Raw genomic sequence first — 121,896 nt, 5'->3', positions numbered from 1 at the left:
TGCTGCTGTGGACCTACAGGTGGGTGAAATCATGAGCCTGATCAGCTTCAATGTGACTCCGATGTCTTGGTTTCATCAACCGTCTCCCAACTGTGGCATCTTCCCATATGGAGGATGGACTCCGTATTGGACCAACATTTCGTTGTCTCAGTGCCTGTACTCTGTGCAATGACAATAAAGTTGAATCTGAATCTGAATCTGGATATTGGAACTAATTTTGCCCCTGTACAATTGTTGATAGCACAGGTTGAGAAGTAAACATCAGTGTGAGTTTCACAAGGACTATCTGAGTGTCAGCAATGTTCCACTTTATCTATTTGTATGTGTATTCAAACTGAATGTTTTCCCATGATATTAAACATACTTTAACGAACCCTATCACTTATTTTACAGGATTTTGCGTAGCTAATGACATGCGATTTACAAACAACTGATGCTTAATAAACTTGTCTCATGTTATTCTTTCATATTTATTCAAATGTGTGAAAATATGTAAAATATTTTTGTGGATTATATCTCTGAGCAGTTTTAAAATATTCAAATGATTATTAATAGCATATCTAGCTTTGATCATATCGCTGACTACTGTATTGTCTTCATACAAGCCCTGTAAAGAAAGAGGTAATGTAGTAAATGCATTATTAAGAAGAAAAGGTTGAAAATAGGGTAAACAATTTAATTTGGCTGGCAATATATATAATAAAAATTGTGTGCATTTGTAAATATTTAATTGTATGTTTAAAATAGTGTTTAAAACTGGGCTATAGCCAACAAACCCTGGTCTATTTCCTTGTCCCACTGTCCCATATGACATCAAACATAAAATGCTGCACACTTTAGCTGAGAGAGACTGTTCTCTCATCCTTGATATTTCATATTAAACAAATGTATACAACTAAATGTCTTTACAACCTTTATTTTTTGTTATTTTTCAAGATTTGTGCTACATTTAGGTGGGTCACACTATTACCTCCTTCACCCTCAGTTGACTAGAGTCATAATTACTGAAGGCACTTGAGGTCTTTGTTACTTGGGTGTAAATGGGTTTTTTTAGGAGGAAAGCCTCTAAAGATGGAGATAAAAAATGAAGAAAAACTATAGTAGCAGAACAATTTGCTTCAGAATCAGCCTCCGTCCTCTCCCACCTCTTGACTTGTTTTTTGAACTCCAGTTGACACATTCTTTAAACGGAAATAAGTTTCTATGACCCTACCAATAACACAAATTTGCTTTGGATCCGCAGGTCCAACAGGGCCTTTCAGGTATGGACCCAGTATTACCGAGCAACCAGCGAGCTTCAGATCCCAGTGCAGCCAACACAAGGTCCAAGAGAAATAGGTAACTGTAACTGACTGCTGCGCAATGTTTTAGGAAATGTATAATGTCTCTGTCTGACATCTATCTGTCCCAAAGAAAAAGTTCCTTTTCCTGTTCTCCTCAGCTGCTGTGTATTATCTAACTTTCTATATTCTGTTGCTAAACTTCTCTTCTTGTTTTAATGTTATTCATTAACGTTTCCATTATTGATGCAAACGATCAGAACATTTTAAAAGGTGTCCTGCCCTTCCTTTATGACTCTTTACATACGTACTTTATTACTTAACAACAGGTAAGGGTGTGTACGTGCCATTAGGCAGCTGCTGCATTAACACTGAGTCACCCAATGCAGGCAACGATTGTATGTACAATAACTGCTTGTATACTAGCTCACTTAGATAAGAATATAAAATACAACTAAGAAAATTAAATTGCCATTACATTCCTCCATTTTGATGATACATTTGATCAAAATAGACAAAAAAAAATTCTGACCACGAACAGTCCTTGCCACTGTTTGGAGTTCCAGTGTTTAAGCCGGAAGTGCTTCACGACCACAAAGCCACCTGGTTGCAGTGAATGGAGTAGCTCGGAGCTGGAGTCGGTAGGGCTGATGCTACCTGTTGTCTGATACTAGACAACGTATGAAAGAGATTAATGCAGTACATTTTCACATATTGTTGTTTAGGGAGGAGGTTGCCTCGGACTTTCGACACCATTGTAGCTCGATAGCGCCCCCTTGAGTTGTGAAAGCCCACACCGTTTGACCCCTATGACCGATTGACTTGAAATTTGACACACAGGTCATTTGTGTCTGCTCTATAAAAAAGAAAGTAACGCCGACTTAGATTTTCCGCCATTTTGAATTTTGTGAAAACCATATTTTTGCGAACCCCTCCTTAACACTGGATCCGACACTTACAAAATGATTAGCTGCTTCACATAACTTCCAAATCACTTGGTCAACCATCACCAAATGCGTAGCATATGTCCACATCGCATCCTTTAACGTACCCTGTTTCCATTTTATTCAAACGATAGGGTGCGATGCAATTAATCGCTCCATGTCTGTTTTTTTAGCCTATTTTCATAATTTTTAGGCGTTGTAAATTAGCGAACTCCTCATAGAGATTAAACCCGATTGATTTTAAACTTGAGATCTTTGCAGTGAAACATTTTTAAAAGATCAAAAAGTTACTGAACTATGTGAGTATGGAGGAGCGGCAGAAAAACACCATTCGCCATGAAACTTTAAGTTGTTTTAACTCGGTCGTACATTATCTAATCTGCTCCATATTTGTCAAATGTCATGACATCCTGACCCTGACATCCAAATGATAAATTAGAATCATAATCATAGCGCTATCTAGAAAGTAAGAATTCGTTGAAGGGCGGCGAGTCGGAGCATCGGCAAATTGTTATCCTTTGCCGTGAACGAATAAACTCAACTCCACATGATGAGATCCTCTCCAAATTGCACATGTTTGATGGGACTCCAGGCCTAAGGGCATGTACGGTCCAATTTTTAATCATAGTCTGTTAAGTTACTTCCACACAAATATGTTCACAATGCCAGCCAACAAAGCTTTTGATGAAAGTGTAACATCGTTGCTGTGGCGACCCATTCTTTGCGGTAAAACACCAAGGTGCTTTTGAGGAACTAAACATGCATGAAACGTAACTAATCTTGGCAGACACATTTAAAGTCCTAAATGTAGTTACTTGATATAATTGTAATGCTTCAGAGTGGAAAGTCGGCTCGATAGTGCCCCCTACAAAAGTTCGACAGAGCAGCTCTCGCAGTACGTTTGACATAGAGATACAACATTTGGTAGGGACATGTATCACATGTAGACTTAAAAGAAAGTCTCTTGAGTTCATGCTCTAAACTGTACCGGAAGTTTGGGTGCTTTTCTCCATTAATTCTTAATTCTCCTATTTCTCTGTGTTATAGGTTAACAAACTCCTCCTAGGTAAATCATGTGATAGACTTCAAATGTGGTCAGTACAATCTAAACACCTTAGTGATTAAAAGTTAACAAAATGTTCATGGAAAAGGCTGTTGCCGTGGTAAAGCACTCTTCGCCATTAAAAACAATGAGGTTTTTGAGGGTCTAAAAATGCTCAAAACAGACCCAAACATAGCACGCAGTGTCTGATGGTCAAGCAAGTTGCAAGTCGCATCAACCAGCATCCGGCAATTACCCTCGACGTGCGCGAAGGTGCGATCAATGCATGCTGCTATACATGTCCCTGCACCTGACTTTGATGCCTGTTCCAAATGTGTGATTGCAGTTTCAGCTGTTCGTCTGTGCGTGTATGTGTGTGTATGTGCGTGTGTGCGGTTAGTAGAGCAAACTGTTCTTCATTGGATGTGTTGTGTGTGTGTGTTTGTGCTTCTCACCCCCTCCCTCCCCGTGTAGTCGTTGTTCTTTTGTCGCATCTTCTTTTCCTTTTCGGAAGGAGCTTCTACATTACATGACATGTCATTTAGCTGACGCTTTTATCCAAAGCGACTTACAATAAGTGCATTAAACCATGAGTCCAAACTCAGAACACCACGAATCAAGCAAGTACAATTTCTTCAATAACGTTAAACTATCCGTAAGTGCCATTTAAGTGCTACTAAAGTGCTAAACAACAAAGTGCTATCGGTAAGGGACATTTAAGTGCTTTTAGAGTGCTACTCCGGCTCTATCTTCCCTATTCAAGGTATAGTCGAAAAAGATGTGTTTTTAGTTTGTGACGGAAGGTGTAGAGACTTTCTGCTGTCCTGATGTCAATGGGGAGCTCGTTCCACCAATGAGGAGCCAGCACATGTGGTTGGCATGTCTGAGGATTTCTGTGATCATTGAGTTTAGGACAGATAGAAAAGTACTTGAAGGGAAAATAAATAATAATAATAATAATATTATCTTCATAGTCGATGGAGCTCAGTTTCACTGCTACAGAGATAGGTGGCAGCTTCTAGGAAACACTGTTTGAGAGCATTCCCAGTTACCTATATCTCATCTCTGGGTTTGGTTCTTGGAGGCCGTTATGTTCGTTGAATATAACGTGGCGCCGGGTGTAATATTCTGTGACGCTTTCAGCAGCTTGTTGTCTGCGGGCTGTTGATTGGTGAATACTGTGGAGGGCATGCGTCTGAGATCAGGATCCATCCTGTTCAATAAGGGGTAGAAAGAAGAGAGGTTTTATGAGAAGCTTTGTCTGCTCCTGTCGTGGTCGTGTCTACATTAGGCATCATTTTACAAATGTTCTTCCTTTCTGCTTCATCTTTCAACATTTTCAAACATCCTCTGTGACTTTCAATTATTTCCAACTATTTAACGTTAATTCTTCTTATATTATTATTATTATTTATTTTCCCTCCAAGTACTTTTCTATCTGTCCTAAACTCAATGATCCTTAGGAAAAAAACATTTATTAACCCATTCATTTAGACAGCTGATTTCTCCGTACTTATTCTTCATGAACGTCACATTGGGTTCTTCAGGTTCTACCTGGTCTTTCCTTTGACCCCATTTTATTTAATGAGGTCAGTCAGTGTACACTATTCTCTTTAAACACAGTCGTCAACGTGAGTTTCTAGGTTTGTTTACGGTACAATCAGAATCAAAGCCGTACTCTTAGACACATTTATGCTCACAGACTCTTCATCTCTTTAGGTCAAAGGACTCTAATGTTTAACAAATATCACTGTCAAACAACCACCAAATATTTTCCCGTCCTCCCTTCGCTACTCTGCTCTACTGACCCACTCCCCGTTAAAAAAAAAAAACGGCATACCTGTACATCCATCATAAGCATACATCCATCATAAGTCCCAAAACAAGATGGTAAATGGTAAATGGACCTGTACATAGCGCTTTTCTCACCGAATTTAAATGTTGGGCCCAAAACATCTCCGTCTGGATTCCAGTGAAGACGATCAGGAGCCGCCTGGGATCGGTCCTCTCATCTCTCAATATCTCTTATTGAGGTAGAAGCAGAAGTTCGCTGTTGGCTTCGGACGATCTCTCAAAGAATCCTGTGTGTGATGCCAAATTGTGGTGGAAAATCTATCTTACACACTGTTGTCTTTTTAAGCTGAAATTACAAATATTGTAAAACAGAACTTGTCTATTAAATAATTTATTCTTGCAAGAAGAGGCAAAGTTATTGAGTCTCTCTTGAGTCTCATATGGAGGATGGACTCCGTATTGGACCAACAATACGGAGTATGTTGAAGTGTGCACTCCAGAGTTGAAGTCCCACTCAGTTATATAGAGAGTGAACACATGGTTGGGGGGGACATGTATTGCGACTTCCTGCTTCAGGTGGTGGCTAAGTCAGCGTGATCACACGACATACAGATGTATCCATCCTGCCCTTAATTTATGACCTGTCCATAAAAGTACTTTATTACTTAACAACAGGTAAGGGTGTGTACCTGCCATTAGGCAGCTGCTGGATGACCACTGAGTCACCAAATGCAGGACATTATACTATGTACAATAACAGCTTGTATGCTAGTTAACTTAGATAAGAATATAAAATACAACTAAGAATATAAAATGACCATTACACTTCAACGCCTTCCACTAGACTGCTGTGCCCAGAACAGAGCAGTTGGCAGCAAACTGAAGGTCTGTCTGAAGTCAGCTCTCATCCCAGTGAAGTAGTCTCCCAGTGGCGTGGAGGGAGGCAGAGTGACCACAGGGTGAGCTAGCTAGGTAATTCTTGTCTTGTCTTTTTCACTCATGCAGTTCCTTTCGTGGCAGTCACAGGGACAAAGACACTGCTGGTGTCAGCCTATCTGGAGCACCGCACAGGCAAAAGGGAGGTCAGTGAAGAGAGCCAAGCACCAGCTCAGGTTTTACTCCCTGGGGTGCTCACTGGTTGCAACATGGACATTACAACTAAGACTAATGTACACAAAAAGGGAGAAATGACATTGACATAGTTGTAATAAAGTAAAAAAGCTGTGAAATGCATGGATAAAAAAATGTAGGTTTGAAGTTGACATCTTCCCCATAACATTGTACATATTTCCCTTTGCCAGGTTCGTCTTATTGCTGTGGTGCTGAGGAGTGAGACAGTTGCCTATCGCTGTGTCCTCCGGTGTCAGGAGCAACTGTACATCTCTGAAGGTGTCAGGCAAATCCACACCGATCACTTTGGCTTTGCCTATGGGACTGCAGACATCATGTGTCCTCTCCCCTCAAGCTGTGAGACCCCATCTCATATTGCTGTGACCTCAGCTGCATTTAACTCTGAAGGTAATGAAGGGTTTGGTCACTTTGGTCGAGACTGAAATATCTCTGGCCAGATATCCACGGTGCCCAGAAAATTAATCCTGTCGACTATGGTGATCCTCTGACCATCAAACAGTTTTCACACGTTTGAAACATCAACATCAAATGATTGAATACATTACGAGTATATTCTACAGACATCAAAAGGCGTTATGTATCTTCCCCGGTAATTACTTTTTGTAGTCGTTTTTCAAACTGTGGTTCTTTTCTGTGGACACTAAGATACACTTCACAAAGAGTTTTTGGAGGTGAAGAACCAGAAGGCGCAGAGTGACTCCTTTTCTTTCAACTTCACCGTCTGCCTCTCCACCATGTTTGATTTCACCAACGTGCTGCAGGTAACGTTACGTTACATTGCGTTTACATTTTTTTGCTAATTTTACTTACTTTAAGACCCAAATTGGAAATAAAAGACTTGTTTATGCTGACAAAGACGGGCAGAAATAAGAAATAAAGAACAAACTAGGACAGGGTTAAGAAACTCGGCTATGACTTTTATGCCTCCACAATAATATTGTATTTGCCTTTATAATAAGACCAGGACTTTTAGGACTGTAGCGTGCCAACCAAAATATCTGTGTTGCATTGCAGCTGGTCCAGAGTTTGGAAATGATGCAGTTACTGGGGGTGAACAGAGTTGTTGTCTATAAGACCAACAGCAGCCCTGAAACACAGCGCATACTGGACTACTACACATCCAAAGGTGGAGTATTTTTATTTCATTTTTTGTATGTTTGTGATGTGTGTTGTATGTGTGTTGTCTCAGTTCACAGCACAAGCAGCAGAAGTGCTATTTTATCCAGCCATCTCTTTTCCACACCTCCCCTTTCAGCGGCATTGTGTGAGCAGAGCAGTAAAACTCCCTATTCCCTCTTACTTTACCTGCCCAGGAGGAGGACAACAAGTTGTTCCAACGTTCAATATCCTGCTTTCCAGGTCTAGGATTGCATTGTGTTTCCTCATTAGCTAGAACTCTTCCATGTTTTTATCGAGGTAACTTATTTTTCAGTCTTGAGACATCCCATTACCAACATGACTGTTGCAACCAGAAATACCCTGTCCTGAAACTGGATTTCTGTGTCTGCACATGTGGGTTTATGGATATTGTAAAAACAGCTGCCTGCTGCTGCTGCTGCTGGAAATATAGAGGATATATATAGAGGTTCAATACATTTGCCGCATGTGGCATCTTTTTTTGTAGATGCATTTTTCGGTTGCTAAAAAGTTGTGTTTTCTGTGGCCACCACATTTCACTTTAAATAGAAAGCATTTCTTCACCAACTTCCTCATTGAGTAAAGTAGCTGCCTGAAACCAATGACATAATTAACCTTCTATCATATTGTAAAGCAGGCAACAGTCCAAGCATAGTATGACCAAAAACCAACACATTACATGTCATTTAGCTGACGCTTTTATCCAAAGCGACTTACAATAAGTGCATTCAACCATGAGTACAAACTCAGAACAACAAGAATGTAGAAAGTATAATTTCTTCAAAAAAGCTAAACTACAAAATGCTATAAGTAAGTGCCACTGAAGTGCTCATCTGTTTGTATTCAAGGTATAGTCGGAAAAGATGTGTTAGGACAAAATCCTGTTCAAAATCCTGTCCTCTCCTGTGAGTAACCTCCTAATCACTACCTCGGGGAAAGCCTTCCCTTGTTTGGAAGGGTTCTGCCCCTATAGACATGAGATCAGCACCCCTGTTCTCCAGTCCCGGAATGCTTGAGGGCCTTGATAGACAACAGGTACTCTGGGGCCCACAACCATGGGTTCTCCACTGTCTTTAACAGGGCAGCGGACCAACATGCGCCAAACCTGTTGATATAAGCCACTGTTGTGCTATTATGTAATATGGTCATTGCATAGCACCTTCCTGTCAGTACCAACCGAGACAGATGTCCTTGTGTAATAAAAGGCAAATAGGTACTGATATTAAGCTTCAATATGGCCCACCCTATGACAGACTTCTTCGGCAATTGCCGCAGCTAAAGCTGCCTGCCTTCCATTACGCTCTGCTGTTCCTATTCCGTGATTTGAGCACATTCCCTTTCCCCGTGACCATTTCACGGTGTGTCAGACACACCACGATCATATCTTTGTTCTGAAAGATAACTTCCACCTGAGCGCTCAGAGAAATACGTACCCACAGCAGGAACATTTTCTTTGCCACCATCAAAGCCATAAACCCAGGAATCCTGCCACCTGTCTGTCACAACTAAATTATCTGCCAACTCAGCAAAGTCCACTGCCTTGTTGTTTACTTATGTGCATTGTAATCCGTTCAGGGACTGCGTTTTGAAATTGCTCAAGGACCACACAGTTACACAAATCATTAAAACATCCGACGTAGAACTGAATCAGAAAATCACGAGCAAACTCCAGGGCCCGATCCCAATCTCCACCCTTACGGACTCACAGACTTTGAGGCGCGCTCCGTGAGGGTTCAGGGTTGTCGAACTGTCAAACCGTTGAGTGTTTGAGGGCTCACTGACATTCTGAGCCATTCATGAATCCTTTCCGATTACCAGTGGAAGCATGGTGACAATGTTTTTTGACGTTGTTATGGTAACGTGATATGTTGCTGTCCAATTCATATTTACGCCATGGCAAGCCCTCACAGCCTCTCACACTCAACCACTTAACAGGTGACATCAGTAAGTGCCTGAGGGTTCAGGGTTTGAGGTTTGAGAATTGCAAACCTCATTCTTCTGTAACCTCAACTTTTCTTTCTGCTGTTCATACAAATTTGCTCTCACATTAGCCTTAACATTTCCCTTATTATTATTATTATTATTATTATTATTATTATTATTGTATTGTATTATATTATATAACCATAATGAGCGAAAAAAAGAGATTCCCCACAACTGTCAGGATACCCATCCAAGTCGCCAATCAATATCTTACCAACAAAACCCCATCACTTAAAAACTACTAAAAGTTGGATGAGCCCCCAATTTGTTATGGTCTGGCTCCAGGGCCACAACAAATTAGGTCAGCACATGCAAGTGTTTTATTTAAAAAAGGTTGAATTAATTTGATATGTAACCAAATTACTTATATCAAATGATATTGGCAGTGAGTGGCCAGCGCACATTTGAGAAGTTTGTCTTCAAGGTTTTTAGCCAGAAAGGACTTATTTTTAACCCAAACCATCATCTTTTCCATGAGAACTTCTCCCATGTGCTTGGCCAGCTGCCTCCAATTCCTTGATGGCTTTCAACTCCAACCAACCAGGAACACTGAAAGACAAACAACACAACAACAACACAGACAACAACTTGGCTGTCACAATACCAAGGCTATACATCATTTATTGGAAGAAACCAAGCAATTCTATGTTGATTTAGAAAGTCCTTATATAGCCAAAATGGAAACCTTTGGTTCACAACCAAATTTTCTGTTGAATTATCAACTATGTGGGCTCACCTTTGGTAATATCCCCGGATGTAACAAAAGTGCTGAGCTAAAACCCTTTTACTGCTCACATGTGTTCACTGATGTCTCCTTCTTAGGTCTAGTTGAGGTGATTCCTTGGTCTCTGTCCAGATTTCTGAAAGTATCTCGAGGATGGCTGCCCTCACACGGTCCAGGTGACCTCCACTACTTTGGGCAGATTCCTGCGCTTAATGACTGTGTTTATAGACACATGTACCAATCCAGATACGTGGCCCTGCATGATATGGATGAGCTCATACTGACTCAGTCAGTCAAAAGGTATCACATTGTTTAAGAAACTACATGAAATTAGACATCTTTGGATAAGTTAACCTTTAGCCTAGGAGATGATGCCTGGAATCAAATGAAGTTCCTTATCAAGTTTTCACTGTTCACTGACTGCAAGAAGTACAATCTCAGATCACTCACTCCTGAAAAGTGATTAGTAGTTTTTAACATGTTATACAAATTAAATAATGCATTACTTTAGGCCACCTTTTCGTGGGAATTAAAAGATAACGATTATATATGCATGAGATTTGTATTTTTTTTTTACCCATTTATACACGGGTACATTTCATAGTGTGATTAAAATTAAATTAAGTTTCTTTTGTATAGCCCCAAATCACAAATTTGCCTCAGTGCGTTTCTAGATTTTTCTACAACTTGAAACTAAGTATATCTTAATTATCCATGTTAATACAGCAGTTATTGAGGTCTCATAGGAGGAGTTGTACATATTTACAAATGCAACATTCTATACATATCCATATGTGCTTCCAACTTTATTATAGCGTGTTGTTGTGTGTTATAAGGCATTTATTTGTTTATTTCCTGCTTTTCAATGTAAATGTGTGTAAAAAAAAAGTTGTGTATTCTTTTCATCATTCTATTACCAGTTGGTTGGAGCTGATGCCTCTGCTGGAAAAAAAATATGGTGCTGACAAGTGTTACCTGTTTGAGAATAACGTATTCCCCAACACCGTCACACCTCCGCCCACCTCACAAACCCTGCTGCTGCAGAGCTGCTGCTCCAGCTGGCAGAATGTTTCTGGGGTGAACATCCTGGCACACCTGTACCAAGAACCCAGCGCCAAAAGACACTACGAAAACATCAAGACAATTGTCAACCCCCGAGCTGTGTTTACCGCAACCGTCCACGGATTGCTAAGCTCACTCAAGGGCTGCACCATGGTTGACAGGAAAATGGCACGGATGTACCACACAAGGTAGACTGATGGTTGTATAGTTTCTAATCAAATAATGTGTGTGATTGCACTGACGCTTGAAGCGACTGTAATCAAGTCATTGGGATCCCATTGGCTATAGAGTTGTACTTATTCTGGTTCTTGTAGCTGCTTGTTTAAAGAGTAAACTATTTATCAAACAGAACCACAGTTTTCATTTGCATTTTAGCAAATGTTTGCCTCTTTACTTCTGCATTTAAATGAGGGCCATATAAATAATAGGAAAAGACATGAACACTGATGTTTGTTGTGTATTTCTTTGGGTTCACATTCTGAGAGTGCAAAACAGGAAACTTAACTTCAGTATTCTATGGAAATGTCAATGACATCACATAGTCGCACACCAAAAATATCCATCTAAAAATATAGACCAACAACTGAAGCTGATTCTATGGTGCGAGTGTGTTGCTCAGTTTGTATATAACTGTCATGCCTCTGCTTTCTGTCTGTGCAGAGCTGCTGTACAAACCGAGTTGACACCAGACCAGCTGATTTATGATGGCCGACTACTGAACTACAGCGCCCAACTCATACCAAATGTCGATACTGTATTAAGAGAGAGTGGACTTCTGCCAGAGGACAACATACAGTAGCCTCTGTTTGTGGAGATCTGTGTGTTGTCTTCCCCGCCCCTGATTGGATCCACCTGTGTCTAATCACCACACCTCCCCAGTGTGTTTTATCCCAGTGATCCCCTGTCTTTGTGCTAGTTCGTCTTTGCCTCTGTCCTTGGGTTTTTGTGATTTCTGCCTGAGTGGTTTGGCTGATATTCTGACAGATGTCCTGTGTACCAACACTGATTGAGTAAAGAATATGTTTCTGCTGTCTGGGCCTTGCGTTTGAGTCCTGTTTTACCTGGTGGTACATCATTCAGACAGATATATAGAGAAAATGTGACAACCAGACAACACTTTTATTATCGTGTTCACAATAGTCCAACATCTGAGGTGTTCATTGAGCTGCTCTCATTCAGGGTGCTGAAGGAATGGCCGTCTAACTTGACACCTTACCTTGATGTAGTTCCTAACTGACCACTGGAGGGCAGTAAACAGTTTTATATATGAATCATGTCAACAATCAGCTCCAAACCAAAAAGCTGATTGAACATATCAATATTTTTTAACTTAGTCTTTTATTATCATATCTGTATTATCTCCTGTCATTAAAATAGTAAAGATGTTGTGGTGTTTATGGAATTCTGGGTAGTGTGCTTTGCCCCCAAGGTTTTCAAGGAAACATGAAGATATGTATTTGTTGTGCTTACATTACAGTATCATACTATAAAACCCAGTATCATAATGTAAATAATATATTAATTCCTATGCAGAATCTGTAGGCAATGTTATCGGAAATGTTCTGGTTTCTTTTTGTAGTTGTCTTGGTCAATCAGGTTCTAAGATGCTTGGGTCAGGTAAACAGTCTCGTAGAGAGAAAAAGAGGCTTCGGAACCCATCGGCTATCTTCTGTTGATCATCTTTAGCTTTTTATTGGTTTGAAATTAGGTTGTAGGCTGTTAATATGGGGAACAATTGGGTCGTACTCATTATCACTTAACTCCAACTGCAGTCTGGCATCTTGCAAATTGGACTGTAAAAGATAAGCAGGATATTGAAAAGGAAGTCCTCTGGCTACACAGGAAGCCCATACATATAGCCCTTTTCCTCCAGAGGCGTATCATTGTCAGATTGGTAGACAATGGGTGCTGAGAAAATGACACTTGTGACAAACTCATGGTAAAAATGTTTACTATAAAATATCATTTTCCCGTTAGTTACCGCAGAAATACAATAAAATGTCTTACAGGGGCATGCAACTTTGATATTATTTGTACTTAACTCATCATGGTGATGATGTGGTGCTATACTTATTATTACCATGATACAGTAATAAAGAGGCTGTTCTAGTAAAGTGGTTGGAGAATGTTTGTCTTCAAGAAGGCCATGTTGTATGTTGTACCACTAGAGGGAAGCATAGAACTAACACAGTTAACTGTTGCATCAGTTGGATAAATGGCGGACTACTGAGTGTGTTCTTAAAAAGACTGAATGCTCAGCCTTGCAGAATATATTGAGAAATTAAATGAATGTGAGATCATAAAGAGATCTGTAACGATATGTAAAATCTGTTTAATTTTATTTGTGTTGATACTTTGTTAAATTGTTAATGTGTTTCAGTTTTACAATGATGAATCTTGATTTTTTTTGCATAAGGTTGAAGGCACATTCGGGGTCTCACTTAATTCAGCCATTGTTTTGAGGTTGAATGGGCTTGTGTTACAAAGGAATCTGAGCAGAGCTCCACCATAGACTGTCAGTGGCAAAGTGAAGTGTGCTAATTGCAAATGAACTTGAGAAGAGATTGCTGTGGCTGAAGGGCAAACGGCTGGTGGCTTTTCATGATGAAGGGACAGCCTCCCTGCATTTCCGACTGTACACTGCTGCTGCCAATGACAGGCAACGACCCCGATGTCGCCACTAGCTCGGAGCAGATACAAGGGGTCAGTGAGGCCACAGCACGTTCCAATACATCTAGGATTTCTAAATGTATAGGTTCAAGTACATCTCTTAGCGGTTGATATCAGGGTGACAATAATTCACATCAACTCAAGTGACCTGAATGCTTTCTATAGTTTCATTTAATTGTAACTTTATCTCTTATCAGTGAGCGTGGTAAATACCATTTCTTTAGAATCACTTTAGGTCAAAGGTCAATGTAACTGCTCTCCAACTAATAGTATTAACATCCCTACATTACACATTTATAGAAAATTAACAACATGTTCATACAGCTCAACAAAATGTGTAAACTAATGTATAATGATCGCAATGAAAAAATCATGCTCTTATTATTGCATTGTTTGTATGTTACTTAATTTGTTAAACCACATGCTGTTTATGATTTAATTGTATTGGTGTCTATATAGGTAATTGCAGGACCAAACAGTTTTGAGTTGCTATGGGCCACCTTGAAGATTTATTTTCCTAATGAGGGTTAGTCTAATAAATAAATACAAATAATTTTGCTTTAGCAAATCAGACATATTTTCATGCAATTATGTTTGTAATAATGTACAAATGTTAATGGAATACTTTGGAAATGTTGAATCTTCAACATGGTGCAAACCATGTTGTAAGCTACAATGTGACTCTCGTCAGCCTTGGCAGGGAGAGTTCTGTATTGTGTGACCTGCTCACTGCTGCTGCCAGACTGCAACAGCCATCTTGACTAAACTATTATGGAAGCAGTCTCCATGGCAACTCCACGTTCCAGAATAAAACCCAGAGATGACTGTGTTTCCCTCTCGCCTCAAGCCCCACCCCCAACAAACTCCCCACCGAGCTGCACCCCTTCAGAAGCCTCACACAGCGCAAACACATGACAATACGTTACCACCTATTTTTCATTCATGTCTTCCTCTGCCATTCTCCTTATTCGGCTTGACCTAGAGCATTGACCCATCCCCCACTCCCCTACTAATAAACCTTCAGAGGGAAAGATCCATTGAGCTAATTGCTTTGTTCTTCAAATACCCCTTTTGGCACTTCTAGGTGAAAATCAAATTTTCTCCTGTGTACATAGTCTTTATTTTCCAATAAACTCATCAAGTGGCCTGATCCCAACCCCCATACCACCACCACCTGTCTCCACCCAAAACACTGTATCATCCAGAACACACAGGACCCCTGCCTTCCCCCACACCCTCTCATTTCCCTGCAGTCATAATAATACCTCACAATTTTCCCTGATTGTTGATATGCAAGAAAATGGGGTTGTGTGAGGCAAGATCCAAGAGAATAGAACATAGAACTGATCACTGAACTCCAGTCTGTTTCAGGGTGATAATTGCAGCATTCTTCATGTAGCAGTACATTTGTTGTGTATTTATACTCCAAACATTCTGTGTTTCCCATCAATGTGATGCTTAGAGGTAATAAACTGCATCCTTTGTCCTTTTAAGGGAACTGGGCGGGATCTTAGGAAGCCAAACCCCTTTGCACCAGAAAGACTCCATCCCGCAGTCAGTTCCTGAGATTTCAACTGTTTTGCATATTCCCTACCCCCTCCACATGCTATTGGGTTCCGCAACTCCTCCCATCAGCCATCTGACCAATGCTGCATGTAAGCCACTCCCCCTAATCTCCCCCTTTCCCTTCTCCTCTTCCTTACTGTCCCCTTCTTCTCCCAGACAGACCCTGCCCTTTCCTTTCTGTCGCCCGGTCTGTGGATGTTCTTGTAGCGGGTTGGGACTGACAATGGGAAGCGTTCTCAGCGGCCTGCAATGCTGACACTCCACTCCCTCCTGCTGGCTGTTCACGTGAGTACAATCTGGCTATATTCACTCCTTTTTATGATATCGCATTTCTGCCCTCTCATCTTGTTTGCGCCATCACGTGGAGTCCTAAATAATAGAGTACAATGACTGGAATGAGTGCAGATTAATATTTAATTACTCCATCCCATCCAGCATCTGTGCATTGGTAAAGTACAGGCCCAGCCCTGACTGTTAGGATGCGTTCTCTGTCTGTATTCATCCGTCATTACAAACACAACGGGAAAGCCTTGTATTGCAGCCTCATTTAAGAGCAACTGTTGCACTAAAACCCTCTACTGCTCTGCTTCTGCTTCCTCAACCAGCCCACACACTTCTCCATTTTAGCTCCCAGGCGGCCCTGGCTGCTCCGCGGCAGGTGGGCATCTCTGCTGCAGTCTGTAATCAGGCATACATGCTCTTTTGTTCGGATTAGCCATCTTTCGTTGTGTTTCTGATCTGAATATGCATGGGATATGTGAGGAGCCACATGCGAATCGGCGTATTGTTTGCTTCTGTCATTCTGTTGCATTGTACTGCAGCAACAGCAACAGCCAATGCATCATTTTCAAACCTCTGGCCTAGACTGCGAGCATATGGTTCAGTGGTTCCTTTTGGGTTGGTCTTTTTTGTTCTGCAATATGGGTGATTTTTCTCTACTGTCTCTGGTTGGTACTCACTTGGCTGTGTGCACTGGGTCACATGGAGGTTGCAGACAGTCCTGGATGCTGCGCCTGAGGGCAGATACTTAGCAGGGGTTACATGTCTGTCTCGAGACTTCAGGGTGTCTTTCAGTTTGTATAAATGAGCTTGGAGTGTCAGTGTTTGGCTGCGTTTGTACAACTGTGTTACAATCAACAGAGTTCAAATTGTATCTTAGAAGAAGGGACTATATACAACTTCTGAATGCATATTGTAGTAATGAAGATGTAGCTGGACTCTATTGTTATCTGTACAAACTTGAATATAAACAAAAATAAAAAATAAAAAATAATGAATAGATTGATTAATCAGGATTATTTGCCCTGATCATTCAGTGATTGGTTTAATAACCTAATCTCCAGGTTACATTATGCTCATGTACATTAGGCATGTGGCAATACCTTTTTTTTTTTCTTAACCCAAGCACTGAACTCAAAAAATTATTTAATTCAATATCAGTTGAAATACGTTATTTGGCTTGTCCTTTGAACTTCCAATTTATTGTCTCATTAAACTGTTGTAACATTGTACATACGTTTGGATCTTTATACTTTATTACTTGTCATAATAAGGTCTGTAGAAAACCACATTTCCCTTGCAGGACATTAAAGATTAACCATATTGCAGTGCAATGACTTTGGAATTGGCCTATGAGAGTACAGACAAAATACAGACACAATGTTAAATATTGTGTTTGCTCACCTTAAAAGCATCCCATAATACTTTTGCTAAATTGATAATTACTTCAGTTTTATATAATTTCCCCTAATAGATATTCATGGCTCTTTTTCAGACTGCAAACTGCATATGGATGTTGACTACAACGGATTGTATTTTGCTCATGATACTGTATGCATTGTAGGTCTACACTTCAGATTGATGAAAGACTGTTAGACTGTGTAATGTTCTTTTAAGGTGGATTTTCCTGAACTGCGTGTTTAGGTTTGGCCATTTTCATGAAAGCCAGCACTTTCACTGGTCGAGGGCATTTCCACTAGGTTCTGTTCATGATCCATCACAAGTACACAATAACATAACCTTATGAAGAAGCATGTAGCCACATCAAAGATGATATAATAACACAAATCCAGACAAAAGCCAAAATCACATCCAAGTTCATCATTCCTTCTGAACATTCGCATGTTATGTTTAAAATGACATTTTGTTTACAAGTCGCAACACAACTGACACATCAAACAAACCACTGCCAGTGTGTTTGCACAGGACAACATGTACAAGACATCATGTGATCTGAGTCAGCGAATGAGACGCCACAGTCCCTCTGTAGCTCTTACTGAGGTGGATGAGGGTCGCGGAACGGGGCCCCGAGCTCGAGGACTGATCTGCCTTTTATAACAAATCTGTAGTGCATGCGGCGCCTGCAGGCACACTGCCTGCATGCTGCATTGTATTCTGCCTTTTGTGAGAGTGGGCTCACTGGGAGGGACACACGTGTTCCAGTTTTGATTAAAAACTCTGCTGACTACTGTACTTGACATGATGTGGTCGCTTTCTGTCAGACCGTATCAATCCAATGTCTGCAGACAACGACATATGAAGGATAACCGCTACGATGTTGGTCTAATGGAGAACAGTTTTACTTCTTATTTTATTGCTGCTTTTTTTAATGCATTTATAATAATAAGTATACGTTATAATGATATTATACGTTATATACGTATAATAAGTATACATTATTTAACTACGTTATTCTACACCTACTAGTGTACATAGCAGTCCTGTCTATTTTGTACCTTTTTTTAGTCCTTGTCTCCAGCTTTTATTTCTATTTTTGTGGTAGTACATTGATAGAGAGAAAAATAGAGTAAAATGTGCACACATATGTGGAAATAAAATGAATGATAAACAAACTGCAGTTCATGTTGAGTCTAATACATTATGTGCACAAACATAGTTATTCTTTCATTATGTGAAACCCCACGTCCACTGCTATGACTGGTCTGACAGAGACTGATGCATTGAGACAGCTTCCTTCATCTGATGCGGTGAAGTGTACGGGGAGCTTGTTAGTTTGAGGAGCAGCGCGTTCTGTGTTGTGTGAATAATGATTGATGATTCATCTTAGTGCCAGGCACCTTCACTGGCCCCACAACAGCCCTCAACACTCTCCAAAACACAGAAATGTGATTTCTGGATTTCTCGTTCTCTGGTTTACATCAGCCTTGTTGTTCTAAACAGTACAAATGTTCTTTGGATCGTTACTGCGAGTACACATGAACATGAATGGACAATAAAATCAGTCATGCTCGATCTGCGTCTGAATTAGATTCCATCAGATATTGCTGCAAATTGGCTGAATGATCACACATTTCCCATTTTTTGTTTTTTGATTTACTACTTATGGGTAATTCAAAATGCTTTTTAGAAATGTAATTCATGTATTAAAATGCATCCCTGTTGCTCATTTAAAGTCTCTGGTACATCACTTACTCATGTTTACTCTGCCTTCTTCTCTCTCTCGGTCAAACACAAGTATTTCTTTATTACAATCTACATGCTTCCTTGCAAGTAAAACAAAATAAAATCAATCAAATTCGTTAGATCCTTAGATCTATAGTCTTGCTCAGGCTGTCTAGGCAGGAACAATTACTGCATGACGACACATGCAAAGAGGCACAACAGATGTGGATGGAAACATTAACTACAGTCTATATTTAAACACAATCTGGACAGCACAGCATCGAGGGCCAACACTTCCTATTTCAGGTCGCCGAGACTTTCGTCCATGTTTACCGATCCAGCAGACAGCTGACTGCTAAATTAAACATTTGGAAAACTGTAGTTTGAAGCCTGTTAGTCTGAAGTCCTCTCTGCTGTGACACATACAGCAGATATCACAGATTTACAGAGAAATTATTACAAACAATGGTGCATATAGTCTAACACAGGTACAACTATTACAGTCACACAAATGTAAAATACTGGATGCAGTTTGAAGAAAAGGTAGTCGCCTCTCACTCAAACAGGGGAAGAGGAAGCCCGGGGGAAATGCTTTTTATGGCCCTTGACGTGCAAACATCCTGGAATCCTGAGTAGTTACAGTTTCATTCATTAACTTTCAGGGTAAATGTGTCACAATGGTGTGTGATTGTGGTAGGCGTGGAATGAACATAAAAGAACACAGTTAATTTCTTTGAACATTAGTTTGATGCATCATGTAGAGAAACCAGAAATCAGCTCTAAAACAGGCCGTTTTATCAGCCAAGTCTTCAAGATATTTGCCACGGAGACTTCTGTCACCCATCCCAGTACAACAGGGTGAATGGAATGTCATTTATTGAGACAAATGTCCTAGTTAGCCAAGATAATCACAATAGTGATGATAATTTGCTCTCTGTTCCAAGTGCACAACCCACAACAAAAAAAGACAAGCATCACTTTATGGGAGCAGTGAGGAGTGGGTCAGGTCTGCCCTCGTGCAGCAGACGGAATCTGAGCTTTTCTGTGGACAAGCAATGACTGTCACTGCTTCCCTGATGGTAATAGCACAGGAGTTATGTGTCAGGCCAGGTTTATCTGAATCTACGTGAGGTGTTTGCTTTTTTGGATTTGGATTTGATTTGATTGGATGTGATGGTGTCATCAGAGTCTGGGAGACACTAATCTAGATGGCAGACAGGGCTTTACCCCGCAGGAGGACATAAAGCCACTTAACTGTAATGCAGGGTGAGAGTGGACAGAGATGCTTTGCACTCAAACAGCTTCATTTACAAACAGCATTCACATTCGGTGGAATGTTTGCAGACGTCATGTTCCAGTGTGACAGAGCAAACACAGCTCCAAACTGTTTGGAAAAACTGACCTCATCTGCATGAAGTGCTGATCATGCAGTTCCTGTGACAGAGCCTTGAAGAAGATCTAGTCACATGCTGCTTCAAACATTACATTATACTGCAGATGTAGGCCTCTAGTCTGTATTTCACTGTCACTTCTATTGTATGTATCATAGTTCCCTTAGATATATTTTTATCTCTCAACTGAGGGATTATTCATGTTATTTTTTAGATTTATCGAAATGTTATTTTACTACACTATATTATACTATATTATTTTACAGAACATGTCCAAACCATTCTCACTCCAGGCAAGACTGTGTTGATACCTATATGTAGTCTATGATAAGTGTTGTATTTTAACAATCTGCAATCAGCTATTATTATTTTATTTTTATTTTTAGCTTTTAGGATGTTATAACTATGTTATGTAAAGTGTCTTTGAGTATCACGAAAAGCGCTATATAAATTAAATGCATTATTATTATTATTATTATTATTATTAATTGATGTTATATTTGTCTTTTCTGTTTTTAATTCAATGTATTTTATTGATATTATTGAGCTTTTCTCTAAGCACATGCACAACTACTCAGAGCTGCTGTCAGGAAGATCCTCTTTCTGTGGTGAGACAAGTGAGAGGAACTGAGCCAAGGAGGGCTGCTAAGAGAACGGACAGGCAGGGAGGAAGGGATGGGAAGGCGGGGGGAGAAGGTTGCAACCCTAAAGGCCGTCAAGAGGGGAGGAGCCTGAGGGCTTTGGCTTCTCAAGCTTCCTTGTGATGTCACCGTTCAGCTGCTGCAATTCAGAGTCTATGTGAAGGGAGGACAGTCCAGGGAGGGGAGGGCCTGTGAAGGGAGACAAGAGGAGGGGGAGAAAGAGCGGGTCGGGGAAGGGCTGGTTGTGTGGACAGTGAAAGGGCTCGCGGAGCTCCTGAGTAGGTAGGACCAGCAGTCACGTAGGAAGGAGCAACAATGGGGTCTGCGTGCCTGAGAAAAGCCCCATCTGCAAGACGTCTGTGGCTGAGATCAAGCCTGCTGATGCTATGAACGCATTTATGTGGTGTTGAGAGAGAGCGAGAGAGAGAGAGAGAAAGAGAAGAGAAAAAAGGAGGACAATAGAAAGAAGGAAAATACATGACGGGAGGGGAAGAGATGTGGGGTGCAGAGCTTTGAGCTGATCTGGAATGCCATTGTTAGAGCTGCTCTGTGTTGCAGAGAGGGACAGCTGCCTCTGAGGCCTGCTTGCTCATGTGAGTCAGGCAACCCTGTTCAACGTACATTTTTACATTTTTGCCCCATCTCCTTAAAGACAGACAGACAGTGCCTGAACTCAGCCAACCGGGAATCAAGGGAAGGAACTAGCAGGAATTTGGGGAGTGGCGTTTTAAAGTTTCCTCTCTCCTCTCCTTACTCGCAAAGAAAAGGGGCCTATAGCTATACTTGTCAGTGGGGAGCTTTAGCTCTTGGTGTTAGGTGATGTGCAGGCCTGATTAGCCTGATCCCAAGTCAGACTGAGAGAGAAGTTGTGTAGATGCAACCTCAAAAGAGAAAGTACAAACCCTGCTGTTGGAACAGTGGATGAAAGATGAGGCGAGGATGAAGAATTGTGCAGTCACAGAGCTGTGATGTACAAATGAAGAGGTGATGGGTGAGTTGACATTACCTTCTCCCAGTACAACAGGGTGAATGGAATGTCATTTATTGAGACAAATGTCCTAGTTAGCCAAGATAATCACAATAGTGATGAAAGATGAGGCGAGGATGAAGGATTGTGCAGTCACAGAGCTGTGATGTACAAATGAAGAGGTGATGGGTGAGTTGACATTACCTTCTCAGGAAACGTTTGTGTGTATCTTCTTAGCATTAATTAGATCTAGACCATGGCTCTTAACTGGGATATAAACAATAGCAGTAACATGGAGGGGATCCGTTATTATAGAAAGTGCACACTGCTTTTTAAGATTTTTTTCTCTTCTTGTGGTGTGTTGAATTACAATGAATATGGTGTTTGTCCAACAGTTTGGCTTTGAGTGACTTCTTTCTCAGGTACATACAACTCAGAAATAATCTATATCATCAGTAAGCGTGCAATGATGTTTCACAGTTCCTGACAATGATCCACAAGACTGTTTTGGGGACAGAGATCTGTTCTCATTTTAGATTTATTTGTAGGTGAATCAAGTCAAACACGGTGGTTGTGAAATGCACACTTCAGTTTGTTACACCCCACTGCAGCTCACAATGATTATATTAGCACTACAACCTCGAGCATATATGTGTGGTCTAAATCGTGCTAAGTGTCTGAAAGTAAACAAATCAGAGTTTCCCTTTTCATATAAATGTCTCCTTGTTTGTATATGCTTTGTTTGTGAAGTGTTCTTCAGATATTGGCACGGTGTGCAGGAGAGGGTAGCTTCCAGCAGCATTTGTGCGTGGCATTAAAATCAGCCAACTGGAAGTTCTCTTGATTTTTCCAGTGTTTATGAACTAACTGAGCATTAATGCCACTAAATGAGGCTTGTCCACATCATAAGACCATAATCAGGCAGGTTGTTGCTTCATGATCTTGTAAAGAAAAGAAACACTGTGCGTAGTCACAGGTCTCAGACAGCCTACGTAATATCCACAGTTTCTACAAGCAATACATCCCAATTTCACTATGATTCAACATGCCAGAGCTCTTCATGCCAACGATGACACACACACACACACACACACACACACACACACTTAGTCGGGCACCATACCTTGAATGTTTACTCCACTTTTATATGTCATCTATCTGAAATTTAATCTTGATAAAGTGGAAGTGAAGAGCTTTAATTTAAGAGGCACAATGCAGTCTGAAGGTTATTAGAGGATGATGCATATGTAGTGACAACAATAGCAGAAATGAAGTATAATCCACAAAGATCCAGTGGCTAATGACGTGTTCTCTACAATGTTGTCTCTCAGGTCTCTGATAAAATGGGTCTTGGATGACAGTAAGTAAACAGAGATGGCTTAATAGTTTCTGATTGTGTAAAGCTGAATTGGGGAAAAAATCAAATAATTGTAATGTTCCAATACAAACAAGCTTAACTACCTAACCAGATCATTGGTTGGAATGATCCTAATATTACCTCAAATACAGATTGATGCTGTTTCATAAGCAGCGTTTATTGATCACATTAAAGCAGTGTGCCTGTGTTTTTGGTGTTCATGTAATCCTTCATGTACGATATGACAGATGCACAACATGTCATTGGCACACTTACATAATCTGTGCCTGACCCAGTGATACAGTTTCATGTAACAGCAACTAGCATGAACTTAGAGTCAGCAGTAACTAATGTAATGTAACTAATCATCTGGAATTCAACACATGTTCAACTTTAAACCAGAGGACATTTGGTAAAGGAATTACACAAGATGCATTTGAGCATTTTTGTTAACGGCATATTTATATACACACATGTAACATCAGTGTAAACACAGACACGTTGGCTCCTGGACTGCATAGTTGTCCCGTCTGAGACTTCTGCACAACGGTGTTTATCATTATTTTTGTAATTGTCATTATTAGGATTTTCATGAGGTCTTGTTCTGTTCATGGTGTTATGACTAATTTCTTCCTATGCACATGCTGAGGGGGAGAAAAGATGTTTCCTCAAGGCTTTTGTGACCTTTCCCTCGTTCCTTCCACCCTGTGTGTGCAGGTTAAGCGCTCCCTGTGCCCCCTTTGAATGTCCGTCACTATGGCTAAGCGTGAGACCGGCAGCACCAGCCCTGTCGTCAGGCAGATAGACAAGCAGTTCCTGGTCTGCAGCATTTGTTTGGACCATTATCACAACCCCAAGGTCCTGCCCTGCCTGCACACCTTCTGTGAGAAGTAAGCTCTGATCCACTTTGTACAGCACCTTTTATTCAACGCAGTTCAAATTTAAACAGTGCTGCAAGATTACAGTAAAACAATGGGAGAGAATAAAAGATAAACGCAGTACATACGGAAAATTGAATAAGAGCCATAAAACATTTTAAGGCAAAATTCAAAGATTAGATTTTCCGTAATCCAGAAAAAAAGAAGATAAGAAAAGACGTGTAAATAGTTTATTGCATTGTGTTTTTTTGTTTTGTTATATTCCTTCTTCCTGCAGTAAGTTATTTAGACATTTTTGAATAATGTCCCAAAATGACACCACTTATGCCAAATATTCTCTCTTCTTTATGGATGCATGATATGAGGCACCAATCCCTCAGCTTGACCACAATAAAACAGACGGCATTCTTTAAAGAACAGCTTTGTTGGCAGCAAGTCCTGGTTTCCACATCGTTGTTGCTCCCACACGGGACAGACTGTACAGTTACTTCAACACTTTGGTGCTCTCTGTTGTGCCCAACCAAACCGCTCCAGTCCTCTAATTCAGGTCTTTAACTTCTCGTCTCTAGATGCCTACAGAACTACATCCCTCCCCAGTCTCTGACGCTGTCCTGTCCAGTATGCAGGCAGACCTCTATCTTGCCAGAGAAGGGTGTGGCAGCCCTGCAGAACAATTTCTTCATCACAAACCTAATGGAGGTGTTACAGCGAGACCCAGAGTGCAGCCGACCTGAGGCCTGTAATGTTCTTGAGTCAGCCAGTGCAGCTACGGCCTGTCAGCCCCTCTCTTGCCCCAACCATGAGGGCAAGGTAAGCAAACGAATGGACCGAGGGTGTTAAATAGGAGGTCAGATTTGTCAGAAGTCAACCACAAGTTCATGATAACACTGTGGACTGTCACAGGATCTCATATGAATTTGACTTGTGTTTGACTTCTTAAGCATATTTACCCATAGAATATATAGGATGTTCAGTTGTCTTGTGCTCCACTGCACCATCTGCAGGTGATGGAGTTTTACTGCGAGTCATGTGAAACCGCCATGTGTCTGGAGTGCACAGAAGGAGAACACAGGGAACATGTGACGGTTCCTCTGAGGGATGTGCTGGAACAGCACAAGTCGGCGCTAAAGAATCAGCTGGATGCTGTGCGCAACAGGTTGGCTTTTCGGATCATTTAATCCATAATGATGGAAATGCGATTGCATTTGGAAGATCTCGGAACTATAGAGAATGCTAATTTGAAAGTTTTATTTTGTGTTCATCATCTTTGCTTTTGTCTGGCAGACTACCTCAGCTGACGGCTGCCATTGAGCTTGTGAACGAGATCTCCAAGCAGCTTACAGAGCGGAAAAATGAGGCAGTGACTGAAATCAGTAACACGTTTGACGAGCTGGAGAAGGCCTTACACCAACGCAAGACCGCTCTCATCACTGAGGTGGAAAACATCTGCAGCACTAAGCAGAAGGTGTGAGGTCTTACTGATTTATTTATAGATTTTTTGTAATGTTGCATGTTTAGTACAAGCGCCACTGACTGTCTGCCTCTGTCTCTTTGGACATCCTTAGGTTCTTCAAGCCCAGCTGACCTCTTTGCTTCAGGGCAAAGAGAACATTCAAAGCAGCTGTAACTTCACAGAGCAGGCCCTGAGCCATGGCAGCGCCACTGAGGTCCTGTTGGTCCAGAAGCAGATGGGTGAGCGGGTCAGTGCCCTGGCGCGACACACCTTTCCCGAGCATCCTCATGAAAATGGACATCTGGAATGCCAGGTTGAGACGGATGGCCTGAGGCGCTCCATCCAGAACCTGGGAGTCCTCATCACAACGGGGACTGTCGGCCATACTAGTGTTGCCACCGGTGAAGGTCTGCGACATGCACTGGTCGGCCAGCACACCACTGTCACAGTCACTACTAAAGACAAGGATGGAGAACTAGTAAAGACTGGTAATGCTTCTCTGAGGGCAGAGATTATTTCTGCAGAGGGAGTGCGCACTATAGCTGAGGTGGCGGACAACAAGAACGGCACCTATGAGGTCGGATACACCATCCGCTCAGAGGGAGAGTTCTCCTTCTCTTTGCTGCTGTACGAGCAACCTGTGAGGGGGAGTCCGTTCCGCTTGCGTGCAGTCAAGCCGTCAGATGTCCTGCAGTCACCAGACGACGTGAAGAGAAGAGTGAAGTCTCCGAGTGGAGGAGGAGGTCATGTTCGACAGAAGGCTGTGCGTAGACCCTCCAGCATGTACAGCACCACCAAGAAAAAGGAAAACCCAATAGAGGATGAGCTGATCTACAGAGTGGGTGGGTGAATAATTGGCTAGATCCACTGTTAATTCTGCTAACTGCTGCTGTATGATGCTTTTCGCTACAGCGCACAATGAGTCATATCTCTAGATAATTTGAGTACCTGATGATGATGATGATGATGATGATGATGATGAGTAAGCAGAGTTAGACCTGATGTGGCACACGATTGTTCCCTCTGTCTGTTCAAACAGTTACAATGGCAAGTAGAAGCTAAACATTTTCGGAGATCATCCAAGAGATAGTACAGGAGAACTGATTTGTGCACTATTTTCTACACGTGCATAGTGCTGAAGTAGTGTGATGTCTTGTTGGTGTGATAGGAACAAGAGGGCGAGATAAAGGAGAATTCACTAACTTACAAGGCATCTCCACCTCCAGTAATGGACGGATTGTGGTGGCAGATAGCAACAACCAGTGCATACAGGTCAGTGTCATTCTCTCGAGCTGAAATAAAAATGTCATGAATGATTTAGTTGTTTTGTTATTGGTGTAAGTGAATCTCTTTTTTTAGGTATTCACAAACGATGGCCAGTTTAAGATGCGGTTTGGGGTCAGAGGTCGTTCACCAGGGCAGCTGCAGAGGCCCACGGGGGTCACAGTGGACATGAATGGGGACATAATTGTTGCTGATTACGACAACAGATGGATTAGCATCTTCTCCTCGGATGGCAAGTTCAAGGTGAGTGTTCACAGCTCACAGAAAAAAACGTTTCACTGCACAAATTCCAAATGTTTCTTTGGATGACTAAAGTGTCCCTCTGGTTGTCAAAGAGCAAAATCGGCGCCGGGAGATTGATGGGGCCCAAAGGTGTGGCTGTGGATAAGAATGGACATATCATCACGGTTGATAATAAGGCCTGCTGTGTCTTCATCTTCCAATCAAACGGGAAGCTGGTGACAAAGTTCGGCGCCAGAGGAACATCAGACAGACACTTTGCAGGTACTGTGTGATACTTAGTACGAGTACCGATGATCATTTCATTCACGATGTCTCTTACAGGAAGACTGGAGACACAATGAAAGATGCTTTATGTCTCAGGGCAGGAGGTTGGGACAGATTTACGGATTTAATTTATGCTTCATACTTTATGAATTTGGCTGCACGGTGGTGTAGTGGCGAGCACTGTCGCCTCTCAGCAAGAGGGGCCCGGGTTCCGATCCCGGTCTGGTCTCGGCAGTCCTTCTGTGTGGAGTTTGCATGTTCTCCCCGTGGCTGCGTGGGTTCCCTCCGGGTTCTCCGGCTTCCTCCCACAGTCCAAAGACATGCAGCTCAGGTTAATTGGCCCGTAGGTGTGAATGTGGGCGTGAATGGTTGTCTGTCTATATATGTGCCCCCCCCAGGGTGAACCTTCGCCCAATGGCAGCTGGGATCGGCTCCAGCGCCCCGCGACCCTGAATAGGATAAGCAGGTCGGATAATGGAATGGAACTTTATGCATATTTTTATGTTTGATTTGTACAAATGTAATTTATTAAATGATCAGCATTTTTTCTATGCACCCTTAATTTAGGTTCTAACTAATGTAAACATGTATAGCTGCTTGTTTAATTATAGACATCTACGCAGAGGTCATCATTATTTTTTATTGCATTGATTTACACAGCTGTATCGAGGCAAAAGTTAATTATGCCCCCTAATGCATGAAAAAGATGTAAAGGTTTGTCTTCCTGTCTTTGCCTGTCTGAACAGGTGCATGACAGGAATCCCTCGTTCGTATGGCAGACTGCAGTATTTCAGTTGAACCTCACCCGCTTTCAATTCAATATCTCACATGGACCTTTTCTTTCCTTTTAGAAAAAAGTGGTGCAAACATTGCACTGGAACAAAAGATTAGTAAATCTGGCCCGGTTTTCAGTAAGTAATGAATTCCCTGTGAATGTGAACTACGAAAGTAAATCTATGTTCTTTTTACATGTTGATGCATCAGCTCTGTCACGTCTCACGTATTGTCCCTAGTCAACTCTCAGAGTGCCTGTGTGTCCTGTCGTCCATGAATAATGTGGAACTTCCTCTCGTATGTCGTGAAACAGAGGCGGATTCATCTTTCCCCTCTTTCTCTCTCTGTCTCCTCTGCTGCTTCCAGGTCCTCACTTTGTGGCCGTGAATAACAAAAATGAAATTGTTGTAACAGACTTTCACAACCATTCAGTCAAGGTATGGCGTGTTGCAAGTATGACTGTACATTCTTTATTGTAGTAAAGTGTTATGGATACATGGCTTGCAGGAAAAACATCTGTATTTGAATTAACTTAACTAAGCTAAAGCTACAGCAAACCTCTAGCTCTATACTGCATACTTTATTTGTTCAGTAATCTGAATGAAGTGCTGGGTTACTTGTAAATAGTCATGGATGCCATTTCCCCCCCACTCTTAGTCTTCCACTTCCATAACGTTGCCAGCCTATAGAACAATTAAAATAAACAAGCATGCCATTTATAATCACTCTATTTCAATCAAATAAACATTAGAAAATATAACAAATAATAGTTATTAGGTAAACAGCTGCTGTTCCTGACTGCCTGTGTTGTTTTAGATCATTTTAGCAATATGCCCTGTATCCTGTTTAACATATTTGTATTATGTGTGACATCAGAATGACATTTTTCCATTAAATTCCCTGTTTATTCTCTCTTGCAGGTATACAATGCCGATGGGGAGTTCCTGTTTAAATTTGGGTCCCATGGAGAGGGGAACGGCCAGTTCAATGCTCCAACAGGCGTGGCTGTGGATGCCAACGGAAATATCATTGTTGCTGATTGGGGCAACAGTCGGATCCAGGTTAGCTTGAGAAAACTAAATCACGTTGAACGCAGGGAAACAACTTGTAAGTATAGCACTTAACCTTTCCTCTGTGCTGTGTGACAAACCAGGTGTTCGACAGCTCAGGGTCCTTCCTGTCATACATCAACACATCAGCGGACCCCCTTTACGGCCCTCAGGGTCTGGCCCTCACATCTGATGGTCACGTGGCGGTGGCGGACTCTGGGAACCACTGCTTCAAGGTCTACCGCTACTTGCAGTAGAAACCTGAGACGGACATCTTCACCACTGCAACCACTGACAACGACACAACCAATGTATTCCACAGGGTGCAATCCAATACAGCCTTTTGATGTGCACATCAGATGATCTCCCGGATATAACTAAGTGTCTGATCCTGAGTTTACCCTCCCTATGATGTGTGTTGAAGGTTGTTTGTAAAGTTGGATAATGTAGCATCCTTGGGACAAGTAATGGACTTAAAGCTATGGACTGGTTTTAGAGAATGTCAAAAAACATGTTTGTGTGTTGTACGCTGTTGGTGGTATTATTCAACCACACTTTCTGTGAGACCGGACAGGGTAGGATATAGATTGAAGTATTTAATGAGCCATAACTTGTTGCATGACGTTCTTTTATTTATCTTAATGCCTAAGCAACAACACATTGTACTCACCGGTTGCTTTTCTCATGAACTAGTTATTGCTTACAGTGAAATGAACAACGCTACGCTTCTCCAGACATGAAATGTAACATTTTGCATTTATTGACATCTCAGATAAAAACATGTCATCAACATCTGTGCATTGATTTGCTGGATATACATACATGTATATTGTGTATATTAGTTTAATTAGTATGCCAAACACAGCTGTTTGGCTGTTCAGAGAGCAGCAGTTAAGGATTCCAGGATTTTAACCATGTGTATGGCAGCTGTTAAAAGTGTGCTTTTTGAACATACTCGGCACATGCTCAAAAGAAGAGTGTCATATTTATTGCTAATGTAAGCAGCACAATAATCATTGTTGTTAATATATCTGTTGTTTTAAAGGGATAACAAAGCTAATTTATTTTATACACTAGCACAGCATTTCCAAATTATTTTTCTAAATTGATGTTCTTTTTTCTTTAGAGGTTCACACTTTATTCCTTTCCTGTAAAGGGATTTTTCACCTTAAAACAGAATTCAGTGCCGCCCCACATCAGGAAATTTTTTTATCAGTGTTTGTGCACACGAGCAGCTCTTTTTAAAAGCCATAAACCCAATTCCTAATGTCTTCAAATAAGAACAACGTTTCACATTTTTTCTGTTCAGAATTCATGGCTAAAGATATGGGCTCATAGAGTGATTGTTTTGCCTTTCACAATTAAAGAGCATTATACAACAAACACAAACCAGAAAGAATACATATCTCAGGAAAACCATCCAAATTAGATCAGCATGTTAATGGAACAACAGGATAGCTTTTGATGGAGACTTTGTTAGACAACTGGTCATTTGTGCAAATAAAGTCTAGATTCAAGACCACATAAATGACCGGGATGGAATATGAATTCTGTTTTACTGTGTTTTTTTTCTTTTTGCCTTTTGCATAGGAAACAGTTACACAATATTTAAATGATAGTTTAGTAGATTACATTTGCCAGCAAACTCATCCCGGATTTAGAGTCCACTCACCTATGGTTCTATATTGTAAGCTATCTGACAAAACACAGTTGGATCTGAGTTTCTGCCTGCACAACTTCAAGCAATGACTGAAAACCCTGTACCAGTAGAGCTGTTGCTGCTCTTGCTCCCCCTAGTGTTCATTCTGTGTAATGTCATAAGAAAACCTGGTGCCACAGCAGAAGCCAGACCAGGAGCAGGAAAAAAGGAACTTTCTGGTTTGACATAATAACCAACATTCACCTTCCCCAGTGTAGGGATTTGATTTCCAGAGCGACAAGACACGACCCGATTTCACCAGAGAGGTCAACCAGGAAGCTTCTGTTTGTCATGCGCCTGGTCTGTTGTTTGAGCCCAGACATCTTTAAAGAGTCAAAGGCTTTTTTCAGATGTGTCTGAAGCATTTTACACTGCGCTGTGTCACGCCAATACACATGCTGATTTCTCTATGAATATGCACTGGTAATAAAAGCACATGGTTTACTGAGTTGTTGTTGTTGTTGTTGTTTACCTACAAATCATTTAGCTTGACGGGATTTGGATCCGTGTCTAAATGCGCACAATGAATTTATTTTACCCGGCGCAGCTTTTCCAGCATTTCCGGTCCACGCCGGACAAGTACATGCGTTGCAAATAACATCACGTGATGCTACTCAGCCAATCAAATATGTGTATTCCAATAAGCAATGCGGCTTGAGTGAGATATACACCGACGGGACAAGAGGTGGTCCAACAGTCAGAGAAGTGATTCACGAGGTGTTCTCCAAGAAGAGAAACGTGGACCACGAAGCCAGATCCTTTAACCAAGAATGGACTGACTCCATATATCTATTCTTCCAACGGGCAGTTCAAAACCAGTGTGTCATATGTTCAGAAACCGTGGCAATTATTAAAAGTGACTATGTGGAGCGCCACGACGAGGCAAAGCAGACATCTTTCTCACATCCGAAATGAAGGCACAGAAAATAAACAACATAAGAGCAAAATACGATGAGAACCCGAACACATTCATTCACTGTCCAACAATGAAGTTAACAGAGAGGAGAATAGAGATGAAAACAAGTGGTTTCAATAACCACAGATAAAGTCCCTGCACACAAATGTGTCTTAATGGAAGTTGAGAGGAATATAATATCGGGGCCTTTGAGGGTGACATCCCTTAACATCTGAATTAACTTAATGACAATTCAGTATATATATTATATATTTTTCGCAAATATTGTGTTTTAAGACATTTTTCTAAAGCTTTCTGTAATATTTTTAAAATTTTTAAATGCATTAATTTAGTATTGCATTATTTATTATTTCTAAATCATCCAGGTAAATTTGAAAACTGACAATAAATATTGTTGAGATATTATTCAACTTTATTTGATTTGAAAGTCAGTTGTTGACTACATACAAACGTTGATGCAACTGCTAGGCTACTTTAATAATTATGGCACTAAATCATAGCGTTCAACTATGTTCAACATTATTTTTGAAGTTCCTGACCCCTGCAACAAGCAAGATACTGTCCAAAAAAATATGTTCCAACATACAATATCTTGAAAAATTATTTATTCGCAGACCACGCTGTGCTTCTGGTCTATGTTACAAATACTTACAGCACATACAGTATGCATTTTTTAACAATAACCATTCCCAAAACATCCAAATGGTATATTTATAGGTAATACACATGTATATACATACATGTGCATATAAAAAGGTCAGAATGCACTGAAAGCATTAGAGTGGAATGAAATAACCACATTATTGATACAGTGTCAAACCTAGACAAGCAAGCAAATTGTGCATTGAAAAATCATACTTGGGCTAAACATTTCATGAAGGTATGATATCACAGGTTGCATAGAATTGTTTTTCAATAATAAAAAAAAGCAAATAAACCTGGCATTTAGAAAGCAATGACTTTGAAGTGAGTGTCATACAATTCACGAGGTAATCAGATTTTATGGCAATCCTGTGCCTGGAAATGAAAAAAACAAACAAAACATTTTAAAAACTGTTTATCTTATGCGCACAATGTATTGTCTATTGAAATCCCAATAAAAAACAGTTATACAGTTTGAAAAAGCAAAAATAAAAAGGGAAATAAAATGATATATGATTTGTGTCAGCACGAAATGTATTGAAAAATAAATAAATACATTTAACACTAATGAGTCAGGGAGAAGACAGCAGTTCTGACAATAATTATGTTGACTGAGGCTAACACATTTAATTCCCTTTTAGTGAAATCTGCTAAACTTATTGGACAATATTTCAAGGTTTAAAATAAATCAACAACACATAGCCCTGCTGTGAGAGGGCTGTGGAGTCCCAGCTATCTCTACTTAGCTACAGTAGTCAATACTTAAACATTAGCATACCTGTTGTGCCAAGAGTGAAAGTAGTTCCTGAAATATTGTCTGTGGAACCTCAGCTATAGTACAGTGAACATTGCAGACCAGTTGTCTCGAAAGTCAATTCAATACTACAACAGTTTCACATGTCAATAATACGGTCTTAAAATCATACAGTGTTTCAAAAAGTAAATATTAGAGGGAATTTTAAAATTACAATTGGCCATTTATAAATACTGTTTTTCATGGGATACACAAACTATAAAACACAAACTGGGAACCAGAAAATGCAGTAGATCTGATGCATTTGCCAACAATTCCATTCAAATCAGCATTTAGACTTTTTTTAATTAATTTCAAACAGTCTTAAAATACAAAAATAAATGCATGCAAAAACATGAGCACAACAAAAAGGTGGATGTCTTACTGATCACACAGGACAAACAATACTGTAACATACATCATAAAACCTCAACATTCTGTGATTACTTAGGCACGCACTGAATCTAAGGACAAACCATTTTCTATAAGAACAGACGGGTTTAACCAGTGGGAGCAAACAATGGGCGGTGTCTTGATGCAGCAGATCTAATACAAAGCCTGTTGGTAACAACTACTACAGTATGCAACATATCCACCTTCACTTGACCTCCTCAGTAAAACACCAAATGCCATTCAAGTTAAGAGGCATCTTCTGTAGCACCTTTGGAAACATATAACAAATAAAATAGAAAACATTTTTTTGGATCAAGAAGCAAAAGCAAATCATTAAGTGATCGCTGACAACTTGACTAGTGCCTTGAAACCGCTGCTTAAAAAGTCTGTCCACAAGTTAGTGTCCGGATCACTCCCCGGTCGTGGAAATTATGTAGTATTTCAAGTAGATTTCTGAAAAAAATCAAAGCTCTTGTAATTTGTGTTGTTTCACACACAATCTAACATTTATATCTAAATGTGAGGCACTTGCAAAACAAAACAAAAATCAACTGAAACTCTCAATCATTAGTCTGTTTGTTAGACCTCCGAGCTGTCACTGAGGGCTTGTGTCATCATGGGTTCTGCGCTGCTGGAGCTCTTAGGTACATCTTTCTTCTCTCGCTTGGACCGGACCAGCAGCACCACCACAATGATGATGAGAACCATGAGGAGCAGCCCGACAAAGATACCAATGATCAACACTAGTCTGTCATCACTGTTGTCTTTCTGGTTGAGCTCACGATGGATGATCCCTTTGGTGAAGATCTCCCTCTCCGGGCTCGTCCTCTGCTGGCTGCTGCGGTCCAGAGCGATGTGAAGGATGTTGGTGCCACGATTGTTAGTCTGACCGATCTCCTCTATTACGTCTGGCACACCGTCGGCTGATCTTCTGGTGCGATGTTGAACCTTTGGAAAGGTATTTGTGTGCTGGCTCATCATGTGGTACTCCAGGCTTCTCTTCCCTATGCCACGGTTAGCGTTGTCCCGGGAACGAACAGTGTAGATGGTGTGAATAAACCACTCTCTCCCTGCAGATACCTGGAGAAAGCAACAGTATTAATTAAAAAAACAATATATATATACAGTATATATATATATATATATATATATATATATATATATATATATATATATATATATATATATATATATATATATACCTGTAGATGTTGTTTCCCTTCATGGGCCCATGTTTGTTGTGGTATTATTTCTATATTAGTGTATATCTGGCCAAACATGATACAGACTCGCTGACCAGGCGAAGCAATCTGGACTCCTGATGGAAGAGGGCTCTGAGTCACATATGATCCTGTGGTCAGAGGCTATATAAAGGCCAGCCCACACGGTGACGGGATTGCTCACTGGCAATAAGGTTTCCACGCAGAAAGTGTAATGTCAGGGAGTTTATTTTCTCTCGTCTTAGGAGGAAAAATAACTTTTTTATAGGTCACTTTCTGTGATCCTACATTGCACATTATTTTTGATCTGCTCTTTCCATTTGCTCTCAGCGGGATCGCACAAGTTCACACCAGTTCTCTGAGAGTTACATTTCAGAAATAAGTGGCAACACACAAAATAACCTCTAGCATGCATCACAGATTGGTTAAGTATGAGAATATGGACTATTTGAGGATGTGTGCTGAACAGGTTTCTAGTACTTAACAATTATACTGACCTGGAAGAGAGCTGAGGAATCAATTCTGAAACCATCTGACGCAGGCTGTCTTACTAGAGCTAAAGCGCCGGGGTCATCCACTGCCAGGAAGGCATCGAAAGCTACATTACCAAATGACCGGGCCTGGGTCTCTGGCTGGGCCTTGTCCTGGAGTGAGAGGAAGACACAGGATGGAATATTTATAGGTTTGAATGGACACAAAGCACATGATGAGATATAATGTTGTTACTTACAATTATCTTGAATCTGTAGAGTAGTGATGGGGCATCAGCCAGACAGCCAAACTCAAAGTTGCTGGGGTTGTATTTAGGGACATAACCATCAGCGCCAGTACACAGGAAGACTTTCTCTATGTTACAAATGAAGGAGTCGCCCAAGTTCTGCACTGGATCCACCATTACTCTTCCGTAAATCGTATCCCCTGAGGGAAGAGAAATACATGTTTCATTACTGCATTACAGATAACCTTGATTGTTTAATTGAACATTTTTACTGAATTATTTTATTTTGTTCAGACAACAATAGTGAACATTAAAACACCAGCAAGTCATTATTGCCAACGAGAGCTTCCCACGCTCACTTGGACAATAGCTTCAAGGACCTTTCAAAAACATTAAAGATCCTGTTTCGAAAAATCATTTTGTAATAAGCTTGTTCTGGGAGAAGATGTGAAAGTGGTCGAAATTATACTTAATCGCGGCCTCATTCCCATTTTAATTGTATGCTGTTGTGGCAGGAAATAAAGGGGAACATTTCTGCTAAATCAACAGAAATACTAATTACACAGGGATTTAATTTTGATCTGGGGAATAATCTGTGGAAGTCCAAGGAGCGAGGTAATGAAATACATTTACAGCCATGCATGCAATTTCATTAACTATTATGGCCCGGTTTGTTTATGGCTTTTTTAATCAACAAACTTTCATGAACAGTATGTATTATATGACTGCATGTTATTGCCTTACCTTGTGAGAAGGCAGTGTCGGTCTCCTGTCCGAAGCCCATGGAGCCGTCTGAGAGCCAGAGCGTCCGCTTAGAGAGTAAGATCATCTGCGTGTTCAGGCTGAACTCAGCAGCCACGGGGTCGCTAACCTACACACACACATGGACACGCACACACCATGTTTAAAGACGAGGCCAAGCAGGTAACAATAAAGACACACTAGATGAAATTATTTATTTTTTATCCTAGTAATCACACCATTTTTGCACAGAACATATGTTATTCTATTTCATATAATTGTTACGGGATAAGACATCTAATAAGAATTTTGATGGGGTTTTGTTTTTATTTCTGGCATTTTATGGGCAAAACGATGAATGAATTTGGCCAGCTTTGCTATTATCATTGTAGATAGTGTGTCGATGCTGTGGGTGGTTACATGTTGGCCTCAGCATCAGGAGCTGGACACATTGCACTGCTGGTGCAGCAAACTGGATTAAAAGCGGGATGTTGATTCGAGATTTGTTCCTGTCCTGAGAAGAGTTGCCCTTTTATGAATACTTCATCAGATGGTGTGAACCAGAAGGGAGTTTCCTCTTAAATTTCTCTAGAGATATGATACAAAAAATAGAGGGAAGAAAATGAATGATGGAAATGACTGAAAAGAAGCCAAGATGTTTGGCTTACAGGAAGGACGGAATCTTGATTTAACTTTCACGAAGATTCATAGGCCCAGGCTTTATCTGGTTTGCCATGCATGTAGATCACACTGGTCATGTGATCTGTTTACCCAGAATCACAGGGGGCGTGGCAAAGGGAAGAGAATTGTTTTGGGTGGAGAAACAGGAAATGTTTTTTGGAGGTAGGTGGAGTAATAATGTCTGAGCCGGGCAGCCTTCAGTCTAGAAGGAGAGAAATATTGACTGGCTATCCCCAATACAACATCGTCCTCTGTGTTTTTTGTTTGTTTTTCTGTTTTTGAAATGAGTTTCATTTCCTGATTTATATTTTGGCGTCTAGAAGGGAGGACGTTTTGATCCTCTGACATTTTGGTTGTATTGTGTTCATTTTGAGTTGGGCAAATCTTGAAGCATATATTCAAGTGTCCTTTTAGTGCATTCTTTTGTTCCAATTTCCTCTTTTAACCTGGTCTTTTGCTCTCACTGTGGGTCTCAATTTTGTGACTATAGGCTTTAAATTAGAGATGATTAACCTGAAGAAGGAAGGCGCTATTTAAATGCAACACATTATTTTATTTGACTACATTTTTTTATTTAATTGTTTTTTTCTACAAGGTGGGGTCACCTGCTGAAAGCGAATGTCCATGTCGAAGGTAAGCGGCTCTCTGGGGTTGCAAACAGGAGGGATGGTGTACTCCAGGCTGGGAGGGGATGTGCAGGTGATCAGCTTCACTGTGTACGTGCCAGAGTAGTCACGCACCTGACAAGGGAAATTATGTTTACAGTAAGAATGAGGAGTAAAAAATATTAAACTGGACAACAAAATGTTTACTCACAGCAAAATCCGAGACAAATGTCCACTGCTGGATGGGCTGGTTGTAGGTTGGCTCATTTCTCACAAGACTGAGGTTAAAGGTCAAACCAGGGTGGTCAGGACACATGACCATAGAGGTCAGTGGTGAAGCTGATGAAAAAATACATCAATTAAAGTATTTGCAGAATTCTCAGTCGAGAAAAAATAATACTGTACCGTCAATTTGAACTAATTATGAATGTTATATAAAAAGAGATGGTCAACTGTTTAGCCATGAAGTTTAATTTAAACTATAAAGCAGCATCATTAATCACATCCAATGTATGCTGTTAACAGCGACTGTACTCTTCTATATGACGTACTGTACCTGGATGTGCAAACACAAACAGGCCTCTGAATCGAGCCTCAGTGCGGAAGTTGACTACTAGTCGTCCCTGGCCATTTATACGCATGCTGGTTGGGTACAGGGCACCTACAAGGACAGATCACAGATCACAATTTTAATGTGGCCACTTATTTGCATTCCCACATTAGGTTAGCATGACACAATTGAAGTAGTCCTCAATTTTATATCGCAGACTACTGCTCAAGTCTTACCTTGTAGTTCAGCCTCCGGTGGGCTACCGACACCATCCCGCCATAAGATGGCAGTGTCGTAAACAAAAGTGAGCCTCAGCTCTGACTGTAAATCAAAGTGCTGCCATCCTCCTGCTCCCACAGGGGAATGGAAGACATAGGACACATGGAGCGGTACTCGTAGTGTCACATAGGACTGGACCAGATTCAACACCTGCAGTGAAAACAAGATGTTGTTTCAGAGCAAATCATTTCAATCATACTTCACATAGTAATAGATCCCTGTTATCGAGGTATCGGGAGAAAAACATCAAAAAATCCTGAATAAAGTGCATGTACAATACCTCTGGAGATGATAAACAATATTTTCTGCTCCATTTTCTGCAATCCACAGATTGATCAGACATGGCAATGAATCTATTAGTGAACTTATAGCATACTTTGCTTGGAAATCATGGCTGAAATATGAAATTCAAGTAGGCTTCAGTAAATTCACTTGATGTTTTATAGGTGTAAAATTGAATGTATTCTCTAAGTGGTCATGCACTCTAACCATTACAGATGAGATACTGCAATTTATATCTTTTCAACTCAATTAATTCAAAACATTTTCACATTGGTTTTCACATTGCCGTTATAAAACCGATTGCACTGCATTTACATTTGGGGATATTGGATTGCTCCAAACTTCCCCTCTCTAAAAGAGCTGTCCTAAAATGGTCAAAGGATTCCAAGTGGTGAAAGTCCTCAGAGGGAGCGCTCTCTGGTATCTGCACTCTCCTCTGACCTGTGAGAGGTACCTGCCCGCACTGGCTCTGTGTTCATGTGGAAACGTGCCTACGCCTCCGGGCGCTGAGAGCTCACGCAGATGATTTGCAGAATGGCTTTCTGACACATTCTGCTGGGCCTTAATAGATTCCTATGGTCTTGTTAAGCTGAGCACTAAGCCCTACACGGTGACATGACACTGCCCTCGGCTTGCACAGTCGGTGCTCAGACCTCCTACCCACTTAGAGGAGCACAAACAAAGGCAGTTTCTTTTTCCATTGATCCTGTCTAAAATATCTTTAAACTGAACTGGTGACGCCTCGGTCTATGCATCTACATACCGCCGTTTGCTCTGTTTAGTAACCATAGCAACACAAGCTGTACAAGCCCTGAATGTATACCATTCTACCACTTGATGGAAAAACAACAGGGACAAGAACAAAGCTTGAATTGCTAAACGTGTTTTCGTCAGGGTTTTGAGTCAAAACCATTCATTTCTTTCATAACTTTTTACATTTTTATTATTCAACATATTGGATTATCTCTGATTAGTGCGGTCATTAATATTTACCATTTAAGGCAAAGTGTGTGCGGTATGGATTTAACCTTAAGGTAAGTATTACCAACGGCAGTCTGCTTACTTGTCAAAACCTGTTTGTTACTGCCTCGTTCTCATTTAACGTTACATCACGTGGCTACAGGCAACGACGTTCCACTTGTAGAGAGAGGCTGTTATCCCATGGGTGATGCCTTTGTTATTAAATAAACCTGAAGCAATGTAAAATGAGAAACTCTCATAATATATGTGCGAGAGCTGGAGGGATTTAATTAATAATCCTCAGTAGGGAGGGTAGTGGAGGTTTTTCACTGTGATGTCCTCGTGCACTGCCTTTCTTTATCAACACTCTACCTTAATTAACTGAAAGTCAACTAACTGGAGGTTTCCAAGGTGAATGCAAATGTTAAGGTCTGCGAGGCATGTACGCCAGGAGAACACAGGGGGCTTTTATATTTCCTCCTTCCAGCTCCACATAAACTGCCGCTACAAAGAGCACATTGCACACATAGCGATGCAGATGAACACAGATTTGTATGTGGCTGCCGGCTATCGACTTGCCACTTTGAGAAGATAAATAACCGGTCTCACCAGAAGGTGAAGAGAGCAGAGTGTTGGGTTAGTCATTACTTTAGAGGTTAACATGGGTCTCCAGACAATAATGGATGACTTTTCTACAGGCTAGTATTTACTTTAGGATCTTTAAGGGGAAACCAAGCAGGCAAGCAGAATTTCAATATGCCTGTCAATTAATCCAGGAGTTTTTTTCAATGAAAATGGACAAGACTCAATACGGGACAGAATAGACAAGTAACTGCTAAGTCCACATTCCTATCCTCAAGGCGGTCCACTGCTTTATTGAACCGACTTCTTGCTCCTCATGTCTAAGGATGACAAAAGGGGTTAGAGGTGAGCTGAAGCTCAAAGGTGGGGCTGCTTTACCTGTCCATCAGTCCCAATGTTGCCTCCACAGTCACTGAGCAGCTCAGACATGTCGTAGTAGCTGGTGAATTCCCACAAACAAGCTTCCAAATTGAGGTTTCTGTAGAATCGCAGTGTACTGGATCCCCTGAGGGAAGTGCTGTATTGGTAAGAGGACGTCTCGCCGATCACTTCTGGATTTTTAGTGGCTTCAGTAAGGAAGCCGTAGCGAGTCTTGACCTCAGCGTGGTCCAACAAATTGGAGCAGCGATGGTTGCCAACACGGGTACCGTCTGGGCTCAGCGTGAGCTCAAAGTTGGACAGGGCTCGGGTGGACACTACAGGTAACATGCCTGAGAGAGGATACACATATAGCAGTCAGAGTGGAAGCATATGCATGTAAGTAACCTGTAATTTAAAAACTGGTTGATGAGTGACATACAGAACCATGATCTTTCCAGCTCAAGAAAGGTTTCCAACCAACAACTTACCTCTGGTTGATATTTTCACAGATGAACATTATTTTAAACATGCATTCTACTGTTCTTACCATCAATGTGGGGCATGGTCACAGTTAGTTTGATGAGGTTGGGGTGTTCTGCATCTTCTGTGCCAGTGTACCGCAGCTTGGCAGTGAAGGGCTCGGCCCCAACTGTGCCTGCAACACGAGGCTGGCACATTCCTGCAACCAAGCCATACACAAACAAACATCAGACGTTTTTTTCCCCTAATGTTTTCTTATGTTATGTTTCAGTGGGAGAGCAAAATGCAGCAAGCTGAATCATTTCCATGAGAGAGACTAAACATTTCACTCACCCTCATCCATGCTGATGGACACTATGGGGCTACTGAGCTCCAGACCCTCATCCCTGTTAGAGTTCACGCCCCTTGCGGCACACTGGACCCTGGAACCAGCCTGAAAGTAGACTGAATCCAGAGTGATGAGCTTGGAGGAGGTGAAGAAGGTGTCAAAGTCTACTTCCCTCATTGGGCTTGTGACACCATCTTGGCTGGTGGGGGCGCTAACGAGCCAACGGTAACGCGTTAGGGTGTTGTTGATGTTCTCGCTTACACAGATGGAGCCTGTCTTGTCATAGTCTGGGTACTTGGGATTACAGGCCTGAAAAAGGGAAAGAAGAAATGCTTGAGTAAAATGCACCCACAAATCCCTGTAGCAGCCAAAGTAATTCCTGTATACTCCCCATGAGCCCTCAGGGTAGCTGATAATTGAGCAAAGTGTACACATTTGCTAAATACTACCTCATTAACAGTATTTACCTGTTACGACACTGACAGAGAGTCTTGCTAAATGAGGCATTAGCAGAATAAATTACTGAAAAGTATGCCACTAAGTATTCAGTTGGGACATACAGTGACACAAATGACAGGGTATCCGGCCACAGGGGGAGCGTCCCTCGTCCTGTCGATGTCATCGTAATGCAACAGAGAAACCACTCTGGGCACCGAGGGGAAGGTCACATCCGCCATGCTGTTGGTCTCCTCGATATAGATTATAGCTTTGCTCATCTGTAGATTGACAAGCAGGGGCAATTAAGGATGTTAATGTAGAAGGAAACTACACACTTGACAGTTAATCACATGTTAATTTAGCTTGATTTTCACCTTTGTCTCTGCCACCATGTTCTCATCGGGCTTTAGGTGCACAGTGAACGCCTCCCTCATTTCTCTGACACTGTCATATACAATCTCCACATCCACATAGTGCTGTGTGTCACCCTCTTTGAACACAATTTCTGCAGAGGAAGAAGAGATTTGAAAAATATTTTCATCGCAAATTTCAAATAAATTGTGATCAAAGTGCCATGCGGTGTTATTTACCCTCAGATATGGGATGGTAGTCCTCTCCAGACGTAGCAGATCCATCCTTTGTGTGAACTCGGACAACAGAGACTTTGGAGGTGTCTCCAACACGCAGCACTGGGATCTTCACCACAGACACTTGGCCACTTTCCTTTGGCTCATTCACACTAAATTTGGTCTCTCCAAACCTAATAATTGCCTCTGAGAAAGCATGAAATATAGTTTCAATCATGCTAGTAAACTGTGACTAACATTACAGAATACCACATATTAAGGCCCCTGTGTGTTCTGAATGTGTTGCCCCAGCTGTAATATCATAACAGAAACTATGGTAAATGTGGGCAAACAGCAACACACAGACTAAACAATGTGTCCCATTTTTCACAAACTAGATTCATGCCATTGGGATGATTATAATAATGTTAAAATATTCTGCACATGGCGGCATTTAAACAGAACCCATTCTAAGGAGCAACGTGTAACAACAAAACAAAGCGTTCTTACTGTCTGCATCGTCTTTTATCTTGACGAGTGTTTCATTCTGCCCTCCAATAGATGCTCCAAATGGAGATTCACTCCTGGGTCTTCCCAACACAAGTCGGAGCTCTTCTTCTTCCTCATGTTCTGTGTCATCAACTAGTACCAGTACACACGGCTTTTCAATCTCTCCTGAACAAGGGGAAACGATATTGAGCGACTCCATATGTCCTATTAATAGATTTTAAAAAAAAAGTTAACTAACACAAACCATTGAAAGAGATGTGTGCTAGGTTTTACTACGCCACCTGGTAAGAAGGTGATGATGGAACCATCTGTGTTGGGCCTCTCATTGAAGTCCATCATGACCTGGGCTGTCCCCTGTCTGCTGTAACAGCGAACTGTGGACTTGTAGCTGATATCTCCACTTCGGTAAACAGTAGCTGAGATCTGCCCTGAGTTCTCATTGCCTACATACACGGCATCACGGAACTGCACCTTGGGCACTGAAACAACACAACCAAACCAAACATTATCAGAAATACAGTAAAAACATCATACATTACTAAGTGCAACCGTTGGAATTCATTTGAATTACAACCAAGACTGTCACTTACGGTCTGAAATCGAGTCATTGATGAGGATGGTAGCCTTACTCGGCTCTCCGAGTATCCCATTCATAGGCATACGGAGCACCAGTTCAAACTTCTCTAGCCCCTCCAGCACCGGCTGACCCAGGTCATCCAGGATGGTCACACGAAATGTCTGCATGGTGACCCCCGGTGCAAAATCCAGATTCCGGCTGATCCCAACGTAATCCACACCAGCTGCTCCACAACACAATATAGGTCAGGAATGTTTCAAAGAACATAGTGCTTATGGGATATAGTGAAGATAATACAAATGGACTACAGATCTTATTATAACCAGCAGTTCTCATGTTACTTCATAATTCATTTGTGGATGTCAGGCAGCGAGCAAGATGAAAGGATATATACCCCGTGTGCTGACAAAATGACGCTTTCTATCTCGTGGTCAACAGGCATGAACAGTTGGAATTTGTTGCATGATTAAAGGAGAGCTGCAAGAAACTGGATATCTCCCCGTGGCAAACATATTATTCATTTGCTATTCTCTGAAGAGTCTGAGTATTGAAAGCTCACCCTTTGCTCGCAGGCTTTTTGCATGTACTTATGACCCAGTTATGTGCATAAGTGTGGGCTTGCTTTTCTACAATGCTGCATATGATTAGATGCTAGTAATTGTTACGGTTATAATGCAGGCAAGGGCAGAGATGTTGAGTATCTGTGCAAGGAAGACTGCCTGACATAATAGAGGTTGTAGGAAAAGACATAGCGACCTGTCTTAGCGTGTCCAAAGCATATATATATATATACATACACACTTTGGACTCTAAGACTCTAACCTCCAGGCAAGGGCCCAACAGAAAAAAGCTGTGACTTCTCTCCCTCTCACCTAAAACAATGTTTACATTCCACAGGTCATCCATCCAACATATCCAGCTTTAACATCACCATTGACTCTTGATCTCAGGAAAACATAAAGTGACAGGGCGATGACTTAAGTCTATTGTTTTCTGTGGCTTACATTTCTCTAAGCACTAACTAGCTAAAGCTGTCAGGGAAAGGCGCCTCACAGGGATACGTACCCTCAGCTGAGACAGGATCTGTCTTTCTGGAGCGCACTGTGACGGTTCCTCCTTTGGAGAGATCAGTCCCCGTCCTCCATACCTGCACCTCCACAAAGCCATCGCTCTCATCCACGTGGGAGTCTGTGTTGCCGAAGTAGAAGATGGGAGCTGGGAAGAACAACAGATGAAGGAATGAAGGAAATGAGGCAAAGCACACATAGGATGTAATCCATAATCACCTTTTAGCTGTTTCGCAACAGGATACTCAAATGCCTGTTGTAAGTGTTGAGCTGAATCTGTAATAGGCAGCATAACCTGCCTCTGATTACAGGAGAACTTGAGGGAACGTTTCCATTGAAACACCAGCAGGTAGTCAACCCTGTAATTGTCGCCCTTAAACAACACTTTCTAACTTCCTGGAATTATGTTTTGGGGGGATTTCTAAATTTGTATTCACCTGAAGGCAGAATGTCCTAGTTTTGTTGTGGATGAGGCTAGTGGCGGAGTTGACTTTGATAGTGATGGGTCTGAGAGGCAGACAGGAGGCCTGACAGGAGGTCTGGGGGATGTAGAGCTCAATGTGCCAGCCCAGGCCTGCCTGACTGCAATTAGTGTTTCTATGAGCTGAGATTCCTCTGTAGCCAAACTCACCCACTATTATTCTATTTAACCCGTTCAGTCTTTTTTCTCTCATGTCATGCTGTTTGAAATGGTTGCTAAAGGTCCTCTCACTCTTTATATGCAGTCAGCTCCTACACTGTAAGAACTGGCATTACAAAGAGACTTATTTATGGACTTAAACTGCAGGGAGTCCGTCAGAGTCGATTAGAACAAAAGAGAAATAACATGAGCAGCCACGAGCTGAAACCAATCCATGAAATGCATACATTCTTATGATTGATCAAATACATCATTGTTAGGATTACTAATGGGAACAAGCCACCACTGAGCACTAAAAAGCTTGTGCTTTGGAAAGCAACTGTGACCAAATAATGAATACATTAAGTGAATGATGGTAGCCATAGGCAGAGTTGTGGTTTCCATGACAATTGTGCACCTCCAAAACGATACTTAGCTGTTTCTCATCACACAGTATGAGGCAAAAAGGAGGGTGGGGATGTAGAACTGGGCGATAAATGCTGTGAACAAAAACATATCCATACTGTTGTAACTGCATGATGATTATAATATCTAATGAAACCAAAATACAAGCACGAAAAATAGATTAACTGCCAGTAATGCTGCGAGGCACAATTACAGATCAAGAAAAATACGTTTATTATTTAGCACTATATAATTATTCTTTAAAGTAATCTGAGTCTCAGATGATATTACATATTTTGAGGCTGTGTTCATTGCCAGTAACAAAATTAACAAGATAAGACACGTTCTAAAAGGGAAATAGTCTTTATAGGCAAGGCCTTGGGATTTGTGGTTCTCAGAGGAGCCATCTCTGTGGTTGAAATACTATTTTGTCTAAGAGCAAGCAAAGGACAGCAAACTTTTTTTGCTTTAATCTGTCCTGAGAGCACAGTCAGGACAATGAGCGCTGCATCAAGAGGCTTGCAGCTGCCAGAGTTTCTCCCCACAGAGGAACCAAACAAAGATGGTTTTGGCTGCCTGCACTGGGACCCCAACATGATGGGTAATCAGATCTACTAGGTTGGCAGCCAGGAACCTGGGTCCTGTACGAGTCCAGTAATCAGATAAGGTTTGTGAAGCAGACAAACAGTGAGCTTCAAAGAGCAACGACCCATTAGCTGAAAGGTAAACCCAGCCAGCAGCATCATTCTACGCCACACAGAACATCTAAGGTTATCTGGATGTAAGTGAAGATGATCTATATTTAAACCTGCCTATTGTGTAAAATGATGTAAGGTGTATAAACTTTCATTTGTTCAAAAAACAATGTATTTGACCTATTTAATGCAGTTATTACATACATTTTACTAGAATTGTCATTAATGGTTGCTTAACCATATGATCTCCTTCTTAGAAATAAAAATACAAAACATAAGTCAGAAATGAGAGAGTCATTGTGTCAGTAAATGTCATTGTGCAATATGCCAGAATAGCAAAGGCATACAAAGAAAATATCCTTACTGGGGCATATGTGTGATGATATCATAAAATAAGAAGCACAAAGGAGACACAGGCATCCCTAAGGGGACTGTTGCACTCCCACTCACTGCTTGATTCCATTTGAACTTTGCATGACATTCCCACAGCGCTAAGTGGCTTCTCTAATGGTGAGATTCAATTGAGGCCTAGTAAATGTTCCTCTGCCCACTGTGTGCTCTAAACAATGTCTCTCCAGCAGCAAAAGTAGACAAAAGATACTCAAAATCCTCAATACAGAATAAGCTACAACTTCAATTGTTGACGACTGTGAGAAACATTCAAATGTTGAGGGTCTTATGGCTGTTGATTAGCACCTCTCTGCTTAAGTACTTTGGACATCTGTTTATATCAGAATGAATGGGAATCCAGGTGAGCCATAATGACAGGGTTTGTGTGTTCCCCCTTGATTCAGACCCATCCAGGATATACTGCACACGCACAACACCCGCTCATAAAACAGCTCATAATCATATACCTTTAGAACCAGAGCGAAATTTACAGGCAACTGACACATGACCATAAATACACGCGTGAAGTCCTGCTGTACAAGCATTCTTATGTCTTACGGCCCCAACCATCAAAATATTTTCCCGGATGCAGAGTCTATATCAAATAGCAATTATCTCAGCAAGAAAAGACAAGCTCCTCCAAACCCATAGTAGCCAAGAGTGGAAACTGAAAGGGTGTGGACTTTTATGTGCAGATGGTCTGGTCCTCAGGTATTCTGAGGATAGCAGCTGTGCATACTGTAAAATGCCTGGAAGCCTTGTAAACTTTACAGTCTTGCAAGTTGCCAGACAATTTACCTTTTGTACAGAAAAAAAGAGAAACATAATTCATGTCCATGTTGTAAAAAGTAGCCGACTGTCAACATTAGCGATAAGCTTGGCAAAAACACATTTTACGCAGCAGCTCCATAGTATAATCTGTCTATTTGTACATGAGTTGCTTGTGTGTGTGTGTGTGTGATGTTGAGAAGAAGACAGAAACAAGTGTGTGAAAGCTGTGTGTTTAGATCTCTATTAGTAATATAAAAACCAGTTTAGCAAACAGTTTCCCGGTAATTACCAGTTGTTTTTATGTTTTTATTGACCATGTCAATTTGTACCTCGCTTGTTCATTGTTTCGTTCGAAATTGCATTCTGCTCTCATATTAATTCAGTTTGCAGTCTTGTCGGGCCTTTACTTGTTATTTGGAGTTTTGAGCTTCATCTTTTGATTGATTCTTCCTCTCTTGTTTTTTTGTTTGTTTAAAGCTTGATTTGTAAGTGTTTTTTTCACCTCTTTGTCCTCTCCACTTAAGTTGTTTCTGGCATTAGCCACTTCTACATGGGAGTGTCTACACTTCGATGTGCCCCCTCTGATAACATGACTGTATTAACCTAGTAGCGGGCCCGAAGAGTAATTACCTGCTTGGCGCCTTTTAAAATCCATTCCTCCTACTCATCGTGCATATTTCCAAACAAATTTTGAATTAATTAAATCACCACAAACCAGGTGACACATAGGACCTGAGGTTTTCAGAGCCCTTAAGGGTCTGAGGCTTCTTGGTAATCTAACACGTCTGAGAGACAACCTGAACAACTAGCAGGGATTGAAAGTGCAGCAAGCAGACAATGATCCCTCACGACCTTTGCACCCTCGTAGACTGACACATGTGTTTGTTGTAGGCGTTGACAGACCAGGAGCACAGCAGTCGGAAAAAGGAAATTGCATGGGTCTCTGTGCATACTGTGGCAAATATTGTTACTACACACTACCTTGATGCCCACAGGCTGTTAACAACCTGTTTTTTCTCTTGCATGCTCAGTATAGCAATTGCATCGTGGAAGGCGACATCACAACATGCGATGATAGAACTTTGATATCTATCAAAATGTCTAATATACCAAGGTAACAATCCTGTTAATAGATCTGATTATAATAGATTATTGCTGGAAATGATATCAATCAATAAGCAAAACTGCAGGATATTTTGTATAATTGAGATGAAGTACTTATTATTTGGCATTTGGATTAACTAAAAATGTTACATTTTCAACAGATTATTTTTGTTGTAAATGTTTCTCAACTAAAATGTACACACACTACAGCAATGCAGCAAGCAATGATTGAAGATCACCCATCTCTAATTTTTACGACACAATTAGTTTTTTAATGAGTTTCTTGTTGACCTAAATATGTAAATGATAAAGCACCCAGCGTAATTTTCTTGACTTTGGTTACACTTTGTTGATATCAGTTGCCAACAAAGTTCCTTCAGAAGCACAGCTATCAATTCCTGTCCCATGTAAGTCTGCTGGTTTTCATTTCACACAAATCTGATTTTAATTACTCGCTCTTTGCAGGTGAAGGTGTGCTCATTGGTGACATTAATGTATTGCAGTAATCTTTAACTCATTTCATTGTAAAAAAAAATCAACATTCTCAATTTAGAGTCCCATAAATTGTCAGACTAACATCACACATTTGGCAGATAATAGGAGCTCCACCTCCCACTGCACTTGTGTGGCCTCTTGCAGGTGCTTGTACCGATGCAAGTGGCCAAGACTGTGTGTTTGCATGGAGCAGGGAGGACACACATCGTTGCCCTGTGGCTTCTAATATCATCATATTGTGCTACACTGGTTTGCTGGCTAGAAAAGAAGACATTGCTGACGTGCATTTCTGCTGATATCAGAAGAGTGTGTTTTCTAAGAACTATGAGCCCGCGGCTCGGTGTCGCTGCTGAAAGCCCTCCTGGGGAGACTAGCATAGACAGGTGCTCGGCCAGGCACCAACCCCTTCCTTCCATGTACACCCAGTGCACAGCTACTGCTGCAAGAGGGATGACAAAGAAGAATGCAATGCCCCCGTTTGCCTCCCGTCCATATATACTGGAGAGGAGTTAGGAACCTGGAGTATGTACTTAAATCTAATACCAAAACCGGATAGCTGAATTTAAGAGTGGGAATTAATTTTCTGCTGCCTTTTTACCCTTCCAGACAGAAGATTAGTCTTGTTCTGCTTGCCTCAGAGCTATTTACCATTTACTTCACCATCAGTACTCAAGCCATTTCATTATCACCTCCTTCAGGGAGATATGAAGGCTTGACACCACCGTATTTTTCCCCGCTCTTCACGTTCCATTTATTCAGAGGATGCAGGCAACCTAAACACCTCCAGCACCTAAATTATACTTTGGAGGAGCATTCTGTGTGTGTGTGTGTGTGTGTGTGCGTGCGTGTGCGTGCGTGCGTGCGTGTGTGTTCAAGCAGTCAATCTGATGTCTTTTGTTGGTATAATAAGAAGCCAAATTGTCGGACAAGAGCTTCAGGCATCGTTTCTCTCAATGTCACATTGAAAGTCTTGACAACAGTAAAAATCCTAATTTGACAATAACAATAAAATCTACACAAAGAATGGTTTCAAGAACGCAGGATTCTGGCCTTACGATCATGCTGTATGGGGAACCCTTGTGAGTGCAAAGCTTTCTGACAACTGATATGCATGAGGAGATTTTGATTGTCACTCAGACACCCTGACAAAGCCAGAGCCAAGGAAAACATGATTACAGACAAGGAACGCAGGAATAAACCTGGGAACAGACTGTTGACGTTGGTTGACAGTCCAAGTCAAGTTAATCCTAAAATGCACTGAGCGTTCTTTTCTCCTGTTCCGGTGTGATAATACACTGAGCCAGAGGACACCTAATGTAGGCAAATGCATGCCAGGAAATCTCAAATATGCAGAGCGAGAACATTGGTTAGTATATTTTATAATGAATTGACTTTTCAAGCTACAAAAATGTGATTACTCAGGCAAGTCATTGTTTCCAACAGTTGCACACTGGCTGAGTCTCAATAAACCAGGGGCAATCATGAAAATAGAGTTTGCCTTCCCACACTATGAAAAAGCAGTAATGCATTAACATGAGAGATGCTATTTATCAGACTGTGCCCCAGTAAAAAGTTACTTTCTTAAACAATTAATAACCCTTTGTCTTTGTTTGTCTTAGACCACTTCCAAAGAAATCTTGGCTTATCTAATCTACTTTATTAGTCAGTCCCCTGTATTTACAAACAGCTTTGTCTCTCAACCCAAATATAAATGCAAACAACAAGATGTGAGACATGAGACATTTATAATAAGACATTAATCGATAATGTCTCCAATCAATGAGCTCTCTGGCAGTTGTAAAGACATGTCTTGTTAGAGTCAGAGTTGTCCATAAAGACAGTGACACCGTGGAAATGTAATAGTTGTAGAGGTAAATTCTGCTTGAAGAGTGTGAAGCACGCTGAGTGCTATAAAGACTGACTGGTGTACATCCTATTAAAAACCTGTGTCTCAGCAGCTGCCTTGGCAGACTGGAGTCAATACCCAGGAGCAATGGAGGTCAAAAGGCCCTGTACTCACTCTCATGTTACACCGGATGGTGCTACAGTAAGAAAACATTCCAACCACGTAACCTCCTCTTTCCTCAAATCCACTTGAAGTGTGTGGTTTGAGGTCCACGGACTAGAGGAGGAGAATGACCTGTTCCACATTCTGAAAACTGCTGCTACAGTAGCCTCAAAGACAAGACCTCCTCAGCACAGGTTCATGGACGGATGATAACATAATGCTGAGTTGAATATTGCATCATCACCCCAATTATGTAGCTTCAAATGGGTTTTGATTCGAGGAAAAAGAGATGGTTCTGCAATCATGCCGGGCTTTTCAGCTGTTGGCTGCCTGCGATCACAGAGTCTTGACTTCCGAGCAGTGCTTCTGGAGATTTGTCAGAGCGATAGGGACCTGAGGAATGGCCGTCAGGTGTCGGGGAACAAAGAGGCGTCAGGAAGATATGGGAGACTACTATCAGCCCTCCAGTCTCAGCCTGCAGATATGAGATAAAGGCTTCGCCTCCAGGAAGGAAGCTCGCACGCTCAAACGCTTTCTCCCCGAGACGTTGTCAGACAAGCACAAACACACACCACAATATTTTCAATCTGTCTGCCCACCTGCCTAACTGTTTGAATGTCTCTCTTTTGATCAATTCAGCAAAAGGTAATTCACTTTCAAAGCCTTTTTCAAAACTAATTCTCAGCTATTGTCGAAGTGCTTATCCATTACGTGCTTATCCATTACGTGTAAAAAATAAGGGATTGCACAAATACATTAACACCTCCGTCTAAATCAGATAAAAGCCCTTGTATCCAAGAAACAATTTTACTCTGACTTTTCTTGAGGCTTTAATTACAATTGAAAAACCTTTGAATGTGAAAGGAACAAGACGTGTCTCTATATGCCACAAAGGGATTCAATATGCAATGCCATTTAATGAATTAGTTTGACACTGTATTACATTCCATTTCACAGTTCTGATCAGTGAAACGTCATCTTACCGTCTTCCATATCGGGGATGATTGTGATTCGAGCAGCGGGGAACTCTGAGCCCAGACGGCCCCCCATCGGCATGCTGAGGGTGACATTGAAGCTTTCCTCGTCTTCGTACAGGGAGTCATCAATGATCACCACCCGGCAGGATTTCTCCACCTCTCCCTTGTCGAAGCGCAGGATGCTGTGATGGTCCTCAGGCCTGGAGATGTAATCAGAGTAGGACAGCACTGTGGTGGGGATGGTGCCTGTGGCTGAAACTTAATGGGCAGAAAACAGAATTACAGAAAGCAAAGTTAGTCACAATACAGCCAACTTTCTTTCACCAAAAGATTTATACATAAATATGATTTCCTTTTTTAATTGTATTAACACCGTTTACATGTATCACTGAAATACTATCTAGTCTATATGACTAGATATGACTCTTCACTTTATTTGACCCCTTACATTGCCCTACACAGTTCTTGCCTTACCTTGCTGAGTGTAGCAGATGACCATCAGCTCCAGGCTGACATCTCCACTCCTGTGCACTGGGATAAGCAGCTCCCCAATGTCCTCCTCTATGTTGTATGCGGCTGAGGGTATGAACACTGTTGACTCTGGATATGAAAAAAATCAACACACATCAGACATAGTGAGTTAACGTTATTGGAATGTAATACCTTTATGTTCAATTGTGTCTGACTTTTGGTCAGGCGGTTCACTTCAGTATGATCGGTGCTGTAGTGGTCGTTGATAAGGTTGGTGTACTATGAGGTAGATGGGTCGGTTACAGAATAGGAAGTGGGTTTACTCTCCTAAGAGGTGGGTTAAGCCTTTACACCTGCATATACCCTCCACTACACTGTGTATAATAGGTTTTCTGGCAAATTGATTGTGATAATTCAAATATCAGGTGAATTGAACTGAATAATGAAGAAGAGATGAAGAAAAGGGAAAAGCTTTCAAAACATTAAATCATGCGTGACATTATTTGCATCAATAACATTTGACACACAGCCTTACAGCTCTCATTACAGCTCTGCTTCCATCATGTTGAATCAAAAGCCACTGTCTACTGTCTGTTTATCTGCAGCAAACATTACAACCCAGAGTCGGCTTACACTGATGCACAAATAACACAGAGAGACGTGCATGAGGAACATGTTATCTGTAAGACAACGCTGATTCTGAAAAGAGTAAGGAGTACTTAAGGGAATTGGAATTACAAATATGTACCTCGCACACTTTAATCTAAAATGTTCCCACAAAAATATGCTTGAATGAAAAAGGTGTGTTAATTCTGTCTGCAAGCAGAGACAAGTTAACTATTAGTTTTTTTTCTACTCAACAGTTTACTGGCAGCTTTCCATCTTTGTCTCCGTCCTTCTCTGAGCTGCATATGACAACGAGGAAGGTAATAAGCTTGCAACATTTCAGCCATAAAATCCGAAGAGCTCAGACAGAGGCTTTGTCTCTCTCCCAGTGAGCGGTGTGGTCACCCACATTTACAAGGTGTTGGTAAGCACAACGGATCCTAACCTGACGTCCTTTCCCTCCCTGAGGACAAAGCATACAATTGCATGGGATGATGTGAGCACTCTTCCCTTCTTGTTTCCAACACTAAGCTGCTTTCAGTGTGAGATAATGTATTTTGCACAGTTTCACGGTGGCACCCTCTGGGCTATTCCATCGTTCTGCTTTCGGGTGAAAAGAAATGAAAAATACATTTTTATGAGCCTGTAGAGCTTATTTGACCTTGAGAGGCCAAAATGCATTAAATCTTTAGAAACAATAAACAGTATAATGATATGATAATATTCACGCGGCTTTTGCAAGACAATGTCTATAAAGAAACAAAAATGGAGAAATAGCTGCCAGTTTTGTTGATTGCCCTCTGGAGACTGAACTAAACATGTTAATTAGGATACATTGTTGACAGCAAATTATTCCTTTTCCAATAAAGTCCTGAGGGATGAGGAGGAGCAGTATTCATATTTATACTGTGCAGTTATCCATCTCAGTTTGATCAGTCAAGCTGTTTTCAGTAACACCGTTCATCTGTTCTTGTAGAGCTCATTTTAGACGCAAGAGAGGTCAGCGTGGTTATATCCATATTTCCTTTAGACAGTTTATCTACACTTGTGGAAAGAAAATACTGCATATAATGATGGTTTGGTTTTTACTCATTATGTAGCTATTTTTATAATCAAGCTGGGTTCAGGATGTTGTCAGTTCCTCTCAGCATGTTCCATGTGAATTAGTTCTGTATTCAACGTATCATGTGCTCTGATGCATTTCCTCTTGGACCTAACTGAAATCTCTGCTGCTAGAAAAAGATGCACCTTAGTTACTCAAACATAGATCTGTAAAATGCAATGCATTCCTTGAGATGTAGCCTAGTTGTATGACTTGTCTATCATTTTGGTTTACCTGTATTCCCTAAAAATGCTTTGCCTGCTTTCTCTTTCTTTACATTCTTTTCAAGTTCTAACCCACAGAGAAAGCTCATGTACTGTGTTATTTGTCGCTGGCCGTTCAAGTAGCCAACTAGTGTATTATGGGCATTGAGGCTGCACCCCCCCATTCAAAATATCTGAATTTATTTCTGTATGATTGTTGAACATCTATGCAAAACGATGTCACATGATTTACTGTTCGACCTTGTGACATCAAACGCCCAACAGTATTTCAGAAAGCTGGAAAATGACCTGAGTGTGTTTCATTGTCAAGTAAAAAAGTAAAGGGCCTTGCTAATATTTCTTTTGGGTTTTTAAAAAGTTATTTATATAATCTTACTAAAACTAAACATAATTAACATTGGAAACATGTATCATTACTGACCATCATCCGGGTCCAGGATCTCTACAGTGACAATCTCTGGGAATTCCAGGGCGGCCATCACTGGCTCAGACAAAACGATTTGGAAGGTCTCTGACACTTCGTACTCGCTATCTGACAGGATCCGCACCTTCCAGGTGGCTGTGGTCTGGCCTGGGTTGAACTGCACCTGTTTCTGAGATTTCCCTCGAAAATCGTTGTCATTTTGTGCAGTGCCATCCGTTGTGCCTATACCTTAGGAAGGACGTGGGAAGAAAATATAGGTTATCATAATCAGGTAGCATCTGCCAGGCATGTCAGAGAATGTATCACTTTGGTCAGGTTTTGGTACCAACAACCATTAATATTAATCGTTCATACCACTCTTTCATTAAACCCATTTCTATGTAATGTATGTGCATTCTGTGCACCGTGATATCAGTGTGACCGTGAATGCTCACAGTTCCGCAGATTGTATCTTAATACAATTAAACAACAGTTTTTCCAGGAAAATGTCAGATCCCAGTTGGTCTAAACCAACACTATCTACCCATCTTCTCTGTGCAGTTTCCCACCCCCAGTGTTTCCAATGGCCATGGTGGGAATAAAGCCAATTACTCCTCATGTCAGCCTGGTCTTAGCAGCAGTGATTGGAGGCTGACATGCAATGTCTGACCTTCAGCATGTGAGCTGTTTGACGAGGCCTACCGTCTGCACTATAGCTGTGACACTGGCAAGATTCCTGTTGAGCAGGAGCACTGAAGCTGGTGAAATGTCACACAGTCTCTGCATTGTCTTTATTATTGGCCACACAACAAGCAGCATGGGTCTGGCACTAAATAGAAAGAACCTAACCGCACACCCCAAAGCAATCCCATAGGCTTCCATAAATGCAGAAAAAAAGAAATTACTGTATAAATGAAGCACTAGTTTAAGCATGAATAACTGCAACTTTTCAATGTGCTTTTTGTTTAAAACTGAGGAAGGAACAAAGAGGAGAGACAAACTGAAATATCGCATCAGGACGACACAAGATCTTCAAAAGACCACAGATTGAGAAATGTATGAGTTTGGGCTTTTAAGAAAATTACCATTCTGTTCTTTGATGAAAATAAAAAGTGGGCTTTGATATGCAAGTGCAGACTGAAGGAAAAGGCCCCTGCACATTTGTGGTCGGATAAAATGATCAAGTTCAATGGAGCTTGCAAAATCGGTAGTCTTCAAAGAGTAGCGGGGAGAGGAGAGAGTAAGCTCTGCTCCAGACTATCTCCTACACAATGCCTGGATTGGATAGCCCTGATCACAGCAGCCACTCTGAGGGTTCACGGCAGGTGGGTTCGCTGTAGCCTCCAAACTGGTGACACCTGCACTGTGCTCATTGACCAGTGAAGCAGTAGGCTCCTCTGATCTGTGTTCACTCAGGTGGGGCTGGGCAAGAAGAGATATCCCCAGTCTTCAGGAGAAGTTACTGGCCAGGGATCAGTCACTATCTCATTGCAACACTGAAGCAGATGGATGGCTGGGATTGTCAGGCTGCTGGTGGCCTTATGGTGGTTTTATGTTTTTGCTCTCCTATCCTCAAAGCAACCGAGGTAGAGGGAAACTCTAAATGATTACTGTGAGAAAGTAAGGAATGCTCTTATTTCTTGTAATTTTGTACGTTACTGGGACAGGATATTTATACAGTTCTTAGTTGTGTACTTGCAGGGGGAATGCTGCAGGGATGTTTTTGAAGCATGTATGACAAAATAAATGTATTTCTTAAGTAACATGTTCAATATTAAAGTGTTGTGTTACTTACTGTAGATTTAAATATGATCAGCTCACAACCCAAGCCAAAAACTGCATCTGTTGCTTGAGTTAGGTCAGCAAATGTTGCTCTTGGTAAGAAAGTGGTGTGTGTGATCAAAGAAATCAATGTGAATATGTGCTCCTACTATAATTGGAAATGGACAACATGAAATATTTCACCATTCATGCATTTAGAAAGCTGTCAAATAAAATGGTCCTGACTGGAAAAAAGAAAAAATTGCAGCTTCTTGTGTGTGCTTTCCATCACCAGCATGGAGAGGTACATCATCCTCCCTCATCCATTATCATTCCCCTTCACGCTGCCTCATTCATAAGAAAACTGTACAATGAAAAGCTATGGTTTGGACTTGGTCAGAAAATTCAAGGCATGTTTTCTCTGGGCACTGAACACGAAGTGCATCCAAAATTCAAAGTAGTGCTTCATTCATTTATAATGCAACCATTAATAAAACAGTAGTGATGCTCTAGGAAACCAAAACAAAGGACAATAATGTGATTGTTTGACCAAGCTCCTTACGCAAGATACATTTTGTTGTTTAATATTAATTAATTAATTAATTTTCAGCTGTTGGCTGCCTGCGATTAATAATTAATTAATTAAGAGATCACTGTGAAGTCATCACACAGGCATTTCATTTGATTTTTCTGCCTGTATATCTCTAGAGTATATGATTATCTGCTTTACAATGTTACATTTGTATTGCACTGTGGCAGAGATGGTACAGATATACTGTGCAGTGTGAGACACTATTAAGGTTAGCAAAATGTCCATACCATATCACCTCAGAGATGCATTATTACTCTGACACCCTGCAGCATACAAAGACACTAGAGCAAATGATGAGATTCGACCTTTGACATAAGGTCACTTTAATACATTTTTAAGGACAGAATAAAGGTGCACCTAGTAAGAATTCCCGCCACTCATAAATATTTACAGCAGCTTGTTTTTTTTGGTACCGAATGAAGAATCATTGTCTGTTTAGTTCCGGACAGTAAACTTCCTTTACTAACATTTGGAATGGCGCCTTTCCATGGACACCAACTTTGGGTGACCTTTCTCATGTGCACATGTAGTTGCTGAGGCATTGTCCTGCTGTTTTGTGTCATTGGAGCATAAATACTGGTCGGAGAAGTCCGATGAAAGGCTGACCTGTGTGACCCTAAAGGATGTCTTATTGTAAGTCGCTTTGGATAAAAGCGTCAGCTAAATGACATGTAATGTCTAGGTCAGCCTTAGAGTTGTCCTGAAATATATACGTTTGCATGTAATTGTGTCTGTGTGCTCTGTTTGTTCTTCATTTTGTTTGTTTCTTTGTCTGTTTGAATCAGCAGATTCAGTCAAAGTTTGTGGTAAATACGTCCTTAGGCAAAGCAACAACTGAGTAGTTTTTGCTGTGGATACAGGAATATATACCACAATATACCACATTTATCTCTTGGTCCTTTAAAAAAACATTCTCATTTCTACATTTTATTTTGTAGTATCTATCTATCATATTAAATATATTAAATATGTTTAATTTACTAAACATTACATTCATAGTTACTTACTCATTCATTTCAAATTTCTTAGAGAAACATTCTTTCATTAAAATCAATTATTAAATTAAAGGTTTCTGCTTACTAACGAATGAAGTCTCCCCCAGGTAGCCCCGACGTTTCAGCACCACTTCCAGGAACTTGACCTCTTCATCCACCACGTAGTGTTCCTTCTCTAAAGAGATCCAAGCCCAGTTCAAACGGAACTGTTGGTTCTTCAGTTTGTTGCCACCTGAAAACAGATACAGTTGATCAAGTTTTAAAAAAAGGGAAAACACAGACAAAAAGGTCAGATCATCCTTGCCTTTTGAACTTGGATTTAAAGGCGGAGCTGCTACCATATGGCCATAAAGACTCAAAGCAGATCCACGTACACAGGCATCACACACACACAGGTACACAGAGACTGACACAAGTAGTGCAAATACATACACACACTGGGTCATCAGAATCAGAACCTTTTATTACCAAGTATGTTTTCACATACACAGCTGGAATTTACTGTGCAGGAGACCTTTAGTCAGTACAGCCTGTGGATTTCTTTTAGAGAATCTCAGTCAAAGAAAGATAAATATAGAGTGAACAGGTACCAACAGTTAGTTTAAGTGTCCCAGAACCTTTCTGCATTTGTTCAGGACTTTGTCAAATGCACTTTAATCATATTTCTGTCACCACTAAGTGTTCTGATTTTATTATAAACGGTCCACTGATCTGCAACATGATTACAATGTTCCGCCCACGTTTCTGAAACATGTCTGTCTTCTGTTGCCATGACAGTCAAAGCACGTGAATGCAGCTCCCAGTTCATCAATATAATGAACTGTGACTCAGAGATAACTGTGTTACCCTGCAGTCCGCTGCTCTCCACTTGGCCGAGGCATGTGTTCATTGTTCCTGTGTTCATTGTTCATGTGTTCATTTGTTCATGTGTTCATTGTTCTTGTGTTCATTGTTCATGTGTTCATTGTTCCTGTGTTCATTGTTCATGTGTTCATTGTTCATGTGTTCATTGTTCCTGTGTTGGTTTATCCACAGTTCTCCCGCACACCGCATCCAAAGTAGTCTGATGAAGTTTCGCTCCACTGATTGTTTGGTAGCTCGTTGGCATCAATGCTGTGTGACGCCTTTAAGACGTACTTCATGCTCGTGGTACTTCATGGTGGTGGTACTTCATGCTCGTGGTACTTCATGCTCGTGGTACTGCATGTTCGTGGTACTTCATGCTCGTGGTACTTCATGCTTGTGGTACTTCATGCTGGTGATACTTCATGCTCGTGGTACTTCATGCTCGTGGTACTTCATGGTGGTGGTACTTCATGGTGGTGGTACTTCATGCTCGTGGTACTTCATGCTCGTGGTACTTCATGCTCGTGGTACTTCATGGTGGTGGTACTTCATGGTGGTGGTACTTCATGCTCGTGGTACTTCATGCTCGTGGTACTTCATGGTGGTGGTACTTCATGCTCGTGGTACTTCATGCTCGTGGTACTTCATGCTCGTAGTACTTCATGCTCGTGGTACTCCATGCTCGTGGTACTTCATGCTCGTAGTACTTCATGCTCGTAGTACTTCATGCTCGGAGTACTCCGGTGATAAGATAACTCCAGTTTGAGTGGTTACAAATAACTTTGCTTTTATTAACTACGCCGTCTGGTAGAGATTTGAAATGAAAATGTCAATTTAAAAAGTACCTTTCTCCATGTTCTCGGTCAATGTGCGCAGCAGCGTTAAGCCCCTCCCAGTGTTAAGCCCCTCCTAATGCAAAAAATAAATGCTGTTAACGCATGATATAATTATTGTCGGCGTTAATGATTTGCTGCGTTAACGCTTTAATAACGTGTTAACGTGCCCAGCCCTAATAAATATAAGAACACAATACATTTCCAGAGCACTGACTGGCATTCTAAATAAGTATCCACTGATTCCTAGAAATCTGCATGCATGCATTCACCAGACTGCATAGTGAGAGCTGGTGCCTGCTGCTGTATTGGATCAGAACGACGAGATACAGATGACTGAGCCACTAAACACCTAGCGGTACTGAAAGTTGTGGAATAGAAGTGAAAACGCTGTGAGGCAGCAGGGACATTGTCCAGAGGGTTCCTGTTGTTTATGTTAGGCCCGACTGAAAGCGTCGACCTCACCCCACCTCTTCCGTTATGGTCCGTAAATCTGTTACATGCAGCTGACCGCTCCACTGTGTCCATTTTCTTCCTCAATGGGCACGTTGAGACCTATACACATTCACCTTGGGTGTTTTATTATGTGTGAGGGTGCATGCATTTAAAAATGTGTGTGACTGAGTGTGTGTGCATGTGTGAAATATTTCCTGCAGCTATTCAGAGCTCTTTCCTTTGGTCTGATAGTGTACATATGTCCTCACACATAGTAAAATTGTGCTTTATCAAAAATGCTTAAAGAGGAAGAATACAGAAGATAGAGACTGATGTTCCTTGAACTTGAAGATGAATTTAAACTTCAGACAGACTCGGTGATTGTCAAAAGCTTGAGCTGTATTGATACGAGAAACTGTTCTATTTTTTCTCTCTTGAAAAATTAACAAATCGTTTGAATCATTTAGTTCTATTCCACTAAATGGTGTTTTTAATTGATGAAACTTGTATAAAAACAACCAGAAGTTTCTATAGTTGGTGTTGTTTTGTTGGTCTGCTCAGCCATCAAGCCATTTTTGTCTGTTAATCCCAAATACAACAGCATGTACACTATCATACGAGACGAGCACAGAATAAATTAATGGCATTAAATCTAATCCAATAAAATCACAAACAAGCATGATCTCTGTTATGCTTTTAGGAAAGCTAGCAATAAGAACACATTATTAAATCTGAAAACTGTAATGAGTTAAATGCAACAAATGCAGAGGTTAACTTACTTTATTATATCAACTGGAAATAGAGACTTGCAAAACATGTTTGGTTTGAAAATGTCTCAAGTGTACACCTCGTACATTCTTGAGGTATACCACAGAGTAGGATTAACGCTCCCTGTGTGTTCCACATCATTCTTCTAGAGACAGGTGACTTGTGTATGACAGGACCTCCCTACTGCATTTGGATAAAAGCCAGCTGCATGGCATGCATGCCACCGGTAAACACTGCAGGTCTGATCTCTGAGTCAAGAAGGACGTAATGGTAACCGAGAAGGTCTTGGGTATTTATATAATTTCACACATTGGCATAGACTTTGAAATAGATATAACACGGCTGATACATTTGATCTCAAGCGTAATTCTAGAAAATTGAGAATATAATCATCTTCTTACAATCAAACATTCAGGTAGAGACATTTTATAGCTGTTTATCGTTGGGATTCATCCCAAGTACCTCATACATTTCAATAAAAGCATGAAATGGTCACATGTTGCATACTTTTTTACACAACACTAAAGAAAGAGCCTACACATCAAGCTAAGCATCAAAGAGGCAGCTCTCACTTTCAACATGAATCACGTAAACACCTTTTTTTTTTGCCTTCAACAGTGTTCACAAACATGAAGTGGCTCTATTCATTATTCATTTTTCATATCCGGTAAGGTCTGAGGAGGATACATCCAGCAGCGCTTTAAACTCTCAGAAATAATAATTTATGTTCACAGTGTATCCAACATACAATCGCACCATGACATGAGCAAATATTGAGTTTAGGAGACCTTTGAGTGCCAAAGCTTGAGTGTGACCTTCAGGGAGCTGGGGAGTGGAGGTGCTCGTTTCCAGAGGATCACTTCACTCCTCCAGATTTCTTTCTAATTAAGATAAGCAGGGGCTGGAATAAGTCCACTTCAAAGAGGGCCCAAGAAAAACACCAGAGTTAATCTTTAACCAGCACTTAAAGAAGTGAGACAGAATTTAGTGAACAATATCAGCATCTCTTATGGTGGGTCTTTGCACTGCTATGCAGTTTTGTACAGAAACGTACATTATAAACAGTGAATGCATCACATAAGCGAAGGTATATGAACTTTAGATTAGACAATGTCCATATTCTCATTAAAAGCATGTGTTATAGCAGGAGTCCTACAAATTTCAGTGGCTAGTCATCTTAATTCATTCACTGAATTAATTGACTGCCTGCCTGCACTCTCTCTTCTTGGTTTCTACTACATTTGTGTGCACTCTTTGTGAGGAAAGGGAATATGGTAAATATGAGTTATGAACCTTTAAACAAAAGGTCTTGTACAGTTCATGCCGCTGCACTTTTAAACACGACTTCTGGTCACTCACATACTGGATGTGTGTTGATGGACAGAAGTCTTTTGAGAGAGGCCAAAGAATGTGAAAGACTGGACTGTGCCAACTTAGTGCCCCTGTCTCTCCTCCCAGAATACGTGTTACAGACAGCCCTTATTTGGTCACCGTGAAGCGGTGCCCGAAGGACTCTCGCCTGTTCATTCAACCAGACAGACAGGCGTCCCTTTGCCCACAGAGCCAGCACCGTGCTGATTAGGCAGGATACATTGGGACAAGCCTGTGAATCCTGTTCAATAGACACAATACATCTACAAATATTTAATGATCTCATACTGCAAATGGACTTTGTGTGCTAATAGTTTCCATGATCTGCAATAACTGTGTTTCACTGTGGCATTAAAGACGGCAAATACAACTTTAGGGATAAATTAACAATTGTGGACAGGACCAGAAAAGTGCTCACTGGCCAGCGAGTTTACTTTAGTTTTTGGCGTGGGATTCACAAGGAGTCTTTTCAAATAGTATTAAGATGGACCACACAGGAAGACAGAGCCATGGGAGCTTCTTATTCTACCATGTTTCTATTTCATAATAAAGATATTACATCTGAATACTGGTGAAGTACAACCAGTTCCTATTGTTAGCAAAACTCTTAGACTATAGTTAAGGGAGATTGGCAGCTTAACTTTTAATTTGACTGTTTTCTTATTTGGAGGAACATTTTAATGATAGGTAACTGCCAAGATCAGGTTTCACACCTGTAGTGGGAGCCACAAAGTCTTATGAGCAGATTTAAGCAACTTGTTTCAGCCAATTCACTCATAATAATTACAATGTATCAAAGCCCCGGGATCTTTATCTAACAGGTATTATTCGTCGTCAGTAAAAAGCAAAACGTTATTGTTTACAAAATAACTATCTCTAGCCATTTTGGTTCTTAGATCTGAGCGGCACAGCCAAAAGATGGAGATGACATTTTTTGATCCTGACTAGGCTGCCATAAAGTCTGATATTAATCAGGATGATTTTATGAATATTCAAGATCCCCACAAGATGGCTCTTAATAATTTGGGTGATACTCGACCTTTATCCATGTCAAGATTTCACATCAACTAAAATGTTGGCCTATGACAAAGTACGTTGAAAACTAATGATCATGAAATTTACTGTGGCTATTCATGATTCTAAGAGGGATGAACCAGTTCAATATAGAAAAGTACATGAGGTTTCCTTTGGCTCAACTGCAGCAAAAACAATAACACTTAAAGCCCCGCAAGTAGTAAGGCTCTGACACACAATTGTCACTATATCATCTAAGACTTTGCTATTGAAGTGTTTGATGAAAAATGTAGTCTTTAGGGCCCTTAAGCAGGTCTTTAGACTTGTTTGACATGTTTAGCTCCATGGGCTTCCAAGGCAAGAAATGAAAGACAAAATGATCAGCTGACTACATTTAAGTTAAAGAATAATCAATAGCAAATATTGTTCTGAAGAAAATCTATGACAGAGCTTCATTTTTGTGATGGACAGAAATGTATTCTATCATCGTAACTTATATTATCTCTATAAAAGGAGTTTTATCTTTGTTCCAGACCAGCATACTTTTCACCTCACCAATTAAGGGAAAAGGGATATGATAATCCTGTTGAAGAAAAGAAAGCACATGGCAGAGCGGAGAGAAAGAGCAATGTGGTCTAATCACCTTAAGCCTTGTATCAGCTGTAACGAGTTGGCCATGGTTTGAAAGATTTAAAACTCTTATGATTTCCCAGGCCCTAAACCCTTTTCTACGAGCACTGCCTTTCATGGAAATGGTCCACCATAATTGTAGCCGGTCCGCAGGGTCCATTGCGACTGCTGTCGCCCCTGTGTCCGCTCTTACACACTGGTCACTCTAAGGCGACATTTGAGGGGCCTGAAAGAAAGGCATTTTCTGAACAAAGGTGCAGAGTCAGAGAGCATGCATGGCTCAAAGTAAGCAAGGCTTTGCTCTCAGCAGGGAAACTTCTTGGACATTAACATATGAACCACAACTATGGAGGTGATTTAACTCTCAGTGCTCAGTCCAAATTTGGAATACAATGGATGGACTTACTTCCTTTCTTAAACTTTCAATAACCATTTCATGAATAAACATTTGCCTTCAGACCTACAATTTTAGAATAAATGGAACTGGAATCTTATAAATGGTGTCCTACACATCTATGAGTGACTGTAAAATACATTTTCAGCAAAACAACAATCTATATCCAGTCCTCACAACTTCTGTTTTGGATTCCGAATTGCAGCATAAGGTTGTTGTGGAAACTGCTGAATGACTTTCTTGCTGGGTCCCAGTGTAGGAGCCCCCTCGTCTGTGAAGGGGAGTGACGATTCCCAGAGCTCTTTTTTCAGATGGGGCTCTTTTATTTGTGACCCAGGAGATAATTGTATGAGAGGAAATACTGTACAATGTGAACATAGGGAAAGGTCACTCCGGTCCAGGATTCTACTTCATACTCTAGCGTCCTTACACACTGCCACAAATGACGTCATTTGTCATCCGCTTCACAAAACTCACATATTTGCTGGAATGTTGCATTCTAAGTTGTGGAGGTACATTCAAAACTAATTTGTAAACACATCTTAATCAATGGTGTACTTTTGAATAAAAAAAAGCAAATATAAAAACAACTCAATACAGTCCCCTTTTGATATTTGCCAAGGTCACTATTTCTCTCTGTCTAGAAATTACTGGCATCCCATACAAGCAAACATCCTTGGTTGTTAAGATTAATCCTATTAGCTTCACCGGGAATTATTGTTGAAAGAATCTTTCCAAACACCTTAAGGATTAGGAAGCAGCTAATTCTGGACGCATCACTCTGCAGAAGATCTGCTCTGTCGCAGGTTGTTGATTTCCAACCAGCGGCACATGATGTCCTACCAAGCACCCAAGGTCAGGACTTATCCCTAGTCATGGAGGGCTGGAAAACAGACTGTTTAGATATTATTCTCCTCTCTCTCTCTCTCTCTCTCTCTCTCTCTACAAGCGAGTGCATATATCAATTAGCTGATCTTGAGTTTCAGAACCCATCCAAAGAAAGTATTACAGTTGTTGCTGGGGGCGTTGGTTGTTTTTATTGTAAAGGTGAGGTCAGACAAAGGATTTCTTGATTGCCCTTGAATGACATTCCTGTCTGTCAAAGAGGATGCTGCCTTGAGTGTCTTAATTAACCACACCTCTAAGCCACATGGTTTAGGGAGAAAAATCCTGAACTCTGAATAGCAACCAAAGGCTGAATTAGCAGCTGCAGGGCTTTCTTCAGCATTCACTTGTTAAGGTCATAGTGGATTTAAAATCAAGAGTTTATGGCTCATCTGCGTTCTGTACAAGTAACTTATATAATGGGAAATCGACGTATGGTTTATGGTGGACGATTTTCCTAAAACTAACAAGGTAGTTTAGATGTGGCCGTTTCACAGTGTTTCACAAACCCTGTGGCATATAAATGAAACTCAAAAAGTGTTGCATGAATTACAAGCAAAAAGCCTAAAATACATTCTTAAGAAAGGTCGCAAGATGTGATCTTTAGTGACCTTCCATTGAGATTGGGATGTAATCGCCAATTCTGCTGGAGACTGAATAGAAAACAACGTAGTTTGTGATTTAACAAGGGGATACAAGGGGAAGTGTGGAAATGTGAGAGAAAACAAAGCAACATAAGGTTGCAGGATGAAGAGACTTGACAAAGAGAGGGGGACGTGCTTTTTCTTGACCCTTGAATGCACAGTGTTTGCTCTCTTGTCAGATCGAATAATGGCGGACTGTTTGCTGAAAGCAGCAGTGTGAGGCCATAGAATATAAAACCCCATCCCGTCCCACAGACTCATGAGCTCCATACTAATAGAGCTGGGTGTTTGTCGAGGTTGTTCTCAGGGCCTCCATTGGTTTCATTTATAACAAAATGTTTCAGCTGTTATGTTTCACAGTTATTACTTATAAATCTGCACATGCTTGGGCGGAAAATGCACCCTTAAAAGCTGAAATTGGTAATTCCTAAATACGTGTTTAATGACTCTTGGTTCTTTGTTCATGACTGCTGAAAAGGAGACTTGAAGTAGAACTGGGCAAACCTGCATGTTAAAGATAAGCATGCTAGTCTGCATTCATGAAAAGAGGGGAGAAAATGTCTAAGGATTTACTGTTGTTATTGTCTATTTCTTGTAATAGTTAACTGAAGATTAGTCTGTGCAGCGAGAAAAAAATATGTACAAGAAGATTACTTCTAAGACTGCTTTCAACATTTTGTTTAGGCCCTGCATCTGCAAGCATTTCCTCCTGTACAATGCATTATTGTAAAAACAACTTATGGATGTCTTTGTAAAAAAAAAATCAGGAAGTCTTCTAAAAAATTACCGTAGGTCATTAATAGCCAACTCAAAAAAAACATTTGCCTTTTGGCAAATCATTGCCAGTATATTTATATTTTGAATATAAGCTACACTGATGCATTGGTCGAACAGAAAAGCGTTGTTATTCGTGACATACTGTGAAAATCAGTTTTTAACCCTATTAGGCAAAATAGTGCAGAAATAGTAGACATGTGTCAACCTACTGTAATACCAACAATACACCTTGTCTAGCTTACTAATAAAGCAGCAGTACCCCGTAGGTCTGTGTTCGTAGGAGTTACATTGAATGCTTAATGATCCCCAGGTGCTAAATCAGGGGTTACACCTCCAACTTGACAAATGGCAATTATGTTTTATACAGATTTCACTGTTTTTAACATCATCAATTGACGATTTTACCAAGCAGCTAATTATGTTGTATGAGCAGTATTAATACAAGGAAGGCAACAAAGTGTTGTCTGAAGACGCCTGACAACAAGAGGGTTATAAATCCTGGGCAAATGAATCTCCAAAGATGCTAAAGAAACGATGTTGGTACTTAATATAGATTGTCAGTCATAAAAGTGAGCAGATGTATTTATAATAGCAAAGGAAACAATGTTGAAAATGATGACAGCATTAAAGAGCAGAAGTGCTGTTGAAGTTGAAGTTCACTGATAGAGACAGGTAGAGATAACAAAGATAGTTCCAAAACAAAAATAAAACTCTCAACAAAGATAGCTTCAAATAGCCGCTCTCTATGTCGGGTTGACATATTAATTCAGAGGCCGTGGGTTTTCAAAGCTAACACAAACAACATAAATGCAGGTCCTGTAAGGAGCACAAGCCTGGACCCCGGAGGAATGAATAAAGTAATAAGATGCAGAGGGGATAAACATGAGAGGCATTGAGACCTTGCATTGTTGCCCTTTGCTCTATCAACATTTTAACTCATAAACACAGAATACCCTTTAAAAAATGATCTACTCTCTATAGAAACTAAATGAAGTGTGGATTATGACAGAACCATGTTGTGGTAATTGTAATAGCTTCAGTAAATTACCTGGGGATTTAAGGAGCTAAATGTAACCGCTGCATCAGATTGCCCAGTGGTATAGACCTGCACCCTGTGACCTATCTTTGTTCCCCTCTTCCCATTTACTTGCTAATATGTAACTATTCACTCCAAACCCATGTCCTGAAAACCAAGATAAGCCCAGGCATGGTCTAGTTCATTTCAGGAAGCAAGACATTCCTCACTATTCATCATGGGGGAAGGGTTGATTTCTGGACATTTACCTGGTTGTTCCAGACATGTTTTAAGTAGTTTATATGTTTAAGCAACAACAACAAAATCTATTGAAATTCAATAAAAGATTAGCCTATATTTTTCTGGGAAATATCAACATTATTTCAGTTCATATATTGATGAGGCCACAAACCCACAGGGCTCATCTACTACATTTGAGCCCTCACAACTTGTCAACACAGGTGGTGTTTAGAGAGTAAAGTGCACATCATCACATTCATGCCATTGCTACAGGCAACAGGAAGCAGCTTGAAGCCTTGCCCCCACCAATACTGAGACCAACAGAGCAATTCTATCTCTCATCTCTTCCGACTGCTCTTCCATCTCTTTTCTCAACTAGATGGCTTCTCATATCCTGCCTATCAGGCTTCACTTATGGGGGAAAGCAGGTGGAGGAGGTGGTGGTGAGAGGGGCTTGATCCACACACAGAACCCCTAAAGGATTTCATCAGCACCTTTTATGATATGAGAGCCGTGTTACATTCCTCACTATTCATCATGGGGGAAGGGTTGATCTCTGGACATTTACCTGGCTGTTCCAGACATGTTTTAAGTAGTTTATATGTTCAAGCAACAACAAAAAAATCTATTGAAATTCAATAAAAGATTAGGCTATATTTTCCGGGAAATATCAACATTATTTCAGTTCATATGTTGATGAGGCCACAAACCCACAGTTGTTCATAGGCAGAATATAAAATGCAAAACTTCTCAAGACAGTTTGCTTCAAGCTGTGTAACATTTATATTCCCGTCTACCGTAATAATTTTCTTGCCATACTGAAATGCTGATGATATCAAAATGAGATCATAGCAGTATATAATCAAAAGAGACAACAGCTTTGAAATCAAAGACAAAGCAGTTATCAATTAAACTGTAGTTGATGCCCAGCATCTTGATGCACCATTTTAGTAACGCCAGCTTCATCTATGATTAAAGGATCAGGCAGCTGGCCCCGAGATGGTGGGTGAGTCATGCAACTGTGTGTGCGTGTGTGAATGGTTGTGCATAAACGTGTCTACAAGGGACTGCATTGGGCTCCAGTCCTGAAACCCAGACTGAGCTGGAGAGAGTGACTCTCCAGCCTTAGCCCAGCTGTCGGAGGTTTATCGTGCAGCAGGGCTGAGGGGAGCAGCTCCGGCCCACTGCTGGGATTCCGGGGCCAAAAACACATTATCCAGAGTGATTTCGCAAAACTGAACAAAAGCTCTGCTCCTGTGAAAAGAGAGATGTCCCAGCAGCAACTGTGTCATAATTGACTCTCAGAGCTCCTGCGGTTTTTTGGGGAATATCAGACTTTTCAAAACATAGTCTCATTAAATTGTTATGGCCAAAAATCAAACGAGATACAAATGAAACACTCCCATGAGAAACGGAAATGTTAAGTTTGCTTTCACTCTAGATGTGAAAAGACTCCTTTTGCTGAACATTTCAGTTTTCCATTCCATTTTACACATTTTGTTTATCTTCTTCTGTTGCTACTGGTAGAAAGCTATAGGATGTTATATATGTATGCTTCAGCTTTTCTGGAGTTGATGGGACTGTTGGTTGTCCAAACACAAATTCAACGGGCAAGCTTATTCTACAAAAGAGAGAGATGTTCTACAAACGTATTGCTTGAACAACCCCGGTTCAGCTAGACTGATATCCTAAGGCAGGTATGACGACACATATCATCACAGAGGGAACAAGCCTGGGCCTGGGGTTTCTATACTTTTGGGAATTAGACTTTGCTTTGTTAACCTCTGCTCCACACACTGGCAGTATATTAAGACAGAGGAAGGGAATCATCAAGCAGGGTTTCCCTGTCAGTTTCCATAGTAACAATTAGGTGTGAAAGGGTCTTAAAACCTTGAGCTATGTTTCACCCACATTCTATGTGATATAAAATCACAACCGGAGAGAACAATATATAAGATGCTGCCACTCTCCTACATGATTGTCTAATCATTCATACCTTTTTTTCTATCCTAGAAGACACATCTCAAACAGATGAAGATACCTTTCTGACTATTTAGCAGTGATCGTCCCTCAAGAGAAAAATTAACTACGATGTAGGAAAAGCAGCATAAAACAAACTGCTGATAGAAATCCAAACCCCTCCGTTGGCTAATTAAAATGCATAATTCATAATGTAAGAATTGAAACCTCTCATCAATATTGTTTAGCTTACTTTCCTTGTAGAATAAGCCAATCATTAATAATGACTTTATCTAAGAAGAATTACATTGGCTTAAGTCTTTTAGCTCACAATGAATGTTTCATCCCCTCATCAATGCGCACAGGTTCTTTACTTGTTTACTCAACATATGCTTTTACTTTATAACATATATAAACATTGAAAATATAACTGCAATGCAGACCGGTGAGAAAGTGATTACTCAAAGTTAGTGACGATGAGGAAATAAGGGACTAGTGAGATGCAAAAACCACTCTCCATCTAAAATGATTAGCCTAAATCCTCTGTAATTCAGTTTTTCATTCCCAAAGTGAAGCAGCTGTTACCGAGGAATAGCTCCTCTAATCAACTTCCAGATGTTTTATCAAAAAACATTTTTCCATGACAATAAAATGTCTATCTAATATTGTATTAGCTGCAGCACAGATGGACTGTAAGGTAAACCGAACACCCCCAAAATCCCTTCAAAACACTGGACTAGCTATGTAATTTTCTGAAGCTTACAGCACACTGTATGCATATGATTCACCCTATAGGTCCCAAGGACAGAGGAATGTTATACCCCCCAAGAAAAGTGTAGAGGAGACATTTCCATTAATAACAGGACAGAAACACACAGAAACTGCAGAGTCATCATCTGCACTGTGATGCGAATATTATAGCATTCACAAAGTCGATATTAACCTCACAACTGCATGTGGGTACACGTTCCCCTTACTTTTGTTGTGCTCCAGCATGCTATGGGGAGAATAATCCCTTCTAACCTAGGATTACACAGGCGGAGAGACAGGGGAGATGGATTCAAGTATCCCCTCAGTGTCAAAAGCGATTACACACCGATAACATGGAAGACGTTGATTTGCACGGCAGATGTTACTGCGGGCCAAAATGGTTCAGAGGATTTATTAAGTCGAGGTACTCACGGCGACCTAAATTTATCTTGTTACATGAGGCTAAAATAACAAACAAAACATGCTTGTTGAGGGAGGAGGGCACTGTAGACTCAGGAGCTGCCATGTAAAACAGGAATTTTCACCTATTCCTCTGTAATTCTGAATTACTGATTTGTATACTCATTGCACATTGGGAGTACTAAACAGATGTCACAAGTGAAATGGAAAACACAAGGATGGATTTTGACCTTCAGAAGTAGCCTGTTTGTATGAACTGAACAATCAATGGTATTTTGCTGCCTCTTTGTAGCTTAGTGACAGCTTAGTGCCTGGGATGAAAAACAAAGGCCACGGCACTGTGTCTGTCAGGAGGACTATCCTTGATGCTGACTGACTGGCTGGAGGCAGACAGGGATTCTGCTTCACAAACAAATGCCTGGGAATGCCAGTGCTCGTATGTGCTCAGGTAAGCTCACCTGAATGCACCGAATCCTCAGTAGACATGGGGAGGGCTGGATCCCACCCAAACACAGCAATTAACTGACTTAATGACAGGACCAGGCCCCTCCCCAGAACACACATGTGCACAAACATCCAGATTGCGATTGCGTTCTAAACAAGACACTTTCTCAAAGTAATTATAGAGGTCTTTGGCCCGCGCCTCTGTTCGTGACTCTGCTGTAAAGGTGTGATGTTTTTCCAAAACAGGAAAGAGACACCCACACATAAATATGTGTAATTTCAGTCCTCTGTGATTATTCATTCAAAGCTTTGGCGAGCTTGGCGAATAATGAGATACACAAGCAGCTCTGAGAAAATAAGCTGTGTATCTTCTTTTGGCAAAAGCACCTGAAATGATCACACGGTGAGAGATTTCTGAAATGAAAAATAAACTAAAGAGAGTAGGGAAAATAACACAAATTCCACAAATTACCCAGGATTATAAAGTTATAGACTAACACGAAGAATGTGCAGCATAATTGTGTTGTGTATTATTAGTAGCATACAGCATTATTATTAAGTTTGTTCTATAACAACAGGGGCTAAAAGTAGCGCAGTGAGAATTCTTTTATCCAGAGACCCATTCTAATCTAAATGATGAGCATTTTGGCTTCTGGTCTAATTGTCATTTGTGACAAAAAGCCGAGCTTTATGTAGACAAGTTAATCGAGGGTAACAGATCATTCTTTTCAAGTCTAAATAACATAAGCATCATTTATAGATAAACAAAACAATTTACTGACAGTTTATCATCCTTTTTAGCAGTTCTTATAAAATCACAATAATTGGCCACATAAAGCAACGGTAATTATTGCACTAAATATTCACATAGAGCTGTGCCAAACAATGTACAAGAGTACATCAGGTCCAGCATAGGTTACAATTTGGGCTCTGAACACTAAAATGACACAATGAGCAGCAGAAGCATCGCTGCCAAGAAGAACCATTTAAGACTTTGGCCTGCAGCAAGATGATCCATCTATCAGATACTCTATGATCTCTGCTTCAACAGCTAAAACCACCTTGTGGTGAAACTGCAATAAGTAGTAAGTAATTGGATTAGGTCTAATAAATGGTTTGGCATTCAAGAGTGAATTAGCGCCCTGCCCTGTAATGAATGCAGGTTGTAAGTCACTTTATTTTTGGATGCACAATGGAGACAGCACAGATCCTATAACAATCAGTTGGGTAGGGCACTGATCCCAGTACAGTAAGCTTATCCTTAAGCAGTGTATTAAGTGATAATGTCAGGGGCCACAACTCGTGCCATACAGATTAACCGATTTCTCGATTAGTGAACGAACAGCAAATGCATCTTGAGTGACCATTGATAAATTGTTTAAATAATTACAATTTGGAATTGTTTTTAAGTTTGATGTTGTCAACTTCGTGAAGTTTGATGATTTTCTCTCTTTCACATAATTAGAAATTAACTGAATGTCTATGTGTTTAGTTGCAATTTGAAGGCCTCACACCATGATAGAAAATAGCATGGGGATTTGTGTGACCATTTTAAAGATGTATGATTAATGTTTTAAAAGGAGAAAGAACAGAATAATCAATAGTTACAGTCCTAGTTTCAATCATGTCTATTGATATATGTACTGTAAACATGACGATCGCCCTAAAATACATACATACTGTATGCGGAAACATTCACTTGCAAATATTAATTTGCATGTATACATATACTCAGAACTGTGCGCACATTCAACACGATTCATCACAGCTGTTAACAAAAACTCCCGGAATCCCACTGAGCAGCTGCGTCATGAAAAATAACTTTTCACCCTTAGCAAATTGCCAAGTGCAGTTGGTATATTTCCCAATGAACTTGAAGTCAGGATGAGAATGTGTTCGACTGCTGAACATAACATACTGCAGCTGTGTTCCAGTGTACACCATTCAGTTTCTCCCAAACACGACTGTTCAAAGAGCTTGAGGCTCTGTCCAGGGATTTAGAGCAGCCACCAGCACAGCTTGAATCTTATTAATAAAAATGTTCACTGACTGCCTCACAAGCTGCAGTGCAGTACGTGTCGAATCCTTATGGATGGGTCGTCCAACAAGACGCTTTATCAACTTGTCAAGCCATTTAGGTGTAACAATAGCCACAACTCTCATGTCAGAGAGGGACATTTTATAACATTATAATGTGTCTGACCATTGCAATTTCATGCTTTGTTTTGTTTGAGCACAAATTATGATAAAGGACAGAACAAAAACATGTGATATTTTGATTCATCCTCTTATCAAGTCTAAGGATGATAATATAGTGAAGGTAGAGCTGAAAAAGGGGAATCTAATTGCTATTTCTGGAAGATAAACTACAAGTGGGGATTAAAGTATCTCGTCAAGCATTAAGCAAGCAGGAAAGAGAAAGAATGTGACAGAGGGAGCGAAGTCTGGAGCGTTCCTTAACAAATAACCCAATTGAGACAATAATAAAGGGAACAAAAACAGAAAAGCTCTGCACTTTCCTTCAGTATCACCCCCTAATAAGGAGTTGTCCCCTGCATTTTAGTCATCACTCATAAGCACCCTATCTACTTGTTGGCATTGATCTCCACCTGTCTATTATTCAACTGAAGCCACAGATAAGACCAGAGTCGAAAGATGAGAAAATGTTTACGGGGGCCCTCTGAGGTGGTTGTGGGAAAAGAGGGCCCCTATTAAGGAGGTCCTTTGTGCTCACTCATCACAGCTGAAGGGGAGCAAAAAGGACACGCTGCTTCTGCTAATCGGCAACAACGGCATGATTGCCTCAAACCATTTACCGAGCCTGTGCCTGATTACATATCTACAGTGAGAGGAAGGTCTTCGCTAATTGTTCTACCAAATACTTACTTGCTAAATCAATCATTACTTTCGAAATATAATGGGGTATCATGGGGGGGTGCTATACGACTGATACTGCAAAGTAAGAATAACATGAATGTTCTGATTAAAGGTGAATAAGTGTGGAAGCTCTGACATTCTGACTGTTGAATGGAAATCAACAGAGTATGACATGAACAAAAGCTATCTAAAAATACTATACTTTTCATCCCTTCTCATTCACTGCATGCCTATTCTATCATTTACTCATGCTGAAATAAAAAAACGTGTGAAGTTATTGTTCTGTAAATTGCTCCCATCTGTGCACACAGCTCTGCTTAGTAATTCTGCTTAACAAGGCATATTATGAAGCACACAGACTTTATATTTTCCCTTTTTAATAAATCAGTTATTCAAAGTTAAACTTGGGACTGTGTATAAAACTAAAATGTTTCAGTTTCAAAAGTCAGTATCTTAATGGTGTGCTTTCACAGAGTACGATTTCAAAAGAGCATGTTCAAGCAAAGTTACTTACCACTGTCCTCAATGGAGAAATAGAAGATGTCATTTGTAGCATTGTCACCATCCCTCAGAACATAGCATATGTTCATGTCGTAAATTTCAGCTGAAAATAGAAACATTTGCATAAATGTCCATGACATCTGTCATTTGACTGAATTGGCGAGTGGGAAAATATGTCCAGTTTGTTGACTATAACTACCCCTGAGCCCTAATAGAAGAAGCCGGCTGAGGCTGTGAGATTAAATGTGCCCACTGCATATCGTATCTGGGGGATCTGAAAAGAGCAACTGCCTGGTCACAAGAGCTGTATATCTAATAGACTCCTGAATGGCACAGCACATAAAGAATAGTTTTATTGTTGGGGTTCCATCACGGCGCCCTGTTTGCCATCCTGATAATGTGGTGCTAGACAGGGTTCTTTATGATTGTCTTTATTTACTGTCTGTTTATTCTTGTGAGAACTCTTGAAATATTGAACAGGCCTCTTGGGGAAAGCATCTCACAGTGATATAGTAAATAAAAGCAGGGAATATATGGCTATTAACTGTACACAGATGCTGCCACCTTGATATTTAGCATTTACCAAGATTTACCAAGACACCCCTCTGGTCTGCTTGAAATATAACCTCTGTACTCATGTTTGCAGCCAGTGGTCTGCTGTCAGCCAGGCTACTATGCCCTTGCCACCTATCTATCATCATGCCTGTAATCCCTTTTCCTTCTGTTATGAATATGAATCTGGTAATATACAATTCACCATCAGTTCTCTCCCAAAGTGAAATACATTAGGCCCTGTTTGAAAAATGCAATGCTCCAGTGAGATCTGGTCAGCCTGAGGCCCTGGCATACTTCATCTCTGTAAATAGGCAGTCTCTTGAGTGAAAACAAAAACCTTATGTTTGAACTCAGAATTTTTCAGTAATCCGAGGGGAGTACATTTAGCAGAGTGAGTAAATGTAAAAGGAGTTTGAGAGCGAGCTCAAGAGAATTATGATTAGAACTGTCTTCGGTGTGAGTCTCTGCACTACATTAAAACATTTGAATGACACAGGAATGCAAAGCTTGTTTGAAATGCAGCTCTCTTACCTTGTGTGAAGGTGATGATAGTGGCATTTCCTTTGCCGAGGTTGATCAGGTAGCCGTGTTCTGGGCCAACTGTAATCCTAAAGGTCACAGAATTCTGAATGCTGTCTCTGTCCTCTGCTTTGAGAGTCTTACTGGTGATCACAAACCCCAGGTGACCATTCTCCAGAACCCGCAATGTTGGGGCTCCCTTGTTCACCACAATCTGCGGCACCCCATTGTCCACTGGTAGAACAGTAATCTTCATCATTTGGGGCTTTCGAGTTTCAAATACTGTGTTGGGAAAGATGTAGAAGTCTGTGTGTGTGCCATCAGTGACGGTGAAGGAGAAGCTGTCCTCTGCACTCTCTGTGCCATCATGCTTGTAGCTGATCATGTTCTCATTCAGGTCCTGCTTTGAGAAGGATGTAACAGCTTGGGTGTTGTTAAAGAGCAGACGACCATGAACTGGGATTTGAGTGACTGTGAACTTCAAGAGGTGGTCAACAGTGTCTCTGTCCTCCACTGTTAGCTCAAAAGGCGTGATGAGTTTGTTCTCTCCCTCAGTTACCACTAAGCTGTGTACTGTCACTACAGGCTTTTTATTGTCCACGTCAGTGATGGAGATGCGGAAAGTGCGAAACACAGGGTTGTAGCCATCAGTCACTTCAAATTCAAAGCTATCCATTTTAACTTCATCTTTAGAGGTGTGGATGTAGTATACTTTGTTGCCAGCCAGCTGGAGCTGTGTGAAGGATGAGATGGGCATCCCAGGTGTGTCTGTGCACTCCAGGTGTCCTCTCATGGGAGCTCTGGTGATTGTGAAAACCAAGTGTTCATCTGGGCTGTTGAGGTCACTGGTGCTGAGCAGGTCTGTTGTCAGAGTAACCCTGCCACCCTCTTTAAGTGATACACCTTTACTGATCACGTCTGGGAAAACCATGTCAATACCACCCACTGTGACATAGAAGTATCTGTCTATCAGTGGATTGATGCCATCTGTTACATCAAATTTGATGAGGTCCCGAATTCCCTCTTGTCCATTATGGATGTACACAATTAAACCCTGATCCACTTCGTTCTGTGTAAAATTCATTCCAACTGTAATATTTTGCAAAGTCCCAGAAGTTACCCACTGTAAATATCCCTGACTGGGCCCATAGCGAACAATATAAGTTAGCGTTTCATCCTCAGAGTCCAGATCAGTTGCTTTTAAAACATTGCTGTTTATGACCTTCACGTCACCTATCTTAACTTCAAGGCCGTCATTGATTGCCATCCTTGGAGTCTCATCGTCCACAGGGATAATCATAACTATTACTGTTTTTTCTACACTGAACTTTCCGTCTGTGAGAACAATATCAAAGCTGTCCTCTGTGGTCTCTGAGTCATCATGCTCATACACAATGCTGGAGGCCTCCCTGATCTGATCCAAGGTGAAGTTCGAGACAGGGATAGTGCCAGTAGTGAGCTGATTGAAAATAAATCCGTGCTTGGGGGATTTAGTAATAATGAATGTGAGCTGATCAGAGGGGAGATCTGCATCAACACCATTCAGAATGGGAGTGTCGACAACTATGTTCATGCCCTCCATAACTACAAACTCTCTCATATAAATATCAGGCTTTTCATCATTAGAGGGGATTATGGATATCGGGAAAAAGTGCCTTTCTGAGAAATTGATGCCATCAGAGCATCTGAAAGTAAACCTGTCCTCCACTGGCTCGACTCCTTTGTGAATGCTTTGAACATAGTAAATGTGATTCTGTATGATGTCTTTGATGGTGAAAGCACTAATAGCTGTCCCGGACCTGGATTTCTCGGAGCCTGGGGCAGGGGAGATATTTTCCACATACCCTGAAGTCGGCTGTACAATGATTGTACAAAGGAGGTGATCGTTGGAGGTGTCTGCATCATCAGCACTTATATGAAGAATTTGAATGACATTCTTTGCTCCCTCCACAACAGAGAACTGTGGCCCCAGAAACACCTCTGGAGCCTGGCTGTCCAGGGGAAGAATAGTTACATGCACTCTTACACCTGTGATTTTATTTCCACCTACAGTCCACTCATCAGACATGTCCGTCAAAGTGAGATTGAAAAAGTCATCCTTTGTGGCCAAGCCTATCTCACCACTGGTATGAGCATAGACCACAAAGCCGTTAATGACATCAGCTTGGGTGAATGTGCCAGATGGGACACCTTTCACTAGAATTTCACCTAATGATGGTGGGTCCTCAACAATAAAGGTCAAACGGAGGTCATCTGTGTCCTCATCTCTTCCCTGAATGACATTACTTGTGATTTCTGTTGCTCCATTTTCCAGTACATCTATGTAGGAACCGATTGTGCCAGCTGGAAGGCTGATAGTTGGAGTCTCATCATCAACCGGTTTCACACTAATCTGTATAGTGATTGGGACAATGTGGATGCCATCACTGACATCTATTTGTATCAAATCAACAGTTGATTCATCTCCATTATGGATGTATGAAATTCTACCATTTCCAATATCATCTAGGCTGAAAATATCTCCTCTTGTAATATCAGAAAATGTCAACTGGATCTGGCCATGCAGTGGAGGCTGAGTAATAGTGAAGGATATCTGTTTGCTGTCTGTATCTGTGTCTGAGGTGTCCAGCTCATCACTTGTAAAGATATGGGTGCCGCGTTCAAACACAGTGAATCCAGAGTTGGTTATTTGAGGTGGCGTGTTGTCCACAGGCTTTAAAAATATAGTGAAATCTCCTTCAGCAATATTTCCAGAAACATCCTCCACAGTGTACCGAAACTGCAAAACATGACTGGTAATTCCAAGCTCAAGCTCAGGCGGTTTGTAGGCTATTTTATGATGGTTAATTTGTGCCTGAGTGAAAACTGTGACTTTAGTGTTTGGTTTTTCAGTTAAGACCAGAGCTCCCAATACAACGGGGCTATTCTCATCTGTATCTGTTGTTGGCTGGATGATTTTGTATTTGAGATCTCGATCTTCTGAGTCCAGGTCAGTGTAACGGAGGAATTTCTTTCGTAAGTAAGTAAGCTCATACTCGTGCACAGTCATTTGCAGAGTCGTGCCGGGGTAAAGTTCAGGTGGGACGTCGTCTAGAGGGATAATTTTTATAATGAATGAGCTCTCACTTGATTGGTTTGGTGGGTCGTTGTCATCTTGAACTCCAAACACAAACTGATCTATGACTGTGCTGATGCTGTGAGGCCCAATGTGCTTGTAGAACAGTTTACCATCAGTTATATCCTGCTGCAGCCATTCAGTCACTACTTTCTCGTACAATTCATCCTCTGTATTAAACTTCCAGGTCGATGGGTCCTCTGGGGCCTCAGACTGACGCAGCAACACCTGCCCTATCGTGGAAAAGGGGGGCTCTATTGTGAATTTTATTGAAGAATCCTCTGAGTCGATATCTGCAGCACTGAGCATGAGTGAGGAAATTTGCATCATTTGGTTTTTGAATAAAATCAAACCAGTGTTGGCATTGATAATGGGAGGCTCGTCATCAGTTGGCACAACAGTGATGGGAAACAGAAACTCCACCTCATTTGTTCCATCTGTCATTCTGAAAATAATATTATCACTGTAGGTGTCACTGCCATCATGTTGATAAATGACAACTCCAGCATCGAGGTCAGCTGGGGTGAAAAATTTCCTCCTTGAGCCTAGAATGGTTAATTCTCCATGCCTCAGCCCATCAATAACAGTGATTTTGACATTGTGTAAACTGTCTTCATCGCTGATTTCCAGACTCTGTGAACTGGACAGAGTCCTAGACTGACCCTCATACAGCAACTGGCCAGTATTCCTAGTCACTACAGGGGCCAATGTGTTCATAGGTTTAACAACAATCATGAAAGCAAAAGGGTCTGACACAGCCCCCTCTGTGTCCACAACCTCAAACTCAATCTGGAAAATCCGCTCAGTGTTTGAATCCACTGCAGGGGGTTTGTAGGCGATTTTCAAGTCTTTGAGGTCTCCTTGGCAAAATGAGGTTATTGGTAAATTCCTATCATCTGTGCTCACTATGTAGCCCTCCTCAAAGGACAGGGTGGATGTGATGTTGAAAATTAATTCATCAGGATTAGACTCAACATCCTCTGCAGCCAGCATATCCATGGTTATTGCTGTCATTACAAACTGGTCTACTTCCATCATCATCATCGCAACAAAGCTGGGTTTAGGAGCTGTGTTCTCCTCTCCATCTTTAATCCTCACCAACATTTGGAAAAATTCCTGCTTGAGCATATTGCCCTCCTTATCATGTAACTCCACAAGCATTGGAATGTAATCTCTGTTTGGCGACTTCAAAGCAAAAGTATGCTGATAACGAATATTCATTTTAATAAATTCATCACAGTCCACCATTGTTCCAAGGCTGTCCTCATCCACAAGTTTTCCATACCTGGGCAGCACGCTGCCACTTGAGAGAGAGGCTATTTTGCATTGTTGGGCACTTTTATCATAAGTGAATTCTAAAATTCTTCTATCAATGGGGTTACTTGTGCTGAGCAGTTTCTCGACAGTGAGTGGCATATTTTTGGTTAGAACTTCCAGCTGTGTGAAAATGACTTCCACCTCCATCATAAAAGGTATTATAATGGTATCTGTTTGGGTGTCATACCTGAGTTGTAATCTCACTCTATCCCTCGGAGGGCTCCTGGAGCCGAAGTGCGAATACTTAACGTCGTTGGGGCCAAATTCACACGGAAACTTTTTCGGAGACAGATGTCCAGGCCTTTGAGACAGGGGATCATTGTCCAGGACCGTTATGCTGCATCTATCACCGGGCTGAAGTTGGATAACCAAATCGTTGATGGGATCAATGAAGACTGATCTCCCGAAAGGCACGCGGACCCCATTGTTGGCAACCAGTATCGTGTCCTCTGACGGGTCGGACCTCAAGGCGTATGATAATCCATAGCTGTCAAAAACCTGCGCAACTGCATCACCTGTCAGAATCACCGCGAGCAGAACAAAAGCAGCGCCGGTCCTGTGCAGATGCGGGGGGGTAATCCAAGCCATTTGTAGTGCGGAACCGCAACGGAGACACGTTGAACTTTGCGCATACACCCTTATAAACTAAGTACGGCGGTTAAAGTTGCAAGAATATATAATCACAGTTGGATAATATCACGCACCGATGCGCACTAAGGTGCACCATTCTCTCACAGCGGCTGTACACTGATAACATAAACTTCATACTCCTGCATTGCTGGAGTACGGAGAGTTACGCCTTCCTCTCCGCCGATTGGTTAATATCTTCGCTGGAATGCGTTTGTCAGGTTTTAAATGGACGTGGCTTGTGTCATTCGGGGCAGACAAAACGATGCCGCGTGGACTGGATGGATTAGGTAAAAAAACAAAAGAATAAAGCGATGTTTTAGGCATGATGCTAGATTTATAGCCTGCAGTATGGCCAATAATGTTATTATTTTCAAAATGCTTCATTTTACACGGTTGGATGTTGTTTAAATATTCTACATTTGTTCTCTAATCAAAGCTATTCCCTCATAAATACTCATAACGATAGGGATTGTCAATCAGAACTACAGCTGTATAGAAGACCCTTCACTCATAATATAACTGGAGAAAAGCTTTGTCTCCCTCTCGCGGTGTGCTCTGCAGAGGAGGGAGGATGATGTTATGCACATGTTCCACCTTCTTACTGATGAAACCCGGTCCGTTATTAAATGGCCAGGTCAAACAGGTTCTGTATTGCATGCACAGTGCCACACAGTATACCATATATTGTTATATTGGTTGGCAATGGACGCATAATGGGGACAATCTTCTGTAGCAGCTTTTGAATGTGTGAGGTGGTATGTTGTGTATGCAGTTATTCACATCAGAGCAGGTATTTTACTGTGCACTGCCTTGAAATGCAGCCAATCCATGTGTGGCTACATCACAGCTATACTCCTCTTGACAGAATTCACCCTGCAAAATAGCCCCAAATCCACTCTTAAAGCACAAGTCAAAAGTTATATTTACTAGTCATGCACTGGCAATCTCCTGTTTCCTGCTATGCTGCTCTCTCATCACACAGGTCTTCCAGGTGTCAGATGCTTCCCCCAACAGAGCATTCTCCTCTGACTCTTGACAAGCCCAGTCATGATCTGGCCCAGTGAAGAGGACACCCACACAGGCGGTGTTCAGCACAGCAGGTTAACCACAACATTTTTTATTAAAACGTGGTTTTATTTTGGCATGGTGATCCCCACTGCACTGCAAGATAAGAATATCATAGGTTAACATACGGTATGTGGGGGAGTCTAAACATCTTGAAAGGAGAGGGAGCCATTACTCTCATAACTCCTCGACTGTGTTTACTGTTAACTAAAATTCACATAAAATGACACTAAATTGAAAAAATAAATCTGATTTATCTAACTCAACTGTTGTTTTTATTGTGCATAAGGACACAGCTGTATTCCATGTTTGATTTAGCCCTCGGCCTTTGTACATATTAGATGTACACATACCCATGCTCCCCTGTCAATGTGTATCCCTAGATTTGTATATTCCCTGGAAGAATTTGACTTCAACTGTGCTCAGTCCCCTCTGATCCCCTTTAGACGCTTTTCATGCCATCCACAAAGCAATGGGTGCAACCATTGTGTCCGCACCTACCTATTGTTGTGCTTCAAAGACATACAAATCGTCTCACAGCTGCCATAACAAACTGTGCATTTGAGTTGCACTGGACACTGTTGACAGGGTCCAATTATAAATATAGCCAAGCAAACTGCAAGGCAAAACCCCCAGGCCTTGACAGCTCCTAGTTACAAGAGAAAATGAAAAAGAAGATGAATAGAACTTTCTGAAAGCAGCAATGGCAGAGAGGGAATTGGATCATACCCAAACCTTCAGGTTTATTTTTGAGGCAAGGAGAAGTTTGATGATATTCTGTCACATCACATTTATATCAGATTCATTGAAAATGAACAATCCTTCTTAGAAGATAGAACTGTTTTATTGCTGAGCAAAGAAACACATGTGGAGGCTGTTTTACACTTTTCAATACCACATTTATAAATGTTGATCAGAATTTAAAAAATATAAAGTTTTGAGGTTTCTTATTAATTATTATGAATTCATCTTAAAACATTCAAAAGTTTGTCTTTGTGTCTGTTAGCACCTATAGAAGTTAAGTTTGTTTTGCTTTCCAATAACTGACCGCTGAATATGCATAACAGCAGACCAAAGATACTGACTGTCTAGAAGAAAACAATACAACATATTAACTTAAGATGTACCCACAATCTAAAAATATCCTGTTTTGCCGGTTGTTTACAGAAATACTAACTTTCAATATCCTCTCAGCTGAATGCCCTGCCTTGTCATCACTACACACACTGACAGGCCAAACACTGGAAGGCTTGTGTTCCCTGCTGTTAGTCACACCACTGTCATTGTACCCGGGTTAACAGAGATATGCACAATGTAAGGGGGCTTGAGCTCTGAGAGGTCACATCAAGTCAACCTGATCATGGATAATGAGGTGCTGCTGGATGGATCATCTGCGTCTTCAGTGCTGAAATCGGCAGCCAAGTGAACTCCTAACAATCATTGTTTTGTTCGTATACTGTCTTTATCAACATTAACAACATTGCTCTCCACGCTTGAGCCCTACATCCCTAACATTGACGGTCTATATGTTCAATGAAAAATAAAGTAAATACAATTGTCAATATCAGACATTAATCCTGGATAAAATGTGAATTTCCAAACAAATTCCCTTCCTGGTAGTGTTGCTAAAGTGACTCCATTCCAACAATTGCTTGGAGTTATCAAGACTATTTGGGTTGGTGACTATTCCCTAGAGACAATACAACTCCTGCCCCACTGATCTCATTAAGGCTATTTTAGTTAATTATGTCTCTGTCAGGGACAATTCTTTGGATGTTTAAAGCTGGAATGGTGTCAGCAGCTATTCTGAAGTCCTCCACTATAAAGGTAAATTGTAGAAATACATAGAAACACAACGCTGAGCCGACCAGCAGCCAAATCCATCTTCCACAGTTTACATTACTCTTGGGATACGACAGATCTAAAAAGGCAGCAGAACCAGTCAGGTTTAATCATATTCTGCATTTGTGCTCCCAAATTCCCCAGGTGTGTGTGGACGCATGTAGATAATGTATGGCCAGAGAAATCATACTGCTTACAAAACAAATCAAGAGTTATTTAGGTTTATTTACAGCCTGCTTTTAACAAATAGGTTCATCACAGTGCTTTGTGGAAAACAAATTAAATAAAAAAAATCCAAGGGCAATCAAGGTAAAAAAGATATATAGTTCTAAGTTCTAATAATGGGGACACAACTATATGTGTGTGTGTAAAATGTGTGTGTGTGTGTGTGTGTGTGTGTGTGTGTGTGTGTGTGTGCGCATGTGTGTGCGTGTGCGTGTGTGTGTGTGTGTGTGTAGATAAAAAGTTGCAGTCGGTTAATACTCGGACCACATTGTTAACCTTCATCTGAAGCAGGGCATAACCTCAGACTTGCGGTTTATCTTCAAAATGCAGTAAAACCACAGAACGAAAAGGAGAGTGGTGCTTCTGTGACTAATATTGTGGCAGTTAGGCAAAATCAAATTCATCTTTCGTCAAATTTCAAACCTTTTTTTTTGCAGAATATGAAGCTTATTTAATAGTGAATGTGATGGAATTTACCATTCAGAAATGTCAAGGTTCATAGATTACTTTTTCATGTAAATTCTGTCAAACATAAAGCTGAAAATACAATACAATAATGTCTGTGTTAGTCAATAGTATATGTATTTGTAATTGTCAGGTTATATATTGATAAATATAGATTGCATTGCTCTTTATTGTATAGTTTCTTTCTGTTTTAGGATAATTACAGTACTGTGATTCTCTATTGTCGTTTCTGTATAATGCACCTTTTAAACCTTTCTGTACATCTACAATCCAACATATTCAAATTGAACATGGGTTATTTTTTCCATTTCATTATGCTACTATTATTATATGTTAGCTTGCATGTGTGCACATTTTATGATCTTTGGTAGAAATAGCAATTTCCATACATAGTAGACATTATCTGTCTGTGGTGTAACATGTGACATCTATCATTGCTTTATTATTTTAGAATATTGTAAAATGCCAAGTTCATAGTGTTGGCGACTCTAAAGTATGTATTATATCTAATCTATGTATGTATGTTTGTCAAATAATGCTAAGAAACAATTAAAATAAATTCTAAATATATTGCTTTTACATGCATCCAGTATTTGCCACAAATACCGGTGTAATACACAACCACTATATGCTGTTATCAAATCAAGGTTTCTGTCTATGTGAGACATTAATTGCTTGATGTTGTTGCACTCTTGTAAGGACACCATGTTACAGAGAGATGTTAATGAAGTACGATTTGTAATGCTGTGCAAAAACAATTGTAGGGGCACCAGGGCACTGTCAAAACGGCCTTCAATCTATTCTAACTAACCTGACTAATTTGGTGGCAGTTAAGGACAAAAGCAAAGGCCAACCAGCAGACATTTACCCATTCATCCGTAACTGAAAACCGCATCTTTGACTTCAGACTTTTATGTTATTAAAAACTCAAAATCTTTGGCTTCCTGTGGAGGTGTGGTCGCCCGCAGGCCAAAGGTTACATCATGTAATCGGATTGCTGCCAGATACCCCGCAGGCCTTCCTTCTCCTGATGAGTTTTAAAGCTGAGAGGCACTTAACATGTTTGCCCACCCTGCGGGCTGAACTCATTTATACTGCGTAAAACAAAAGAGAAATGAGAATTCACCCAATGGGAGTCACTTTGTGCCATCTGCACATTGCACCTCATAAGCGGGAGATTTTAATTTGATTATTATAAAACAAAAGTGCAAATTGTGTAGCGTATGACCTTCTGCACTGGGAGGAGATTACTTTGATAAAAAAACTAAAACTCCAACAACAAACAAAAATAGTGCAATGAAAACAATTACATTCTTGAAAATTGGAACGATGAGAGTCCCCAAATATTTCCATTAATTAAATTAAATTAAATAACAAATCTTCTTCTTGCCGCTGCTTAGTCTTGTCATTCCTCTGTACTACCTTTTATGTTCATCAACCCTTTGGAGTTCCCAGTTTCTGCTGAGGTGAATGCGTTCAGCAACAATATCTTCTTGATGAAACATGAAACAGAGTGCATTCACTAGATGCTCATGAAAAAGCTGCACACACTGCACATGTGGGGACAATAATGCTTTCTCTTGGACTGCGTTTCAGTGTTATCGTTGTTATGCTATTATCAAGATGTATTTTTTAGAAAGAGAACAAAGTACATTGTGTTGGATTTACTCTGACATAATGAAATGTACTGCCTTGGAGTGACAGTGTCTACAGTATGAGGGCACCCATTGTTCCAATAGTCTGGGGAATGTCTCAAATATGTCTAAGTCCCCCTACCAAGCTGTAATTGACTTAATCTGTTCCATTAGCCCCAAGTCAGCTGTCATCTGTTGGAGTTAACTGTTGTAACAAGGTGCTTTTTATGCTCCCTGATAGATGTGAGTTTTAGCTATGAGACTTACGGGTGATTTTTAACCCCATACCCCACAGCACTGCACACAAACACACATCTCCCCTGCTGACAGCTCTAATAAGCACCAGCACACAAACTGACAAACTCTTGCTCCTTGTTGTGAGCCGATGGGGTGTTGCTGATCTTATTGAGTTTGGTAAATACCCCTGCAGACAGACATAAACAGAACCTATAACCTACAAGTATCTTCACCTCTTCACAGGATGCAAACACAGATAACAAATCCCTGCAGAGTATTTGGAGACAATCAATATACCGCTTTTATTTGGATAATGATTCTTTTTTTTTCAGAAAGCAAGCTACATTATTTAAACATGTACATTTTGTGTATAATAACAAAAGTGAATAATATCTACCATTTACTTCACTGCCACTGCCAGAAGATGGCAACATCACATTATACATATGTTGCAAAGCATTTATTATATAATGACACCTAGAATTAGTAGACTAAGAATAAAGAAGAATACATAATTTAAAATGTCTGACTTTACTTTGGTGAATTAAGTATAATTGCATGTCTATTAACTTTGATTTAGATAAGATAAGATAAGATAATCCTTTATTAGTCCCTCAGTGGGGAAATTACAGGATTACGGCAGCATTGCTATAGTAGTATAATAAACAGTAAACAGAAATAAGATAAAAGAGTAAAAACAAGAAGAATATTATATATACAGACGGAGTAGAAATAGAATAAAGTGTATAAAATATAAAAAGTACTTAAACGTATTAGTATTGCACCAGTGGGTGGGCTAAAGTGCTGTTCAGTGCGAAGTCCAAAGTGTTCGAAGTGTTTGTGGCCTACTGGGAGCTCAGCTTGTTGTGTAGCCTGACAGCAGCGGGGAGAAAAGACCTGCGGTACCTCTCCCTCAGACACCGGGGATGAATCAGCCGGTGGCTGAAGGAGCTGTGCAGCACTGCCAGAGTACCTGCATGGGGTGGGAGGGGTGGTCCATCAGGGACGATAGCTTGGCCATCATCCTCCTGTCCCCCACCACCTCCACAGTATCCAGAGGACACCCCAGCACGCTGCTGGTCTTCCCCACCAGTTTGTCCAGTCTCCTCCTGTCAGCTGCTGTGATGCCGCTGCACCAGAAGACCACTCCATAAAAGATGGCTGATGCCACCACCGAGTCGAAGAAGGTCTTCAGGAGTGCTCCCTGCACCCCAAAGGACCTCAGTCTCCTCAGCAGAAATAGTCTGCTCTGTCCCTTCTTGTAGAGTGCATGAGCGTGGTCAGACCAGTCCAGTTTATTGTTCAAGTGAACACCCAGGTAATTATAAGACTTCACAATCTCAATGTCCAGTCCCTGGATGCTCACTGGTGTTGGAGGAGAGCGTTTACCCCGGCAGAAGTCCACCACCAGCTCCTTGGTCTTGCTGGAGTTGATCTGGAGGCGGTTCCGCTGGCACCATCCTAAGAAGTCCTGGTTCAGTTCCCACAGGGGGTGCAGATGATGGGGGCTGCAGCAGCAGGGAAGTTTGGGTGGGGGGAGGGGTGGATGGCTGGTCAAATCTGTTAAAAAATGAGTTCAGATCATTCACCCACTTATGGTCCCCCTCAGGCTGTTGGTTGAGCCCCTTGAACCCAGAAATCGCCTTGAGGCCCTTCCAGACCCCGATGGTGTTGTTCTGCTGCAGCTGGTCCTCCATCCTGGTCCTGTAGACATCTTTACCCTCCCTGATCTTCATCCTCAGCTCCCTCTGCACAGTCCTCAGCGCCTCCTTGTTGCCAGATCTAAAGACCCTCTTCTCCTTGAGGAGGGTCTTTATCTCTGGAGAGATCCAGGGTTTGCCATTTGAGAAGCACCGTACAGTCCTGGTGGGTACGGTGTTCTCAACACAGAAGTTGATATAGTCTGTGATGCAGTCGGTGAGACCGTCGATGTCTTCCCCATGGGCATGACTGAATACCTCCCACACAGTTGTCTCAAAACAGTCCTTCAGAGCCTCCTCGGCTCCATCGGTCCATTGTCTAACTGTGCGGGTCACAGCTGGCTGCTTCTGTGCAAGAGTGGTGTACACAGGCAGGAGGTGCACCAGGTTGTGGTCAGATCGGCCCAGGGGAGGGAGAGGTGAGGATGAGTATGGCTCCTTGGTGTTGGCATAGAGGAGATCCAGTGTCTTATTGTCTCTGGTGTGGCATGTGACGTACTGGGTGAATGTGGGCAGAGTGGAGGACGGAGGGGCATGGTTAAAGTGCCAGTTATTAATATGAAGCTAATGTAATGTACTGATATATGGGTTTAAAATTAACATGAAACATCTTAACCTAAAAATAGAGATGATAACTGAAACCCTCTGTTAAAAAAACTTGAATTATGGTGCATCACATTATCAGTTATATGCATTGGGTTAAATACATGTAGTGCAAAAGTATGAATGTTCTGCTTGCAGGCAGATCTAGACCGTCATTAAACAATAATGCGCTACCTATAGAAATAATGTATTTTAGCTGTGTTGTAGCGTCTTACTACTGAAAGACTGGCAGGCCTAATTAGTTCAAGGCCTTATCTAATGACTTTGAATTTCTGTTGCCAGCTTGACTATTGCATCAGTGTTCATTTTTAGAAGCAGGGTCAAAACATGGGTGATACGTACTGCATCTAATTGACAGAGAGCTGGACTGCAATGCCAAATAAGACGACCTCCTGTGAAGTCAAACCAGCAATGCATAACGCAAAAACATTTTTTGGGGGGGGAAATGCATTGATTTCACCAGGAAATCTAATCCAAAGTTTACCGCTGACAATTCACACCCTTTTTTCTAAGTGCTCTTCAGTTTTCATTATTTATTATTTGCAGATGAAAAACATAAACCCCAAGTGCTGGCACAAGAAAGTGAGGTGAAAGCAGTAATCAACATACTGGGAACTGGGTCAGAATACGCTTTGGCAATAGCAAACATCATTAACAAACATTCACATTCACTCAAGGGGAACCTTCTCAGGAAATGTTTTTCCATAACAGGGGAAACAGTCTGTGACTTCTCCAGGAATGCAGCCACCACCAAAGACCAGATAAGACACAATCCATGTTTTCTTTTTAAAGAAACACTATTAGTAAGTAGTCTGATGGCCTTAAAACTCTGTGCTCCAGATGAGGCTCATCAGGATTTTGGCAGATAAGTAAATCTCTCTCTGCCCTCTAGTGGCAAGGGTGTGAAACACAGTGTTATTATTTATAGCTCATTAAGCTTGTTGTCTTTGTACATTCACATCAAATTAAAGAGAATTCTTTCTCAATGCAAAAATAGCATTTGGATGTTTCCCACAGGTGCTAAAAATCTGCACCTGTTTTTCTGCTGTGTTAAAGTAAAATAGTACTTGTCTAAACCTCAGAAACATTAAGTTTACTTGTTGTCTAGGGCTAGCAAATAAAATCAATCAACTGTCACCCACATCGATTTGGTTTTTTAGCATTTGGTTCAAGGATAGTTCCTTTAAAATGGTTTTGATTGCAGATTTGCCAATAGAGCCTGTGACAATGCCAAAGGCAAAAGCTTAGCCACAGAGCAATAAACAGAAGGTTTATTTGTTGCATTGTCTGGACCAGGAAGAGGAAAAATATTGCAATAATGTCTTGTCACATTCAGCAGTCGGGTGTGAGCTCTTTCTATCAATTACTCTCCTCGACAAAATGTATAAACAAATATATATTATGAGCTGATCATGGAATGTGACCGTAACCTAAATTGACATTGGAGTATTATGGCATGAAATTTAACCAGAAAAATAAAAAAATAAATACAATATTTGAAAGGTGGCCACATCATAGCCTTCACTTTTTCAGTTGGACTCAGAAGAAAATAGCCTAAAAAAGGCTCTTCAGGGCAAATAACTGAATACAGCTGCCTCGACTGTATATGGAAAAGAAACACGGGACAAAAAGGACAGATGCAGCATCTGCTCATATTGTCATAGATCTTTTGAAATGCCACTTATGAACTTATCGATCATGTTAATCATCATTGAGCTAACATTAGAATTTCAGCCTGAATCATTAACATCGGAATTAATTTGTTTATTAATTTTAATCATTTGTTAAACCAATTTTATTGTTCATTATTTGCTTCAAAATGATTTTATGAAGAATGTCTTGTTTTTAAGTAATGGCTTTATATGGTTAAAATAATGTTTTCTATGAAAGAAATGACAAAACACCTAGAATTCCTTTTTCTATTTCTGCTTCATATTCAGTTGAGCAACTTTGTTTACTTCTGTAACCCCCCCCCCCCCAACAAAATGACAGGTTCAATTTAACTATACATAAGTTATTAGCCATGATGCGTTCCCAGTTATATGAAACTGTATTGGATCAAAGTTGACAAGTAATAAATAATCTAAAGAAAGAACACCTCAGAAGACAAGAAAATGTTCTGAACAGCCTATTTAGCTGTCCAAAACTGATGGTACTTGGCATCAAAAATGTCTACACATAGTGGCCACGCACATCTAAATACCCTGAAGGCAGGTACTGGCCAGCAATGAAAACATAAATGAAGGTGTGCACACTGTAGCTCCCTAAATGCAATTTGTTGGCAAATGCACAGACATGAACTTGTGGATGTGCCAATGAATTGCATTTCAGGGAGCTCCAGTGTGCACACTTTCATTTATGTTTTCTTTACCTTAAAATCCATTTGAAACAGCAGAAAGCTGTAATGTATTATTATTGGAAAGATGTTTACAAATTCGCATTTGTGGTGAAACTGCAACATGATCTCTTCTCTTCAAAAGTCAATTTTTCAATGGGCAGATTCACTGTGGCCGTAAAGGTTTTACTGACCTTTTCTTTGTCTCGTTTAATGTCAAATTAAAGTTAAATTTGAAGGAGCTCTGTGATCCTTTTCTGTGGAATTATCTTCTCAGTGAGAAATAGATTGACTCACTCATATCTTAAGTACTAACCAATAGGAAACTGGAGTGAGCAATTAGATGCATAGACCCTCATTATGCTATGACTCATTTTGGCAATACAATACTTTTGAAAATCTTTTCCTGGATGACTTATGGTTCACAGTAATGAGTATTAATAGTAATGAGTGAGTTCGGTTTTAAAGTGATATTGTACAAAATATGTTGCGCTAATTAGAGCCATATCATCCAGCTGCATAACACCATATTCCCCATAACGAGATTTTACGGTTTAAAGAGGTTCATAACGTATACAAAAGTCTTGTGTCTGTTCATGATATATTCTCTCTCTGTGCTGCTGGATAACGGAGTTGGCATACTGTGAATGAGTTGGTAATAGCACAAACAAGATTGCCTTGCAGTTGTCTCATGACAATTGTGGCGGGATAATAGCTGCACTGATGATAATAATGACCACAAGTCCTGTAAGTGAGACATTTTGTCGAGTCAGAGGGAGGGAAATGCATCTTATCATACACAAATATTATCTGCCAGAATCACATAAAAGCACATTTCTCCAGAACCCAACACATGCTAAATACAAGGACCAAGAAGAAAAAGAGGAAATACTGAATGTGAACTCACACTTAATGTGCATACATATGTTTCATATGACACATGAACAGAAATCCTCAATTTTGACATTGTGTTATCATGTTTTTTATTTTGAAAATTATGCTTTTGGGGTTTATTTAGATTGAAATTTGTCCCTAGATATTTGTTTAATGCGTTTTTAGTTGTCAAACCTGCACGATTCCACCCATTGGAGTGCTTCTACACAAGAGCATTGTACCCCATTCGTTTAGCCTCAGAAAACAGCTTTTTCAAGGAGATCACAACAAAAAAGCAAAATATCAAATAGAAAACCATGGTTTGTTCAAAGTGCCATTGACAAACTTTTATTTATACACACTTAAACATTAGCTTTATCTCAAGGGGGGTAGAGGGATATTGACATTATTTTTGCTTCTGGATGTGGAAGAAAAATACATTTCTTAGCAACTTATGGCAGAAAGAATGATGACCTGTTAAACATCTCACAGCACATCGTGCATGGCTGCTTTCCCTAAAGAGAGCCCTAATAAAAAATATTTTGGGGTATGAATAAATGTCCCAAGCTTTATCGCAGGTGGTGTTTATCAGCGGCAGTTTGTAATTCCCGATACATTTTCAACATTGGTTAAATTTCCCTTTTGATTTATTTTCTCTATTGAGCCATGTGTGTGCACTGTGTGATGGCCCTCGCCTGCTGAATGTAATGAATCTTAAAAGGGAAGTATTAGTTCAGTTTCTCACATCCAAACAGTCGTCTGTCTTAATAGGCCTCCTTCCTTGTGCATTTCTGGTCAGGCTGCACTAGTCTTAGGAGCTTATCCAAACTGAAACATTGTTTTCATTATGTCTGTGTCCGCAGACCCATGAGTTAATAGTGGCCGGGACCTGCAGATGGTACTTTGCCAAACAGGCATATATTAGAGAAGGTACAATAGGGAGGCATTCTCCATCAGTCAGACAGACAACAGGGGGGATCTGTAGCACACCAAAGTCTTTAGAACAACAGGTGGGTAATATGAAGACAAGATTCAGATCTTTTTTTTTCAGGTTCAGACTTTGGGCCGGGATGTGGCGTGGGGGGCGTGGTTTCAACTACAGGAGCGTGGGATCATGAGTGACAGCTTAACAAAGACGACTGACGACCTGCCTCAACTACGTTGCCAAAAGTCTGAACCTGAAAAAAAACGATCTGAAAGTGAAAAAAAGATTTGAACCCGAAAAAAAAAGATTGAAAGTTGAAAATATAAAATATAAAATATGCTACTGAAAAATGAAAAAATATATTTTATTCGAAAAAAAACAAAAAACTTTTCATACACTTATTTTTATTTCGAATACATTGTTGAATTTGTCAATGTTCAAGAACAAAACTTTACAAACTCTCACACTTTTGGCAATGAATGAGGACCTGAATCTCAGGGTCTTCCTGTAAAATGTCCTCAACCTAAATAGATACTTTATAATTGACCTGTGTGTTTTACATAAAGTTTTTGTTCTCCCATGGTATAAACAATTTTACAATAGAGATGGACTTCTTTACCCTCCTGTTGTTTTGTGGGATTGTACAATGTTGGTCTACGTCCCGTACTGCGGCAAGCCTATTTAGAGTGGAGATGTGAAATTAGGATGTATTTTTCTTATGGTTGAAGTAGTCTTGATGTTCATGAACATAAACAACCTCCAACACAGCTGTGGGCTATCACAGATTTCTGATCTGCTCTTGTTTCCCCTGTTTAATTTATGTCACAACATTATGCTATTAATACAAGCTCAACACCCCCTGTATCCATTTCAGCTTAAAATCCTCTGGCATCTATATAGGAATTCCTTTATTCCTAATATGGCTTTATCGTGAAACATTTGCAATAGGCTAGTAGAGCAACCTACTATTTTCATATTCTGAAATGTAAGCATTTTCAGTTCATATTATATGGCTCCAATGTTTACTGCCAGTTGCAGTAGTTGTGATACAGTATTTTGATTTAACACAAGATGTAAAAGGAGCAGTTCCTAGAGGCCCGAGCAGGGGAAGCTCAGAGGTGTTGAGCTCTGTCAAGGGACAGCTGGCTTCCTCGCTCCAGATCATTCGCTGATCATTGGTCACATGATTAAGTTACGTTTGTGGTTGTTCATCTCTCATTCAAGTAAAGTGCTCTCCTTTTCAGGTAGGAGTCTCTCATATAAATGTTATAGTTTCATGACAACGTGACTGTGTCAACGCAAACTTCTACCAATCACAATTCAAACAAATGTGCTAAATGTGACATATCAATAAACACAATTAGTTTGACCTCAAATCTAACGAAATAATTTGCTCTGACCCACGTACATTTGGAAAACACATTTGTGATAATATCAAAATATATGACTTTCATATGATGTCAGGATCTGTAGTGTTGTGTCGTGTTTCCTGTTTTATTTTGAAGTCCTTGTCTCTCGTGTCCTCTGTTTTGCTGCACTTCCTGTCCCTGTGATTGTCTGCTCTGTCCCTGATTGTTTCCTCCTGTGTCCAATCACCTGCACCAGTCCTCTGTATTTAAGTCCTGTTTGTGTCATTCCACTTGGTCGGTTCGTCTTGTCTAGATCGTGGAAGATCTTGTGTGCGTGTTTTGTATCCTGGTTTTTGAAGCCTGTTTTTGGAATCCTGTTTAGCAATAAAGTTGCTTTTCCATCATTGACGGCGTTTGGGTCCAGTGTTCCTGTCGAGCTGCACATAACAGAACGAACCGACCAAGAATGGACCTAGCCTACAACCCCTTCGAAGGGACCCGCTTGGCCTATGGGGGCCCTCGTAGCCTCCAGAAGGGGAACTACAACCCCCATAGGGTCTCGGCACCAGACCCCTTCAACGGGACCTGTTTGGCTTATGGGGGGCCTCGTAGCCCCAGGGGCAGAGGTCACCCTCTGGACCGCGTCGGTGGAGGGTTCCGGCTGCCGCCTCTGTGCCGCAGACTACTCCGGTTCCCGCAGTCGCCTCCGTGCTGCAGCCCTCGCCCGTTCCTGTTGCCGCCTCCGTGTTCCGGCCAACCCCAACTTCCTGGGACCTATTGGACTTCCGGCCGGCCCTTGCTTCCTTTGCCTTGTCCCAGGACGCTTTCCGGGACATGGAGTCCCTCCAGGCGTTAGACAGGGTCCTGCTTCGGCCGCAGTCCACGCCGGTTCCTGCCGATGCTGTCCCGTCGTCGCCCCGGCCGACTCCAGCTCCCCGTGTCCCGTCGCCGCCCCGGCCGACTCCAGCTCCCCGTGTCCCGTCGGCACCTCGGCCGATCCCAGCTCCACGTGTCCCGTCGGCGCCCCGGCCGACCCCAGCTCCTCGTGTCCCGTCGGCGCCCCGGCCGACCCCAGCTCCTCGTGTCCCGTCGGCGCCCCGGCCGACCCCAGCTCCTCGTGTCCCGCCGGCGCCCCGGCCGACGTCGGCTCCCCGTGTCCCGCCGGCGCCCCGGCCGACGTCGGCTCCCCGTGTCCCGTCGGCGCCCCGGCCGACCCCGGCTCCCCGGGTCACCTCGCCGCCCCGGCAGACTCCGGTTCCCCGGGTCACGTCACCGCCCCAGCCGACTCAGGTTCTCTGTGTTCGGTCGCCACCCTGGCCGCTTCCGGCTTCTGTTCCCGGGGTTCCCCCGGAGCCCGTCTGTTCGCCTGGTGGTCGCCCTTCTGCCCGTCCCCCGGAGCAGGTCTATCTGCCTGGTGGCAGTCCTTCAGCCCGTCCGCCTGGTGGTCGCCCTTCTGCCCGTCCCCCGGAGCAGGTCTATGTGCCTGGTGGCCGTCCTCCTGCCCGTCCTCCGGAGCAGGTCAGTCCTCCTGGTGGTCGTCCTCCGGCCCGTCCCCCGGACTTCTTCTGCCAGGCTTTTGGTCCCGCCTCCGGCTCTCCTCCACCCACCCTGGGGGACTGTGTTGGGACGTCTGGAATCCGCCCCTTGAGGGGGGGGTTATGTCAGGATCTGTAGTGTTGTGTCGTGTTTCCTGTTTTATTTTGAAGTCCTTGTCTCTCGTGTCCTCTGTTTTGCTGCACTTCCTGTCCCTGTGATTGTCCCTGATTGTTTCCTCCTGTGTCCAATCATCTGCACCAGCCCTCTGTATTTAAGTCCTGTTTGTGTCATTCCCCTTTGTCGGTTCGTCTTGTCTGTCTACCCGGGGATCTTGTGTGCGTGTTTTGTATCCTGGTTTTTGTAGCCTGTTTTTGGAATCCTGTTTAGCAATAAAGTTGCTTTTCCATCATTGACGGCGTTTGGGTCCAGTGTTCCTGTCGAGCTGCACATAACAGAACGAACCGACCAACGACGCCCCAGCTCCTCGTGTCCCGTCGGCGCCCCGGCCGACCCCAGCTCCTCGTGTCCCGTCGGCGCCCCGGCCGACCCCAGCTCCTCGTGTCCCGTCGGCGCCCCGGCCGACTCCAGCTCCTCGTGTTCCGTCGGCGCCCCGGCCGACCCCGGCTCCTCGTGTCCCGTCGGCGCCCCGGCCGACCCCGGTTCCCCGGGTCACATCGCCGCTCCGGCAGACCCCGGTTCCCCGGGTCACGTCGCCGCCCCGGCAGACTCCGGTCCCCCGGGTCACGTCACCGACTCAGGCTCCCTGTGTTCGGTCGCCACCCTGGCCGCTTCCGGCTTCTGTTCCCGGGGTTCCTTTGACACGACCTATGGCTCCAGAGCCTGGTTCCCCTGAGCCCGGTTTTCCGGAGTCCGTCTGTCCGTCTGGTGACCGTCCTTCAGCCCCTCCGAGCGTCGCCCGTTCCTGTTGCCGCCTCCGTGTTCCGGCCAACCCCAACTTCCTGGGACCTATTGGACTTCCGGCCGGCCCTTGCTTACCTTGCCTTGTCCCAGGACGCTTTCCGGGACATGATGGAGTCCCTCCAGGCGTTAGACAGGGTCCTGCTTCGGCCGCAGTCCACGCCGGTTCCTGCCGATGCTGTCCCGTCGTCGCCCCGGCCGACTCCAGCTCCCCGTGTCCTGTCGGTGCCCCGGCCGACCCCCGCTCCTCGTGTCCTGTCGGCTCCCCGGCTGACTCCAGCTCCCCGTGTCCCGTCGGCACCTCGGCCGATCCCAGCACCCCGTGTCCCGTCGGCGCCCCGGCCGACCCCGGCTACCCGGGTCCCGTCGCCGCCCCGGCCGACTCCGGTTCCCCGGGTCACGTCGCCACCCCGGTTCCCCGGGTCACGTCGCCGCCCCGGCAGACTCCGGTTCCCCGGGTCACGTCGCCGCCCCGGCAGACTCCGGTTCCCCGGGTCACGTCGCCGCCCCGGCAGACTCCGTCTCCTCCTGTCCCATTGCCGCCCCAGCCGACTCAGGCTCCCTGTGTTCGGTCGCCACCCTGGCCGCTTCCGACTTCTGTTCCCGGGGTTCCTTTGACACGACCTACGGCTCCAGAGCCTGGTTCCCCTGAGCCCGGTTTTCCGGAGTCCGTCTGTCCGTCTGGTGACCGTCCTTCAGCCCGTCCCCCGGAGCAGGTCTATCTGCCTGGTGGCCGTCCTCCTGCCCGTCCTCCGGAGCAGGTCAGTCCTCCTGGTGGTCGTCCTCCGGCCCGTCCCCCGGACTTCTTCTGACATGCTTTTGGTCCCGCCTCTGGCTCCCCTCCACCCACCCTGGGGGACTGTGTTGGGACGTCTGGAATCCGCCCCTTGAGGGGGGGGTTATGTCAGGATCTGTAGTGTTGTGTCGTGTTTCCTGTTTTATTTTGAAGTCCTTGTCTCTCGTGTCCTCTGTTTTGCTGCACTTCCTGTCCCTGTGATTGTCTGCTCTGTCCCTGATTGTTTCCTCCTGTGTCCAATCACCTGCACCAGCCCTCTGTATTTAAGTCCTGTTTGTGTCATTCCCCTTGGTCGGTTTGTCTTGTCTAGATCGTGGAAGATCTTGTGTGCGTGTTTTGTATCCTGGTTTTTGAAGCCTGTTTTTGGAATCCTGTTTAGCAATAAAGTTGCTTTTCCATCATTGACGGCGTTTGGGTCCAGTGTTCCTGTCGAGCTGCACATAACATATGATTCATAAATCTGACACACCATTTTGAGATGATGTTGCTTAAGTGCATCCATCTCCTGAAGATAGTAGTTTTTTAGTGCTGCAGTGACTGGGCCTACACCGAGCAGACATTTGCAGAATTACTTTTTTTAAATGTGTGTTTATTTAAAACATATCTTAGCTCATATTATATCTTAACTTGTATTTCAACTTGCTTAAGCGATATCCAAGAGACTCCAAAAGGGCTTAAGCTGCATGGGTTTTGTAGAGCTATACGACCAGTCACGATTTTAATCAAACATAAAATGAATAAAGCAGAAATAAATATGTATATACTATTGGGATTCCCATATGTCCACGATACATAAACGTTCTACTTTAATTAGTCTGTTAAACAATTATAAAGTGATACCTTCACGACGTATTAATAAAACGCTGCATTGTTCTTGGAAAGAACGCTACTGAACTTTAACATGACGGTCCATATTAATAAAGTAATTGTATACTTTCACATGAAAATTTAACAAGGTGGAACTGGTTGCCTTGATACGAAACTCGCCCCTCCACCAATACTTGTAAAACGTAGCTATCCTGATACAGAAACCCGAAGTGGAAAGGGGCGGTGATGGATAAAGACGCTGATTCGTGTTGAGGGCGCAGTAGTTTATGCGAGAGGATACGCTGTCTCTTGTTCCCACCGGATTCAACGCGTGTGTTGTGCAAAGACGCGCAGACAGCCAGGGCAGTGACATTTGCTGAATGCTCCACAGAAAGGGAGGGGGATTGATTGCATGGCATGCCAGTGATAAGTTACAGTGTCTCCAGTGAAGACCTTTAATAATCAGATAAGGATGCGACCGCGCACGTTTTCTTTCTGACAGCCGCATCCTCGGTGAGGAAACTGCAAGTCAACAGGAGGAAGGTAAAGTTTCCGTGGTGTATGTGTGCATGATTGTTGTGGGGGTCAATTTGTTATGTGTGATTACGCACGTTTCAGCCTATTTGAGAACTGAAAGAAAAAATACGTTTAATCATGTTTCAGGTTATGTTTATGTTCACTCGAGCGTTATCAGTTTCACAATGACATGTTTAAACAATCATTTTAATGAAAAACATAAATAGGCCTACATCTTGTTGGCCAAATATGACATCAACATAGCATATGGCTTATAAACTAATGCTGAGCTAAATGCTTTTTGAAAATGTTATTATGTTATATTGTTCAGATGGTTCTATAAAGACTGTTTCGGGGGTTCCCATGCTCATACTGTCCCCACTGTCTGAAACATCAAAGCTAACACTGAAACTCTCTTGTCTTATTATTTCTCATTAATTCTCAGTTAGACTTTGAGGCTGTCGCAGCAATGTCACAGCTGTATTACAAGAAAACTGACAAGTCCACATACAGGGACCGCATCCCCCTGCGGATCGTGCGGGCGGAGTCTGAGCTCTCTAACCTGGAGAGGGCCTACCTGGGTGCTGTTGAAAAGGGGGACTATGCCACTGTGAAACAAGCCCTGGAGGAGGCTGAGATCTACTTCAGGATAAACATCAACTGCATCGACCCCCTGGGGCGCACAGCTCTGCTCATTGCCATTGAAAATGAAAACTTGGAGATTATTGATTTGCTGCTCAGCTTTAATGTATATGTGGGTGATGCCCTGCTACATGCCATCCGCAAAGAAGTAGTGGGGGCCGTGGAGCTGCTGCTCAACCACAAGAAGCCACGTGGAGAAAAACAGGTATTATATTCATGAGTAGATCACATTTTACATTCTGACAGTTGTTTCTCTTGTTGTTTATTGCTAACTTTTCTGGCCTCGGTCAATTCATTTAAAAACTTTTTCTGAGCTCCTTCACAACTGTAACATCACTTTAACCAACCTGCCCACACAGTCATGCCTCATGTGATTACTCTACTGCATAATCAGATTTAGATTTGTCACCAACCTGTGTATCAATTTCCCAGAAACCTTTGTTGAGGTAAAGTATTTGGTCGCCTTACTCATTAGGGCAGAATATATATTCCTAGATTTACAAGTTATACATCCTTGCCATTCTTCAAAACTAGCACTCGATGGACAGCTACTTTTAAGCTACTAGAGCACAATGTAACCATTTAGGTCAATGTTGTCACTTATAGTGACAGGTTAGATTTGATTTTATTCTTAAGAAAAGAAAAAAAGGGTTATGTGCTTTTCTCTGTTCTTTGTTTCAGACATGGCTATGTTTATTTTTGGAATGTATCTTTTATTTTCTGCTTGAACACTGCAGTGCTGAGCTTCTTTGATGTGCTTATGTGTTGTTTTTTTGCCACAGCTTTTACAACAAATAGCCATTCTCCACTGTGTAGACTTTGTAAATATGTTTTTGACACTGCTGGGTCTCTCTGTAATGGACTTGGTCACGTATGTGAAGACAAGGAAACAAATAAAGGATGTAGTTGCTTCCAAACAGGAAGATATTTTGAGGCCAGCTGAACCACAAGCCATTAGCTGTGTGCTTGCTGTTAGAGAAGAGACCCAAGACCAATGAAATTAGACCCATTTAAAAGAGTTGAAAGCAATTTTCCTTTGTGAACAATCTTTAAAAAAAATACTAAATGTATTCTGTTTCATTTTCTCTTAATTTGTGTTTGCCTCTCTCTGTATCCTTAAAAAGGTCCCACCAATTCTACTGGACAAACAGTTTTCAGACTTCACCCCAGACATTACTCCAATCATCCTTGCAGCCCACACCAACAACTACGAGATCATTAAACTGCTTCTGCAGCGAGGTGTTTCCATACCTCAGCCACATGCTGTGCGCTGCAACTGTGTGGAGTGTGCGTCCAGTTCCGACGTGGACGGCTTACGGCACTCACGCTCCCGTCTTAACATCTACAAGGCCCTTGCCAGCTCATCTCTTATTGCCCTCTCCAGCGAAGATCCTTTCCTCACGGCATTTCAACTCAGCTCGGAGCTGAAGGAGCTCAGCACAGTAGAGAACGAGTTCAAGTCAGAGTATGAGGAACTGTCCCATATGTGTAAACAATTTGCAAAGAACCTCTTGGACCAGACCAGGAGCTCTAGAGAGTTGGAAATAATCCTCAACTACCGCGATGACATCAACCCTCTGCTGGATGAGATCACTAATGATCTGGCCCGATTGAAGCTGGCTATCAAATATTGCCAAAAGGAGGTAAGCTCTTTGTAGATTATGATATCCTCTTTGTCGCATTATTGCAGTGCCCTACAGTATTACAATAACAAGTTGTCTTGGTAACACTGGCACACACACCCAGACAAATTGAGGTCTGACTTTACAGTATATTGAAACTGATGTAACAAGTAGAACAAGGAATACATGTTGCATTATTTGAACAACATGGACTGGATAACAAGAACGGTTCCAAGATGAGTTGTAAATGTACTCAGATGGGTGTAGATGTCCTTAGGGAGTTTAGAGCAACATATAATTGCCAGGCTGGCTCTTAGCAATGCATTACAGTAGCACTCTGAGACAATCCCGTGACAATTGGATAATTGGGGATAATGATGGAATAAGTGATGGCCATTTCCCTGAAATACATACTTATAAAAGTTTAATTAGGGAGGAAACCTTTTACTGTCTTTTAGCATCTTCTTTGGAGTATGTATCTATTGGATGCAATGCTAACTTCTGTCATTTGTTTTGAAATAGAGCCACTCATTAAAGAGACAACGTCAAGCTTTTGGGTTTTGTCTGTGTACAGTAGGTGTGTAGTAATTGCAAAATGAAATGCTCATAAATCATCTTGCACTGCTCATATTGTACATTAAATTGTGTCCCGCCTTCAGCATCTTAGAGACCACGCAATGCTTTTCAGTTGTATTTGGATGTGACAGTTGGCAATGTGAGAATAAAAGACCAGTGTGACTGATTGCAGCCCCTTTTGCCACATTGGTCTCCATGGCAAAAGGTGTGTCTTAACACATATGGGTGTTTAGGACCAGATTGCTTTGATCAATTGTAGATAACATTTTACCTTAATCATCACCGCACTCCTACACTACTACTACTACTACTACTCATGCTAATACTAATACATCTACTACTACCACCAATAAGAATAGGAATAATAACAATGATCATAGCAATGTTAATGTTATAAGCACAGACTCTTCTACAGTGAGATTTGACTTCCTTGAGACTTGAAGACACAACTTGACTTCTTCACAGAAATGCTGTCATTTTTGAGGCAGTAAAATTGTGTGTATTCAGATACTTGGCCTCTGTGACCCAAAGTGATGCTGAATCAAGAAAAATAAATGAACTTGATAAAATAAAGAGCTTAATGTTTTTTCCCCATTTGTACTCATGTTTTTAGGAACAGTAATACTTGCTTGTGTATTTAGATTGTTGTTTTTCAGTTTCATGCAAAATAGGGAAGTTCATTACTGATGCCTTTTATCGTATTGTACTAATAATTAGGGTTAGTTTGTATTATTCATACCCCATATGCAGTAAGATCAGTTGGAAACAAATTTGCTTGTGTAAAGTTTGACAACATTAGTAACTTTAGTCATTGTATACACCTGTGATGTCCTCAAGTTGTGCATAAGATAATGAAAGCAGCGAGCCACACCTTTTTATTGTTCTATGAGCCAGGGCCACATCGTTTTACTCTGACCACCTTGTGTTAGAAGAGGAATGGCCGTTGTTTCTTTTTGTAGCACATATTTCACAGATGTACTACTAGAATGCATTATAGAGATTCTTTCTCAGCTCTGTAAAAGACACAATTAGAAAAAACTTCAGAACCATGTAGCTTTTCTGATGTGTCACTGTAATGGTAAGCATCCAGAAAACGTATGTTTACTAATAACAACTTTGTTGTGACAGAATGTAGACTTGACCTGGACTTTCATCCCAAAAAGTGGCATTGTTATGAAATACACCAACAAACAGATGTCTGAGTGAGTTCCATAGTTTTCATTTCAGAATTGGACATTGATGTAGTTGACCACTCCTTGGATTAGATTGGAGAATGGGTGTCATCTATGTAGAACCATATGATGTATGTTGTATACTGACAATATAGTAAGGCACACATGATGCATGATGCAAATGTTCATTGGTCCATTAATGCGAACAACCAGTTTGACATTTTAGACTTCCTTGAAGAAAAAGCACCAAAGTAGTGACAGACTTTAATGGACTAGACTGGGGCTGCTGATAATGTTCATGAGCACCTACATTACTGGATGTTCTCATCATTAGTGGAAAAATCTCCTTGTTATCTATTCAGTAAAGACGTTTCTTTCTTTTCTCCTCCCACCCTGCACTCATTTTACCCTTAGCACTCAATCTACTCTGACTTGGGTTGTGTTTTCTTGGGCCTGTAATGTAAAATGATGATGAAACAATGTGTGGTAACATTTTGGTAGTTTTAAAAGTAAACTATTTGCTTTTATTTTTTGAGCAGAGCTTAGTTATCAGGTTGGTAATTTATCTAGTGATGAAGGATTTAAGTGGAATTATAAAGCCTAACTCACAGTTAAATTCACATCCTAAACTCCCAAAAGACTCACTCAAAAGTTAAAACTTTGTTTAGTGTTTAATACAAGATGTAATCACTATATACATTGTATTTATATCTACAATATGCATGTAAAGAAACACAAACTGACTTTTGTATTTGTTATCTACCAAAAATGGGAAAACAATTTTGGAATGTGACATGTTTTTTACTAGCTAATTAATAGGCACAATACACTATGTCATCACTAAGAACATGCCTTAGGACATAATTAATACTTATTTTTGAGGAGAAGAATGGTGTGACATGTGCATGGGGGGATTTTCACTTTCCAAACATGTCCTCAGACAAAATCTGTTCCCACCAGATGCCACCTTTTGCCTCCAGCAAGTCAACATCTCACAAGGACAAATAGGAAACGTTAAAGATGTCACATTCTGCATTGACAGATGACCTCATCATCCCCCTTGTAATGCTATATAGAACCATAATGGGGATCCATTTGGCCATAACTTGGTTAAGCTGAAATTAACTTCAATCCCCATCTGCAGATGTCCAGCAGATGTTTATATCAAATCTCACAGTCAATCACTTCTCAACAAGATTCGGAAATGTTTTTCCCACTTGAAACTTTTGTCTTTCATGCTTACAAGATAAAAGTCTGTTATTTATATTGTCACATACGAGTCTCATGTTGTGATTGGATTGAACTCTTGCGATTGGATATTAGATAAGTTGTGCTAAAAAATAATATTAACAACCTACAGTAAGAAAAGAAAAAAATCCATTTTATAAACGTCTGTTGAATGTCCTTAGTTGGAGGAGTTCCTGAAGGATGGTTTTAGAGATTGCAAGAAGGTTCCATATGTTGGGTTTTTATATATAAGAATTTAGGTAGTTGGGGCATGTCCTATTTAGCCTCCTGTAAGTAATAGACAAGCTTGGTACGTTGAAGAAGAATCTGATCTGAGGTGTTTACATGCGCAAACAGCGCTACGGATGTGACACACTATTGTTCAAAGAATTTAAATTAAATAGGTAAATGCTAGATTGCTTTTACATAATATATTTAATTGTATAGAGCAAATTGTACTGAGATCGTTATAGCCAAGATAATTATAATAATTAAAATTGCACATGCAAACATTGGGCATTAGGGAGATATGCAGTGCAGTGAGCACCATGACACAAACATTTTGAATACAGCCTTTACTGTCTTGATGTCTAATTGTTGGTTTTATGGATAGTTTCGTTTTTTGGACAGTAAACAAGTCTCAGTCTCAGTTTAAGCTTAATGGCCTTTGTTCTGATTTGTCCATAATTTTCCGAATGGAATTAACAGACAATAAGCTAGTTCATTTTGAGTTAATATGTCTTTCTTTGTCCCTCCCTTGCTTCTAGTTCATTGCTCAGCCCAACTGTCAGCAGCTGCTGGCCTCTCAGTGGTATGATGAGTTCCCAGGCTGGAGGAGGCGTCACTGGGCAGGAAAGCTCATCACATGTATCTTCATTGGCCTCCTCTTTCCACTGTTATCCATCTTCTACGTGATCTCTCCAAAGAGCCGCTATGGCTTATTCATCCGTAAGCCTTTCATCAAGTTCATCTGTCACACTTCTTCCTACCTGACCTTCCTCTTCCTGCTCCTGTTGGCCTCGCAGCATATAGCCGCTGCAGACCAGAACTATCAAGGCCCGAAACCCACCACTGTGGAATGGCTGATCCTGCCCTGGGTGCTTGGTAACAACAAACACACACACACACACACACACACACACACACACACACACACACACACACACACACATAAATCTGTACTCTGTCAAACAAAGGTGCTTACTGTGACCACGGCCATACTGTTCTATCTGCACACCAGTTGTTTGTCGCATACTTTTCCTGTGGAACTATACTTGAGTGATGGTGTTGACAAATTACCTTTTGTTTTTCTCTCCAAGGCTTCATATGGACTGAGATCAAACAGATGTGGGATAGTGGTTTCCAAGACTACATAGACGACTGGTGGAACTTAATAGACTTCATTGTGAACTCCTTGTATCTTGCAACCATTTCTCTGAAATGTGTTGCCTTTGCAAAGGTATTGTACATGTAACAGTGCAAGGTATTTGACAGCCATTGATTTCATTCTTATCAACACAGTATATCAAAGATAATGTAATTAAAAAAACATGTATGTTAACCCCAACATTTAACTTTGCTGCGGCCTCAATCGTAGTTTACTTTTAAGAGAAAAAGGAAAATAAATGGCATCACAGTATTGTACTTTGCAGTAGAACAGTAAACTTGCGTGCTGGAAAACTTGAAACGTCGCAGCATCTATTTTTGATGGTAGTCTATGAATTCACTGTTCCTGTTCTCTTCTTCTTTACAGTACTATGGGCACAAATCCAGAAATGACTGGGAAATGTGGCATCCGACTTTGGTTGCAGAGGCATTGTTTGCCATTGCCAACATCTTCAGCTCCTTGCGGCTCATTTGCGTTTTTACTGCCAACTCCCATCTGGGCTCCTTACAGATCTCACTGGGCCGCATGCTCCTGGACATCCTCAAGTTCCTCTTCATCTATTGTCTCGTCCTGTTAGCCTTTGCTAATGGCCTCAACCAACTCTACTTTTATTATGAAACAAATGAGGAGGGTGAATGCAAGGGTATTCGCTGTATGACGCAAAACAACGCCTTCTCAACGCAAGTTGGCGTTCTTAAATTTATTGTCTCTGACAAATCTGCATTGTTAATAATTACACTGTTAGTTTTTCAGCAGCGCATTGTGTGATGTATGGTTGTTTGCTTTTCAGGCTGTTCGAGACAATGCAGTCATTATTTTGGTCTGTATTTGGCCTGATTCCCCTCCATGTGACCAATGTGATACCACAGCATGAATTCACTGAGTTTGTGGGCAGCACCATGTTTGGCACGTATAACGTCATCTCCCTGGTAGTGCTTTTGAACATGCTAATTGCAATGATGAACAATTCCTACCAGCACATTGCTGTGAGTGCTGTAGCTTACACATTTTATAGTTTTACCACACACATTTGTCTTGTATTCCTTAGCGAACAGATTTTTAAAATTCTGTTTCTTGTTCTTTTCAGGATCATGCAGATATAGAGTGGAAATTTGCAAGAACAAAATTATGGATGAGCTATTTTGAAGAAGGGGGAACTTTGCCATCTCCATTCAATATAATACCAACTCCAAAGTCAATTTATTATGTAATTGGATGGATAAAGACTCATTTATTTAAGAGAACAAGTTTAAAAAGACTTGAAACCTTTGAAACTTTGGGGGTAAGGTTTTTTTTCGAGATATTTGTTCTGATCCATGTTGTCACTTATGCATTGTATATGTATTCAATGCCTGTCTCAGATTATAGAGTCAAAGCGGGTGGCTCCAAAAGAATGAAGGATAAATTACATTACCTGTTTCTTCACTTCACTTCATAGTCACCAAGTTAAGCTTTAACATAAGAGCTCGTATTAAAAAGGGGCAAGTAAAATCAATTCACCATAAATGCATACCAAAAAAATACGTCACTCGGTTACCATTTTTTCTTTTTGTTTCAGAGACGTGCGGCCGAAAATGTAAGATTAAACCACGAGTATCAGGTATGACTTTTTTTTCCAAAGATTTGAATGTATTGTTTCCTACTTTGCTGATTTTTTATAAAACTTTATTTAAGGACCATTACATGTTTTCTTTTACCTCAAGTAATTCTGTATATTTTTTAGGAGGTTTTGAAGAACCTCATGAAGCGCTATGTTGCAGCAATGATCCGAGATGCCAAGACAGAGGAAGGGCTAACAGAAGAGAATTTCAAGGTAGTATGCAGTAAATTACTCAAGTTGGTTTTTCATTTCTGTGTTATCTCTGCTGTTTAATCTCTGGTTCTCAATAATTGATAGGAGCTCAAGCAGGATATCTCCAGCTTCCGCTATGAAGTCCTCGGAATGATGAAGGCTAAACCTCAAGGTGGGGTCGCAAGTAACGTTGCAAGCTCCAACTTGGCTTACCCTGGAAACTCATTCAAGTACTCTCCCAAATTCCCTACTGATGAGCCTCAACAGAAGCAGAACGTGTTTGACATGACCTCCCCCACCCCGCAGAGCTCTGTGGGCTCTAACAGGCAAGCACATGGTTCAGTTGTTCTGTCCAGCATGGGACAGACTCAGAAGGCGCTATCCAAGATTGTCTCAGATGCTGGGTCCCTCCAGGGACAGACACTCCCTTCTCAGAAATGTAATGCAATATACTTAGAGGAAGATAAGGCGGGATATGGTGGACAAAGCCAAGAAGACCTTCAGAATGAGAGAGTGATTGTTGAAGTCTTAGAGAAAGTGGACCGGGACATTCAGGAGATTGAACATTCTTGCATAGAACATACTAAGGAAGTAACAAATTAGCCAAATAAATCTAAAAATTAATTACTATTTTTGTTTTATGGAGGGATTTTATTAATGTTTTCAAACATGTTTGGATTGGAACTTTCAGTCATTAAACTACCATTTGTAAAACAGTTTATCAAACATAATTATATTATCTCTTGATTACAAGTTAAATATATATATGCAGTTAAGATAATGTTGTATAGTGTAATACATATTATGTTATGTCACATTATATTACACACATTCATCTCTGATTGAGTGAAGATATATCAAAACTGAGTAAGGGCTAACTTGAATTGTGAAGCAAGTTCCTAATTCCTATTTTACCATGAGCATTTAATTCCAAAGAGCCCTGACACCTTGCTCCCTCTTCTACCCTCTTCCACCTTGAACTGTCTTCTGACTGTGATATGAAAAATCATCTTCTCTATGTCTATAGAAAAGTAATATTCATTGTATGCTAACAGTATCCATTATTCCTCCTCTGAATTAAAGGAAATTGTATTTAATACCGGAACAAATTATATACTGTTGAATAACTTGTAATGTAACAACTATCTAGTTCAGGATGTAGGGTTAGCTTCTCCTTCACTCCTCCCTAACCTGTTTAGGTTGAAAGCAATATATGTTACTCCTATTCTGTTGTTGAAGCAGAAGAGGCAATTCAATCTAATTTTTGCAAGCTGTATTCCTTAACCCTGGGTGCCATATATAAGTTGCAGGTGTAAGAGCCCCTATGTGTGTGACTGTGCTTTTTAATTTAGTATGTGTAATGTAATGAAATTAATCAGCAAATAAAGAGAATGCTAATTTAAAAAACATTGTTCCTAACTTTTTCTTTTGTTCTTCACAGCACAATATGCTGTACTCTTGATCCATTTCAAAGTATGCCTTTTACTAATATTAAAACTGACATTTTTAAGTTGGACTTTCACTTGATTTGCTTTACTGCTGTAATCTTCACTCATGTTGTCTACTGCAGAAAGGATTTCAGTAAATAGTTGACCTTCTCTCTGGCTGTATATACAGTGGTCCCTCAAACAAAGTGCACTAGATGCACAGTTTACATAGACATCCTCCCGTGACATATGCCTCCTCTTTGTAACCTATCAAAGGAAAAGTATTACCAAAAAGGTTATGGTGCGCTCTTTTAGTTTCAAAATGAATGCTTGTTTGGTACATTATTCACCTCCTGCATGCCTGCTAATCAGCTGTAAACTGACAAGGAGCCTATAACACAATTCTGAAAGGGGCTTTTCTGCATGTTAACGTTAATTTAAAGTACCAACCAACAAAACTTTGGTGTGTACCAATGTTAAAATTTAGCATTTCCCACTGATTGTTTTTTCCATCTCATTTTAATGATTTGGTGATTGTGGTTAGAATAATAATTGCCTTGTGTTAAATCATTACTACTTGTCAAGCATCAGGCGCCCTCTAGTGATGTGTAATAATGTAAAAGACTACTGGAGTGTTGTGGGCTAAATGAAGATATGTCAGATATGGCATTTAAAGTGAAAACAATGTGCAGAACAACATATATATATATAGGTCATCCAACCGCAGTGCTCCGTGTGATCGCTGTCCCATTAAACTTCTCAGGTGTCGGATCCTTTGCGCCTCGTCCTCACCACTGCTGCCTCCCCTCTCTCGAACTGCTGTGGCCGCTGAGGAAGAAAAAGCACGCACCCTCAGTCACGGGTGTACACAAAACCCTAACCCTGACCCTAACCCTGACCAGTCTCAGCTGTGTGGGGTGTAGTCCAATTAATCAGCTGTTTGTTTTTATCACCTTCATCCACATTCTAAATATAAAACCACTAAAACCATGCAACACACACCTATCAAAACCAATAAAAAAGCTAAATCTAAAATCCCAAACAAATAAAACCCATACGGAGTAATTAATTAAAACATGCACATATTGGGATCAAGTGAATACAAACATATAAAAGAAAGTCCCACCTTGACATTAATAGGGAGGAATTATTATCAATTGTATGTGAGATATTCAACTTCACATCTTTATATCTAAAAACTGCAAGCAGCCTGAGATGCTGGATGACGTATTTAAGTTTATGTTACCATAGCAGCTGTGAGCAAATCACACTATCCTTGGCGACTGTGGGTCAGTGGTTAGCACGTCTGTCTTTCAATCAGGGGGTTGGTGGTTCAATCCCCACCCTAGTCGATCTGTCCTTGAGCAAGACACTTAACCCTGAATTGGTCCCTGTAGCTGTGTCTACAGTGTATGAATGTAACATGATTGGAAGTCGCTTTGGACAAAAGCATCAGCTTAATGTAACTATCCCAAAGCTAATCAATTGGACTAAATCACTGTTCCATATCTGAAGAGCTTACTCAATTTAGATTGATGTCATATTTCTTTTCCCTTAAATGTCCACTCCAACAAGGAGCATACTCCCAAGATACAAAGAGAGGAAACTGTACCCATGATCAGATGTACTTTTTCCCATTCTTTGTATCACATGCAGTGTTTGTGTCAGTGTGTGTGAAAGTGACTGATTAAGACACATTGTATTATCACTGCAGCTAGTTCAGTGGTACCATGATTCCACCATGCAAGCAAGTACAGTCTTTACTTTACTTTAGTTGGAATATGGGGATTGTAAAGTCAATGTGTTCCAGTCTTCAGGAGAAGAAAAGGCTGTGCAGGGATTTAATGTCTAAGTGCTTGACGAATCAAGATCATAAGAGGGTCGTTTGCTTGAAAGTATCATATTTTTAATAGGTATATGGTTTGCCGAATGGTTCATTTTCAGGTATTTTAAATGTTTCTACTCACTGGTTAAAAATATAGACATAACAAGCAAGCATAAGCAAGGCCACTGGTTTTCAGTCTCAGATCTGTGCTGCAGTATTGGATCCTGGACTGGCTCTTTTTCCTTTTCTAACAATACATAATCTTGGCCGGGGGGGGCATTTCTTTCCTGCTCACATTTGTAACATCTGTCTAGCCAGGAGGTTGAAGAACATGTGGCAGAGTGAATGGTGTAAGTTAAGCCACTTGGGCATCCTGTGAGTAACAACACCCACTAGTAAAGCTTAACAACAGCTGCACTTTGAAAACGTGTAATGTTTCATGCCATATGCAATTTTGCTTATTAGTAAGGAATCAAGTAGATCAAAAAGCATATTATGAAGTAGCAGCTTTGATATGTTTGACACATGTGTGCTCATGCTGTTTGTAGGTTGCAGCGTATTTTTATTTTCTTCAAATAATTCTTGGATTTCACATTGTACAAGTGTGAGCCAATTTACAGACAATTGCTCACAACAACAAGTGCTGTATCTGTAATACGATCGCTAACATGAAAGTACAAATGTCTGTGTTCTGTTAATATTTGTCTAACAAAACTTGCCAATCGGTTTGAGATATGGATCCAGCTTTGTGGCTTTGAAAGGCTGGTGTAGCTCTTGAAAATACCTTTAACATAAAAGCAGTGATGTAGGTAAAAGTACACATTTTCAGATTTAGAACTGACAAGAACTGACACTTTACATCTAAGTTTAGGTGTTATGGTTGCGTGGTTTGGTTCATTGATTGATTGGAAGTCTCAAATAGTGATTTTATCTTGTGTATTAAGTGCCAGTCTAATATATATATTTTTTTGTAATATTATCAATTTCATATAGTGATGCTCATTAATACCCACCGCCTGCACTCTTTCCCACCACTTGGTGGAGCAAACTACATTCTGAAGGATTTATACCATCACGTTCTGTTTGCGGTCCACCAGACACTTTTACAGAAGTGATGCAGCTGGATTCTGCATCCCATCATGGCTCTAAAAATGTGTAGAGCTATTTTGCAGTGAGAAGTATATTTACTTAAATCTGTTTCAACCAAAATATTGAGCACTAAATTCTTAAAAAAAAAATGTTAACAAAGAAATATACTAATGTGTCCTAATGTTTTTATGTTTTTATTCTTGTTCATCCAATGCAATCTACTCTTTTGTTAAAGTATTCTGGATCAGGTTACACTGCCTGTATTCTAGGGCTTTGACTTTTATAACATTATTAAAACGTTTAGAAGGTTTTAACATAACAAAGCTTACTGTAAGAAATGCATCAAAATGTGTGCATCTTAAATATGCATAAAAGAGGCAAATATAACAAAACTTGTTGTGAATGTTTAATTTATTTTTTTGAATGGTCCTCTATAACCTATTTAAATACTAATCATCAAAATAAAAAGATTTAAAAAACAGCATATGTGGATATTAAATGTGGTTTTTGAGAAGTTCTGGGTGGCCCATGCATGACATGTTGCCATCTTCCATGAGTGGAGGTTGAGCCTTGCAGTATATAAACTCCCACTCTCAGTCTGCTCCCATCACTCTGTGTCTGGAGGTGCTAGCTTAGAAATCAAGGATGAAGCTCCTGTTTGTAGCTGCCTTTGCACTCTTTGTGCTGTCCACATTTGACGAGGTTGAATCTTCAGCTTATGATAAAATTGTCGCCCACAGTCGCATCAGGGCAAGAAAAGAAGGGTAAGCTTATCAATGTCTTTCATCAGGAATATTTGTACACCCTTGTAATGTCACGTTAGTTAATTTTGTATGCAAAAGTATTGAGACTTGAGCATAACAAGCTTAGTTCTAATTATTTCAGCATATTTGTCTCTGCTATATTGTAATGCAGTCACAATTGTAAAAAAAAAAAAATAATTGTTCATTTATGACATGTGTTTTAGAATAACATTACAACTCACTTGGAAAAGGTGCAAACCAGCAGGGTTATAGTTGACAATTTATAGCCCAAATCTTAGAAACCAATTACATATCCAGCAGGCGGGGATGTTGTGATTATTCATATTTTACTGTCTGGTTTCAAAAGCAGCAGGGCCAGTTGCCAAATATATACAAAACTTCACACTTGACAGTCTGATGTCTTACCCAGCGGGGCTGTTTGTCGTCCTCATTATTACTCCTGTGTTTTACCTGCTGATCAATGCTTCATTCCTTTTTTCTACCCTCTATTCTCATCAGACCCAATGTCTGCGCGCTTCAGCAAGTCATGGGGACCAAGAAGAAGTACTTCAGCACTTGTCGTAATTGGTACCGAGGGGCCATCTGTGGAAAGAAAGCGTAAGTGCTGTTTCATGTTTCCATTCGGACAAGTTATTTCTCTTTTTAAAAAATGAACCAAGGACATTCAATGACTAAAAATTGTATCATGTATGTCAGTGTTGTAAAAAAATGTTAAATGTAGGATTTATCTTCAGTGTCTGCTTTTTCTACTGCTTCTTCTTGAAAGGTTTCATGGAAACTTGAATGTCTCCTTAGAGACCGACATCTGTTATCTTACTTTGAATGAACTATACCGCTTAAAATGAAAAACACATTTGTGGACACAGCCCTAAACCTTTTGTATTGGGGGCTGTCTTGTTCAATCCTATTTCTGTGCATTAAGGTTTTCATAACTTAGGAAGCCTGGTCGTCGTTGAGTGGTGAACCACTGATTCCAGGCTATGATGTGGCTGCCAAATGTTGACTGTATTCATGAATGGAAAAGCGTTCAGCTCAGCCATTCTAGACAACCTCTTTTTTCTCTTATTATTCCAGCCCCTTCAGCACTTTTGTGTTTAAACATGGATTGAAGCCATGCCTATTTCAAAGTCTCTCTCTTCCTCTCTCTCTTTCACACACACAGACACACACATTCAGCTTGCCCTTGACGCTTGCATTATACTTAAGTCATGCTTAGCACTCTAAATAGGCTTAGTTCTACATGATGAATAAACACTGCTCATTGATCATGGAAAATTATAATATTGGAAAGAGACAAATAATTTGATCTATTTCAATGGTAGCCTGACATGGGACTGTGGAATCAATCAAAAGACAATCAAGCCAAATTTGAATTCACACATTAGACGGGATTACTGATTTGCACAATAGTGTGATGACGCAAGGTGTCCTGAAATCACAACATATAACTAGTAAGTTCAAGTTTGAGTTACAACAATTTATTCAAAAGAGAGCCACACTGGAGGCAGACATGTTCTAATTAGTTAATGAAGTTTACTTTTCATTAGTGGGTATTGTAAAGATAAATTGAAAATAGTTATTGGGACACAGATCATATTACCTTCACCAAACAAACCTTTAAATATCTTTATTTCAGTTAAATTATATGTATAATGGTATCAGTCAGCATGTGTTTTAGTGGAGTTGATTTGAAAGAAAACAGTTTTGCTAATCAGTTGTTAATTATGCTCATTTCAGAGTACATACACCTTTGACATTGGTATAACTTATGCATCAAGGTTAACTTTTGTATAAGATATAATACAATAAGAGTAATCTCCTCCTGTACCAGAGAAGCAGCAGGAACGCATTAAAAGCTTGAACATGGAAACAAATCCAGTCTAACTCACTAAAATGCTCTAAATTTGGCTTAAATTGCACTTTTTACAATGGTGTCTGGCAATTTATACTGTACAGCTTTAAAGAGCCAGCCAAAGTACTTGGACTTGTCCCACTGAAGTTTAATTCAACAAATTAGAATATTTCCGCTTCCAGAGTAGCTCTCTAAGAAGACTTTGTACAACCGAACATCCAAACTGCCCATTAGTGATGGGTTGTATTGGAATAAAGCCACATACAGCTAATAATATGTTTGACAAAATTATCATGGTTCTTGGAACAGTTCTTTTATAGACATGCTGACAAGTAAAAAGTTTCCTACGCCATGGCCAGATACAATCCCTCTGTGTGGGGGAGCAGGGTTTCGCTGACTCTGCCCCAATAGAGCTTGTGTGATCTCATCCCCCAACTCCATTCAACTTTGATTCAAATACATCTGTTAAAGCTTTGCAGTGAGCTATGACCCAGAAGCCTCGGTTTGTACCCTGGCTGTGTTCTCCTTCTTCTTCTTTTTCTTTTATTTTGCTGAACAAAAGCATAATTCATTTTTATTAGGTGTTAGAATCTCACTATTAGAGGTGTTTTGCCCATAAGCAACTAATAACAATTACTGCACGTACAGCATCTTTTAGTCATCTGATCATTCAATCCAATTATGTCTTTGTTTGTCGCTAACCATGCCGGCAAAGTCACTATTACCTGTTTTGAACTATGGAACACATATGGAGCTTTCCTGGTGTGCACCTCTCTGCAGTTTGAGAGGAACTGCTAAATATTGACGCAGTCCTCATCTACCTTCTCCTTTTTTTGTGTCAAGTAGAACCAGCGCTGTTCACTCTCAAACACAACCAAATACGTTTTTACTATTTCTTATGATTATTTAAATCATGTCGAGCTGATTAATGGGAAAAAGAAACAGCTTTGAGTTTTCTAACGTTGCACTGGGCAGTATACAATATACTGGGCCGCCAACTATGTTCTTTATTTCTTGTGGTTCTTTTATTGGTGTTAGTTATTTGAGGTGAAATGTCTGGTTTTCCAAGAGCTGGAAACAATGATATAGTTCCAACATGTTCAAACCTGCTGACCCAAGGGGTATAGTCATGTTTATACGTAGCAGCTGCACTTTTAATTTTACTACCCTCCTCGGGCTACGTTGTCCATCACAATTTACAGTAGAGATCAGACACTGCTTCTCACATGTTTTTCCAACAGCAAAAAACTTTTAGCATTTGTGTCCAATTTATATAAATTTAAATCCCAATAGTTATCTCACTAAATTATAAAAGTTAAACAAAACTGCTCTCAAACCCCTGGTGACAATTGAATAATGTTGTTTTTCAGATTAGCTCAACTGTTTCCATAAAGACCACCAACCCCTTTAAATGTTCCTTGTCACCCAAAATTTCCTAAAACTCAACTATAATTATACTGCAGTTTTTTAAGGCCAAAATGTTTCTGAGGTTAACCAAATAAGTGCAATCGTTCAAACTAATTGTTTAGCTTCAAAAAGGAAGTCTTGCTACAATAACTCTACTACTGTAATAGTAGCATAATCTTTGAGGCCCCCTTTCTATTAGGTATTGGCCGAAGCTGTAGGATCACATGGTCTCTTTAGGTTATAAAGGAGATAATGAGGAACATCTAAAAACACTGAATACACCAAGGTGGAAAGATGATTCAACTCAAAACATGGCAGCCAGAAAAATAAATCTAACACAGCTAAGTTGAAAGATTCTTTTAGGGCATGTTCTACTTGTGATTATATACACATTTGTAATGTGTGTATTTTGCCTGCAGGACTGTGCTTTATGAGTGCTGCCCAGGGTACATGAAGTTGGACGGCATGCGTGGTTGCCCTGCAGGTACAGTGGGTTAAATGCTACATTGTCTACATTGTCTATGTATAAAGGTTAAATAAGGCCATACCTCCAACTGTAGAACAGCTGTATGCTAGTTTTGAAATTAGACCAAATAAACTAGAAGAGGATGGTGAAGAATACTTTCCTCACATGTAGAGTCTTTCTTTTTAAGTCTATTATTAGAATGGCAGGCTGACTAATCGAATAATGCTTTTTGTAAATCTTCTTCTTAGTGGCCCCGATTGATCATGTGTATGGCACCGTGGGTCTGGTGAAGGCCACTTCAACCCAAAAATATGCTGAGGTTTCAAAGCTAAAGCCTGAGATTGAGGGATCTGGATCCTTCACCTTCTTTGCCCCCAGCAACGACGCCTGGGATCTTTTGGATGAAGTGAGTCAAGTACTAAATGAAAAGCTAGTAGGTCTCTGTCTCTGAGGTTTTAACATCTTATTTTCCTCACTTATCAGGAAATGAGGGGTGCGCTGGTCAGCAATGTCAACATTGAACTATACAACGCTCTGCATTATCACATGGCCAACAAACGCCTCTTGACTAAAGACCTAAAGAATGGAATGACAGTCACCTCCATGTACAATGACCTTGGTCTCCAAATTAACCATTATTCTACGGGGGTGAGTATTGTCATTCAAGTTTACCATATAGTCCTGTTGTAGTTGTGCTATAAACACTTTTCAGGGGTATAACATTGTGTATGTTATGTGCAGGTGGTGACTGTGAACTGCGCTAGGATTATCTATGGCAACCAGGTTGCCACCAATGGAGTTGTGCATGTCATTGACCGTGTTATCAGTGCCGTTGGAAACACAATCCAGGATGTCATTGAGGTTGACGATGACCTGACAACTCTGAGCGTGAGTAAATACATACAGCGATTGACAAAATAATGTAAACACCTCAAGTACAAGGATTCTAAAGTGCAAACACATTCCAAGTCATTAAAATAGAATGCAAGCATGCAGAGCAATTTAGAAAATATTGCAGGTGCATGAGTAAAAAAAACAGCAAAAATGGACTGAAACTTATCTATGCAGGTCATTATAAAACACATGCAGTGTTTGCATTTGCGATTTAGTTACTTATTACTTATACTTATTTTTTTCAGATGATTAGATTGTTATGTATTTCTTCTACTGCAGTCTATTGTATATTTAAGTACATTTAACATAATCCTGCTGGTAAAATCACCATTTAGGATGTGGCTCAAACCACTGGATTCTTGGAGAAGCTGGGTCAGCCAGGACATTACACTCTCTTTGCCCCCACCAACGAAGCCTTTGAGAGTCTGGGCAGTGAAGTGCTAGAGAGACTTCAGGGCGACAAGGAGGTCCTCAAGGGTAAACTAGACTTTTATTCATAAAGGTCAAGGTCTTCTGATACATTGCATTGGAGACTGAGGATGTATAATACTGTTGCAAACTGGGACCATATTTAAATTCTGTAATTCCCTGGTGGTCTTTTTCTTGGACTAAGTCAATTATTAAGGTATTTATTTTTTACATGTTGAACTTTTTTCAAATCAAAACCGATGACGCCGCAATTGATCTGGAACTTACACACATTTGGCAAGCGAGTTTGTCTGAAGTTTCAAGTTACGCATGAAATTGTTAATGGAAAGTGAAATAATACATCACATCATTTGAAACTTTTGGTTTTATACTTTAAGAGTTACCAATATACATGTTGTGAGTAAGTCAGGATTGATATACTGGAGCTATGAGTATTTTTCTGAGACATTTTGCAAGAATTGTAGCACCATAATCGTCAATCATAGCAAGTTACAGCTTTTAAATATACAGTGACCGTAAGCTCTTGAAAAATCCAGGAAAAAACAATGAAATAGTTCGGAATCTCAATATTTGTAACATTATTTTGTTTTGTGTCAACACTGAGAAGAAGGAAACATCTGCTTTATTGAGCAAGCTGGTCAAATTGGCAACAACCCAAAACTTTTTTATTGGTCCACAGCTTGCCTTATGATGTGAGATCAGACACAGAGTTAATAAGAACTGTTACAAAATATCAAGTCTTCTGACTCGAGGACCCAAGGGATCCAAAGGGTCCTCAGGTTCCCAAGGCATGTTTTCCTCAGCTGCAGTGAGACATGCACATGAACATGAAATAGCCCATGCAGCCAACTGACCTATGCTGCATTCAAATAAACATCTATCTACAAATAAACTATATAAGAATTAAAAACTGTGTCTTGCTTTTTCAGCTCTTCTGAATTTTCACCTTCTGGACTCAGTCCAGTGCTCTGAGGCCATCATGGCTGGCACCTCTTATGAAACCCTGGAGGGCAACAGTATTGAGATTGGCTGTGATGGTGAAAGTCTAACAGTCAACGGCATCAAGATGGTGCTTAAGAAGGATATTGTTACCACCAATGGTGTCATCCACCTTATTGACCAAGTGCTCATGCCAGACTCAGGTTAGACTCCCATCTTTTCCTCTTATTAAGCATACCTGGTTTACTATGAATATATATTACGCAAGCGGTTCATGGAATCCATATTTTAATGCTGGTGGGATTCTCTTTGTCCTTTTAGCTAAACAGGTGATGGAACTGGTAGGAAGTTCCCAGTCAACATTTGGTGACATGGTGTCCGAGCTGGGCCTTTCTGCTGCCATGAGCCCAGGCACTGAGTACACTTTGCTAGCTCCCCTCAATGTTGCCTTCAATGGTGAGCAAAATACTGTTCATTACATCTTGAACACCCCTCTGTTTTTCATTGAGCACTTGGCTAAATATGAACCTAGGTTGCTCCACACTAAAGGAGGATACTTTGTATTACCCCTTTGCGTGAATATAAAAGTACATATATGGAGCTCCAGGGAAATCATGGATTTATTGGAATACTGCAGGAGCTTTATGCCATGTTTGACGTATTTAGTCTGACGTGGCATAAAGCTCCTGCAGTATTCCACTCCCCCTGGACTTAACCCTAAGGGAGGAAAGATGTTTTTTTGTCTGTAACACTAAGGTGTAATTGATCAGGGCATTGATCAATACTTTTATCTTTAAAGGCATATGGTTTTAAATGGGTGTACAAGCATGCACAAGAAACGCACATGAAAGTCGAATGTAATAGAATATTCAAACTGCAAATTCTTGCATGTACAGGACATCATGTCTCATGATGTATAGGCTACAGTGGTTCACCGACAGAACTGTTCAGTAAATCATGTCCTTAATGGCAGATAGGTCTTTGCACATAGTTAGAATTGTTGCTACTGCTTTCTGGACATTATGGTCAAAATAATATAAATATAAATGCCATTTCTGATGCAAAAGCCAATACATTAGATGTAAATGTACAATGCCGCTGGTGTGTTTCATTTTTAATGGGAAATCTACAGATGAAGTGATGTCCATGGATCAGACTTTGCTCAAGATTATCCTGGAGAACCACATCTTGAAAAGAAAGATTGTCCTGGGAGAGTTGTACAATGGCCAGCGGCTGGAGACCATTGCAGGACAATTTCTGAGAGTCTTCATCTATCGCACAGTGCGTCCTATTCTCTGAAGTTGTGCCCAAAATTGTGGCTGTGTGCCATTAAACATACACTATATACATTACCCCTGTTATTTGACCATCAATCATCATATCTTTGAGACATAATGAATCCCTTGCCTTTAACTTGTGAATTATTTCTGCAGGCTGTGTGCATTGAGAATTCCTGTCTGGTAAGAGGCAGTAAAGAAGGAAGCAATGGGGCCCTTCATCTCATGAGGACTCTGTTGAAACCAGCGCAACAATCTATTTTTGAGATTCTGACAGAAAATGGAGGGTTTAAGTAAGTAAAGAGCAATGTTGTGTAGTGAAAATGGACTGGACTGGAATGGTATTAAACTGCAGCACAACCACATATTTATGTATCTTTCCAATAGTTCAACATGGCACATATGGCGGAATCAGAAAGTGCTGTTGTTGCAATATGTCAGTGGTTTTTATTACAGCCAAGTTGTTTATTACAGCCAAGTTGTTTTCTTCTCTGTGCTGCAGGATATTTTTGTCTCTGATGGAAGATGCTGGCTTGACAGACCTGCTGAAACAGGAGGGAGACTTTACTCTGTTTGTCCCAAACGATAACGCTTTTGCTGGTTTGAGTGAAAGTGATTGGTCTTTGTTGAAGAGTAGGTCTTTAATGCTACCTTTATAAAAGTGTTTCAAGCCCTTACGTTGCAAGTTGAAAATTACAAAAACAACAAAAAAGAAGTTAATATGTTTGCCATTCTTTATTTCAGGTGACATAAATGCTCTTAGAACCATCCTTTTGTATCACTTTAATAATGGTATCTTCATTGGTGGTGGTTTGGAGACCGGGGTGACAAACCTTCTCAAGTCTCTTCAGGGCAGCAACCTCAGAGTGATGTTTGTAAGTATTTAGAACAGCAAGACTTAACATTTAGCTTGTGTCAATAAACATATTATTAAAGTTATCCTTAAGTATAACGGTCTAAACATTTATTTAATTATTCATTAATATTATGATAGTCTAGATCATTATTATCTGAAAAAAGCACATCCTGAATTTTAAAACTCAGTAACATTAGCAAACTAATATTATTATTTACTGAAGAATAGAGTTCATTCCATATTTTAAAATATAAATTAATTCGAGCCCCTCATTTTGTGGTTTTCTTGTTTGTAATTGTTTTACAGGCAAACAACTCTATGCTAGTGAATTCTGTCCAAGTCCCTGATTCTGATATCATGGCAACAAATGGAGTCATCCACATCATCAACCAAGTATTGTATCCTGGAGGTGAAATTTTGACGCTGTCAATTTTGTTAATATTACTTTTGGAAATCTGTCAAGAGATGCACGCATTTATTTTATAACTGTTGTAAAAGGCCCAACCTAAGTTAATGCCCTGTGCTTTCTTTTAGATATCCCTGTTGGAAGCCAGGATTTACTCATGCTATTGAAGAGGCTCATCACGTACATGCAAATCAAGGTGTCATATCAAAGATTTACTCATAGTTATTACAGCTGTGATATGTCTAAAGGGCAGGGTGACGCTGTCTGTGTGCAGGTGTTGTTGTTTCTTATTCCATCTAAGGCTGCCAACATGATAATTATAGTAACTCAACGTAAAGTACAGAACAAGATCCTGCTTGAAAACCAACTGTGCACAGCATAATGCTAGTTGTTTTCAACACAGGCTTTCTGACTCTTTCTTTATCTTTTACAGATTAATTGACAATCGACTATGTTATGCAGCATACACAAAAAGATGATTGGTCATACTGTACATGTTGTCAATGTGTAATCGGCTGTAACACATTTTTATTTTAATTTTTTTATAGTACATTTCAGGGTTCAGATATCAGGAAATCCCCCTTACTTTTATGAGTAAGTATGTTTATTTTTGTGGGTTTCTTTTGCTATAGATATATTTTAACCTCTTGAAAGGCATCCTTCACTCTCACTAATGGCTTTCTCCCTCCTGTTGTTATTAGAGAGGATCAGCCATCATATTGTCCAGCAAGGTACAGTACTGAGGATTGACATATGTCTGATATCTGGTTAATAAAACAGTTGCATTCATAGAATTGGGGATATACTAGTCAGCTTCCTGCTGAATTGAAACGTGATCACGTTTTGTTAATGCATGCTCAAAACTCAATTGCAGCGCTTAACAGTGTAAGTACCATTAATCAGAAAGCAAGGAAGAGCATCTCTTATCTGCTACTGGCTAATTCTCGTACCAGTCAGCAATTATTACAAATCACATTTTTGTCAAAGCAAACTTATTGATCAATGTTATGACAGCTGCATGCAAATTAAGGATTCTCAGTT

The 121,896-nt window shown here is 40.9% G+C and overlaps 4 protein-coding genes across 6 annotated transcripts in view; 3 read left to right on the top strand and 1 right to left on the bottom strand.

Annotated features, from left to right (window-relative positions):
- Positions 1–15,415: 15,415 nt before the first annotated feature.
- On the top strand, positions 15,416–29,826 carry LOC117741910 (tripartite motif-containing protein 3-like). The gene is made up of 13 exons (XM_034549172.1): positions 15,416–15,618; positions 23,809–23,981; positions 24,539–24,779; positions 24,974–25,125; positions 25,254–25,434; positions 25,535–26,264; positions 26,591–26,694; positions 26,782–26,949; positions 27,042–27,210; positions 28,065–28,124; positions 28,354–28,424; positions 28,908–29,048; positions 29,141–29,826. Exons 2-13 carry the CDS (start codon positions 23,836–23,838, stop codon positions 29,291–29,293), a joined length of 2,316 nt encoding a protein of 771 aa, XP_034405063.1. The 5' UTR covers positions 15,416–15,618; positions 23,809–23,835; the 3' UTR covers positions 29,294–29,826.
- A 2,415-nt stretch (positions 29,827–32,241) lies between these two features.
- frem2b (FRAS1 related extracellular matrix 2b) lies at positions 32,242–81,082 on the bottom strand. 2 transcript variants are annotated; one of them, XM_034548939.1, is made up of 24 exons: positions 75,931–81,082; positions 74,858–74,947; positions 58,127–58,273; positions 54,712–54,942; positions 52,362–52,487; positions 51,894–52,145; positions 44,422–44,571; positions 43,370–43,579; positions 43,061–43,258; positions 42,780–42,944; positions 42,294–42,476; positions 42,078–42,208; positions 41,826–41,981; positions 41,271–41,574; positions 41,005–41,136; positions 40,476–40,807; positions 38,231–38,423; positions 38,001–38,105; positions 37,656–37,783; positions 37,445–37,579; positions 36,162–36,288; positions 35,430–35,617; positions 35,197–35,343; positions 32,242–34,559 (listed from the first exon to the last, which is right to left on the bottom strand). In XM_034548939.1, exons 1-24 carry the CDS (start codon positions 80,936–80,938, stop codon positions 34,059–34,061), a joined length of 9,339 nt encoding a protein of 3,112 aa, XP_034404830.1. In that variant the 5' UTR covers positions 80,939–81,082; the 3' UTR covers positions 32,242–34,058. The 2 variants fall into 2 exon arrangements, with proteins under 2 accessions (XP_034404830.1, XP_034404831.1); XM_034548940.1 differs by lacking the exons at positions 32,242–34,559; positions 35,197–35,343; positions 35,430–35,617; ... (8 more) ...; positions 41,826–41,981; positions 42,078–42,208 and having other exon boundaries at positions 42,360–42,474.
- An 18,190-nt stretch (positions 81,083–99,272) lies between these two features.
- On the top strand, positions 99,273–107,787 carry trpc4b (transient receptor potential cation channel, subfamily C, member 4b). Its single transcript, XM_034548556.1, is given in 12 exon segments — positions 99,273–99,653; positions 100,573–101,091; positions 104,813–105,149; positions 105,365–105,504; positions 105,799–106,112; positions 106,223–106,418; positions 106,520–106,714; positions 106,991–107,032; positions 107,156–107,245; positions 107,330–107,536; positions 107,600–107,765; positions 107,768–107,787. Coding segments are annotated over 12 exon segments (2,604 nt in total). The 5' UTR covers positions 99,273–99,275.
- A 4,423-nt stretch (positions 107,788–112,210) lies between these two features.
- Positions 112,211–121,896, top strand: part of postnb (periostin, osteoblast specific factor b) — an 11,432-nt gene continuing 1,746 nt past the window's right edge. Inside the window, exons 1-17 of one of the 2 annotated variants that reach the window (XM_034548583.1) lie at positions 112,211–112,329; positions 112,828–112,926; positions 116,008–116,072; positions 116,303–116,460; positions 116,538–116,702; positions 116,796–116,942; positions 117,284–117,425; positions 118,307–118,519; positions 118,638–118,772; positions 119,449–119,597; positions 119,750–119,886; positions 120,096–120,226; positions 120,338–120,468; positions 120,756–120,858; positions 120,984–121,051; positions 121,404–121,449; positions 121,557–121,586. In XM_034548583.1, coding sequence (XP_034404474.1) covers positions 112,211–112,329; positions 112,828–112,926; positions 116,008–116,072; positions 116,303–116,460; positions 116,538–116,702; positions 116,796–116,942; positions 117,284–117,425; positions 118,307–118,519; positions 118,638–118,772; positions 119,449–119,597; positions 119,750–119,886; positions 120,096–120,226; positions 120,338–120,468; positions 120,756–120,858; positions 120,984–121,051; positions 121,404–121,449; positions 121,557–121,586 — 2,038 coding nt within the window. Of the gene's footprint in view, positions 112,330–112,827; positions 112,927–116,007; positions 116,073–116,302; positions 116,461–116,537; positions 116,703–116,795; positions 116,943–117,283; positions 117,426–118,306; positions 118,520–118,637; positions 118,773–119,448; positions 119,598–119,749; positions 119,887–120,095; positions 120,227–120,337; positions 120,469–120,755; positions 120,859–120,983; positions 121,052–121,403; positions 121,468–121,556; positions 121,587–121,896 lie in introns of both variants that reach the window. The other variant, XM_034548582.1, reaches the window with a different exon arrangement.

The sequence above is a fragment of the Cyclopterus lumpus genome, chromosome 13 (genome assembly GCF_009769545.1).
Source record: "Cyclopterus lumpus isolate fCycLum1 chromosome 13, fCycLum1.pri, whole genome shotgun sequence".
In the NCBI taxonomy this organism is placed as follows: domain Eukaryota; kingdom Metazoa; phylum Chordata; class Actinopteri; order Perciformes; family Cyclopteridae; genus Cyclopterus; species Cyclopterus lumpus.
The sequence above is the reverse complement of the archived record's forward strand: the minus strand, read 5'-3'. Positions and strand labels throughout refer to the sequence as shown.

What these genes read in the sequence shown, in the direction of transcription:
- LOC117741910 (XM_034549172.1), top strand. Translation starts at nt 23,836, where the DNA reads ATGTCCGTCACTATGGCTAAGCGTGAGACCGGCAGCACCAGCCCTGTC. An exon ending in GCCCCAACCATGAGGGCAAG is followed by an intron (nt 24,780 to 24,973) that starts GTAAGCAAACGA and finishes CACCATCTGCAG; the next exon opens with GTGATGGAGTTTTACTGCGA. An exon ending in TCTGCAGCACTAAGCAGAAG is followed by an intron (nt 25,435 to 25,534) that starts GTGTGAGGTCTT and finishes GGACATCCTTAG; the next exon opens with GTTCTTCAAGCCCAGCTGAC.
- frem2b (XM_034548939.1), bottom strand. Translation starts at nt 80,938, where the DNA reads ATGGCTTGGATTACCCCCCCGCATCTGCACAGGACCGGCGCTGCTTTT. An exon ending in GATCCTGGACCCGGATGATG is followed by an intron (nt 52,488 to 54,711) that starts GTCAGTAATGAT and finishes TTTCATATCCAG; the next exon opens with AGTCAACAGTGTTCATACCC. An exon ending in CATCTGCTACACTCAGCAAG is followed by an intron (nt 52,146 to 52,361) that starts GTAAGGCAAGAA and finishes CTGCCCATTAAG; the next exon opens with TTTCAGCCACAGGCACCATC.